The sequence below is a fragment of the Pungitius pungitius genome, chromosome 3 (assembly GCF_949316345.1).
Source record: "Pungitius pungitius chromosome 3, fPunPun2.1, whole genome shotgun sequence".
Taxonomy (NCBI): Eukaryota; Metazoa; Chordata; class Actinopteri; order Perciformes; family Gasterosteidae; genus Pungitius; species Pungitius pungitius.
In genome coordinates, this window is record NC_084902.1 from 22,590,121 (window position 1) to 22,713,601 (window position 123,481).

General features: G+C 41.4%; 1 protein-coding gene across 2 annotated transcripts; it reads right to left on the reverse strand.

The window, feature by feature from the left end:
* Window positions 1-16,256: 16,256 nt before the first annotated feature.
* Window positions 16,257-98,238, reverse strand: nlgn4xa (neuroligin 4 X-linked a). 2 transcript variants are annotated; one of them, XM_037459865.2, is made up of 7 exons: window positions 98,102-98,238; window positions 87,045-87,773; window positions 74,420-74,479; window positions 64,950-65,102; window positions 30,966-31,151; window positions 28,082-28,871; window positions 16,257-17,944 (listed from the first exon to the last, which is right to left on the reverse strand). In XM_037459865.2, exons 2-7 carry the CDS (start codon window positions 87,493-87,495, stop codon window positions 17,050-17,052), a joined length of 2,535 nt encoding a protein of 844 aa, XP_037315762.1. In that variant the 5' UTR covers window positions 87,496-87,773; window positions 98,102-98,238; the 3' UTR covers window positions 16,257-17,049. The 2 variants fall into 2 exon arrangements, with proteins under 2 accessions (XP_037315762.1, XP_037315772.1); XM_037459875.2 differs by lacking the exon at window positions 74,420-74,479.
* Window positions 98,239-123,481: the final 25,243 nt, after the last annotated feature.

A 123,481-nucleotide genomic window follows, 5' to 3' on the forward strand; every position in this document is an offset into this window, starting at 1 on the left:
TTCCTCAGGGAGTTTGGTCCATATTGACATGATGGCATCACACAGTTGCCGCAGATTTGTCGGCTGCACATCCATGATGCGAATCTCCCGTTCCACCACATCCCAAAGATGCTCTATTGGATTGAGATCTGGTGATTGTGGAGGCCATTTGAGTACAGCGAACTCATTGTCATGTTCAAGAAACCAGTCTGAGATGTCTACCTGACATCTCAGACGTTTGAACTGCAGGAGATTGTCTTGACAATGTCTACATGCCTAAATGCACTGAGTTGCCGCCATGTGATTGGCTGCTTAGAAATTAAGTGTTAAAGAGCAGTTGGACAGGTGTACCTAATAAAGTGGCCGGTGAGTGTATAGAAATAGGCCTGGATTTGTGTAATCACTTTACTGGTTGCCAGCTGGCAAGTGACAAACAGCAGCATGTAGCCAGTAAAGACGCACATCAACCTGAACAAGACAATAATAGTGACAACATTAGATTTTGTGGCTCCCAATCATAGCAAAGACAAGAGATTTATTCAGCTTTACCGCTATTTCCATTCTTATTATACTTGTCATGCATCTGTGGCTCGGTATTAAGGGTTTTCAATCTTGTAAACACAAAGTATTGTGTTAATGAAGTGCACTCAGTCAAGCAAGAGTTATATAGTTTATTATGAATTGCATACATTAAACACGGAAGGCAGCACCTTTTTTTGTCCTGCATGAGGATAAGAAAGATGTGGTTCTGTAGGTGAGATAAAAACTAAATTATAAATGGTAAAACCAGAATTTATATTCAGCAGCATTTCATTAAGAATGAATAGCTGATGAAAAGCGTACATCATTGTCATGCATCATTGCCTCTGGTTCGACTATTGTATTTAAACTAATATCTTTTTATTGAATTGTACAATATATGTCACAATTCAAAACTGCTTCCGCCTACTCCCTTTCAGTAACCACCAAAGGACTCAGCAGACTTGTTTGCTGCACAACTGACTCCCCGCACTCCTCCAGTACCGGCTCCATGACTCACGCTCCCGACACATTTTCTTGGGAAGAATAGGAGCTTGAATAGACTTCAGAGAGGTTTGTGTTGTCCAATCAGAAGACCATCCTGCACAAAATGAAATTCAGTAGGAAACACAGATGTCTTAGGAAAAAAACTTTTGATTTCTTTAGATTTATCTGCGACCTGGGTGGCTTAGTGGAACTGACTTCTCGAGTAGACCAACGCATCCGGGAAAGGTGACCGGAGCGACGCAACAGGTAGACAGCTTGCGGCAATTTTACACGGCTTTGCGGTTCTCCAGCAGCTACCAGCATCACCCCAGGGCCTTAACCAGGGGAAGTTGTACCCATGGAGGTAGGGCACAGCAGTCTGACGCCAGTGGAGCATGAGCCAGGGAAATCTTTTCATCTACTGTGGCCAGGCTGACCACTTCATATCCCGGTGCCCAGCAAAGGGCTCGCCAGTAGGAGGGGAGGTACCAGTGAGCTGGACCATAATTTATTTTTCCAAACAAAGACCCCTTTTCCACTGGCGCTGACAACAACTTCATTGACAAGTACCTAGCTAGTCGTTTTCCATGTCGTAAATTCATTTTTCGTCACTCATTGTAGTAAATTGGTTCTGAATTTTTGGCAAGCCAGATGGTCAGATGTTTTTTTTTCCTGATTTAACTTTTCTCTCTGTTACAGGCCAAGTAACTGGAACGTCAAGCCATTTTGTGGACAAGTGGGATTCCGCCCCCTGCAAGGATACTATCCTTTCTTTGTTTCCTCGATCACCTTGGAGGTGGAGGAGAGAGTCCAGGCCGCCCTGGAAGACCAGCCTGGTCCTAGCTCCTGTAATTCAGTGGGACCATAGCTCCAAGCTCACTTGACAACCCGGGAGCCAGCATCCGAGGTTCTGGTGGGCTATGCTGGAGAAAGACACCAGGAGTTTGTCCATGCCTGTTTGTCCATGCCTGTCCTGCCATGTGTTTTCCTGTTCCAGTGTGCCTACGGGTTCCAACCTTCACTGTTTCCAGCCCCTCGGTTCAAGCTTTCATCTGTCACTGCCGCAGTACCTGAGTTGTGCTCCTCCGCTCTGCAAGCCGATACTCCACGTTGGCCAACCGGCGCAGGTCCAAAGCCCCTAGTTACCAGGTGGGCTAAGAGGGTATGGCTATCAACCCGGGCTCCTCCCCTTGCAGGTAGAGGGCAAGAAGCTGGCACAGAGATTCATTGAACCATTCGAGATCCTGAAGGTTCAATCCTGCAGTGGTGAAGCTCAAGCTGCCCCGGAACTCGCGGTTCCACCTGTCATTCCACGTCTACAGGGTGAAACCGGTTCGGGAGTCTCCACTGGTTCTAGCTATGTAGCCTCCCTCCATTCTGTGGGTTGTTTGGACCAACATATCACCATGTGTTTTTGTGCATTCCAACGCATTCTCTGCACAAACATATCAAAAGGTAATGTGGTACGATATTGATCCCTCAAGATATCCTGACTTTAATACCTGGGATGGGTCAAGCTTCAAAATCACTGGATCCTGTCATTTTCCCAAATACAACCATAAGCATTAGTCTAGTATCCAAGGTTGAGATGATTTTGGCAAGATAACTGATGGCGGAGTCAGGGAAGATGCATGTTTTCTAAGAAAGTTTCTTTATTTTTTCTTCCCCATATATTTTTTTTCGTGCAAATATTTAAAGTGTCAGGATAGGTAAAATGCAAAACAAAAACTGTTCAAAAAGAAAATAAATAGGCATTAAGTTGTCAGGCTACGTCTCTCAAGACACTGCACACTTTACCCATCAGCACTACCATGTCACAGTTCTTTCTCTCTGCACCGCCCCCGTGCACTGAGGCCATGGGGCCTAATACAGCCTTAACCTAGCAACGCTCCACCTCAACAGGAGAACCAGGCCGTACTGGCATGGCTGCTAGAGAAAAGGAAGAACCTGCAAACCTGTTCCAGAGCCGGGGTGTTGACACGAACCATGTCAAAATTCAACAATTACTTTGAGTTTCCTCACATGTTTGAACTGAATCTGATCAACATTTCACTTTCTCCAAATCATATCAGCCACCGCCTATTAGCTGCATCTGCTTGATATACTCAAATAATTGTGTATACCCCATTAAGATCTTTAAATTATTGATGTGTTAGCAGTATCGGTGAGCCATTCATCACAATGTATTCTGACCATGCAACATTATTCAAGGGAGTAAGTCAGCGTAGTCAGCGTTACCGTCAGATAAATACATCATACATCAGTTTTTCAATGTTCTGTGTCAAAAATAGATCCTTTTGAGTAGCACAGGATCATTTTGCAGCATGCTTGTGGTGTATAGTATTATTCAGATGGAAAGGAGTAGTTACGCTTCTACCTTTGTTCATATATAAATATTCATATATTAGGAAATTTGAAGCCTCTGAAGGCTTTAATTTAATCTCACTTGGTTGACAAGCAGGGGAAGATGTTGCTTATATTAAGCTTGGCTCCAGGCCCAAACTATATTTTTGTATTCTGCTCCAGATGCAACTGCCAGCCTGAAAATATTGCATGATATTGTTTGTTGGAACAGCTTTTGATCGGTCCTGTTAATTTGAAGAATTCCACCTAAACATGTGAAGACTTTTGGCACTAGATTGGAAAAAACAAATTCATACAGACAACGATCTCGCCAATTGCTTTGGGCAGAACAACATTTTTAATAACAAATCCTTTTTAGCTTCAGTCTAGGAAGTTGGATGGGATCCACAGACCGACAGCTGAGTACGGTGGCCGAGAAGGTTCAGACAAATACAAAAGCAACAACACAACCGCAAACGCCACAACACAACACGAACGCCGCAACACGAAAATACAAAAGCCACATCACAACCGCAAATGCCACAACGCAACACGAACGCCGCAACGCAACGCGAAAGCGAAAACGGAAGTAGCTGCCCACGGGAGCGAGCGTATTTTGGAGGAACGCCCACGGGAGCGAGCGTATTTTGGAGGAACGGAGCTGGAGGATGCCAGATCGTTTAAGAAGTAAGTGAAACATGATTCCTTACTTTAACTGTAGCCGCAAGGAATCATGTTTCACTTACTTCTTAAACGATCTGGCATCCTCCAGCTCCGGTGTTACGTGCCGACTGGGTTTTTGAACCTACTGGTTTGGCTACGCGTGCGTGTTTGTTTTGCCCCGACAGCGGCAGATGTTGTCTGCCTCGGTCACCTGATCCGTCACACAGTCGCAAACATATTTCTGAAAATGTTCAAAATGTATCCCATATCCAATGCAGCGGTTATGATTGTATAAGTGAGCACTACATCACTGCTACGTATAAAGAAATAAATAAAAGAACATACGTTTATTAAAAGATCGCCACAACCTGGATTCGAACTCGCAGTCGAGCAAAATAGCAAAACTTTATAAGACGGCGGCGCTACGCCGTCGGCCAACCGAGCTGTCAAATGCCCCTACTGATTTCACTACTTATCATGAAATTGCAAATCGTCAGTGGCAAGAACATCTTTTGGTTCAGGGTGAGCCAAGACAACTGGTTTTTGGTGGCGTAGCGTGAAATACATAGTTCTGTCAGGTTTTCTAGCACATTGCCCAAGTAGGATTACTCTCTTAATAACATCTAAACGCGTAGCCAAACCAGTAGGTTCAAAAACCAGTAGGCACGTAACAACGGAGCTGGAAGATGCCAGATTGTTTAAGAAGTAAGTGAAACATGATTCCTTGCGGCTACAGTTAAAGTAAGGAATCATGTTTCACTTACTTCTTGAACGATCTGCCATCCTCCAGCTCCGTTCCTCCAAAATACGCTCGCTCCCGTGGGCGTTCCTCCAAAATACGCTCGCTCCCGTGGGCAGCTACTTCCGTTTTCGCTTTCGCGTTGCGTTGCGGCGTTCGTGTTGCGTTGTGGCATTTGCGGTTGTGATGTGGCTTTTGTATTTTCGTGTTGCGGCGTTCGTGTTGTGTTGTGGCATTTGCGGTTGTGATGTGGCTTTTGTATTTTGTGTTGCGTTGTGGCATTTGCGGTTGTGTTGTTGCTTTTGTATTTGTCTGAACCTTCTCGGCCACCGTAGCTGAGCACACAAGATGTTGGCACATCTGCTTAGCGGCAGCCCGAGACAAATCCAGGGCGTCACCAGCACGCCTTCTCATTCATACTGTTACGTCCCCTGTTCTGTGTATCGGTTGGTGGGTGTGTTCTGTTTTGTGTGTGTGTGCATACAGGTGGTACTGATCATCCATGATCTCCATTCTTCTTGACTCCACCCCCGCTCGTTACCCGGTTCAGCTGTTTTCACTCATCTCCAATCCCATCATGCCCTTCTGTCAGTATATGTACCCCTGTGTTTGTTTCACCTGGGTGGGTGGCACTCTGGTTGTGTATACGTGAGTGCTGGTGTATGGCAGAATATTTGTACTTTTGATGATTTGGTATACTGTGGATGCAACTAATAAGTGTGTTGTTTTTTTTGTTTTGTTTCTGTGTTATCTTTATTACAGGGGGGGGTGAGGAGTAGTTTAGCCCTGCTCCGGAGTTTACATACCTGCACGTAGTGTTACTCCCATGTCTAACAACACTAGCTACACCTGGCTGGGCCACCTAATGTAAGTTTTGTTAGGGCGCCTTGGTAGTGTGCCGGTTAGGTTGTGATTTTGTTGGGAGATAGGACAGGTAAGGGGGTGGGAAGCATTTTGTTCTTTTCGTTGCTTTGGTACCGCCAGCTCTCCTCATTTCCCCTGTTAACAGCGCTATAAATAAAAACAAGCCTGTTAACCTCAACTTCAAGCCCACCATCTAATTCTTGCACCTTCAACACCACACGCTGTTTATTGGTCACAGGACGCCGTCAGGCAGTGGCGTGGATCCCACTCCCCTCCTGGGGAGGCAGAACGTAACGATACTTTCTAACGCTACCCAGCGTAAACATTCTAACTCAATGGCACCAGTTTGTTGTGACCAGAAAATGATGAAGTGAAGATACACAGGGACACCTGTGAAGGTAAACTGCCACCCCAGCACTCCCCACTACCAGCTTACAACATTTTAATTATGAGACACTTAAATAGAAATGAACAATGATTCATTAAGAATGAATTGGAAAAATTGTGCAAGGTCACTAAAATGACCACCAACAGCAGCAGAGACGGTTTTTAAAGTTTGATGGCAACAATGCGATTTGCTTACGGTAACAGTGCCAACGTATGGGTAGTTCACTTAATGTGCACACCCCCAATCAGCTGTAACAACAGGAAGAGAGGCTTAACCTGAGAAACAGAATTTAACAGCTAGTCTTCCTGAAACACCCTTTGCTGAAACTTCATTTGTGAATGCAGACTTACTGTGCTTCAGATAGTCATTTTTGGTCACACACGTAGGAAACGTTTACGTTGAACTGGATCAAAGCGCAATTATGGTGCAGCAAATTACAAACTTAAAACCTGGTTTTAGTAATTATAGTTAGACACCATTCCAGAGTTGTCAGAACCCCCACACTGGAAAGTGTTTTCGGGCAAAAGAATTCATGAAAATTAAAAATGCCTTGGGGCAAACTGTGGATCAGGACAGGCAGACCTCGGGGTGGGAGGAAGAGGACCAGGGGGAGAATGTCGGGCAGCCGGGGAATCTCTAGTAGTCAACCGGAATGGTAGTCGGGCGGCCGGGGAATCTCCGGTGGCACCGGCGACAGGTCTCGGGGAGCCGGGCACGAGGCGGAAACAAAAACTTTAGGTATCAAAACTTTATCAAAAATCGAAATGCCTTAGGGCAAACCAGTGAGCAGGACAGGCGCAGACAAAACACATTCAACATAATGACACAAGAGACACACGCTTAAATACACAGGGAAGGGGCAGGTGATTGGACACAGGTGGAAACTCAGGGACACGGCAGACAATCACGGGGGGGTGACGCGACAGGGCAGGAAGTGAAGCTAAATCAGGGACACGAGAGGCAGGAAACTACAAAATAAAACAGGAAACAAACCTAAACTGTGACATTTGGACAGGCAGAGACCTCCTGAAAAGAACAGAAGAAACCCCGATGCTTACTCTTACCAGTCTCATCTTGTGTTGTATGGAAGTAAATCTGTGCCATCGGGGGTTGAAATAAAAAGTTGATTGAATTTCTAGCACTGAATATTTATGCATTGAAATTATGTACCTGAATGTTTTTCAACATTAAAACACCGCAAAAAAATTCAACCTAAAAAAAAAAAATGTTGAAATATTCGAAATGGAGGCTACAATATTCAACCCCAAAAAATTCAACCTTGGCACACCAACATCCGGGACACTAAGGAAGAGCAATCGATTCTAGATTCAAGATCAGGAGCGTGCGTCAAGCTAAAGGAGCGAGCACCCAAAACACCTTCGGCTTCGGATTGTATCCATGTCCAATAATAACGGGACTTTAACTCTTCTTCATGCCATCAGTGTGGCAACGTACGAAGAAATACATAAAAAAACATATAATGTTCACCCTAATCCAAAACGTTTGCTTGCCACTGACGATATACAACTGTTAAAATATACAAATCAACTAAAATCCCTTAAGCTCGGTTGGCCGAGTGTGTAGCACAGCCGCTCTGTGGCACAACATTGTTTTGCGCGACACGGTTCGAATCCCGGTTGTGGCGGACTTTTAATAAATGTTCTTTTATGTATTTCTTCATACGTGGCAGTGACGTAGTGCTCACTTATACAATCGTAATCGCTGCAATGGATATGGGATGCATTTTTGAACATTTTCAGAACAATATGTTTGCAAATGTGTGACGACTCAAGTGACGGAGGCAGACAACACCTGCCTGCCGGGGGAAAACAAACACGCACCCGTAGCCAAACCAGTAGTTCAAAAACCAGTAGGCACGTAACACCGTCACTGAAAAATGGGTTCTCGTTTCAGACTTTACGAGCAAATACAGGATCCCTTTGAGATAAATTCTAAAGCCTCGCATTAAGACGTACATCCCTTTATGTAAGACTCTGCGCTACTTGCAGGTCGCTGTGTTGTGCCAGATCCTCAATAAAGTTTACCCATGGTCATGAAGACTCATTTAACGTTACGTGGACTTTGAATGTCGCTTAATACCCAACTGAGATCGGCTTGTGCCGCTCAGAAAAAGGATCCTTCCACCGACGCTACTGCGGTTATTCCTGCATGTCCTGTCGGGTTTATGCGTCTGCACGCTCCGCTAAAGCCGCTGCCCCCCCCACTACGATACAGCGGCTCATGTGCCTCTTCAAGCGCGTTCCTGGATTCAAAACTCCGCCAATCACTCCTAACAGCTTGTCCAATGATCTCAGCATTATTAAATGAATTCAAAACTAGAAGAAGGCGTATTGTGAGCGGCTGTACGCTCCCGTTTAACTTCCGCTTAGTTCATGTCCAACACAGTCTGTTAATGTACAAATGTCAGCTGTCTATTACGGAATCTTACAGAAACAAACCACACTGATGACATGAAGAAGAGTTAAAGCCCCGTTATTATTGGACATGTTTACAATCCAAAGCCCAAGGTGTTTTGGGTGCTCGCTCCTTTAGCTTGACGCATGCTCCTGATCTTGAATCTAGAATCGATTGCTCTTCCTTAGTGTCCCGGATGTTGGTGTGCCAAGGTTGAATTTATTTGGGTTGAATATTGTAACCTCCGGATGTTGGTGTGCCAAGGTTGAATTTTTTTGCGGTGTTTTAATGTTGAAAAACATTCAGGTACATAATTTCAATGCATAAATATTCAGTGCTAGAAATTCAATCAACTTTTTATTTCAACCCCCGATTGTGACGTTGTAGTGAAGGGCGTGGACCCAAGCGCAGCACAGAGGAGTCACAGGGAGGTCTTCGGGAGCAAAAAATAGATTTATTCTATAGACAAAAACAAAGAGTGCAGAGAACAGCTCTAGTCAGGAGTGGGGTGTCCTCTGAATAAGGCCAGTCAGCAGGCGAGTCGGGGTCCCGGTACTCTAGGACAAAAGATCAGACAGGTAAGTAATAGCATCAAATTCTCATAAAGGACCAGATGGTCTGTACGTGTAGCTACCGCTCGAATGACGGAACGATCTGGCGGCGAATGGCAGGAGGACCCAGGCTTATGTAGGGCCATCCTAGATTGCAAATCCCCGTCAGCTGTTTCAGCCACACCCTCTGCAACAGAGCACGGGGGAGTGGCTCTCTCCCGTTGACTGGCCTGGAAAACAAGGTTAATAGGGACAAAAACACGAGGGGCTGCTGGGCTGACAGTTGACAGCACCCCCCTCTCAACGGAAGCCTCCAGGCGATTTCTTCGGCTTGTCCGGGTGGGCCTTGTGAAAGTCCCGGACAAGGTCAGCATCCAGAATGCGTGAACGAGGCTCCCAAGACCTCTCCTCTGGGCCGTAACCCTCCCAGTCCACGAGATATTGAAAACCCCGGCCTCGCCGTCGAACATCTAGTAGTCGTCTGACTGTATAAGCAGGATGGTCGTCAATGACCCGGGCGGGAGGAGGGGGAGTGGCCGGAGGGGACAGAGGACTGGTAACAACTGGTTTTAGCTGGGAGACATGAAAGGTAGGGTGAACTCTGAGGGACTTTGGGATGATGAGTCTGACTGTGGAGGGGTTAATGACCTTCTTAATTACGTATGGGCCGATGAAGCGTGGTGCTAATTTTCTAGAGTCGGTCTTCAAAGGAATGTCCTTAGCCGACAGCCACACCCTCTGGCCTGGTGTATAATTGGGTGCCTGGGTTCGGTGTCGATCAGCAATCCTTTTGTTCCTCTCAGCTGTCCTCAACAGCGCTGCCTGGGTGTCCCTCCAAATCTTGCGACAGCGTCGAAGATGATGTTGCACCGATGGAACAGCCAAGTCCTCCTCCTGGGCTGGGAATAGTGGGGGTTGATAACCCAATGATCCCTCAAATGGTGATGCTCCAGTGGCAGCAGAAGGTAGAGAGTTGTGTGCATACTCTATCCAACTCAGGTGAGTACTCCAGGAAGTTGGGTTTGAAGCGGCCACACAGCGTATGGCAGCCTCCAAGTCCTGATTAGCCCTCTCAGTCTGTCCGTTAGTCTGAGGGTGGAAACCAGATGACAGGCTGACCGTAGCTCCCAGGGCGTGGCAGAATGACTTCCAAACTCGCGAGATGAACTGAGGGCCACGGTCGGAGACAATGTCCAATGGGATACCATGAAGGCGGAAGACATGATTTGTTAATAGGGTAGCCGTCTCATGGGCTGACGGGAGCTTAGGGAGGCCAATGAAATGGGCTGCTTTGGAGAACCGGTCCACAATGGTCAGTATTGTTGTCATCCCATCCGAAAGAGGTAGACCAGTGACAAAGTCAACCCCTATGTGGGACCAAGGGCGACCAGGCGTGGGTAAGGGGCGGAGCAGCCCCATCGGTGGTCGGTGAGAAGCTTTGGCCCGGGCACAAACCGGGCAGGCGAGGACATATCCCCTAGTGTCCCCCTCCATGGCAGGCCACCAGAAGTGTCGTCTGAGGAGAGCCAACGTACGACTAATCCCTGGATGACACGCGAACCGAGAGGCATGTCCCCACTGCAGGACTTGAGAGCGGACTGACTCCGGAACAAACAGCCGATTTGCCGGTCCTGTGCCGGGGTCTGGGTTCACGTCCTGCGCCTCCCGAACTGCTGCCTCCACCTCCCAGGTCAGAGCTCCCACCACCAACGATGCGGGCAGGATAGTATCTGATCCCCTCAAGGACTCCTCTACCGCGAACTGGCGGGACAGGGCATCCGGCTTGATGTTCCTTGATCCTGGGCGGAACGTGATGGAGAAATTGAAACGTCCGAAAAATAATGCCCACCGGGCCTGGCGGGGGTTAAGACGTTTGGCTGACTGGATGTAGGCCAGATTCTTGTGGTCCGTCCACACAATGAAAGGGATCTCTGATCCCTCCAGCCAATGTCTCCACTCTTCCAGAGCCAACTTTACAGCTAGAAGTTCCCGGTTACCGACATCATAGTTGATCTCTGCAGGAGACAGGCGTCGAGAAAAAAATGCACATGGGTGCAACTTTTGTCCAGGTCCGGAGCGTTGGGAGAGGACCGCTCCCACCCCACTGTCAGACGCGTCAACCTCCACCACAAATTGTAGAGAAGGGTTTGGTTGTACCAGAATTGGCGCAGAGGTGAAGCGGTCCTTCAACAAGGCAAAAGCTCGATCTGCTTCAGAAGACCACTGGAAGGGAACCGCAGGAGATGTAAGTCTGGTCAAGGGAGCAGCAATTCTGCTGTAGTCCCGGATAAACCGGCGATAAAAGTTGGCGAAGCCAAGGAACCGCTGTAGCAACTTCCTGGAGGAGGGTTCCGGCCACTCTGCCACTGCTTTAATCTTCTCCGGGTCCGTCCTCACCTGTCCACTCTCAATGATGTAGCCGAGAAAGCCCACAGAGTTGACGTGAAACTCACATTTCTCGGCCTTTACGAACAGCTTGTTCTCCAGAAGCCTCTGGAGGACCTGGCGTATATGAAGTCGATGTTCTGAGAGGTCACGGGAAAAAATCAAAATATCATCAAGGTAAACAAAGACAAACCGGTTCAAAAAATCTCTCAAAACATCATTCACCAACGCTTGGAACACTGCAGGAGCGTTGGTCAGCCCAAAGGGCATTACCAGGTATTCAAAGTGGCCTAGGGGTGTATTGAACGCTGTCTTCCACTCGTCTCCTTCACGAATTCGTACCAGGTGGTATGCGTTCCTTAGGTCCAGCTTGCTGAAGATGGTGGCTCCCTGTAGGGGTTCGAAGGCAGAACTGATTAGCGGTAGGGGGTACTTATTCTTAACCGTGATGTTGTTCAAGCCCCGAAAGTCAATACAGGGGCGGAGAGTCTTATCCTTTTTACTCACAAAAAAAAAAACCTGCCCCAAGAGGCGAGGAAGATGCTCTGATAATGCCAGCGGCCAGATCGTTCTGTGACGTTGTAGTGAAGGGCGTGGACCCAAGCGCAGCACAGAGGAGTCACAGGGAGGTCTTCGGGAGCAAAAAATAGATTTATTCTATAGACAAAAACAAAGAGTGCAGAGAACAGCTCTAGTCAGGAGTGGGGTGTCCTCTGAATAAGGCCAGTCAGCAGGCGAGTCGGGGTCCCGGTACTCTAGGACAAAAGATCAGACAGGTAAGTAATAGCATCAAATTCTCATAAAGGACCAGATGGTCTGTACGTGTAGCTACCGCTCGAATGACGAAACGATCTGGCGGCGAATGGCAGGAGGACCCAGGCTTATGTAGGGCCATCCTAGATTGCAAATCCCCGTCAGCTGTTTCAGCCACACCCTCTGCAACAGAGCACGGGGGAGTGGCTCTCTCCCGTTGACTGGCCTGGAAAACAAGGTTAATAGGGACAAAAACACGAGGGGCTGCTGGGCTGACAGTTGACAGCATGACACCGATGGCACAGATTTACTTCCATAGTGTTGTTCCCTGATTCATCCCGCTGCTGAAAGCAAATAAAAAGATTACCAATCCACTCCCACCGCGGACGAGGATGTATGGTTCAGTTTTGCATCTTTGTGGCTTTGAGGAGGCCGTTGGACAGAAAACGAAGGGCTTTCCTTCTCTTCTCGACCCCTAATATTATTATTATCCTTCAAAACATGTAAAAAGTCTCCTGCTAAAAATGTATGTAACTAACTATAACTCAAAAACATATTTATATATAAACTGCGTTTATATATACTGTGTTTTTATGGTATCAATGCACAGTTAATCATTTACAGTGCTGTTTACCTCATTTTTGAAAAGGAATGAATAAGTATTCAGTTGGTTACAACATGCCCCCACACCGCCAGCCCAATCGGACTCTTGGACCACCTACCCTGTTGATCCAGGCCTGGATTAACGATAAGGTAAATCTAAATTTTGGATATAACTGACAACATGCTCAAATGAGTCTGTATAGAGGGAACAATTCTAATTTCTCTCTCCTAAAAATCCACACACACAGACACTTTACCAGGAAGCCATTTTTAGAAACTTTGTGTGGGTCCAGGATGTGGCAGGAAATTTCTAAATTAAGCTTGCACGAGCCCCATGATCCTTTAATGCCATCAGCTCTGAGTTGTTCATTTACATGGAGAACAAATGATGTGGATATCTCACCAGGTCTGGCCTCTCATGCTGCAACTGACAAGAAGACTATGCAAGAGGCTGTGAGATGAGGACAACAATTTCCAAAGTAAAAGATGGTTGAAGGGAGAGGCGGATTCTGGAGGTAATTACTAAATATATATACCCAGGTTGGTTGGCTGGCTATCAACAATGCTGGCTGCCGAGGTATTAGCCTGCATTCTAATTCAAGCTCGGCGAACACAGACGTGCACAAGAAGCCATCATCTCTTGCCCGCCACCTTGTCACCACGGTGATCGATACTCCTCCGCAGCGGCTGCCTGGAGAGCGGTGCACCTGGATCACATAGCTGTGATGAAGCATCGTTAGCTGGCTTAATTAACTTCCAGTCAAGTCTCCAGGATTCAGCCCCCAGCCCCACCTGCCGACATTTTTGCCTGCATCACTCCTTGCCTACACCCCCAACCCTTTAGCCTTGAGGCCAAACAACATGCCAATTAAAAGGGTGCATGCACATCCCTTTGCTGCTTTGTTTCCAAGCGGGTCTGAAAATAAGTATTCATCCAAGTATGTACACCACTCATTTGCTGCATTATATATTATGAATCAAACAAATCTTTGCTAATGAAATCAAATTTCCCCTGTCTCCTGAAAATAATTTTCTGCATCGGCCTTTACTTATGGGGGGATCTTTTGCAAACGTCACGGGAGATCCTATGGAGACAGCCACTGCGCCTTAGTAAGTGAAGATTACTATTAAAGATTTCAATTTTACTGCCTGTCTCTTTTGTTTTAAGTCAAAAGCTAATCTGCTTGCAAAAGGGATCGATAGATTGAATAGTGAGAGGGGAGCGGAGGGTGTGCTGGTGGAGAGTGTGATCTCTAGACACGTTGACTGAACATAGGATGCTTCAAGCTTAGATGGGAGTATCAGGGGAGGCTCGTAACCGCGTCAGCGGCACTATTTGCTATTCAGCTCACAAGTCTTTCCTCACAACAGCAATTGCAAAGCCCAAATAGTCCGGGAATTTAGCTTAGCTGGCAGGGCCCAAACTGTTTGCAGATGCAATTCCATGTTTCAAAAGTTTTGAGTGAATGATTGACTGTATTGATCAAGTCCTACTGAATAAGCGTTACTCACAACAAGAGTCAATCTAGCGACTGAAAAATAAGGCTATTATTGCATCATTGGACAACTGCATTAACAACGTTCTGAGCAGGGTTTTTCATATATATATATTTATTTACAGTATGTCTAATGTATATATGTGTGTGTGTTAAGTAATGCGGCAAAATGTTTTTACCCAGTTAACGCAACTTTGTTTATTTCCGGTGTGTCGAAGAAACATGATGAGTTGAAGTTGAAGTGTTTTGCATTGGAGGGAAAAACAGAACTGTGCAGAGGAATTCCTCCATGTCGCAATCAGACCACATTATGCACTGATAGATATATTTCTAGGCTAAGCTACTTCCATCGCTACATCTACCCTACGCTGCACACAGTCTGCAGAGGAACACCACTGTGTCCCTGAAATACAGTAGACAACATCCTGGCTAAATTTGGGGACATTGTTGGCACTTCAAACACAGCCGTCAAATGATGGAGAGTTGAGAGGACAGCAAACTGCATGAGGACAGCAGGAAGAGTCGCTAGTTCAACATGTTTCACCCGGTGGAATTCTGCCTCCAAGATGATGAAATGTGTGTAGATTTGTGTTTAAAATACAAGTGAACAACAGTGTATAAAATGCTTTCTAAATAGATTTAGACTTATTTAGACTTAATTGTATGATTTAGTCTGTGGAAGAAAAATACACTTTTTTCACTTCATAAGGGTTTTTCGTTATTACTGTGCTAGTTACTTACTAATGCATGTTTGGTCTTGCTCACTCATTCGTATTACTTTACAAACCAAAAATGTCTGTTCATCGCTTGTTAAAACCTGGACAAGTCGTGGCTGCTAGTTTTGGCTCATCTTGGGTTTATTATGAAGTTTGTGAATGTATAGTAAAGATTTCAGATTTTGATTCCATATAATTGTATCTTTGTTTCCCATTTTCTTGTTTTCAAAATAATTATTTCAAGATTGGAACTGCTTTATTTATTTTTGCTTGAGTTATTAAAGCTGTAGTCATTAAGAGTAAGGTCCTGCTAAATATATAACCCTTTTTCTTTGTGGATAACAACTTCTGGTTAACATGCAACATTTTCCATCCTTTTTGCTTACCCACCAGTTACGTTTTTATTTATTTATACATTTTTGTCCATGCCAATTAATATCTCACCTGGAAAGTCAGAGTTTGCCATGCAGACTGATGAAATAAGGTTTAAGGTGGAACCATGAACCACAAGTTTCATTGTAACTAAATTAACAGAGGGAACTGTATAAATTATTGAAAATAATTTGTAATGTGTAAAAGCAAAAAGAGAAAAATGTCTGCTGAGCAATTAGGGTGAAAATGTCTAATAAATGTATGCTCACATTCCATCACATTTGCACATCCACCCAATCAAATACAAAATATTGTTTTCCCCTTTTTTAGAAAATACTGTGATTTTTTATTAAAAATGTTGCAGAAAAAGTTTAGACAGGTTTCCAGCCAGAAATATCTCTATCATCAATTAAGGCAAAACCGCAAACAAAAAATGAGACAAACCAAGGATTTTAAAACTCTACATTAAAATCCTTGTCTTCTTGACTACATTAAGGACCAAATGGCAAGAATATATCTTTTATAGAATTTACAAATGTAGCTTAAAATCTTCTGAATGTTCTTCAATTTTTTGTAATGGGATGCAAAACGAAAAACTAGTTATTGATTAATTTTGTTGTAATTTTATAATAATATCAATAATATTTACACTCATTCACTTGCTTTTGTAACCCAAAATATCACAAGCCTCGCACAATACTTTACATATTGCTAGCATATGACAATTTTGAAAAATCGAACATATTTCTTTACAAACATATCCAACTAATATTGATACAAAACAATTCACTGCCTTCATTTCTAAATAATACATTGCTGGTCACATAGTAAGCTCAGGCAGTGCTGAAATTGTGTGACAGAAAAAAATAGAAAACTATGGGAAGCATAACAGGATGACAGCAGGTGATGGGATCAGGTCCGCCCCCATCCTCAGACAACAGACTTGTCTGAGGATGGGGGATGAACTCTTCCTGGACATGCAACGTCTAACGAGTGAAAAGGAAGCGGTGCGATGTGTGATGAACAGCAGACACACCTCCCGAGGATGGATTCTGTTCGCATTTTGGTTGTTCTGTGGAAAAACATATGGAAACTTGAAAGAAGTTTTGTCATCGGAAGAAAGAATGAATTTTTTTGACATATTTACAGGCACCAAAACAGAACGTACAAGCCTGGGGAACCTCAACAAAATCTCAGCCAAAAATAATAATAAAAACAAAACAATAATAGAAGGATCTATTTTAATACAGATTTTTCTCTTTTTTTGATTTAAAAATTTCCACACACAACTATATACCTCTTTTCTCTTCTTTTTTTCTTGTTTTTTTTTACAAAATTTTCATAAATACATTTCAGGCTGGGGTTTAGAATTCTGTGCCCAAGTCAGATGTCTAATGCATGAAGGAAAGGATGCCATTTCAGATGTTTAATTGTTGCTTTTTCAACAGTCTTCCAGTTGAGTTTTTATGGGACAAAACCTCTGCAAAAGCTCCTTTGTCACACTTAAACCGTCAATTTACATTGTAAGAAGAAAAATGGTCATCCCCTGGTTTCCTTTTGTTTTGGTCAAACTCCTTGAAAAACCATCCATGAAGCTTAGCTCTTGTCGTTATTACTGAAGTAACATTCGCTTTGAATATTTCCCGGATCAATTTAAACTGTATATGCTTTCCCAGAAGATATGATACCAAAATAACATCTTCTGAATCACACACTCAGCCACTGGTATTTGGCCTCTGGATGTTGGTGGCCAACCTGGACAGAGGTCCCGTTGAAGCTATACCCGCGTGGTGGAGTGGCCGTGGGGTAGGTTGGTACTGTTCTGGCTGCCACCGAAAGTATTGAAGTTGTGCAGAGGCTGCATGCCAGCCAGCGAGTTGGGGATCATGGTGATGGTGCTGGGCGTCATCAGGGGTATGTCGTCGGGCGAGCGGCGCAACGTCAGGGTGTAGTCGGGCGGGCAGGTGAGGCGCAGTGTGTCGTGGGTCTGCAGTGACTCGCACTCATGGTGGTGCTCCAGCTCCAGCTGCTGCTGCTTCATCTGCAGGGACATTAGCTCCTCACTCTGCATGTGGGCCACGTCGTTGGCGGCGGAGGGTGTGTTGGCAACCACAGAGTTGCGCTGCGGGGTGAGGACCCGTCGGTTGGACTCGTGCCGCCGCTTGTCCTTCTTGTAGTAGAGTGCGGCAAAGGCGAGGATGTTCAGAAAGAGCAGGGAGGCTCCAACCGCAATAGTGACGCTGAGCTCAGTGGAGTAGTCTCGCTTGGTCTCGATCACCACGGTGGACTCGTCGGTCAGGTCGCCGCTCTTGCGCTGGTCAGTGGTCTGCTTGGTGTTAGCGGGTGGGACCCCTGGGTGGCGGGTGGTGGACGGCCAGGTATTCTTGCCGGGGAACCGCTTGGTGTAAGGGTAAGGGGTGGTGTCCTGGGGAGGTATTTTGGTGGTGGTGGATACGTATTGAAAAAATTCATTGATATTGTGGAGATGCGGAACTAGTTCTAACCAGAAAGCCACCTTAGTGGCACGGTAGTGGTCCCGGACTCGAGGCTTGAGGCCGATATGAAGATAGAGCTGGTCTTTGGGGTTATACTTGGTCCAGGCTACCTCCTCAAAACGGTTGGGCTTTGTGTGGATAAACTTGGTATCCTGTGGAACCGGTTGGTTTGGATCCCTTAGAAAGAGGAAAAGGAAGAGATAAAAATCAAAGAGAGATTTAATCAAAAAAGCTAACTCTTGTCAATTAAGCCGTCAATATCGGTTTGAATTAGTAATACAGCCAAATCCATTAAAACAGACAACAGGAAAAATGTATTGTCTAACATTCACCTACAACACCATTCAAACTAAATTACTATATTTTGAACAGGTTAATGTGACTCTGTAAATGTGCTTGTCCTATAAATAATTTGAAAGCAGCATGATTTATTTGAATGGGTCCACTTAGCACTAATTTGTGACACTTCCACATGATTGACTAATCCTTCCATGTGTTCGGTGTCCTTTTATATACCAATGGCACATATACTGTAGAGGTCCATTGTCACATTTTATTAATATTCCATCTCACTTGGGATGTTGCTCCTCTGCAGGTTGGGAGACTGCTTCCTCCATGATAACTTTGTGGGAGCAGTTTCATTGACTTTGTACTTTGTAGAGACGGGGGGAGAAAGGCTAGGCAGCAACTTTGAAAGTGACATGTGGGAGTGTTTGTGTAGCTGTGTGTGTTGTTGGTTTGGTTGCTTTGTTTGGGGGGGGGTATCTAAATACTGAAGAGGAGGGTCTTCTCATGAATTGCATTTTAGGGGCCTCCATGCAGCACTGATGAAGTCCTGCCTATGTATGAGCAACAGTGAGGTTTTGTTTTACTGATTATGGCAGTGGTTCCCAAACTAGAGGTGTGGCAACGAAAGGGGAAGGGGGGGCTGTCGAAGCTCATCACCAGCCCCAACGATAAAAATAAAAAATGTAGCAAAAACTGAGAAGGATGAGGACTTGACATAAATTGTCTTCGAACCACACCCTCAGTAACGGCTAAGGTCACAAGTAGACGAGCGCAGCAAAGAGGCAGAGAGAGAGAGAGGGAGATAGCGAGACGTGCAGCATCAGGAATACAGAAAAAAGATGCAGAGCAACAGAAAAACTTCCTGTTAAATGTCAGATATTATAATGCAATCAATTCAAAACAATTGAATGTGAGTCTTAGAATGCCCCTATATCCCTGACCAAAAACATTTGGGATCCACTGGGTTTTGGATATATTGTTTGTGTGTGCGTGTCCATGTTTGTGCAAAGTGCTAATGTTGCTAATGCGTCGTAGAGCTGTATCCCTGAAAATTGCTGAAATAACTGAATAACTGAAATAACAAATATAGAAGTTATATTTGGGATCTGCACCTTTGTGTAGTTTAGTATATGGCGTATATGATTGGGATAGGTTGCTGCAGTAATTATGGTTGATACCGTTTGTTACACAGATATGCTGCAATTGTTGAACTTATGGTCAAAAATCCCAGAGAACATTAAGAACGTTTTTAAGGAGTACTATAGAGTAATCCAAAATGTTATCTGGCATCAGAAACTACTCTAATTTCTTACCGATTGAATAGTTTGCACCTCAGTTCTGGAAATTTCTCAGGGTACCCTTTATTGTCAATATACAAAGCTATACATGTTGGGAATTTGCTAGTACTGTAGTGTTTGGTTATTATGTGTCATAAAGCTGTGGTTATTTTAGAGGTTGCAAAAAGGTCATTTTAGATGGCAAAAATTGCCACTATTGATGTATAAATACAACCAACCTATTTAGATCACAAGAGTTGTACCCTGTTTAGTAATCCCAGTGTTAAGAAACACTCTACCTTGTAATCGTAGTTGAATGGTCACCAAGAATAAATTACATTGCCCAGCCTCCTTCTCTATTCCAGAAGATATTTCAGTGTGTTGTTGGCTACAATGAGCAGCATGTATCAAACCAGTCACAGGCCCACTGATACATAATGCTCCAGATTTCTTTGCAGGGAGGATTCATGCGCAGCCGCTCACATATTTCCCCTTTTTAAGCACTAAACACACAATCTAAATCCGACACTAAATGACCTCTCAAGGTTTCCGTGTGCTCTCCCAATATTTGTGGCATCACATACCAAATTAAGTTCTGAATTGCCTCGTGAAAATAACTGCTTCTTGAGTTCCTTAAAGAAGAAGAGTTCATGTAACAGATCAAAATCCTAGAATTATATGTTGTGAAGGAAGCATGTGAATTAAGGATTTTTCATCCTTTATGACAAGTGTTTCTAAATTTAGATAAGACTCAATTTCTTGGCCCTTTTTTCCGCTTTGTGACATTGCATTTTCAGCTGATCAAGGTTATTTTTTACATTGTTTTAAAGAAAATCCTCGGACCCCAGTTCATTGCAGCCTTTAAAAATTAACCTCTGGAAAAAAAGTAATTCCCTAGAGAAAAAGGCATGGAAAAAGAGAGAATGTAGAGAATTCTGCATTACATCCCCATGAGATGTGGTGCAAGGTAAAGTAACAAATACTGGAATAATAATGGTGAAGCACTTCAGTTAGAGTCCGGCGCTGTTGAAGGATACAGGTAGATGTAGTACTTATTGCCAAGGCAACTGATCGCTTGAAGGAAAACAAATAGAAAACGTAGACAGCCCCACCTATGCCTCCGCCTTATGTGGCTCTCATTAAAAAGATTGTAGCCAGCCACAATGCAAGGACTGAACTCCAACTGGTGGCTACATATGGACATATACATAAGGCACAGCTGGCATGTGGTCGTTCTGACATATGCTGTAACAGTATGCCACAATTGACTTAAGGAGAACAAAAGGACTAATGTTTGGGGCATTTGGTGCTCATTGAAGTGCAAAATACCTGTTTTGCTTGCATATGATTTCCATCGAGAATCCAATCTGTTGATAATAGCGAGGACTATTGCCATAGGTGGATGTACTAAATCTGTTCTCCCCTATCAGGTGCATGAGAGCAATACGTGTTGGCAGATTGGTAGAGCAGATGCTGATCTACTTGAACGAGCTGTGATGTATCCAGTGTTACAGCTTAATGTCACCACCATACCAGATTTAAATTAAATTATGAACATACATTGCATCTAAATAGGCCCTTTGAGTATTATATTTATTAAATTTCTAGCCTCATCAATTAATTTATTTTAATGGTAAATATATTAGTATATGATATATCTAAGAAATGACCCCCATCCCAAACAAGCTTTCAGAGCCTAAAGCACAGCCCTATATGGCAAATGTAGGCAAAAGAGGCAGGCACTCTTTCCATTTATGTCAGAAAAAATGTTTTAATTAGATTTAAACCCTTCAATTATTATGGAAGCTGTAAAGTGATGTGGAAGGTTTTCAAGGTCTTTTGTGCTTGTTACAGTTCAAGCTTAACCCCAAAGTCCCCTCTGGAGGGGGATGGAAGAAGACAGAAAAATAACTGCCTTAGTGAATTCACTAATCACAAAATTATATTTTAAATCACATATCAAATTAAACAGCAGGACCTGGGCTAACAGTTGATGTAAGCCATTTTTACATGCTCTAAACACAAATAAACCAAACAATTAAATGAACTAGAAAATGCATTTCCTGCTGAAAATGCGTTGGAATGCAGAAAGCTGAAAATAATTTCAAAAAGTTGCTTAAAGTACAGAAATGAAACAAGCAGAAAATATTCTAAACATTGCTGAAAGGATAGAAAAAGCTGAAATACATTTAAAAATGACTGAAAATACAGAAATGAGAAAAGCTGAAATGAACTTGAAAGAATTGCAAAAAACAGAAATGGGAGAAGCTTCTATGAATTTGAAAACACAGAAATAATAAAAGCTGAAATTAGAAATAAGAAATAATAAGAAATATAACAATAATAATAAGTTGAATAAAGATTCGAAGAACAATACTTGGTATGCATCAATGCATTCCAACAAATATTCTCCTTCCTGAGCTGTTTAATGTAGCACGGCTAAATGCTGTTCTTCAGCGGGGCTTCTGGTCAGTGGAAACCAGCCGTGGGCACCAACGGTCTGTGTCTCCCAGTGTGGCTGCTCTGTAACAGCCAATGGAAGCACATTCATGGCCCTTTGAGAGAGTCGCTGTATGGTTCTCTTCTCTTACTAACTAAATATTGGACCATTTATTATGAGTACTGCCATAGAGGAAGAATACGTGTCAAGTAGAATGTGTTGGGGTAATTAATCTAACAAATCCACATCTGTGTCTTTTTACATTTATTTTGCCATTTACATCGTGGGCCCCGAGCAACTTTCAAATCAAAGATACACTTTGTTTTGTTAGAAAAAAGTCCTGTATTCAAATGATAGTCATTTGTCAAAGCTTGTTGGCAACAACCCTTGGCTGTGGGAATATGTTGCTGATTGTTAAGGGTATAAAATGACTGGATTTCACCGGACTTTGTACAGGGGCTGCAGTGGTTTGAACTGCAGGACTGTTATTTTTTAAAGGGACAGTTGCCATTGTGTCAGTATTCCCTTTGAAATGATTACCTCTAACTGCCCTCCATAGTCAATTTGGGAAATAGTCACCAGATTAAAATACAGTGTATACAGAACATTGATACCAATTTAATTTTTGTTTCTCATGTAACTTGGCATGGAAAACAAAGGCCCTTGTTTCAAAGTGTTCCTAGTGGTTTTACTACTACTAGGATTTGTCCTTGAACACAGAGACAGAGATGCTCACGAGTCCCAAAGCTCGAGTCCGAGTCAAGTCTGAAGTCTTTCGAGGACGAGTCTGAAGTCATGTCTGAAGTCACCGTGTGTGCGACTCGAGTCCCACTCGAGTCCGAGTCTCAAACTCGAGTCCCCATCTCTTATCATCGTCCCATACCAACAACTTTTTACTTTTTCAACTTTTTAAAATACGAAGCGTAGCCGCTAAACCGGAAGTTCGTAGATTTTCACAGTAAGAATTGACGCAACCGTCTGTAATGACAGCGGTTACCAGGGTAACAAGAGGAGAAAAGTTCATTAACATATATATATATGTAATATAAATAAATAATCCTGGTCTGACGGGATGTGTTAGCAGCAGTAGTTGACTACACTTGCTGCTCTTGGCTCTGATATTTATTGTCCACGTATTGTTTTGCTTCAGTGAGCACATCAGAGACAGTTTAAGGAGATCGCAGAGTAAACGGTCCGCCACTGGAGTGCATACGTCCCGACGTCAGTGGCCCGTCGGTCGGACCGCCAGCGCTGTTGCCGTCTTGTTGAAAGGTTTTGTAACCAAAGCTCACCACGAATGGCACAGCAGCGGCCGGTGCATTCGACATATTTCCCTTGTGTGGCCGCGCGTGCGCAGCCAGCAATATGTGTCAATGTACGTGTTACGTAGGCAGGTAACGGAGGGAGCAGTATAGCGAGCTCCTCAGATGTTTCCTAAAATTAAACATTGTTCACGAGTCCCAAAGATTGAGTCGAGTCGAGTCTGAAGTCTTTCGAGGACGAGTCTCAAGTCGAGTCTGAAGTCACCGTGTGTGCGACTCGAGTCGCACTCGAGTCCGAGTCTCAAACTCGAGTCCCCATCTCTGCACAGAGACTGTGTTGCCCGCACAGGGCAAGTCCATGTCCAAATGCTCCTCCCTTGAGCAGCAGTACTTAATGCAGCAAACTGCTTTGACAAACTAATCAGAATGTGTGTCCACTGATCTTGAGGACAGAAGTCTGCAGTATTCTGTGAAGAAAGCACCCCTTGTAAAGCTGTTTGGAGCTTTACCTCCAGCTTATTAACAAAGGAGAAGCCAAACCGGCCCTTAAGAGATTCTCCTTATCCAGGTGCACGAAACTAGGAGAGCCCATCCATCGTGGTGGAGGAAAAAAAGTGAAAAGATGGAAAATGAATGTCAAATAACTTATAAACCATTTACAGGATTTTTACTAAACAATTTTACAGAGAAACACCTCTATTTCATAGATTTTTCCTGTCGTATTGCGATGAAACCCTTTTAATAAAGGGGTATCACCAAAGTGTAAAACACAACTAGAATCTTAAAATTAAGATTGGACGGGTCCTCGCTACTCCTTGCACGTTGGGGCATTGGCCAGATGGTTAGAAATGCGGTCGAGGACACCTGGCTTGGTTTATATTATGGATGTATAGAGGGTAAGAATGTCATGAGACTTGAGAAATATGGAGCAGTTTAGATGAAGTATTTCTCGAGTTAAAACCACTGTTCCATTTGTTCTCTTTTCTTCTTTGCCACGATTTAAGTTTTCATTTAGTCTATCATGAACATCGTCAAAGGTGACATTCTTTCTGAGTAGATTGTGATGTCTTTATTAAAGCAGCAATCAAGAGGCCAATGTAACTCTGGATGAGCTGCATAAGAAATACAGTTTGGAGTTTAACACCAGTCATGTGGGAGACACTGCAAACATGTGGAAGAAGGTGCTATGGTCAGATGTGACCAAAATGGACACTGAACCCAAAACTGCCCATCATCTTGAGAACCCCATTGAGCACATGATCCCAACATGGAATTATTGAGGTGCTGGCACCATTTCACTTTTTATATTGGACCTATTCAATGAAATATAACTAGAAAAAATTGGCTTCCTGTTACCAGTAGGTGGCTCCGCGGCCGTAAATAGTTACACAGTAATTCCATTTCAGGTAGAGAGTACACATCCCCAGGGTGTGACTTGGTGATAACCAAGACATTCTGATGTACCAGTCCAAAATTAAAGCCTTTCAAAATGAGAGACAATAGCCATTTTCCTTCAATATCTCAATCACCAGACTACATTTGGTCATTTTCAGATTAGATTTAAAAGGAAACAATCAATTCTTTCATGGCCATTCCACTTCAGGTTGATAGTACACATCCCCAAGGTGACACTTATACATAACCAGGACATTCTGATGTTCCCTCCCAAAATAAAAGCCTCTCAAAATACAAAACATGACCCAACTTTCTTGGAAATCTTTTAAAAGGTGTTTTTTCAAATCTGCGCCCTACGCACATAGTTAAATATTTCTTCCGGCAAAATGCAACTTTTAGAGTTCAAGGTCTGAAGAACACACTGCGTGGATTTGAAAAGAATCAGGTTTAATCCCTGGGAGGAGTTCGGTCTTTTACAACTGTAAGAAATTATGAAAATATGCCAAAAAGGCACATCTTTAGTGATTAAATGCAGCACCCCCTAATCTTTCTGAAAAAAATTGCGTGTGTTCAGGGGTTCAATGTTTACACATCCTGCAATTTTGGTTAGACACCATCGTGTTGGCAGGCCAAGCCATTTGGATGTTATAAATCTTCGGTCGGAAATGATCATATGGATGTTTAAAGGGTGAGAAGTTCATGCTATATGAGAAATATGGAGCAGATTAGATAAAGTATGGTCGAGTTATAACAACTTCAACGTTTGTGGGAAATGGTGGTTTTTTGAAAATGCTCCCTACACACATAGTTTGGAAATTCTTCCGGCAAAATGCAATTTTTAGAGGTCTCAGGATCACACTGCGCGATTTTGAAAATTTTCGGGTTTAATCCCTGGGAGGAGTTCGGTCTTTTACAACTGTAAGAAATCATGAAAAAAGGCCATAAAAAGGGCCAAAAAGGCAGATTTTCAACCATTAATTACAGCGCCCCCTATTCTTCAAAAATTATAAAATATTAGGGTGTGTTCAGGGCTTCATTGTTCACACATGCTATAATTTCAATCACAGGCAAACAGGATTGCCGGTAATAATGGTTAATTTGGGTTATACCTCGCGAGACAGACTTTTGCTCGAGCGAGATAGACTTTTGCTCGCGGATGTTTGATCTATGCGTGGGCATGAACCTGATTTGCGTTCTTGAATTTTGATATGCTGCCATACCAGTGCTAACCACCACACCACCATGCCACAGACATATTTGAACCTGGTGTTTCATCGTAACACTACAGGAAAGATCTATAAAATAAATGTGTCTGTAAAATTGTTATGGAAAATTCCTGTAAATTTATGGTTCTAGCACTTTTTCGAATAAAGTTACTTTACCTTAATTTTATATTTTTTGTTTGGCAGCCGCTGCTGCCATTCATTTGACCGTTATTTTACAAGATTTGAATGTAATTTTAGAAAAAGTAAAATACTTCTTAAAAAAATAATTTGTCATTATTAGCCTACTACTTAAATCTACAGTTGGACTGTTAATTTACAGATATTATCTTTATTTTTACAGAGTTTTGCAAATAATTTTGACAAACAGAAAAATTACTGTAAAAATGTGAAGTTTCCGTAAAAATAGGATATTTTTTACTGTGTAGAGAAGGTAATCGTATTATTATTTCATTTAATTTAGGAAGATATGCTTCATCTCGGGAGCCTGATATAGAGAGAAGAACATTTTACAGTTATTAAATTTAAAAAACAGTTAAGCCATGTACTTTTAGCTGGAAGTAATATTGCAATTTTAAGGCAGAGGAAATCCATTAATACTGTCAATAAAAACCACAGCAGCAAGCACATTTGTCAACTTGTATGCAAGAACTTAGGATATTACAGAATATGTCCAAGCTACAGCAGCTAAATGTCACCACAAATATTTTCTCCTTCAGCTTGATATTGCTTCCTGCTAGCTCCATAAAACACAACTAAATGTAAAGTAAAGTAACATCACGGTTTACATTACTTAAAAGTGATATTTCAGTTTCATAAGTTGTCTACTTGAACTTACTTTGATATTCATACATGAAGTATAAACAATCACACAGTCACAGCCTTAGTAAGATGTTAGCCAATCCTTGAAACTGAAAAAGTTAAGGCATTAAAGTGACTTTTAACAAATAACTACTGTCGGATGCGGGCAGACGAGATGCCGCTAACAGCACCGCGACTCCTGGTAATGTGAGCTGTACGTTATGTATTTGTCATAAATGTGTGTTGGTACACTGATGTTCAAAACGAAGCAGTACATGGACCCAGCGGGGGCTCAGGTGAAGGGGACAGTCTGGCTGAGGGGCTGTATGGGAGTGGCGGCGTAATGGAACATTATAACTAAGAGCAGTTTGTTTTCACGTCTTGTGTGTATTTAAAAAAACATCATCAATTCCCTACATTACGTAATTTAAGCGATGTTTTAATTTATTATAACATTTACATCCATAGATATTCAAGTGTTATTATGTTACAATTATGTTAATGTACATTTAAAAGGGAACTCCTTTACCGCTGTCGGCTCACCTGCCTTCAGCCTGAATGAATTAAATCCTCGTCTGCCCGCACTGTATGATGGGATAAGCTTGGTCGCAAAGGATAGATCAGATGTGTCCTCCAAATGGGCTCCTGGAGGGCTGCATCTCTCGACCGCGTTCGGAGGAGCCGACGGAATAGGACAGCGAGTTGCAGCCCAAGTTACGTATGCGGTCAAGATTGCAGCCCAGGGAATTTAGACATACCCTCTGTCCATGGGTGGGAGTGTGCTCAGCTCTGTGTGAGCGCATGTGTGTGTGCCCATTGGTGCGGAACTCCACTGTGCACAGAGAGCAGTGGAGAAGTATAAACGTGAAATAGAATAGTAGAAAACACAGCACCTATAACAAATAGCACAACTAGTGAACTGGGACTGTTTAATCTGCTTTCTGATTTTAAAAAAACATATTTCTGCTGGTATCTGATAAAAAAAAGAAAACACATTTGTAAATGTCAACTTGCTGTGGCTCAGAAAGTGTGTTATAAGTGTTATAGAGCCGCCTTGCCCTGCCTTGCCTAAAAGCACTTTATTTGCTTAAAGTCTTGGCATAAATTAAAGCGCAGAATACACTACTTTTGAATTAATTACTTTTTGAACTAAATCAATTTCTATTAATTGCGTTTTAACATTTTAACCGTTGCTTAGCACTATAAGCCAGATATCGCAAAGGTGTAAAATAATGTGAAGTGAACTGGTTTTTAACTCAAGTAACTAAGTAACTACACATATGAAAATAATAAGAAAATTAAGAATGGAGAAAAAAAGAGTTGACTATTTATGTTTTTTATTCACTGTTAGATGAGTACACTTTAATTTTCTGGTAGAATATATTGAAATGTCAATTACGGGATTACTTTTGATACCAAAGATATCATGATGAAGATAATTTCCAAGCAGATTATGGGTTTGCTTCCTGTGGAAATTGCTTAGAGTGAAATGTATTCCAGCAGTGCATGATGAGTCCAGGGAGAGGTTTTAGACAGAAAAGTGAATGGAATAGGTGATGTAACTGGTACTTTACAGGATGATAATCGCACATCAACAATATGGTGTCAAATCTAAAGAAAGCACTCACCCTGTTTTAGCAAAGTTGGTCCAGTAGGTCATGACGACAGCGCTTAGCATCACGTCGTTCTTAGAGAAGTTACAGTTGAAGAGATCCGTCGGGCCGATCATGGGGATACCGAACACGTATGGTACCTCGTCGCCGTGCGCCGAGTCGGCCCAGCTGGGCTTCATGTCGCTCTGACAGTGGTGGTAGAAGGCGTAGAAGTAGGTTGGCGAGCCATACTGAGCGTGAAGGTCCGCAGTGGCCACTGCCGGCGCCACCCACTGGTGGTCTGTGAACAGGGCCACCAGTGTCTTGCGTCGGGTCTCCGGGTTCTCCTTGTCCGCCCAGTCTGTGTACATGAACTTGATGGTCTCGCGCAGGGTGTCCTTGCCCTCTGGGTAGCCGTAGAGGTGGTCCACAAAGTCCGATACGGCAAAGTCGAAGTCGTTGGCGGACACCCCGTCCTCGCTGTCCACGATGCCATCCACAAATTTGAAGCCCTCACCCTGATTGACCCCGAGCATGATGTCGTAGTTGAGAAACTCGCCTTGCTCCATGAGGATCTGGGGGTCATCTGGGATGACGTCGCCGTCGATCACGGGCCCAAAGGCGATGTGGTATTTGGCGGGTGTGATGTACTGCTCAATCAACTCCTTGTAGTTCTTGTTCTGCAGGCACTCCACCAGGTCGATGGTGTCCAGCATGTTGCAGCCCACCTTCTCAGCCAGGGCCCGTGTGTACTTGGCAGGCTGGTAGTTGACTGCCCAGCTGGACAGTGCTGTGCCACTCTGGATGATGGCCTTCTGGAACAGATCTAAGATTGATTGGAGCCGGTATTAGTGAAACACACACAGGAACAAAAGCATGGACATGGGCATATGTGAATAAGTGTTTTTAAAACAACGTAAAGAAGGTTTTGAATATGAATGTTTATCTCATTTTCTCTCAGCTGCTGATGGGATTGGCCCATGTTGGATTGACAGTTAAACCGTGAACCAGAGATACAGAAACCAAGATTGCATCGATGCATCTAAAGTGACAAATCTGACATTTGCATCCATGTCTTTAAGCTATTCAATGTGCTAGGTGACTATCTAATTACGAGGAACATCTCAGCAACAGGTGTCAACAATAACCTTTTCCCAGGTGGACGTTACAGCTTCTTGTTTGTCTCAGCAGCTGCCAGTGGAAACATTACCGGTGTAAACCAACGAACACAGTTAACAAAATGGGAGAGGTATAATCATGGAATCGTCCCGTCAATCTTTAAATATCACGATTTAAGCCCGGTGGGACACAGAGTTCTTAGCTCCTCGCATACGAGCATAAAAAGCATTTCACAGTAAATAAAAGCATGATTTAGAATACTGACGTTGGATCTTTGTGCCCCTGTCGAACTACCGGGGGTGTAAAAGATATTTGCTTTGTATATAGAAGCAGGCAGATTTTACATCCTGGAATGTCAGTGGCAGAGCTTCACAATCAGCAAGTAGGCCACAGTGCAGTAGGAACGCAGGAGTTTTGTGGAGGGTTATTTATATTGTTTTGTTCCGCAGTGCTATGAAAACACACATGGATGGTGACTTAACCAGACCGACTTGAAAGGTATATTTTTGGGAGCACACATTTCCCACGAAGCCCGGTTAGGAGTGCACAAGCATCTACCACTGCCGCTGTTAGTCTAATGTGAACGATCATTTAAGCTTAGCGTCAGAAACGAACCGCGCGGCTATAGGTGAGTGTCATGCTTTTAGTATGTGGATGATGGTTTTCTCGTTATGCACGGCAGCCAAAACACAGCAGAGGTCCGTTTTATTGGGAGTAAACGCCAAAAAAGAAGCATCACCCAGAAGGCTTTGCAGGGCACGCCACGCTTGTCGACTCTCTCTCTCGTGATCGATGCCCTTCAGGAAACAAGGACTTTAATCTAAATGTAAAGTAAGACGTTCGCGTTCCCTCAAGTCCACTATAAAGTAAAATGAAACCTTACGCCTGCAACAAGCAGCAAGATAAAAAAGGTGCATTTTGTGGGAATGTGCATTTTTCATTTCATAAACCTTATATTACACCAAGAAGAAAAATGCTCTGAGAACTACAAAAGCACAGTGTGTGATGGAATCTACTAAATCCTCCCTTTTCTTCTTGACTCATTTTTCCAACTATTTCAACTTTAGCATGCAAGTTCCAACCAATCATTTGTGAAAGCCAGAAAGGGAATGAAAACTCATTAATAATGCATATGATAAAAATGCAAAAATATTATAATAATTCAGTCCATCATCTTTCATCAGCTTTCAGACTGATGTACACTACACACATGAATGAACACATACTTGGGTTGTATTCTCGTGTGTCAAATATGATTTGTGATCATTTGTAGTCTGATGAAAAAAGCCTGCAGCCTGCAACAATTGTCCAAATCACAGCAGTAATCAACTGTCAATATTCTGCTGCAGTTTTTTTTCTTTTGATAATGCAGAGTCAACCGTGAAAATATATATTACTCCGTCCAGTCCTTTGGATTCATAGAACATGGACATATGACAGTGACCACACAAAGGGAACCGTAATACTGGATTTATCTTTAATGCTTAACTGGGGTCTAAAAAAGGTTAAATCAGTGGTTCCCAAACCATTTCTGTTGAGCCCCCCTTTGATGATCTTGAAAGCACTCTACATGCTAGCAATATATAGATACAGTTTGAGCAAACATGACAAAAGTCATCTTAGTTTCAATGAGTTGTATTTTAAAGTTTACCCCCAAACCTTCAAATTTAAGATTCAAAAGAAAGCAATGCCCCAGAGGCCACTGTTGACATCCTTGAAGCCTTTGTAGCTGTACGTATAAAGCAACAGTGACAGCATCTCTTTGTGTGGTTACACATCCCTTTGAGCAAACCGGACGTACCTTCTGAGTAATGTGAGAGGGTGAGCAGGCTGACGCACGAAGCTCCAGCGCCAGAGCCAAAAATGGTTACCCTCTTCGGATCTCCTTTGAAGGCCTGAATGTTCTCTTTGATCCACCTGAGGGCCTGGATTTGATCCAGCAGGCCGTAGTTGCCCTTGGCTGCCTGGTCTCCTGTGCTTAGAAACCCTGGGTTGATGAAAACAAACAGAAAAAATAAAAATTTCAACTGTACTTTGAAAGCTTTTTCACATTCATTTAATCCGGATTAAGAGTCTTCATGTTTTAAATCTTATGTACCCTTCAATGATTAAGTGATCTGAATTGGTTAAATTAAAAAGGGAATTCAGCTCTCATGGAAACTTCTGAGTCTTACAGTTTTACTCTCACCCGTAGTATTTTAATAGCGTTGTACTGAACTCCTTTAAACAATTACTTTTCTCAAATCTGCGAGGTCTAACCACTAAGAAGGTTTCTATGTTGACCATTCTTTTAAAAAGGAAAATGGATAAAGCCTGCCCAAAATTCCAGATATCACATGCTTAATAACCATTTTGTCTTTTTTTTAAAGGCTGAAACATTTCATCCTTCATGCCATAAAGCGCCATTGTTATCCAAAAATTATGAATACATCAATAAGCTTCACTGTTGTTCCTTCATTACTATTATACTCTTGTACAAAATAAGACCTCTACTGCTGTAGAAAATAGTAACAAATGCACAATTACTACTTTTGTGTGATTTTTTTCAAACCGACGGGGGCTTTAATGAGCCTCTTTTTACAATGGAACTATTCTTTGTGAGCTCATATGTTTTCAACATAACCAATAGATTTGCGACGGAGAGCAACCGAGACGGAGCATCCCGTGTAGACACAAATGGAGCAGTTAATATCTGCTGCTTGTTGAAATAGCTCAGACACCATCCTCTTCGATGCAAAATGTGCAAAAAGTCTATTCTTTTTACCGGCTCCCATAGCTCTATTCTTTCTACATTCTACATTAAAACCCTAAGAAAAAAAACCCTGTTTGTAATTCATTCGATCTGCTGCCTCAAGTGCAAATATACAAATACTCAAGTATGCTCAGGCCTTTGAATGTGATTCCACCAAGGGCTCCAGAAATGGTTGGCCGATGGGGGATCCCTCCCAGTCAACTGCCAGAGCAACGAGGCTGGCAGCAGGTTCAACATCCGAAACTTGTTGACAAATTAGCAAACGCGCCTAAACCCATTAAGTGGCTTTCTACATGCTGCCACGGCAGGAACTGGTGTGCTCCTCTCCTGCCAGGCCTGTGAGCGAGGCGGCCAAGCCTGGCAGCGATGGCCTGTCTCTAGGAGCTGACCAAGACCAACGCAGTGTAAGTGACGAATGGGATGAGGACTGCTGGATAAGAAAAGGGGGGCGGGGAGGGAGGGGGACGAGAAGACGTAGCCTGCGGGTCTTTGATAGGGAACAGATCGGGTTTGTCATGGTGAGATGGAGGGGATGACAGGGTGGAAAAAGAGGTCAGCGGTGTGGGAGGATTACAGGGCCTCTGGCAGCCTCGGGACCACACGCCCTGCCGCTGCTTTACGCGGACCCCCCCCCTTCACCCTTCAGTCCTCTCATGTCTCTTCGTTTACCCCATTTATTTTCATAAATCACCTCTCACCTTAAAAATAGCCAAGGAAAGAAACATTGCTATCTCCCGGGGATGTGTGTGAAGATTAGCCAATGCTTCGTTTATTAGCACTGTCCCAAAAATAAACTGCATACAAGCCTAAGTGATATTTCATATACACCATCTAAAACACACAGATTTACAGGTTTATTCGATTAAAAATAACTTTACAGATTAAAAAAGACTACATTTGAAGCATTAGTTACTGTATCTTGATACAATGTAGTTTTAATCGACAAAAGTTGATTTTGTAAGATGTTATTTAAATGTTCATGCTTTTAGCTCATCATGTTGGATAACACTGCTTTTGCAACGCAGCAACTCATTGTTTTTAAAGGTTATTTTACAAATACCTTCCGTAATATCAGGTAACCTCAACAACTTAGTTGTTGTTGAGGTTGAATGACAGAGAGCAGGGGAACAATGTTGTCAGAATCCCCCCATTTAAATTCAAACTATAACTACACAATGGCATACATTCTCCCTATTTAAGTTTGGAAGTTAATCTTTGCGCATTAATCCCTGTTTGTATTAATTCTGCCTTGACAGAGGCTGGGAGCGAATGTAGGTCATGACAGAGTGCTAAGGGACAACACAAAAAGCTGAATAAGACCAGGGCACGCCTAACACATGTCTAACACCAACTGTATGGGTGCATTGTGGTAGTTTGTGGGTTGAACCCTTTGAAAGTGAAAAAAGGAAAAAACAACATTTCAAGTCATTGGTCCAAAAATGTGTACTGACCAGTAAAATTATTGCCTACATTGTGTAACCAGTTAGATAATTTGAAAAAAATCTCATATTTTAATTTATTTTTATCTTATTTTAGCGCCGGCTCTCCGTGTTCGCTCAGAACTGCAGGGTGTAGTTTTCCTCTTCCCCCTTTCTGTTACAAAGGGAAAGTCCCGCCCCTGGCATTTCCCCATTTGTCCATTAGCCACTGATTATTAACATGTCACTGGGGACGATTGTTAATTGATGAGGATACAACGCAAATCAAAACAACTGAAAACACACAAATCGTTAATCAATAAAAAATCATGCAATCAATCATATATCAATAAAACATGCAATCATAAATTAATAAATCAATAAAACTTGGAATTGTCCACCCCGTGACATTTACATGTTTATCTAGTGCAGGAAAGTTATTTCAATGTGAGAAAGTAGTAAGACTCAATGGGGCGACGGTCAGGCAATGCTGGGGCGATGATGAGCTTTTATTGCTCTATTTAGAGGTGTTGAAGCGGTATATTTTTTTGTGAAAGGTTAGGTTTGGGTTCCCGGATATGTTGACAGCATTTATGGTAATTTGTCAACCCTTTAACCATTTTTTATTGTCTGGGAAAAGCAATGCCTACAATGACGATGGATGTCTGTCCAGGTCAGGACATTACCATTCAACATCCTCTGGTTAAGAATAGTTAACTTTCATAATTAAAACTGATAAAGAAGCTGAGAGGATGACAAGTTCTTCATCATTTATCATCACCTGAGTACATCAGCGTGGTAGGACTAATAAAGCAACAGCGCTCACAACTGACTTATTCTTTTGATTTCATTTAACTAAATGCACTTACTATTTGAACGGTCTGTCAAAGAAAGACCGGAAGGAACTTGAATTTAAGTACCAAATTCTCTATTTTCATATAGTTCAATATACTGCTAAGCCAAAACCACGATGCTCAGGTCTTGTTTGGTAAAGTACACACACACATTTCCTACTTTTAATTATACAGAAAGTAACCAAAGATCCAAACCTCTTTTTAATGACCAACTGCTATATGAGATATCATTTTCAATGCTTGACACATACTTAGGAATAAAATGAATGGTATCTCTATCTCTTATGCTTAGGTTTTAACAATTTCATTGATCTTGTTGTGTTATTCCTCCCAATGTTTGTGTGGTATTGATGGACACATTTTATCTCTTAAAAACATGCACAGCATAAAAGTCGAGGAGCTGCTCTTGGTTGAAAATTGAGCAATAATCTCTCATTTGAATTGCAATGGATGTGTACAGCTGGGAGGCATGGATAAATACATGTGAATCTCTGTTTAGTTACAAAACCGTCAAGCTTCAATAAGGTTAGCACAAAAAGGTAATGCATCCAGTATGTTAGAGTGACAGTGTCAACATCAGTATTTGCAACCAGGTTCTTTTCATCCAAACCCGCTGACCGTGCTGTATAAGTTTAAAAACCTGTGTGATGACATTCTGGAATTTTGGATCAGAAGGGATCTCCACCTGACAACAGCTCCAGAGGAGCTCAGCCGCTCACTTCCTGCCAATCTGCACAAAACATCTCAGTTTGAATTTTAAGTGCTGAGAATCTTATCTGAATGCCACGGTGTGTTTTTGTATGCGGTTTAATGTTAAAAAGTGGCAGCATCAGATGACAGCGAAGCTGTGTGAGTGACATATGTGACACGGGAAATGGCATTGCTGCTCTGTGGACTGACAGCGAAGCGGCAGAATGCCAAGCGCCAGAACTCAGAGCACCGAATGTTCACAGGCCCGGAAGCCTGGTGACTGAATGCATTAATCTTAGCATCACTCACCGCTGGAGATGGTTAAATGTCTGATGTCCTCTTTTGAACATATAGGCTTTGTTGACCGACAAATTAAATAGAATGAAAGGCACAAATCCTACTAAGGCACGTAAGTAGCCTTAGTAGGATTGTTTGTAACGTCAGATCTAGTCTCTATAATACACTCACAGACGCACACACTCACAAACTCTCACACTCCGAAACACACTCCCATGTTCCCTTTAAGCTTATTCATTAAATGATCACCATCATTGTAGTGCAAGTTAATTAAGTGTATACACCACATCTAAGTACAGCTAAAAAATAACCAAGTGCTATGAGATGAATTTAAAATGGCATTTGTAAAAAAATGCATGAGAGCCTTCTTAGTTAGTCGCACTGGTTTAATGGATCATTAAACCATTGTCTCTCATTACAGGCAAAACATCAACAACTGTAACCCACAGTATATGCGCAAGCGCACTAGACTGACATATGTGACAGCATTAAAAAGTACAACACATACACAAATATATTTTTCAACAATAACCAAAATGGGACAAAGCAATATATAAGAAATATATACAAGACAACAGATTGAAAATGAATGGTGCAAATAAGCAAGTAAATTAAAATGTGCTAACTGGTTTAGTGCTGTTATTAGCGAGCTAACACTAGCTTGATCAGCTGCATGATGAGTAAACAGCAGCAGAAGCGCTGCTGGAGGCTCCATACGTTCCTCATGTCAAAACGGAACAACGCGGTGCTCTCGTGACTTTTTTTTGACTTTGCATATTTTGCCACACTTTTTTAGTTTATTCAATGTGAAATGCTCCACGTCTTTGCCTGTGTCATGTGACTCACAACAACTCCCGGCGCTGCTGGCTGCCGATTCCTCTACGTCGGCTCGGCTCTTTTTTTTTCTTTGTTTTGCTCCACACGCAGATCCGCAACTCATTGAGTGACGTAATAATCACGCGGCACAACGAATCGATAATGAAATTCATTGCCAACACTTTTAATAATCGATTTTTATCAATTTCATCGATTCGTTGTTGCAGCGCTAGTGTTTACATTTGTTTGCTTCGGAAAGTAATGGAATAAAGTGCAAAATAATATTTGTATTAGGTGGCACAACTTTGCTGTTGAATAACTGCTGTTCTTATGCTTTTACATTGGAGCAAAAAACATCCGTTTCCTGGGTGAAAGTCCTGCGTTTGTTCCACAAATACATCCTCCACTCCCATCTGGGAAGTTTATACTAGTTTAACTAAGTCAGTTGCTGTGAATGTTAAATAATGGTGTGTATAGGTTTACATCCTTCCGTTGAAAGCCTGGTGCGTCCTATAGAGATGCTAAAGGTTAGAGAATCAGTATTAGATGGCTCACACAACATGCAACAGTTAAACCTCTTCATCAACAAATATAAAAACAAAAAAATCAAGAAACAAATAGATTTCTTCCTAACTCACAATCCTAAATCCTCCACTTAAAGTGAATCGTAGTGTGGGATTGCAACACTATCATGGGTGATTTCATTGGGTTAAGGACTCCCTTTGTGCTTCGCAGCACTGAGCTCCGATGTGAGGCATCCATCTGGGCAAAGAAGCTCAAACAAACACCCGAGAGTCTACATTCAGTAGCAGATTAACTGCAAATGGAGAAGCCAAGAATCTTCCTTTTCTCCGTTCTTATTCAGGGAAAGAGGTGGTTGTCATAGAAATTGTACAATTACACCAGCAAATAATTTGCACACATTTACTACATCTATCACTACTCAGCAGGAGGCAGAAAAAGCAGCTGCCCTTTATCGCCCTGTCCTATAGAGAGAAGCAGAGCACACTGACAACATGACAGGAATAGCGCATGATTATGCTCCCTTTCCAGAAGATGATCTCTCTCGCAGCTCCCAGACTTTTACGAAGGAAAATTATGGAAAAGGAATGTTTTGGTATAAACTCAGCGAGGTCAGCGGAGCTCAGCCTTAGGCATGCTTCAAACTAGCGTTCGCCAGACGTGAGGTGACCAACCAGGCCGTGTCGGCTCGGCTTCAAGTTCCATACCCGGGAAGAGGGAAGATGAAGAGAAGACAATCATAGGGAGGCCATGTTTTTTTGCTCTCGGATGAGGTCTGTAATTAGGCTAAGGCATTAAAACCTAAATGGAGCCCCGCCTGGTGTTAAACCTCCCCAGACTGACAGAGCGTCAGTGAAACAAACACTCCACAGCTGTCAGAGGCGGCGGCCCACGCTGGTGCATTTCATGAGATATCTGGATGACAGCGGAGCGATGAGTCACACCGAGAGTGACATAATAATAATGACCGAATAAAGACAAATGTGGACATTCCTCGACAACTTCTCTTTTTTCGTACTTAAGCTGCAGATTAGCTGTGGTTGGCTAAGCAGTTTCCTGTCTCCACAGACCAGATTTGGGGTTTTTTTTCGAGGATGAAACCAGTGTCATTGTTTTTCCTATTATCATTAACACCTGAGAAACCCCCTCCAAAATGTATCTGCCGGTTTGACGCCAGCAGGTTCTGCTCAGCTCCCGAACCCCCCCCATTAAATGGTGCTGCCTTCACTAACGCCATTAATCATGTTCAACAACTCGCGCTTGGCGTCTTGCTGTGACTTAATTAAAAGCTAATTACCAGTTTAGTGGGACTATTTTAACACTTCTTTCCCCAATATCATGCACAGTAACCTCTAGTGGTAGTGAGGAGGTGAAACAAAGCTGAATGCTCAATGGGAGGTGAAAACACACAATGGTCTTCTCATGCTGTCTACTATCTAATCCCGGGGTGCCCAATAGGTTGATCGACCAGTCAATCTCGTAGGCAGTACTAGTCGATTCGGTGCCATCGATTAAAAAAATGACGTCACGCATGTGCGTTTTGACCAAAACGAATGCAAATTAGTGATCCTTGCTTACTAATGGGGCATTTCATTTCATTCCAAAGCAACCCAGGCTGACTCCAGTATGGTAATGACCAAGATGGGTGGGATGCCTGGGATGCCTGAGACGTTTCCTCAGGAGAGGCTCGTTGTTTTCGTATAAACTCGTTCTCGCCTTCAGACACGCTGTTGTAGGACGACGCTACTACTTAACAGCTACCCCCGTCAGCCGGCCAGTCCTCGGAGGGGAGGGTGTAGATCGCCATGAGAGAACCCAGAAGTATCAGTCAATTAAGCAATTGTTAGTGTGTTTTCCCTGTGTTGCCTGTGTGACTGACTGCGTGTGTACCTTAACCCTATTCAGTAAAGGATTAATGTTCACCCGACTACGTTTGCCTAAGTTTGCCGTTTCATCCTGACCCCCCCTGTGGCTATCACTACATAACTTAAAGGAGAGTGAAGTGGTGCCAAATTGGGTCGAGCAAATGGTTCATTAAGTGTAGGTTGTGCAATTTCCGATATTTTGCTTTTTGTCTGTTAACAACAGAGAACATTTTTTATAACAGGTTTAACAAAGAAGGACATTTTTCATTTTAAATTCAATCAACATGATCAATCATCATCTTGATGAATGTTATCTCCTCCCACAGGGCTTTAAAATCTGTTTTAAAACAGGATCAGTCTTTAGAGCCTGACATGGATAGTTGGAAATATTCTCTTAACTTAACAGGAAGAATACAAACTTGATCTCTTTGTCTCAAATAGTAGCTGCAGCACTGTTCTCTATATTTGTAAAAATATATATAAGGTACCTGTCTCAATGGAGGTTTGACAATGACAAAAAACGGTGCTTGTTATTGTCACATATTGATGGGTGAAGACTTTTCATAATGACTGACAAAAAGAAAGGGTTTAAGGTCACCGCGGACGGTGTCTCAAGAGATGTAAGTATGAAAGAAAAGACTGAGTGCCACAATACGGCATTGATGACAATCTGAATGAGGTCAATCAACATAGTTCTTCCGTGCTGTGAATTATTTCATTCAACGCCAGTCAAGCCAAGATGCTGCCCAGCTTAATCAGTATTGGGTGCATTGTTTGAAGTAATAATAATGAATCTGTTATCTGGGTCTTTCAGATTTTTTGTGAGAAACTCCTGGGATAAGATGTGAATCTTCTCCTTGTTATTTACTCTGATACTGAGATGTTTGTCTCACAGCATCAAAGGAAACACCCTGATCTAGGACGAGCCAGTTCGTCTCTATTTGTATTCTGATCAGGTACCAACTGCTCTCTTGAGGCCACATGTAGCCAGTTCACGACTCACATCAAGATTCATTCAGTTCCTAATCAAGCAAACCTTAAAAGTGGAAATTTTTTGAGGGTCCACGTAGAACTTAAAAACAATCTGGGCATCAGATATTGTTTGTAAAAGTGTTCTATTTACGCATTTGTGTCAGATATTTTGCATCGCAAAGTCTTGGTCCTGGTTCTGCGGGGCTTGCATTCCCTTCAGCTGGCTTCTACAGCTCTGCTCCCAGCCAGAGTACGGCAGGTGGAAAAAGGCAGCCAAGATGGATTTAAACCTCTCCCACTGACGGCACCAAGTCTGATCTGATGGAGTTTATGACGATTTTGCATGATTTTGTCAGATTGCATTGCATTGAGAATGATTCCCGAATAAGATCCTGGGTGATGGCACAGTTTTCTTGTGTAGGTTGTACACAGACGTCAGTGTTGAGTAGAGAGACCTTGTCTGAACTAGTTAAATACACCTTTCCGTAACTTTAATTTGTAGGAAACTTGAGTATCAAACTTGAAATTGTGAATAACACAGAATGTAATGTGTGTTTTTAGGAATACGAAACTGCTATGGCAGCAGCACTAGTTGTTAACACAAAGTGACAGCGCAGCAATAGTAAATAGCAAGTGACATCAAGACCGACGGCTTGACAGCAGTGCCGTGATCAACGGTTACATACGTGGAAGTGATAGGACTCCGCCATGCGTACCTAACGGCAGACTCGAGCTGACTGCCTGAACTGCTCGAGCTCATTCAGACATCAAAAAGGATGAACTTCAAATATAGCGATTCCTCCGGACAGTACGACAAAAGCGGACATCTGAGGGCCACAACCCACCAACCAGAACCGAAGGGGTTCCAGAAGCTCCTGGTTTCCCATGTGACTTTGCTCACATGGGTAATCCAAAAATGTTTTGGCAATATGAACCATTGAAGCACAATAAACTAAAACGGTTAAACCTTGAGGCATAATTTTCATTAAATGTGCTGAGGCCTTATCACACATAATGTCTGTGTGTGTGCCGAAACCTAGTTTTGAAACTAATCAACAAAAGCATATTACTCTTAAATGATGCGAAATCATTACCGGTTCAGTGATTGAGTGTTGTTCTTTCATAAGATGTTTTTAGAATAAACATATTTATGTTTATTTTAACATGGTGCATTACTCGCTGTGAAGTTGTTGGATAGACTATGTTATCGAAGATGCAAAATTGGTTTACCGGTGTCCAGTCTTTGTGCTTACCTATGCTAAGCTAACTGGACTTGGTGATGTGATTGATATTGATCCCTTTTGACTCTGGGTAAGACAGCAATCAGGCATTTTTCCAAAGCTGTGAGTGTTCCCTTGAAGGATAAGTTGGATTTTCTTTGGATGTACCAAATGTTCTTATTGTAGTTGTAAATACAATCTTGGTCCCTGCAGCATAAAAATAAGCCCTTTTTGTTTTTATGTGACCGAATTTCTGAAGAGATTTTGATGAGAGCGTCACAGACAAGGATTTGATTTACGGCCACATAAGGTCACTTAGCTGGTGTACCGTTTGTGAGGTTTGATTAAAAAACCAGTTTATCACAAAAGCAAAAAACATTTTTGTGACGTAAACACACTCTGTATGCAGTAAAATGTATAATCTCAAATCAATCTACAGAATAAAAGCCCTCAGATGATGTTCCGTTTCTATATTGGTATGTATTGCTACTTCCCCCTAAAGATACCTACCCCTTTGCTAGAGGTTGGAGTAGAGGAGGTCAAACATGCTGATTCGGCTTTCTCATTGCCTTAAGAGAAATACCGAAAAGGCTGATTGGTTACCCATTCTCTCAGCCTCGCGTTCAACCTGCAGATGTTCATTAGATTCTGCACAGCTAATGCTGAAGGCATTTCTAACGGGAGAGCATGCCAGGTATACGTAAATAAAGCATGGGAGCATTCCTGACTTGAAATGGCTCATTAGCCAGAGCTGTGCATGTGTGGAAAGCACTACAGTATTTCCCCTTAAAGCATATAGGCAGGCCCGACAGCCCGAAATGTACTGTTGATCGTTTGACTTCTCTGACTGCTGACTCAGCTCCTCACTGAAGCATCGCCTAATGCCTGACTTTTTCAATTCCTTTTCATTCCGATACTCCTCTGAGGATAAATTTGGAATAACACAAGTTGTATTGCAGGTCTCGCCTCGAGGCTTTTAACTTCTGTGGTGCATATCCCAAAATATGCGCTGTGTGTGCAATTAATAAAATTGCCGTAAAGCAGCTGACACACAGGGTAAGGGGAGATAATAATGACCACATCCAAAATCTTACCCCAACTAAATTAGACACGGTTAAGTATTGTTGGTAAGTGTGGCGTAGCAGCTAACATATTTGGAAGCTATATTTATTATGTTTTTGAGAAGAGAAAATTCTCATCCTTGCTAATATGGCTACTTCATGTCTAATTATAATAAAATGTCCACATTGAGCAGATATAAAACATCGAGTAAATTCGATGATATTCCATAATGGGATCCTTTCCCATTAAACCACAAGAGCAACCAAAATATACTATTATATAATATTCCATATGTGATGGAATATATAGGTATTACTTATTTTATAATTACAAGCAGCTTGTGGAACTTTTGCAGGACGTTGCTTGTAATTAGCATACATATAAGGTATTATCATCATAATTAGGAGAAGCAGATCTTGTTTCTTCTCATGAGAATATACAAATAACGCAGAACTTCTGTCTCTAATTACGAGCTAAAGATCTCATAACCCAAGTTTCCTTGTAATTACTTTCCGCGTATCTATCAGATACTAGTCTTCTAATTATAAAATGCCACATACATATTTCATAATTAAATTAAGTATTCCTTGCTAAAGAAAACCATCAAAATTTAAAGCATCCCGCAATACTCTACTGAGAAATCTATTCTCTTTACAGCAGTCGTGCCAGTTTTGACTGAATAAGCTCCAATATGCAGTGTGCTATTCTTCTCTTCCTCTTCACGTTGGGCTGAAGAACATTTTAGATTCTCACTCTCATTTTACTATCAAAACCCTTTAAATGCATTGGATGATGATGGTGATTATGAGGGAACATGGCAGCAGAACGCAGGAGGGTCACAGTTGGAATAATTGGTTAGTAACCGGCGCCGTTACAGCACCGCTCAGACACGGCGGGGACGCGCTATAAAATCCACAGTTGAGTATCACGCTAACAAGCTTAAATCCGGCCCGGATCGCCTCGGAAATACCAGCTGCGATCTCGTTTTGTCACATTCCGGTAGGGAGTGTGATGGTTGGCCCTGAGGCCCACGACTTTCCGAGTACTCACTTCGTAAATGTCAGCAGAGTCGTCAAACTCTGACTATGTGTCATTCTTGATTCTTAGGTACTTTCTTTTCCTCCATACTTTTCTCTACATCCGTCCATGGTGCCCGAGGAGTGGCTGCCGCATTCTCCATCACCCACATCGTGGGATGAAAATCCTCTAACTGTCTAAGTTCACCTTTGAAAATAATAAAGATTGTGAAAACCCACATGATTTTAACGAGTCTATTCGTACAATAAAAGGCACAAAAGGAAAGTCTGAAACCTTTCATCTTGTGGAAAAATCTGGGTAATCTTATAAAAGATCAACAGGCTGAGCAGATAATAAATTACCTAAAGTCCCATTTAAGGAGTCAATTCAGTATATTGAACGACAGCTCCATATACGGTATGGGCCCATCCTCTACATTCCAATGGCAGATTTCCGTCTCGTGTAAGAGACTCTCAGTCATTCTCCATCAAAATCGCTTCATTATGGTTGACCAATCCACTCAATGCACGCGCACACACATGTGGGGAGACTAACAGGCCCGATAACTGGTCTCTGACAGACAAATCAAGTGGGCACTCTGGTCTCTGGTGCCTGGTACAGGGGAACAAAAGGGCAACAGGATGTGTTCACCTCCAAAATATTCCACCACTTCTCCCCGGACACTCACCCATGCTCGCTCGGCTCCCGTCACTCGGGTGACTTGAGTGGGGATGTCAGCCTCCTCTTGGTTTTCCAAATTGCTCCCAAAACCCAGCCAGCCATGGCAGATGTGCATTCGGCAGAGGACGGACGGAATAAGGGCACACAGAGAGGAATAACTTTCCAAAATGAACCATGGAGATGTTTCTTTGCATGATGGCACCCCCGGGGAAAGCAGCTTTTTAAACGGGGTGAAGGAGTCACTTAGTCACACCGCGGATTCGAGCCGACCTTCAGGATACACACGCAAGGACGAGAAGTTGAAATGATTATAACTGTCCCAATGTATTTATGTTAACTTTTTTTTTTGTCCAAAGGAGCCTCTGTGATGAAAAGGCACATACATTCAGAGTATAAAATGAGGATTTAAATCAGTCTGAACTATTTGAATCAGAGGTGGAAAGTAACCAAGAGATGTGTATTACAGGAACGTTGAAATTGATTTTGCATACAGTATATTACATTTTACTGGAAAGCAGATGGTTTTTTCTGCATTTTAACTTATCTTCTACTTTTTATCCTTCCTCTCTACTTTCAGTATTCTTTTCTTATGTCCTTTGCTTTCCAGGATACATGGTAGAGAGGAGGTACATCATCGCTTTATCATAGTTTACTATTTTGGAATTGTTTTCCATTTTGTCCTTGTTAGAGTTATTCTTGGTTCAGTTGATTTTTCCTGCTGCGGCTGTGTGAGAATACAGGGTTTTATATGTACAGAATGCAAAGCACCCCAAACAAATGTTTGATCTGGGATATTGAGCTATGGAAACGAAATTGACTTGACCCATTTTGGCTCAACTGTTATGTTTCAATCTTCTCTCCAGAATCCATGCTTTTCCTTTTGTACTTGTAATGCTTCCATCTTTATCTGTTCCACTTGTTGTTATTGCTTCCTTTTTTCCTCATTTGCAGTTTTTGGTATTTTTTTCCCTCTTTTTCCCCCTCCTACAGGCACACAGGTAGGTACAAGTACAGATACAGTTACAGGTACATAGGTAAAGGTACAGGTGGTACATGTACTCGTGCATGTGGTACAGGGATAGGTATTAAAGGTATATACTGTCCTGAGACAGGTAGTTCAGGTACAGATGGTACAGGCACAGGTGTTACTGTTGCAGGGGTTACTGTACAGTTGGTTTAGGTACAGGTACATGTGCATCCACGGGTAATGTGACGATGTTATGCTGCAGGGGTGATAAAGGAAAGTGGAAACCAGCTAGGTGAGCGGGGGAGGGAGTTGGGTGACTGAGAGCATCCGGTGGACAGGTAGAAGTGTCAGTGAACAGATTTGGTGAAGACAGAATGTGGCAAAAGATCTTTATTCCTCTGATTTCCTTCCTTAGCTTGTCCTCTCTTCATTCGTTCCTTCTAAATACAAAAAGTTAAAAAAAGTATGAAAATGAGGATCCTAATCTCTTCTTCCTTCCTTCCTTCCTTCTACCGTCCTTCTCATTGCTCACTTTTTTAATCTCCCTTCTGCACACTTTCTCTCTTTTTTCATTTACATCCTTCATTTTCACATTATTTTCTACCATTTCTACCATTTCCTCTCATTCTTGCTTCAGCTTAAAGCATACCAAGCTAACTGAATACAATTTATTTATTTATTGCTCTTGGTGCACTTCCACCTCAACACTTTACACTCGAGGAAGTGACAGGCAACGAAAAAGGAAATCGGTGGAGATTTGAGGCCTGGCACCGACGGTGGATTTTGGCAGTGAGGCTTAACAAGCTTCCTGCTCCGACCTCGGCTGTGGGGCCCGGCCCCCTCCTCGGACTCCTGGGCACGGGTGTATGATGTGTGACAGAGCTGTCACAGGTAAATCCACTGACTGTGTCGAGGAGCAGGGAGGAGAGGCGGGACGGAGGGAAATAATGGCGGGCTGAAGGGAGGCCGTTGGAGTGACAGCTCGTCCAGTTAGGGGGCAGACAGTGATGGAGGGGGCGGAGCTCCAACACACCACAATCAGGGTCTCATAGTCACGGCTATTCTTGGCTGGCTTGCAGATATTAAGTGTACGTGTACATCCATACAGTACCACAGCTTGTGGCGCAAAGCACACATGCACATCCACAGTGGAACAGACCACACATCACTGCTCAGGCTGGATCTAGGTCAGGAGTCATTAAATCCACTTGTTCAGCAGTTGCCCCTACACACACACACACACACACATACGGCGCGCACATCCATGGCGAACCACTCCGGTCAACTCTCCACACACCATCTGTCCTCTTAAAGCCGGGCGATCGGACCCATCCGGGCCGAGCAGGTCAACATCCACAGAGCTGCCAGACGCACATGAAGCAGCCAGCTGAAGTCTCAGAGTACAACACACACCCGGGGCGAGTGCTCTGATGACATCACACGTTACAGCTGTGATTACTGGTATACATTTTCCTTTTTTATATTGTTGACAAATACTTATATTATAATAATATTTTATTTGATAATGATATTTCCTATATTTTAGTACTGCAATAATCTGTTATTCTTACTAACACAATGTTACAAATATATGTCCGTGATGTAAATGTAAATATGTATATGCATAATATATATATGAGAGAGAGAGAGAGGAGAGAGATGCACACAATTTGTTGTTTTACCATTATCTCGGTAAGATTACTGTATTGAAGTGACTATAAAAAAGAAGAACAAAATGGGTGGATAGGGAGAGACATAATAGGGGAGTTCTTTACAGTAAGACAATGAAGACTGTCTGCTGGACAAAGGAATAGAAGCAGAGGTTAGGAGCAAACTGGAAACAGACATTTTGGCTGAATGGTCTGATAAAGCACAGCTGGTGTTTTTTCCAGCCGGTATCTGCACTATAAAACTACACCACAAAATGCTCTAGTTCTTCTGATGATCACGCAGTTCAGAAAATCAATGGAGGGTGATGAGAAGAACTGACTTCCGCCGCAAAACAAGGCAGACGCTCTCTCCACCAAGCATGAGCCCACATTTATGGTTTATTTGAAGCCACGCAGCTGTTTAAAGCATTGTAGAGAACCCAAATCCAATTGCAGCCACAGCGTGTCAAGCTCTGAGCGGCTTATGTGGCGGGTGAGGGAAGAAAATATATATTATGAACAATCAATACCTGTGATTAAACATCCAACCTCCTCATGACAGCGCTGTTGTCTATTTCCTAACTTTCCTTCTTCTATCTTTTCTTGATTGTGTTCCATCACATCAAACATTGTGCTAAGTGGAAGAAAAAATAAGAAGCCGGTCAGAAAGCAGAACGAATTCATACAAGAAATCCATACGGACCAGAGGCCATGTCAAAGCAGGATGCTAATCCGCTTTGTTAAGAGCTCCAGCAGGGAAGCTGACAGGGATGCAGGCAGCCTGAAGCACCATCTTTCACAACCCGCTACCACGGAAACCAAAACTGCTCTATTATCGGAGTATGTAAAAACCTGGTCAAACAATTGCAATTAGTCTTTGCACCAAGAAACCTTTTCAGGCTAATTCAATACATTCTGAAATAATGGATCTTAATTATCAGAGTGGCGGGACCTGCTGCTTTTACAGTTTTTTTTCAATTGCTAACAAGCATTGTTTAATACTGAAACCACATTTTCAAAACTCTTCACACATTCTGCATTTCCTAGATTAATCTTGGCCAAACAGTTAATCAAACCTGCAAAACTCCCTCAGACCAACAAAACACTTTATACATGTCCCAAAATAAGGTCGTTCCACCGATCACTGGCATCAGATTCTGAGTCAGTAAACATTCATGTTCTCATAGCACATTGACCTAAAGAACACTAGCAACAGGGAGCATTACATCAATCATTTTATTGAAAGTTTGAATTAATTTTCACATGAACATAATTTCATTACAGGCTAACCGATTTTTTATCTATCGAATGTACTAAAGTATACTTATGTAATAAGAATGAATCCGAAATGATTCATTCTTATTACCTAAACTCCTTCCTCTCTAGGCAACCGTTGGGTCCTACAGTAAAAGACAACAATTACTGTATTGTAATAGGGTTTCAAAATGTAGACTATGTATTGTACTGTGACATGTATCATCTCACCTGTTGTTGGGCCCAATCAAATTTGTACTATTGGCGCAACTGTTGAGCGGTGCAGATTTGGCTGCAGCCTCAGACCGGCCTCTCAAAGTGAGACCATGTTCACAACATTTACTGTATTTCATCAGATAGTCTTCCTCTCCTTTGTCCTCCACACACTCTTCATCCCTCATATTACTATTCCTTCCCCACCGACCTGTCTTCTGTGATCCTTATTTCCAAACAAAATCAGTTCCAAGCTATCACCTTTTACTCAAACATGGTGATGAGACTTAATCAGAACACCTGGGTCGGCTTTGAGCTGAAATTGTAATTAGCTTGGATTGATAATTCTTTAATTTTCTGCTAAGATCTTCTCTATTTCACAATAATTACTGCAGAAATGTTTGAAATTTGTCATCATTCCGATTTGAATGTGGTTTTATCAGTTTTGAAAGCAGTGTGTTAGCATATGAAAAATATCCTGCAAATACACAGTGTTTGGCTGTTTGTGTATTATGAATGACAAAAGTGTTTGTAGATTCTGAAAAATGTGGTGATTGAATGCATTTTGTCTGAAAGCAATGAAATATTCTTCACAGTTACGTCTGTATACCCTTGTGTGTCGCTGAATGTGTGAAGAGTTTTGAAAATGTAGTTTGAGTCTTGAACAATGCTTCTTAGCAATTGAAAAAAACTGAAATACAATGACATCGTTATAGAGACTGCTGTGAAAGAATATGAAGCTTTTCTCTGATATTACATCTCGACTTGGAACACTTAAATGCAATTTTTTGCTCAAGTCAACTGGCCTCTTTTTGTAATTATCACACATGAATGCAGTGAAGTGCAGCGTAGGGACAGGTTAGAACAGGGCATAGCTCATCAGGCATTGTATGGGATAAATCCAGGTATTGTAGGACATCAGGTCACAGACTATTTCTTACAACAAAGAAAATGTTTGCATGACTTACTGTTAAGAGTCAATGACGCCAGGACTGGTGAAAATTTGTGTCGGTTGAGTTGAACCTGCTCTGCTTTCTCAGGCAGTGGTTGAATGGCAGAAAGCAGTGCCTTGTGTGCTCTGCGGTCCGCAAATATTATATTTTCAGTGGATGAATGCCTCCTTGTGATTGGAGGAGAGTATTACCTGTATAGTCTAGTAGTTTACCCCTTCTCCTAAGAAGTAGAGTTGACTATATATTTTGAGTTATATATTTTGTCTCATTGGCTAATGGTTGCTCATGGCCAGAAAAGGGAGGATAGAAAAATCCCCCCATAAAATTACCCTGTAAATGGATACAATAAATGTCCCTGACACAATTTCATATATAATAAAAAATGGTGACTATATCAGATTATAGAACACAGGTTTTATGAGTATAGGAGCTCATGTTAATGCACATTCACGAGGATTCATAGGTAGAGAAGCAGCAGCTGCCACCTCCAAACTCGGTCTTCAAAGCAGAATTGGCCCGCTCGCTGTTCGCTCCCATCTCGGTCTTCTCTTCCTCTGCCCTCCAGTTGTTGAGCGACATCACTCTTTAATCAGCTCTGAATCTGGGTAGCACTCTGCCCCAAAGATATCATGCAAATGAGCCCCCTGTTCTTTGTTGGAGCAGCGCCCGGTGGGAGGCCTTGATGCATACTGGTGGTCTGGTGGTTTGCTATTCTGCAGTGAATCTGAGAATGTTATGTAAGATTGTATTTGTACAGGCCTGAGCTTCTTTTCAAGCAATCTCACAGGAACAAAAACCCTTTACTGTCAATTCAGTTCTGACAAGTAAGCCAGTGGTTCGCCGAGGTCTTCCAGATGGATGGAGCTGGAGACTGATCTTTTCTGTTGCTGTGCACCTGGGTCACTGAAGAACAGAAGAAATCTCTCAAATCAGTAAAAATAATTATAATATTCTCATTTAAATAAAGGGATGTACGTCTTGATGCGAGGCTTTAGAATTTAACTCAAAGGGATCCTGTATTTGCTCATAAAGTCTGAAACGAGAACCCATTTTTCAGTGACGGTGTTACATGCCTACTGGTTTTTGAACCTACTGGTTTTTGAACTATTGGTTTGGCTACACGTGCGTGTTTGTTTTCCCCCGACAGGCACATGTTGTCTGCCTCCGTCACTTGAGTCGTCTCACATTTGCAAACATATTGTTGAAAATGTTCAAAAATGCATCCCATATCCATTGCAGCGATTACGATTGTATAAGTCAGCACTACGTCACTGCCACGTATGAAGTAATACATAAAAGAACATTTATTAAAAGTCCGCCACAACCTGGATTCGAACCGTGTCGCGCAAAATAACATTGTGTCACAAAGTGGCTGCATTACACACTCAGCCAACTGAGCTCATAGGATGTTCTGCTGATTTACAGTATATACTTGTAGTAGAGTTGTATATCGTCAGTGGCAAGCAAACGTTTTGGTTCAGGGTGAACATTATATTCATTTCATTTCTTCCACACTGATGGCATAAAGAAGAGTTAAAGCCCCGTTATCACTGGACATGGCTACAATCCGAAGCCGAAGGTGTATTGGGCGCTCGCTCCTTTTGCTTGACGCACGCTCCTGATCTTGAATCTAGAATCGTTTGCTTTTCCTTAGTGTCCCGGATGTTGGTGTCTCACGGCTGAATTGTTTGGGCTGAATATTGTAACCATTATTTTTTTGCGGCTGAATATTTTAACAGTGATTTTTTTAGGTTGTATTTTTTGCAGTATTTTAATGTTGAAAAACATTCAGATACATTATTTCAATGCATAAATATTCAGTGCTAGAAATTCAATCACCTTTTTATTTCAACTCCTGATGGCACAGATTTACTTCCAAATAAAAGTCTTCCACCCCCTGTCTGTGAATCATTTTATCCAGCATAAATACTGCAGTATTGATGTTATCAACACGTGTTGGCTCACTTTAATGACAAAATATCTCTACACATGATGTGTTCTCTTACTGTTTGTCAGTGGATTGATCCCTGTGTCATTCTATCTGGTGCCTCTGGAATCTGACCTGCTCCCCAATGTCCAGTCAATTGGATAGAGCTGACGGCGCTGAATGATCATTTAGAAAGCAGTGATAATTATTTTTGTTTCCTTCCTTAACCGTGCTAACTGCTGCAATCATATTGCTCATATTGGTCATTTGCAGCTGCAAGCATTGGTGCAAATAGACCTCATGTAACAGGTTCACATCTGCCATCAACAGCAGGAAGAACCTTTACAAGAAGCATTCCTGAGGTCCAAAAGTTTGGAAATTGTGTTTGATGAGGCCCATGGAAGAAAGAGAGACCGCTATCATGAGCTGATGTCTCAGGTATTTCTTTAGAATTTTCTTTTTTTTTATGAAGACATGAAGAAATATTACTCCACGGATTTTAGGACCCAGGTGTTGAATAGCAGCTTTAAAAAAGTCATGGCTCAAACATGGACCAAAACCTGGCATTTACTTTTTATATTTCAAAGCTGGACTAAATCCAACTTATTAACAGTGTTGAGCTGAGCTTACTCACTTTGACACCCCATCATGGGGACTGATCTCTAACCCAGGAGAACAGCCCCCATAAACCAGAGCATGGATGTCTCAACAACTGTTTTAGATTAGGTTACCTTGAGTCCACTGTTGTATGCCAAAACTTATGAAAAAGGTACTTCATTTTGTGAAAATTTTTCTATCAATATCCTTTCAAAATAGAATTACGTCTTCACAGGAAACAACTTTTAGTTAATTTCAGGAAAAATTGTGATTATTTTAAAACTTTTCGGCAAAAAAATGATTTGGTTAGGTTTAGGAAAAGTTAATCGGCTTATGAAGAAATTCCACTCTCTGGTTTCTTGTTCTTCTGGTTTTGTATCCTTGTGGTTGAAATGCACTTATTGAATGTTGCTTTCGATAAAAGTGTCAGCTAAATGACATTTAATGTAATATAAAAGAATAGTTGTTACTTAACTAGAACTAAACTAGACTTACGTGTTAATGAATATGAAAATTGCCCTCTCATTCCACATGGGGCATGGACATGGTCTACTCTAATTTCTGATTCATGATTATACAGCTTATATACAAACTGATTGAGTGGGACATCAATTCCAACACATTCATTGTTGTGGGTAGAGCATGCATCGGGCGCTGTATGAAGACAGCCTGCTTTTTCATTCCAATACCTCCTTCACTCCAATTCAAGGTATGCCAGTCTGCCGATGAGAGAATTCAGTAATGTCCTCTGACTGCAGCTTTTGCCCTACAATGAGTTGAAGAAATGTCGTTGATGCACTAACTACCGAAGGAGTTGAATGAAGGCAAACTAACCCTGCTCTTCAGCCCCACTTGTGGGACAGTGTTGATTTTAAACTTGCCAATGACGTGTGTGCACAGGCACGTTCTAGTCAGCTGACTAAAGCTTGTTAAGTGGTTAACATTATGGCTGTTACCTCAGATGTCTTTCTGATTCATGGCCCGGGCTCAGTGACTGCAAATGAATGTGTTTTGACAGTATGCTCATGTGACAGACCAGATGTCTGAATCGTAGCTAAATAAAAAAAATGAAAGCACAGCAAAGCAGCACATGGCTGTAATACAAGCAACTGATGGTTGTGAAATATGCTTTAAATATTATTTTGGCCTTGAACAGAATAATAACCAACAAAGATATTTGATTTTCCCTCCAGTAACACATACGAATGGATTAATAAACAGGCCTGGCAGTGGCCATGACTACCAAGAGACACTGAAGAGACGTTGGTACCAAAACAGTCACAAAAAGATGCAAAGCGGAGGAAAGTAAGCCACAACCATGAAACACAATTAAAAAAGGACACTGAGCAAACTAAAAAGAGAAGCAAAACAACCACAAAGAGACCCACCTCCTCCGAGAGATATATAACAACAAAGAGACACAAAACAACCACAAAAGAGGCCAGACAGTGTGTCCTGCTACTAAGGAGGCCCCTCGGGAAACATTGTGGTTATGGTTGAATAAATATGTGGTTACAACCACATGGTTGTAGGCCAACCACATTGTTAGCATTATGGAGGAACAGTGTAAGAGTTCCAAGAATCCAATGTATACACAATATGGGGAAAAGCTGTCATCCAGATTGAAATATGACCCCTTCTAAAAAAGGTAGCTACAATGTTTTTCGACCCTTTTTACTCATCGTCTCATTGACTAATGGGAACCATCATTTTTTTAAATGGGTGCAATATTGAGCTTCAGCAGTGCAGCCAGCATCCCTCATAAGTGCTGTAATGTAATGACAGCGGGCATTTCCTCAACGTCAATGTTTGTCCGCTAGGAGTGCTTTATTTCGCCAGTGACATGCTCAGATCGTGTGAATGTCTGACAACATTTTGGATGGCATGTGAAAGAGAAATAAAACCTTCTTCTTTAACCTAAAATTCATTTTTCCTGTCATCTTGTTCCAGTTTAAGACAAAATGGACTCTGGATTTTAATTCTAGATTTACGGAAATGAAAAAAATGCCTGTGTATGTATTTAGAATAATTTCATACAATTAATAAACTTACTTGTTTCTTATTTTAAAGAAATAATCTTTACTCCCCGCAGGAGAAGCCAAAACAGTGTCCAAAAGAGGACCCTTAGCACATTTCTTTATTGTATTTAAGGAATGTTACGAGGGCTTTGAGTGGATGTAAGACTGGAAAAGAAATTACCATTCTACCTTGATCTTTACAAGAATATGGTTTTAAATAAATAGCATTCAAAATCATTTCAATTCTTTTCATTTCTTTTATTAACCTGGGGTCTTGCAAAAATGTCCTTGATTATCTCAGATATAAATATGCACTGAGTGCATGTTGAGTTTATTCTTTGGATTTCTCAAATGTATTCAAATGGTTATTATATTTACTGTCAAACTGCTCTAAATCATCAGAGGTATTGCGCAGATGTGAATTTCAGTAGCAATGTCACACAGAGGTAGTTCATAAAGGAGCAAACAGGGCTACAAATTGATATACTTAAAGCAACGGCAGGCACTTAGTGCTTGTGTGCTGCAGCAGCATAAGTGGCCCATTACGTGAAAAACCACATTGCATACAATTTTGGGGAAATGTCATATAGGCATCTTTAAAAAATACGGTGTGTGATGGGGAGGGGGGTGGGACACAAGCACTCTCAGGAGGCAATGGGGGGAAAATGGACCGTGCCGGTGTTCAATGAGTGACTGTAACTGCTGAGCCTATAAAGACAACCGCTTTTTAAACTCCAGAATGACAAATCAACCGTTTAACACACACACACCTACACAAACTGCTGTCACGGATTAAAAGTTGGGACTGTCTAATGGATACGTTTTATGCGTTTTGTTTTGTCTTAGTAGACATTTGGACCCATTTCCTCTTCCCTATCATTAACCTTTTGATCTAATGCCAGGAACAATATGGCCACCTTCTCAGCAACTACAATATGCCCAAAATGTAATTGCACAATTATCTTGACTATCCTACGCTAATAACATCACCCAATCAAAAGAAAAGTGTGTCACACCGTAGTGGAGAACAAGGGTTGTTATTATTATTATCATTATCAGCTGTTGTTAGCGCAGCACAGCCGTGTCCATGTGGCGGGTTGAGGCTGACCGCGACATCCATGTCTCCTAGCGGGGAGAACCATCTGCCTCGTAAATCCCATCAGTGCATCTGTTGCATTCTGCGAATGAGCGTCTCTATAAAGAGCAGCTTCTAAAGCTTAAATTCCACAATTTGACACTAACAAACCAAAATTTTGTAGTTCTTTTTGCAGAGCCTGGCTCGCTGTTTGATCTTGCTTCTAATCTTTCAGTTAAGCTAAGCTAACCATATTGTGTATCCAGGAAGTGGACATAGGCTTGGTGAAGTAACCTTTTTTTCTGTTCGTTTTAGTTATGCATTTTGGCCATAGCCATCTTTTTTTGGGGGCAGTAACCGTTTCAATTTTTGCACAAAAAAAGGCGGCAAGGGAGTGTTGGTTTAAGCTTCAATCACACACACTGGACAACACCTTAGTGGCCACTTGTCAATCCAATGGTGACCAAACACTAAAGCATACCATGCTTTGATTTATAAAGTAAATGCTATTGAGACCATAAACGTTAACAGTGTTTAATGAAGTGATAAAAAAATCGGGTCATTTTCACATACTTTTCACATTCTATTTGTAACCAGAGGATTGGCCTCCTGCTGGAAATTAGAAACTATGCAGGTTGACTTAATTAGTTGGAATGCTTCAAGCATTCCAAGTATTGTTCTTCTTTTCTTTATTCCGCCATATTATTTTTATTATTCTATTTCTTCCGCCGCACCTTTCAACTCCTTCACACTTTCAGCTATTAAGACCATTTAAATATTAAAATGTTCAGCTCCTTCAGGAGAGGTGTGCTACGACTTTTCAGATTTTTAGCTCTTATAATTGAATTAATATAAATTAAAAACATCAAACTTTTTAACATGGTTTCCAATGGATTAAATTTTCAAATCCTCTCAAAACTTGTTCAACTTTCAACTTTTCAGCTTTTCCAATCTTTCAGCTAGAGACACCATTTAAATGTTGACACAAGTCTTAACAATTTCATTAAAAAAACAGCTTGTTGATATCTATTATAGTTTTTTAATAATCACTAATTATGTTTGACTAGTTTTGGGGTCCTTTTCGAATTTACAGTGTGCGCTAGAGTGCAGACAAAGTCGGAAGACAAGAGAGGGTCCATGTTTTGTAAACTGCTGGTAGAGCAGTTTTAAAACACATAGAGACATAAAAACTACACTCAAACGTTCGGTAGAGTCTTGTGTCTCTCAAAATGTCATTATTTTTTGGCTACTCCAGATAGTTTTGCTCCAGGAAGCATTTGTTTGAGGTGTGGGTTCTCAGTAACTGTCTGTGAGCTAAGCGCAGCTGCTCCGTTGCCGCGACAACGAGCTGGGGCTCTTTCTGTGACTCACAGCTGATCCTAATTAGCTGATTAGTGCAGCCTGACATGACCTCCTTCTCTCCACCTTCTCTCATCATTTCAAAGCAACCCCCATGGAGGGAGTTCTTACTGTAATGTTTGATGAGGCCTTCAAATATATTCTGTCTCTCAACCCCCCCCACCCACTCCCCCAATACCATCATTTCAAAATAAAAGCTGCAATGATTATCTGTAATTTAGCCATGAAGCTTAGGATAAAGCTGTTTTGTTGAATACGTATTGCTCTTTCAAATAGTACTACAACCACTACTAATATTTCTAGTACTTCTAGTATTTCAACTGGTATTATTACTAAAATGACTTTTACTACTACTTGTACTACTAGTATTTCAACCCCAATGGAGGGAATTCTTACTGTAATGTTTGATGAGGCCCATCAATTAATAACTTTAGTTTTATTAGCTTAGGGCAACTGTGGGTGAGTGGGGAGTGCGGGCGGGCGTCCTCCAATCAGAGGGTTGGCGGTCTGATCCCAGGCCCGGCTAACCTGCATGTCAATGTGTCCTTGGGCAAGACGCTTAATCCCAGCATTGTTCCTCTAGCTGTGACTACAGTGTGTGTGAGTGTTAGTTACTGGTTGGGCAGGCACCACTGTGTATGGTAGGTCCTGTCATTGGTGTGTGAATGGATGAATGATGTTATGTAGTGTTAAGGTGCTTTGAGTGGTCAGAAGACTAGAAGAGCGCTGTACAAATCTAGTTTACCAAGTCCATTTGCTTTGAATAACAAACATTCTGTCTCCCAAACCACCCAATTCCATTATTTAAAAAAAAAAGCCTCAATGATTATCTGTACCTCAACAATAGGTACACCACAATTGCTTTCAAATACTAGTGAAACGAGTACTTACTTCTTCTACTGCTGCTAGTACCACTAGTACAACTATAGTACTAAACCTTATATTACTAAAAAAAATGTATTTTTTAATTCTCAGCTTTTATTATTTCTGTGTTTTCAAATTCATAGAAGCTTCTCCCATTTCAGTTTTTTTGCAATTCTTTCAAGTTCATTTCAGCTTTTCTCATTTATGTATTTCAGCTTTTTCCATTCTTTCAGCAATGTCTTTAATAATTCCAGCTTGTTTCATTTCTGTACTTTAAGCAACTTTTTAAAATTAATTTCAGCTTTCTGCATTCCAACGCATTTTCAGCAGGAAATGCATTTTCTAGTTTCCATATTGACTTTATTTCTCAGAACCTTATGCATGGACCTGGTCCTGATTTCTGCAATGTTTTTAAGATGATATCAATCTTATTCAATCATAAACAATGCAAATAGGCGTAATAAACTATTTCGGTGAGGCAATTACCTGAATCAAGACGAGATCTGCCATGTTGTGTGGCAAGAAGTCGGAGAAGAGGAGCTGACATGCTGATTAGTGCGAACCAGTGGCCCACATTGGGAAAGCCACACAGAGCACCATTTGTCATGTCAGTTCGCCAGAACAACAGATCACTCTGCTCGCCCTTCTCCCCTCACGCTCATCATGTGCCAAAATGAAGAGCACGCTTTTTTTTCTTCTTTTTTCTTTTCTTTTGTGGCTTCCTTTCAGCAGGGTCTGAGCTGAAGCCTTTTGCCTTTCTTTGGCTTGTCAGAATGCATTACCTCTCTGTCTGACTGTGGATTTCCGCCGCTGACGATTCGCGTACTTCAACGCTACATCTCGCTCTTGCTCCTCACGTGCTGTTCACACTCCACCGCCAAGGGAAGGGGGGAGGGGGGTATTTTGTAGTGGTAATGACCTCCTCCAAGCTACAGCTGTCCTTGCAGAGATGGAGGAGCGATGAAGAAAGAGGGGGACTGTGTACCTGCCCTCCGGCAACTAAAGAGGCTGCTAACTAAGACTACAATAGAATGACTGTGGACAACATAAGGGGGAAAAGAATAACACGGAAAAAGGAGAACAGGTGAGGATGAACAAGTCTCTGATGAAATATTATATTAATTAAATATTATTATAACCAAGCTGAAACTCTCCTGAACTTGGAGCAAATGGAGATTTGGAGATATGACTATAAGTCTTTGTCTGGTTTGACCAGTACTAGTCTTCTTCACTTGAACTACAATTAAACTTTTACTGATGTCCCATCATTGACATCTTATAGCCTCTGGATTCAATTAATCATTCTTAACAGTTTTTTCCCCTGGCTGTGAAATGGTTCCATGTGAACGTAAGGTGTTGTTTCTCAATCCTCGGGGTTACAGGGAGTCCAGGTTGTTCCAGTTGATTGGTTAGCAACGGTTTGACAGCCTATCACAGCATCATTCCATCTGTCTTATTTGTGAGAGATTTCTGTCTCAGGGTCAATGACTCACACTGAGCAAACAGTGCGGCGCCGTGAAGTAACACCGTAGGAAAGTAACGTCTAATTCAACACATCGTTGTCACGACAGCATTTCATATCTATTTCATCACAGTCCGTTTTGCTGACCGCTCTTGGAAGGACAAGTAAGACATCAGAAACTCACAGTTTGCACTCGGATTTACTTTGTTCTTTTTACATATTGTCGTTTCCTTTTACATATCTTTTTTCAAATCGTGTTTTTTTGTGTTTTTTTGCCCTGGCACTTTTTGCCAAAGTGCCAGGGGGTGTGAACACTTTCTTCTGAGGCCTATATACTTTTACATAAATGCCCAGGAGGACTTAGAGAAAAATTGCATTTCTATAAAAGTAGCTGCCATTCCTTATCAATCCACTGGGGATCGAAGTATGTATGTGGTCCCTTAAAATGAGTTTGACACCACTGCTGTAGACCATGAAGACAAAAACATGGATGCTCTGAAGAATAACAGGAAGTACCTCATGCTAACCTCATTTTTTATTACCTTGCTAGCAGTATCTTTGGGGGGGGGGGGTGAAAAAACTCTATAAAATGTATTGACTTCACATTATATGGTATCTAAGCACCCTACTGATTCTCTCCTGTTACCATTGGTTAAACATGCCCTCCCATCCTGCAGACCGCTTTCATCTGCCTCGTTTCCAGCGGCAACATCCCGCCAGCTCGTCGCAATAAACACGCACCAATACACTGACTGCAATCTCAACTGGTCAAATACGACGGTTGGTCAGCGGCCCTCGGCATCAACGATGCATACTTTAGCAATTCTAGGTGTCAGTGCAACTGCCGTAGTCTAAAGAAAAGCCTCAGGGCGGGATTCTAATTCATAGCAGTCACGAGACAAGTCTATTTATCTAACCGAAAGCAATAAGAACTGTTTTTGCGTAGGATAAAGATTGAGTACACCTATTTTAAAAGTTCATTTTGAAAAGAAAAAGCGTGTTTGCGAAGGGTGTAAACTTACTCTTCGTCCCTGAGTGCATAACTGCCCACCTGAGAGGGCCCCTAGAGGGGCCGCAAGAGCATCCCTGATTAAAGTATAGGGCCTGCTACTGACCAAGTATTGGTATTAAGAGTCGGGTTGACTCTGCCCCAAAAAGCAGACAGTCATATACTAGCCGGTGGACACAGTGGAGGATTTAGCAACTAAACAGAAGGACAGCAACCACACATAATGAAGAGTGAATTTGGGGCTTACCTCTATGAGGTGGACAGGAAAACCATTCTACATGACATACGATGTTGTTATAATGTATGTCTGCTTGGATAGATTGGATATAAGCAGTTTTTTGTCAACTTTTTAGCTCTTGCAATTCAATAAGGGGATAACAGTTCATGTAAAACTAAAACTAAAAAACTAAAAAGGAGAAGGAATCAGTTTCAGTGGTTCATAGTGATTTAAAATGTAATTGTTTATTGTTATTATTTTAATTAAAACACCTATCAGCAGCTTGAAACGTAACATACCTATTTTTGTATTAGCACCAGTCGGCTGAAAAGGTTCATGACATTACCTTTCATTAAAAGTGATTTAATGAGATAAAACATATCTGGTCTAAAAGGCCTCTGGTGTACTTGTAGGGATTTAGATAAGTGAATAAGCTGAGCAAAGGTCATAGGATTTTTTTTTTCTCCCACTGGTTTGTAACAAACAGAAAATAAATCACATCTCTATCAGTCACATCACGAGTAACCTCAGGCCCGGTCCCAATGGGCAGTGGGGGGTCAGAGGCAGAGCAAATGAAGAGTGCCATGTGCCGCTGACAGATCACAGTGCAGCAGAATGGTGCTCACCGTCACTCTGGCTCCTATGACCGTCTCCTGAAGCCAGATGGCACTCCAAGAGGCCTTATCCTGGCACTTCCCACACCCCATTTTTTAAACCAAAATCTGTGTGTGCAGATGACCCGCTGTGGTTACGGTGTTGGCTCCAATCTGTGGACCATCCTGCTCAAAAGAAGGGAATCTAGACCTTGTGGATGCCACTGCTACCTTACTCTTCGTCCCTAATAGCATGCTACAGACTTGAAAGGCTATGCTAATGCTCACGGTCCAGGACTTTTCCATTGAAGTCCTGTCAAGGAGTCGTCTAAGGTGATGCCTTTGATGCATTTGTGGCTACTCTCTGTCAATGTACTTGTGTGAAGAGCATTTGAGGGCAGACTTGTAGGATACACTTTGGTGTCCCAGATTTAGGAGACACCTGTAGGGCTTGTGTAGGGGAAATCATGGACTGTCCTCTCACAGGAACCAGTCGATTAAGCCAATTGGTTTGAAAACGTGAAAATCAAAAATATTAGCCTGTTTTCAACATGTAAAAACTTTTGTCAGTTTTTTTTATTTATAGGTAAATATCCCCATGAGCAATGTTTGGAAATGTGAAATATTTGGGTTGACTTAATGGTCTCTGATTAGAGAGCTGAAACAGTAATTAATATGAATAAAAGTTAAATTGTACTAAGTCCATCGGTACACTTCCAGTATCATTTAACCCAATCCTTTTTAGAATAACCCAGAGCATAACAAGGCAGTTCCTAACGGACCCTCTGCACAATTTCACAATGATGGTCGATTGACATTCCACAAATAAATCAAGCCTTACTTTCACAGGTATTCTTTTTTCCTCGATTATGGACTTTATGCCTTGGTTAACGTGGGGTTAAAAAATACTCTTTAACAGTTGTTTGACATGTTGTAGCATTGATTTAAAATATAATTATAGTATATTGCTACATAATTATACCAGAGTTATGTGATGAAATCGCAGGTGGATTTATTATATCTGCTGTGTTATACGCAATGTGGGGAAACATTTAGCGCAGGGATGTCAAACTCATTTCAGTTTCGGGCCAGATAATGTCCGATTCGACCTAACGACGATTGGTACGGCTGACGGGTGACAAGGGGGGGGTTGCGGTGACGGTCCAACCGGTCCGGTCCGGTCGACATATGTGATGTAGGGGAAGCTGTTGTGAAGAGGGAGGGATCGGGGGGGGCAATTTGGCATTGCATCCATAAAATACTACGGAAGCATTAATAAACACGACCCTTAGTTGTGTTGAACACATAAATTCCAGATTTGGAAAAAAGCAGATACTTGATTAGTGATTGGATAAAACACGTGTCAATCAAAATTATTATGAGTAGATATTGTATTGCAACACTGGATATCCGGGAGGAACAGGATAGTCAGGATCAGCAGTTGTGACTTGCCAGATGCTGTGAAATTTACATTTGCAGGATGGCATTCTGTTTCCATGACAATTTTCTTCCTGTTTCACATTGTATACAAATGATGTAAAAGTCAATTAGCACATAACTTATTTGTCAAATAGAACCTTTTTTTATTTTATCAAGCATCCCACCCTGTACCCGATGTACCCGAATAAATAACACCTCTTTTCTGGTGCTAGACTGATTCTCGACAGCATGGGCTTGCTGAGTCATTCAGGAGTTTGAAGAGGAAAAGCCAATATTTAGTCTGTTTGTACATTTTCTTGACCTGAGTTTCTTTAGTCACAGTCACCGTGCTTTTGTGTTATATAACCCACAATGATATGTGGTGCGACGTATTCCTTTTTGCATTATGATTTTAGCCCCAAATAGATTTTCCACAACACCACTGTGATACGTTACTAAAGTTGGCTTCTACCCCTTGCATCCATCAACGACTGCAATGGCTATACATGTCCAGTTTTGGCGAGGGTAACAGCCTCAGCATTACAGCTGTCCGACAGGGTGTGTGAGGTCGAGGTAGTGACGGATGATGAGTGTCTGATGACTTCTCTCGCTCATCTCTCGCACTCCCCCTCCTAATGTATCCACCCGTTGGCAAAGCCACTGCTCTTTGTCTGTTCACACAATGCCATGGGCGTTGGCACCATCCCCACAGAGTGGCTGGAGGTATCCGTTAGAATCATTTGGAACACCAGAGACTGAGTGTGCGGAGAGGACTGCCCTGTGCTCCATTACAGTAATTAGAAGACCTTTACCCCCTCCGTCAAATGAATAAACGGGTCGCAATGGGCTTGGGTTTTCAAGTCCGGTGATTGCAACGGTGGGCCGTGTGCAAATCTAGATTCAGAACTGATGGCGAACCAGTTCCAAACTGAGTCTACCTGGGGCCCCGTTCCTGGTAGCTTATCAACTCTTGACATAAGACAATGGATGGATTGTGAGCTGCTTATCATTTTTGTTGCCATGCCATCATGGAAAAAACAGCAGAGTGAGATTAGTATAATATTTGAATGTTTATTGGAAATAATGGCAACATATAAATGGACAAACTTGGGGATAAAATGGAATTTTAACTAAGATTCAACAAGCTACTAGAAGGAACAAAGAGTTACTAACAATAAGTCCGGTTTTGTTTGGAAACACACTCTTAAATGCTGCTTTGTCGCCGTCTTGCACACAAATAGCTTCCTTCCAGCAACTGCATTGACTTATTTTATACGTGTGTGCAGAGTGAACCTGCTCTGTCAATTAGTGGAGATGGAACACTCTTTTCTGTCACAGCCACGATCAATTTGTGATTTGGGGACAAGTGTGTTCTTACATCAAAATCTGCAACCTATATCAACACTTCTACATTGTGACTGTTTTTTCTTATTTTCTGTTCCACTCAACCTTCCCATCTCTTTCTCTATCCTCATCTGCATTCTTTCTCTCTCATTATCTCTCTTCACCTCTTTTTTTTGCTCTCTGCATTGCACACTTTTCCAGAACACCTTTTCCCCCAGGCTCTCAGGCAACTAAATATAGTGACTGGTGCAGACAGCTCGGCCTCATAACAAATGAGAAGCAGAGCAGAGCAGCACCAACGGTAGCAGGAGCGTAAAGCCGCGCCGTGCTTCACTTCGAACCGCATGCACATGAGCCACATAACAGACGCATCACATTTAGAGATGCAAACAATGTAGGGGATCAGAAATTTACAGTTGATAACAGAAAGAGTGCTACACCCTAAAGTCAAAGTGCTTTAGATGGAGCAATAAACTAAATTATTTTTAGTTATAAATATATTTTTTTAAACGCGTCAATGCTTCTGTTGATCAATGCTGGTGCATTTAATGGATGAAATTAGCTAAATCAGCCCTGGTTCTAAAACACACTTGACCGTTTTGGGGTAATCTATGTTATGAAATATTAAAAGACTATTAATGTCCTCATTTCTTTTCTTTTCCGTGAAATGTTACCATGACTTCAGTCCATAATGTCAATGAACCACAACAAGGAGGTATGTGTTATAGCAAAAAAGCACAAAAACCAACATCTGCAAATTAGTAATCACAACCAAATTGTCCTTTTTATTGGAGAGTTAACTTGATTTGTAAGTAGGAGTACATCATAAAAGACCAACGCTTGGTCACTGCATTGCTATGTCTGTTTCCCTGTTAGCTTCATTACGAGACACAACTGCTTTTGAAAAAACTACAATGTGGACCCGTCGACATGATCGATAAAGCAGTCGGCAGTTCCTGTCTGCTATGCTCCTAACAAAGCAGGTTAAATTGTCCTGTAGGTTAATGATGATACAACATAGACACCGATTGGCATTGATCCTCTCATGTTAAATTTAAGGACAGACTGGAGGACACAGTGACTCACTATTGCCTCCGCAGGTTCAAGTGGCATTACAAGACAGGATGAGCCACGGCTACCTGGTTAGCATGCTCATGTCAGTTCCTTATTAGAATGTTTTAAACTGGAATGCTGACCAGATCTTACGCATTTTATCACAGAAATGTAACACAATTTAAAAATAAGAGTATGCTCCTAGAAGGCAGAGATAAATGATTTTATCCAATTAATAAGGCAGCAGATTATCAAATGATTGTTGTCATACTGGAGGCCATGAACAAATTACTTAGCATTTAATTTTCATGTTTGATTTCTTCACCTTTAGGATGTTCAATATGTAACGGACTGTGACGGAGAATAACGGTGTGCTGTAGAACGAGTGTCTGGTTTCATTCCTGTGAGGATATTAGAAAAAGGAGATGCGTGTTTCCAAATCCTATCACTAATGACTATTCATGTTAGGATGAGAAACCTTTCTAGTTCCCAGCTCATTCTAAACTTCAGAGATTGTAGACTTTAAAAGGAGTAAAAATAACTCTTTTTTTAAACTCCTATAAATATATATCCCATGTATTTCATCCCATATATTTCTGTCCATCTTGCAGAGCGTGACTGCAATTCTCTATACTATCTGTGTTAATACGCAGTTCATAAGTCTGACTCAGTAGAGAGTTAATGTGCCACTGACGGACAAACTCGGACTAAAGTCACCTGTCCACGTCATTTAGAGGCACTTGAATGGGCAAAATAAACTTTCTGAGAATCCATTTTGAATACTTTTTTGATCAGAGAACAGCCACAGCTATGTTCCCCAGCTGGAAGATTTAAATTATTTCCCTCCAAAAGTATGATGACATCCACCCCCTTTCATGTCACAACATTTCTTCTCGGGCAGCAAACTTTCAAAATCCAAACCTTTACATCCAAGGCTAGATCAAGTCTCCCTGTGTGATCCAAAAACCACTTTCATCCGACACAGGGAAAGAAAATAAGATGCACAGCACTCCGGTGTAGATACCAGCTCGGATCACGACGGATCAATTTTCTAGCCATGAAAATGTTGAGGCTGCTGGATCCTTGATGCTACACAGTGATTAAAGTAATTGAAAACACATACGAATGTGAGACTCTTCACTTCATTTGTATTGGAATATTTTTGCTTTGAGGGTCAATGGAGGCTTCCTTTGAATACCATTATTTGAAAAGCAAACTATCTCTTACACTGCCATTAGTAGCTGATTAACACGGGGGGGGGGCATGATAAAATTAGAGAATCCCACAAACCATGCATGCAATCAAGAGTATATCAAAGATCTCTGCCTAAATTTGAGTGAAATCAGCTGCTTGATATTCTAAAGCGTATCCAGTATTTGCACTGTGAGCATAAAATGATAAATGCATTGTGACAAACCAGTTTCCAGTTTAACCCTTAATGTCTTTCCAGATTAATTAAAGTGCTCAAAGATTCAAGGTTTTTCACTTGTAAACCCAAACATCTGTACACCCAAACCAACATCTACATCATACACTACTCAAAGACCATCCAGTTGGTGAAATAGTGACTCGTAAAAACAATAATTCACGTTCTGTCTCAATCCGCCTACTCCAAACTAATGACAACCTCAGATTGGTGGACTCACCCAGAACACCAAGCCGGTAGTTGATTGTGATGACGATGACGTTCCCGTAGCTGGCAAGTATGCTGCCATCGATCATGTTTCCGGTTCCCTCCATGTAGGAGCCTCCGTGGATGTAAACCATTACTGGCTTTAACCCATTCTCATCGTGGATGTCTGCAAAAAGTAAGCAAGTGATATGGAATGTTAATCTATATCCAGCAAGCATTTAATATAAAATCACATGCAAGATGTGGTTAAAATCCACATTGTAAAAGAATATCCCAAGAAAATGTACCTCACAAATTTTGGTGCTTTAATTCTACGACAGCTTGTCAGCGGTTGAAGCATACTTATTAAGTCCCCTTTCTCAAGTCTACTCTAAAGCTGCCGTTTTTCTGGGATTTTAATTGAGCTTTACATTTGAAAGTAAGGTAAGGAAATTTCAGAAGAACGGCATGAACTCCATGCAACTAAAGCTGCTGGAAGGCTAGAAGAAACGAGTACATGCATTGATTGGCACAACTAGCACAGGGCCCCAAAACATGGTGTTGGTAGAAGACAGGAAGATGCTTAAATGTATACATAATGCTTTCCTAACTCCGTGCTCGGAAATGTGAAAATATTATAATATATTTGATATGTTTTTCTTATGTTTATGTTTTATGTCGATATTGTAATGTATTTGTAACGCTATGAATGTCATATTAGTTTTCACTGTGTAAAACCATTAAGCAATTTTCAATTTAAAAGGCTACATTTTGAAGTATGAATAATGCAAAAAATTGAAAACAAAATATTTTTAGTAAGAAATAATTTATGTGATTAACTACGATTAATCGCATTGTGCGCAAAATTTAATAATACATTGAAAAATTTGTGTGGTGCATTGAATGCTGTTATTTTAAAGTAACATAACATAACATAAGAGGCAAATCTGTTTCTTTTTTTCTTCAGGTACCAGAAGAAAAACTTAATTTTTATTATGGAACATCATAATGCATAATGCACCGTGTTCAGTAGTAAGGGTCCCTGTAAGAGTCACGTCAAGTGGTTAAACACAAAAAAAACTTTTTAGACTGTAAAGACTGTGGATTTCCTTTGAATCTCAGTCAAAGTAAAAAAAATAAATCAGTGATGCAGGTTCAGAAGTAATGCAATGACAAAATTAACTTTTAACATCTGCTTTTTTATTATCCATTCCACCCTTATACCTTTACATTGTCTTACTCCTTAGCACCAAGACAGTTGCTGCTAAACATGGGGTTTGTGGATAATGAATAACAATATGACCAGCAAAAGAAAACCACCTTTCACACGGTGCTGAACTGAAGTTTCACTGGTCGTTTGGGTAGCAAGTGGGCTGCAACAATGCCGGGCATCCATTAAGTGGTACTTCAGGCTTGTTGTACTTCAGAATCTTAGTACTCCGGGGATAAAACACTTCCGGTTTGCAGTGGTTAAAAATAGCTTTGCTTTTATCAAATACTCCATCTGGTAGAGATTTAAAATAAAATTGTCCATTTTCTCGGTTAATGCTTGCAGCAGTGTTAAGCCCCTCCCAATGCTAAAAAAAAAACAGAAATCCGGTTAAAGCATGATGAAATCATTGTCAGTGTTAATGGTTTGCTACGTTTATCGCATTTATAACAAGTCAACATGCCCAGCCCAAATTTTTAAACTGTGGAGTAGTGAGCAGTAGTAACATTTTCAGCATGGTGTTCTCTGTTGAACAGACCTTGCAGTGAACTACCTTGAATATATATCTGACATCACCCTACGGAAATGTATTGTTACTCTAATGTTTGTAAGCCTACCTACGTATGCATCAATATCAATATAGTAACAATAGGCTTTTCTTTCTTTATTGGTATGGCAGATGTATCGACTGATTTCTCATTGAGAAAAGCCAATAAACAGACCCAACAATGGAACTCGAGGCTCAAAGCATCACATACTGCAGGGGAAAGTTCAATCAACATGGTCTCATTCAACAGAGACGAAGAAATCCATTTCAAATTAAATAAAATGTACCAGAATTACATGGAAAGTCTGCATCTTTTCATTTTAACTTCCGCAACGCTCCCACAATCTCCAAAGCTTTAGTCAAACACAGAGCCTAGTGGCTAAACATGACCTTAACAATGATCATCTTTAGAGGGGTATATGATGTCAGACATATGAATCTCCAGCAGACTAATAATAATTTCCTTGGCTTTGACCCTGCCATCTCTACATCTCCCCTCATGTCTGCTCTGTTTGTTCTTTGTATAAATTGCAGGGAATCCTGCAGTTAGGCCAGATGAATACCTTGTTTATGAGTCTCTCTCGATTAAGCCGGTGATTAGAACATGTGTAGGTGGTGATTATAGATTAGGAGTAGGCCCCTTTGCAAAAGAAGAAGATAATTCCTCCCGATAAGCCCGACTCACAATAAATCAGCCAGCAGCATCTTCGTCATAAAGTCCTCTGAACACACTCGCCCGAGAAGTAAAAACAGGCAGCGTCTGTGGAAACGTTTCTCCTCAAAAAAACATTTTTAACCTAGGAAAAGTACGATTCCTTGTTGTCCTCGGTTGGTCGGGCCTTTTTCAGCCCTTTCTGCACCAGGGTGAGCTTTCGTTTCCTGGAACCAACAGCTGAACGAACCCATTATCCCCTGCCCTGCCAACCAGGCTGCTTGGAAATCTCTCAAATGTCATTCGGGATGAGAACATCTGCTGAGGAAAATGTCAAATTAAGAGGGGAGCTGGCCAGCCTGTGTGCTGAGAGATTGAAAGCCAAGATTTGGTGTTCAATTCTCAAAAAGTGGCCTTGATTTACCTCAACTGCAGGCCTTTACTTATAGTAGAGAATGCGAATTACATACTACCTAGTTCTGTGATCAGCTTGGCTCTTAACATAAACTAAACCCTATTTAAGTAATGTCATATAATACGTATAACTCTGCTGCTGTATTTCTAGCATTAGTATTGTTTTAATTTACCAATAGCTTCCATTTAGCCTTCTTCCCCTACTCTATAAGGTAGAACTGGGGGTTTGGACAGTAGAGGATAATGTATAAAATGTACCTCCAACCAAAGGGCTTGGTGGGGGGGATTGTTGCCTCTCTGACCCTAATCCTGTTGGCAAATTAATGGATTATGACCTTTGTGTTTTCATCTTAAACGTTGACCTCCATAGTAAATTTAAAGCTTCAACGCGTTCGACAAACAAATCTGCACTGCTGTGAGAATGTACATTATGCTGAGTTTACTAGTGAGCTGGCTTAGTACGGGTCATTCCTGTCATCGTTAATGTTCTCTCCACAGCATTCATCCGTGACTGGCTTTATTAGATCAAGTTACCTTGAGGCCTAGCCACTATTTGAACAGCCTATTTTTATTAGCAAATGAAGTGTAATTAATCCAATATTATTAGAGGTCCCCCGCTGTAATTTACAACAGAGCATGGCACTAGTTCCGAGCTTCAGTCCGCACTCGGAAATTAGTTTAGTAAGAGGACGCCCGCCTCTTCAAACCGTTTATTGCTTCCTCCATCAGGAGTGACAAAAATGGACAACCATGTGCAACAAGGAAACCGGGCTTTACTGTATATGATACACCTTCGTTGCAAAACGCCTCCATGGAGACAAGGAGGCGAGGAAACGCGAAGGAGCAAGGGTCGGTGTCCCTGGTCAATCCCAGACTGTCACGGTTTGGGTCCTCTTCCTGTCTTATTTTGTAGTTTTCTTGTGTCTCGTGTCTCTGGGTGAGCTTCACTTCCTGCCTTGTCCTGTGATTGCCTGATTGTTTCCACCTGTGTCCAATCACCTGCACCTCCCTTGTGTATTTAAGCCCCGTGTGCCGTTGTCCTTTGTCGCGTCATTGTCTTTTGTCACTCGCCGTTGGTGCACGTTTTTCGGTCTTCGTTTGGAATAAAGAGCACCTGTTCTAGAAACTCTGCGTTTGAGTCCTCCCTGCCTCGACCCGCACCAGCCGCCCTGACACAGACTTAGGTTAAATATAAGGCCCCTCATTACAGAGGCAGGACAACAGGCTCAATAAGTTCCTGTTATCTGGTTCCACATCAAAAAGAAGCCTGATGGAACAGTATGGAATGGGGGGAGGGTGGGGTTGCCGAGGCAGATGCACATAAAACAAGAGTGCTGCCATTAAGTTGTCATATTCTCTAACTGATTTGTATCTAATGGCCGCCATGGGCTCAGACAAAAACTATTCGGGCGGCTCTCCATCAAACAAAGGAACTCTTCGACTGGTACTGCCTGTCGCTTTCTGTGTATTGCAGCAATGGAGTCCTCTCAGGGCACTTTAATCAAACTTTGAGATTCCCCTGGAGATTGAGAGCCGTGGTTTTACAGTTGTGGAGGGTGGTCTCTGGGTGCCGTGTCCCCTGTTCTGTCAGCGTGGAGAGGACTTGAAAACCAAAGCGATTCTCTTGTTCTCTCATGTCTCTCTCTCTCTCTCTCTCTCTCTCTCTCCCTCTCTCTCTTTGGGCCTGTGGTGCTGCCCGGGTGACTGTGCAGCGAGTTCGTCCCGAACATTCATCACTGCCACCCGGGCTGGAGGGATAATGTATTCCTCTGGTGACTGCGCGGCACTGCACACATTACTCATCTTTATATGGGTGGGGGAGTAGGGAGGAAGGGCACGGTATTGAGCTTGTTCCAGGGTGTTCAGTCTGAATGTTGTTCCTTTGCTTTCAGCGTATTCTACTGTTAGCAAAATGAATACAAACGACAGCTAAAAGGGAGGCAATGTAAAATGTTAGTCCCCCTGTCGCTGCATCGCCCCCTCTAGCCATCACCTCCATCTGTCCCAGAATGCTTAACGCAGCACAGACGGCAACTTCCCACTTCCTGTTCAATACAGTTCCACTGACATGCCAAAATCAACGGCTCTGTCACAGGAAGGCTTTATTTGGCCCGAAACCAGAAACAAGGAAGGAGAAATTATGAACATATTAAGATAATAAGCAATAGATTATGTATTTTACCTATGACCTATTTGATCCAGTGTAATATTTTCACAAACGTGCTGTTATGTTTATATGGTATACCTGTAGTGTATATTACAAAATTATATTAGTGTATATATAGATTATATCACATCATTATTAATAAAATTCTAGGGCATTACACACGCACACACACACACACACACACACACACACACACACACACACACACACACACACACACATATACATATACAGTATATATATATATATATATATATATATAGAAACCGTCAGGATTTCCATACTATCTCAAATATACAGTCACTGGTAGATAAACTCAGTAGTATAGTCATCACTCGGTGACCCCACCTGCAGTGATGCAGAGGAGAGAGAGACAGGTGCTAAATCAGAGGGTTTATTATCCAAACATACCTTACATTTTCTATATTGCTTATCCTTACTGTGTCATGGGGGGGCTGGAGTCAATCCCAGCTGACATTGGTTTCACCGTGGACTGGTCGCCAGTCAATCACAGAAGTGACATGGAGAGAGAAAGCCATTGATTCTCACATTCACACATTTCACACACGGGCAATTTAGTGTCACCTCTTTAGAGCGTGGGAGGAAGCCAGAGTACCTGGAGGAAACCCACGCAGGCCGGGGAAGAACATGCAAACTTCACACAGAAAGGCCGCAGCCACCGGCTGGGTTTGACCTCAGAACCTCCTTGCTATGAGACAACAGTGTCAACCACCACACCATTGCAACCCCCAAACAAACTACATGAAAAACAACAAATACATACAAGTTAAAAACACAACTATGATCCTGAAATGAGCATGATGTGTGCCCCAGTGCGATAAGCCCCTCTGACAAGAGCTCATCTAACAATAAGGAGCAAAGTCCCAGAAACAGTGATGTGGAAGAGCTCAGCCCCACAAAGGCCTGAGCGAGTCTGTCTGCAGTGCAGCAGCTGCTGAGGTATATATCTGGAACCACAGGGGATCCACGGGAGTAATTCATTGCCACTGCAGATGTTCAAACAGCCAGAGTGCATTGATTTTGCTTCCTCTCCCGAAAACAGAGTTAAGCCAAGTAGTTCCTGAAGACGCTGTTTATCCAGCCCTCTCACCATAAAAAAAAAAAACATTTTTTCCAGGTGTTTGTGTCTTTCCTCCTTTAGTTTCCTTTGGTTGTATCTTCACTCTTTACCACTAAACCTGAGTTAGTCATTTTGTCTAATGCACTGATGTGTTGGGTTTCCTCCTGCAATCGCACAGACGATGTTGTCTTTCATTCACAGCAGCTGTGGGCAGATGGTGTGTTTTTAATCTATTCCAGCAACAAATTGCAATCTCACAAGGATTGGACCCTTCTGATTTGAGGAACACTATGCTACATATGCTCGCGCAAACCCAATACATAATGGTGTTTCCTCAGCGGCTGGATTGAACCCCGGAGGAAATTCAAGCTTTTTAGAAGATGCTAAGGAGCAAAAACTAAATAACATGAGCTAACTCAGCTTCAAATCAAGCACAGAGGTTTTTATGGATAAACAGTTGTGTTAAGTGCGTATTACGTGTGGCTCGGGTGTACAGCGTTTGTCCTACTAATGGGACATCCCAAATTTCAAAAGATAATTTTGGTAAAATTTCACTCTTCAAACAGCCCGGTTGTGGATTGACCGTCTCCGTAGCTGTTTTCTTGGCAATAAATGAGTTCCCCTGTGACTTCCTGGTTCTATTGCATTTGGGTCTGTCACCACATCGTAACAGTCGTTAGAAAAAGTAAATGGAAGAAGTGCAAGGAGCTCAGAGAGTCTCTTTATGAGATTGGACTAACACCACTGAGATCCTTTTTCGCACCAACCTTTGCCATGGAGCTGGCAAAGGAACCTCCCAAGGGCCATATTTACATATGTAATAGCACATGGGAAAATTTGCATTGCGTTTTTCATTCAATTTCACCTCAGTTTTCATGTAATTAGCACCTGAGCTGCCACAGCAGGTGATGCAGCGGAGACAGCTCAGAGTAGAATTAATCTGAAATGTAATTCTGCATGATGATACAAACAAAAAGCTTTACTTTTAATTCTCAGAGAGTAAAAATATCAATAAATAGCAACATAACCAAATGTTTATCCATTTCTATAATACTGAAAACTATTAATACAGCTTAGTAAAATTCTGAGTAAATTATTATTAATAATGAATGTCAACAAAACAACACAGCATCTTGTATCTATATTCAGCTTATACTGTAAATATATTACATTAGAGTCATTAAATGAAAGCTATTCGTTTATTAATGTAACTTTCCCCATTATAGCTTACAATTGTTCAAAAAACAAAGCTGCTTTTACTTTCCATGAGAAACTTTCTCAAGTTGCATGAACCCTAAATAAGAATGCAAAAAGATCAAGCATATGTGAGAGGTTCAAGCTTGGAAATGTCTTGTACCCAATAAAGGAAAAAATGTCCATGGGGGATAAAGAATTTGTGTTTTAAAACACTTTATGTTTATTATACATGCAGTAACCAAACCAACATGAATTAACATTGTTTTTCAAATGAAATCTCTATCCCTTTTTCATAATATTTCTATTTCATGGGTCAAAGTAGTTTCTCACTGACTTTGTCCCTGTCAGTTATGTATTCTGATGGAAATACTAAAAATAGACTTTATTTCAAATATGCATAATTCATATAGATGGGTGGACAGCATGAGTCTGACTCTGCATGAATTTTATAGTGTTATTTATTTGAGGCTATTTAGAAAGAAAAGAATAAGTTCGGGTTCATGGAGAGTCAAAGTAATCAATTGTAACATGTTTATATATATGTGTGTATGTATATTCTATAACTAGACCAATCTAAGAATTGCTGAAATTACTTACTAAGTAATTGCTGGAATTACTTGAAAATGACCAGCAATAAAGTTCTGTTGTAAAACAGGGTTCATTATAATTTGCTATAATGAGCTGGAATATACTTAAATTATCTCCAAAATAATTATCTTTGAGGATAATGTTATATTAGTATGGAAACATTAACATCTGCAGAAGTTATACCGTGAATATCTTCGTCCATGTGCTAAAGCCTTTTGTGTGCTGAGACGTTTTTGGTCTTTGCCCCAAAAATGGCATGCCCATGACAAAAAGTGTAGTTTCTCTGGAACTAATTTGTCTATCTGGGGAAAACCTGTCAGTGGTCTGAGGGGAAATATCAGTGTATATGTTACTATATTAAGAAATAAATGAAGATGGCACACAGAAAAACATTTGTATTGCCTGAAAAAAAAAACACTTACAGGGTATCCATCCCTACAAAACATGGAGATAGCAGACAAAACACACATCTCAGTCACATCCCATTGTGTGGACAGTATTTGTGGAACGTTTCACTTTGAGAGAGTGCAGTGGAACAACTCTAGAGAGGTTTTTAGTACAGCATTTGTGCGAAAGCCTTAGCGTGACACTGAGATCTCCGGCTGTGATAGGACGATTTGCATGTTCAACCCCTCGTTTGAATCGTCAGAGCCTATTGGATCCGACTAGCCTCATGTGGAGAAGAGTGCTGGATGCCAGCTACTCCACAGTGACGTTTGGCTTTGATAATTATGAGGCCAAATCAATGTCAAAATCCGAGATCACAAATGACGTCCCACAAATGACGTCCCACAACTGTAGCGAGCAAAATTCCTTCTCGGACTCGGCCTCAGGATTTTTTTATTTTTATATCTGTTATCTAGTATAGAATATTTTTAGCTATCTCTTTTCTTGCTAGCTTTTAGCTCCTGCGACATCCTTCCATTCGACTGTGTACAAATGTATTGCCGAGTGCACCCCTGATGAGGAATGGAACCGCTCCCCCCCAATACAAATTATGCCCTTTAACTGAAATGTCTCCACTTCACCTGCAGTCATCTGCCGGTCCCCGCAGGTTACCCAACAGTGCCGAGTGATAAACCACGCGCTAACTGGCTATTAATAGAGCTGTTAATAGAAGACAGGACAAACAAGTGCAGCAGAGATTTGTTGTTTTCTTTCCGAGCCACCGTAGGAAAGATTTCCACCGTCAGAACAACATGGGTTAGGGATCATGCTTCACCAAGCATTTGAAGAAGAAAATAAATATAGGCAAGGGAAGCGAAGGGACACAATCATACAAGACATTTTATATTCATCAGAAGATGGCGAAAGTGACATGCACAGTTGAATTCGGATCATATTTGTACTGGAGCCGATGAGTTGCTGAGACCTCCTTCCTGTTTAGAGGTGCCCTCCCTCCTCAGACGAGACCTCCGGTTTGCATGGCTCCAAAGAGGAAAGAGGTTGATTCAAAAAGAAAAAAAAAAGAAACAGCAGAGTGCACTCAGGGCCGCTTCCATGGGTGTAAAAAGGGCAGAGTTAAAAGAAAAGGGTTGGGATCAAAAGAAAATGGGCAAAAAAAGAGGTCTGCAGGTTTGCTGTCATGCACTACTATCAGGCTTTTATTTTGTCGCTCAAAAAAAGGAGGAAAAGATAGAAAAAATACCTTTATCAGCGCCACGATCATTATTGTTGAAATCTGCCCCTTGCGTGTTTGAGTTGGCCCCTGGTGTTGAGGAGAAAAGTAGAACAAGGGGAAACATTTAAAAGAAAAAAGAAGAATTCCAGCCAAAAAAATCAAAAAATCACCTAAAAAGTTTATGAAAAAGGTCCTGGTTGCCGTGTAGTGGGAAAACCAAGTGGGAACCAATTCACAGTGAGTGGAGCGGGCTTCGACTTCGGTGTGCTCAAGTGTCTCCTACTATCGAGCAGCACCGGAGCACCAGGCAGGGGGCCGAGGTCAGCTCGGGTCCACCCGGGGCAGATTGGGTTATGTCATTGTCAGTCACATCCAATCAGACGGCGAGCCGGTCAGACTTTTGGATGACTACAACACGTCTTTCCAAGTTTATATAAAACATATATGTAAAATAAAAAAAGCTGTCTTTGTTGATTTCTCCACCTGACGCCTAATGACGTTCTAGCATATGTTCGGACGGGAAGACCATACTCGTAGCTTATTTTTCATTCTACTCCTGTTCACTCCTCACACATGCTGTTGTCTATTACTCTCTAGGTTTAACTTTGAGTCCTGAGGAGATCGCAGGAAGAAAGATTCTGCGGGTCTGAGAAGCAATTAGCCAATCCATCATGAAGTTAATGATCAATATTATCATCTTAGCGTCCTAAAATACATTGAGTTTTTGGGTAAAAATACGCTGCTCTCTCGTCAGTGCGAGTCTCCCAAGGCTCTGTTTAACAACATAATAAGAGCGAGTCTCCTTCCAAGAAGACCCGACCCAAACTCAGTACGAGGAGAGAGCTTTGCCGGAGAAAGAAGAGGTAAGAGGGGGCGGCGCGGACGTTACGGGACGGCTGGGGCGTCTCGTGTTGATTCAAGATGGGATGCGCTATTTCATTCTCAAATACGGGACGATTCCGTATTTTAAGGGAACCCTACCTGGGATGTTTGGGAGCTAGCTAGTTAGCTACATGCTAACGCTGTATATTTGCGCACAACGCGCATGACGTCGCTGTGATAAAGTTAACATCGCTATCCAGCTAGGACGACCAGCACTGTGGTAAGGACACACAACCAGGACGTAAATGAAAACATTTTATCCAAAACAATTCATTGTTTGAAGGGGTTCTGTGGGGCTTTTGCGTTGGTCTTTCCTCAACACAATGATTGGGTGTTTCCACAACAAACTAGGTTCTAGATTTTATATAAATATATTTATGTTGTAATATAATATATTTCTTATATGAAATTTATATTGGATATTTATAATAGTTATGATATGGTAGTTGTTTATAATATTCATTGAAATACTGAATGGTTTGAATAAGATGTGATAATCAAAAGTTCTTTCATAGTGCTCATTTAGGGAGTCACTGTCTTGAGAAGTGCAAGGTCAGAGGGAAAAGCAGAAAGTACCAACCAGGCAGATACAGGTCTGATAAGGATGAGAGTTAGAGACACACCAAGCACCATACAACACTCACGCTTTGTTATGTTCACATTAATGTTAGGAGACCACACATGGCGACAGGAGGACCTGCTCCTCCTCGACACCAGTTTAGGGCCAACAGAAATCTTTTTTTCTATATCCAACAACAAGTACAAAACGTTATGTTCTTCCTGATGTTAGTCTTCCGGCCTGCGGGCCGACAGAACTGCTCCTGCCTTTGCCAACGCAGCGCTGCTACTTGACCTGTGATCTGACAAATAAATCTACCAGAACGAGAGAAGTTGTTTGGCTGAATCCTTCCAGATACCCCCAACGTAACGCAAAGTAATAATGCGTGTTTGATTCCCTTTTTTGCATTGAATAATACTGGGATGTTTGCTGAAACTGATTGGCCGGTCCTACCATACAAAAAAAATAGCCAACACCACCACCAGTGTCTGTACTTCATGGGTGGTGGTTATCTTGCTGCTGATCTTTGCAGACATCCCTCCACAACAAATCTCCTTGGAGGGTCAGAGCGTCAACGATTTTATAATCATACACACTCTCTTAATAATTAACAATAAATCAATTTTCATCTGACTTGTCTCTCTTGATGAACAACTATAAGTACTATATTAGGTGTTTTCATTTTCTGGCACATGGTTTTTAACTTTATTTCCAAGAGTAACATGAGAATATTAATTGTGTCAAAATGCTCAGTCTGCGCTGATTTAAGGAGAAAAGATAATGAGTTTTCCTAGCTTTGCCTGCCGCTGTCTAAAGATATCCGCAAACAACATTAAAAAAGGGAAAAGTGGCAGAAATAATAAAATCACTGTGTCAAAACGTGTTACGACTCACTGTACACCCACAAGAGCAACATCAAACTCAGCCGGACAGGTTTTGTTTTGTGATGAACGGATTTTCCTCCTTCGTGGTATTGCGTGTTCCCAACATTGTATCACATTCATATCTATGTGAGATGTGTCTCTCTCATCCGAGGTAAACATAAAAAAAGCAGTTGACTAAGGAACAGAAATACATTTTTTAAAGATAATTTTGGAAATGAGAGCACTGATTTTTAGATCAAGAATGGCCCTTTTTTACTTCAATATATTGAAGATAATTAATATGCTATACCCATCCATTATGTACATCCATAATGTGGTGGCTATTGGTACACAAATACAAAAACAGCTTTGAGGAGGTGCCATGATCAAGAAGGTTTTTCGTACCACTGCTGTCGGCCATATACACATGGTGTGCAAATAGATGTGCAGAATTAATGAGTCACTGAAACTATTTTTAACCTATGAATATCGAAGATTTATTTTGTGAATCAAACATCTCAAAAACTGGGAAAATAAAAATCCATGCTATTTAAATAGGGATAGAGGGATAACAGCAAAGGTATATTTGTTTCTATTAAAGCAAATTCATCCTGTAACTTTCTCTGTAATCACAGCTTGTTGCAACATATCCAAGATGGAACTGAGCGTCTGAATATTTACATCTATGGATTAGTGGGTTGGTCTTTTATGTCTGATCTTTGGTGGGGAAGGACGGAACGTGACAAATTTGATGAACCGATTCTTGATAATAATCCACAATCCATCACGTTATGTTAGAACTTTTTCTCAAATAAAAAAACAGACCGTGGACACTCACTGATTCTGATCAAATCATACAGTTCTTTAGGCGTTTCCGTTTAACCTGCGCTGGTTCAAAATATCAGTGATTGCATAAAACAATTCTAAAATCAATCAAAATAAAAACTTCTAAGCTTAAGAGACATTTTGGGGGTGTGAGTTACAGCATTGATGGACGAGCAGACGGGTCTCTGGCCAAATGCAGAAGAACAGCAACAAACAAGCTGAGCACCACATCCGACACTCAACACAGTCCAAAATATCCATTGGGCTGTTGCTCTTTTTGACTCGCTCCAATCACTAATTCTAATGCTAAGCTAGGCTAACTCTGACCTCACTTTCGGTTGGTATTTAAATGAAAGATGCACCTAATTGAATCTTGCATATAAAAAGACAACAATGCACAAAAAAGTAAATTTGTTTTATAAAAGATCAAAGTTGACCTAATCAGCTGAAACCTATTCAGGCTTTTGCCTGCTTTTACTTTTTATTGAAAGTAAAGAGCACAAATTTTGAAACAGAAGATTTTATCCCCATATATCCATTGTATTTACAATAATATGAAACTGTAGCAGTAATCCGAGCCAGCCAGCGACATAGGCCAAGGAGACGAGCTGAACAGATTTTTTGCCACAAGTGTCACACTTGAGTGAACACAAAATTATTACGTGTTACAGATTAAGCAGCCATACAATATTACAGTTATTGGAAGAAATCAAAGATGACATCGCCTCTTTTAACTCAGCGTTCACATTCCATTCCAGCAGTTGTTAAACTCCTCGCTACATTACAATTATTGGCAGGAACATTTCAAACAGTCATAGCATCAGCCCTGGGAATATCACAGTCTGCACTCACCCGTATCACAGCATGTGTACTTCATGCTTTGCTACAGCACACTAATCAATACGTACATTTCCCCACCACTGACGCTCAAATAACACACAACTTTGTGTCAATGAATTTTGTCGTAGAGAGAAATAGATAGATACAAGTCCACCGACTTGCAAGTTTCAATGCTTACAATGTGCGATATTGTGGACGCACAAAGGTGCTGATTACCTGATGAGGTGCAGGTTTTGTAAATTCAACATAAACTGTATCACAGCGAGCGCTCTCTGCTCGTTTTCCTAGGCGCTGATAACACTACGTTTGCAAATGTATTGTACATTAGGCCTTGAGTAGCCACCATTTTCAATTGTTGTTAAATTCCACTTCTGTCCATCCTGGAAGATGAAGGAAATGTTTATGTTACCATCGGCTAAATTAAAGGGAACAGGGTTGACTATTTATGGGCATCTATTGGCATAAATGAAATATGATAAAAGAACGTTGTATTGAGCGTATAATCGCCTGAAAGCAGAATAGCTGTTGTTAGTTAGCTGAGATAAGCTGTTCATATCTACAAATGGAGAGGGTCCTCTTCTACAGTAGCCCAGAACGGACAAACTTAAAAGTGGCTCCGGAGAGGAGAATGGTTATGTAATAATGTGTCATTTCACATTATTACACATAACTTTATTTCTGAACTTCTTGGTTTTGGTTTCTTTGTATGTATGTATCTATGTATTACTTGGGTTGTTACCAACATCAGGTGAAAATGTCATGTCAATAGCTCCTTTGGAAATATTTTTACTGAGAAAAATGGTGACGTTTTCAATACTTACGCTGAATACATCATATAACCAGTCTTAACCACCACCATCTTTGGCATCTCACCAAAGACAGATTAAACAAACCTTTTGACTTTGAAATAAGGGAACAGGAAGTGTTAAAAAGCTGTGTCATTTACGGGTTTTAGGACACATTCCTGCAGGTCTCTGTCACAGCAACTGCTGATTCCCTTAAAATGAAGTGATATTTTTTTATGAAGAAGAGCTTTAATTTAAACAAATTAAGGTGATCATTATCCATGTTGGCCAATAGTCCCTGCGCTCTTGCGCTTTTCAGAGTGTATCGTCTGCCCGTGTCACTGTACTCCATCTCCACGGTGGTCTGTAATATTCCCTGACCAACAAATTGTGGAGAATGGGTCTCAACAGGCCCATTACGTGGCAGCATTGCCGGGATGGTGGAGTTCTTGCTCAATGCTGCGAGGGCAAGCTGTGCAAACGGGGGCTAGTGCCATGTCTGTGTAAGTAGGCCGAGCGTGAACGTTTACATCTGCTCAGGCTGTTCACGCACACACACACACACACACACACACACACAGATCTATGCAATACATTATACTAGAATTAGTCAGATTATATAAGCTACATTTAGACATATTTGAAACAAATTAAATCAATGTTTAAGCATGGTTTTAGTATATAAACCATGGCACTTTGTACATCCAGGTAATTGGAATGCATGTTGTTGTAGTAAATAGGTATTGGCATCACTAATGGAGTACATGTTATTGGATTTGCACCAAATATACACAAACAATAGAAATACTAGCATTTTTTCTTTAATGCCATGATAGCCGTCATCTCATCATTGTGCATCACAGCCAAGTCACATGGGGTCAGATTGTCTTTTACAGTCATTTACTTACTAGTATGTGAAATTCTGAACAATAACCAAATGATATCCCTATTAAATATCAATTGACCATAACCATTTCATGTCACTTTTGATGAGATGTTTTACGTTTTTGATTTCAGATATACTCCATTCACACTGAATTGTACTGGGTCTGTTCACGGATATCATTTTGGACAACATGTTTGATTGTTAAAATCCATCCATTACTGGCCACAAGGGGTTAGGATTTATTTGCATCAGACCAAATAATCCAGCAATGGTAAAGGTTGCAGACTAAACATTGTTATACCACTGAAGCTGACTAGCATGATGTTTTGATGACTTTTCAAACAGAGAAAATAGGAATAATACGAAGAAAGGTGCAACAAACTAACCATGTGACGTAAATTTTCTTAATTAAAGATGTTGGGTTGAGAGCCAATATTTTCTTTTTTGAAATAGGATATTAATAATACAGATTAATGTGCATTTTTTCAAATAAATATAGGACATTTTAGGAAAGAGTTAACTCCATATGTGCATGGTTTATGTAGTATAAACAGTTCAAGTATAGGGTAAACTTATTAAACGGCCAAGAAGTAAAACAATAATTTGAAGAAAGATGGATGAGTCCAGAATAAAGTTTTTAATAGAAATTATGAATGAATTATCATGTCATGATATTTTGTCAACGCCTGCATTGTTTGAACAATAAGTTGTATGTATGACATGTCAGCTGAGTTAAGATGGCCGCTTAGGTTATGAAATCCGTGCGACGTGTATGTCCGGTGTCCAAAAGGCCACTGGCTGTCTCATGATGATCCGATGAATGTCTCAGTATAAAGAACATGACGATCCTAGTGCATAAGCAAAGCCTCCCCGTATATATCCAAATAAACCTTTGACTTGTATGTGTGTAAACTCTGTCTCCTGTTTGAAAACATTAAATATCCTGTTTTTATGATTTTACACAGGTGTACAGGGAGAATTCTTCCCACATAAAACAATGGAAGCTTTTATTGCCGTAAAATAAACATTTTAACATTTTGTTACAGTTGCTACTAATCCATGTAGGTATCTAACTGTGTAAAGCATACAGAGAGGAAGTAAAACAGTTATTAGAAGGACTGTGGGCAATTCCAGCCCAGATGTGGGCTATGGGTTACACCCAATGGTGCTGACTTTACACCCTACTAAATTACATAATCACAAGAGGCAAGTAAATAAGAGTGAGCCGATGTGATTCACAAAATGCAGTCTTGGAGCCATTTCTTCTCTTGGCTTACTTCATCTTATCTACGAAGTGCAAAGTGCTGCAAAGAGAATTTTAATCTAAGGAATAGCTCACTCCAATGCTGCACAAAAAGCTGAAAAATGTCTTTAAGTTGGGAGCTTGGAATAAATTATGGCTGCCGGGGAAACGTTAAGCTGTTGGTATTGCCTGTGGTAGCCATATGCAGGGAACAGGAATATAACTTTGCAGGGGCTCTCACATCTGAGCTGAGTGTGGAGCAGTGAAACAGAACTAATGTGGGAGATGTCATCGTTTAAAAAAATAGAGGCGAGGCAGCAGACTTGGTGCATCCCACCAATAATGGACTGCCGAGGAAACGTCTGTGACTACATTTTGCAGCAACGGCAAAGGCTGATGAAGCCACCCCGACTGACTCAAATGCACTGACACATGCACTCTACAAACTAGCTTCTTGCCCTCTCCTTCCACACTTCATCTGTATCCTAACAGCCTCTTTCTCTTTCTATGCACACAAATGAAAAAAAAGAGCTCCTGGGCATTACAGCCGCAGACAGCCGGCACCTCGTCTGCTCGGCCAATGGATTCGGCTGGATATCTAAAAGGCTCTATCATTCGAGCGTGCTCAGTGGATTTCCTCTCTCAACTTCAGATCAGATGACAAAGAATAGTCATCACTAAATCTGTCAACTCACTTGAGGTGCGGTAAAACTATGAATCCGTCCCTGATCCTCGGCTTGTAGGATATTTCGACAGAACAGAACTGAATTTTTGAAAAGGCCAACTCGGAGGATTTAAAGAACATGGGCAGCGTGGGGAGCTGTAACTTGGATAGACATGTCACTCAAGTCTAAGATACATTGGTATAATTTTTCACTGTTTCCCCTAACACGGCTGGAAAATATATAATACAGTACATTATCTGCGTTTACACCTGCATCTGCTAAATATTGTTTTTATGTACCAAGCAGTGCGGCAAGCATCCCATTTATGTTGTGTTTAGTTGAAGACCTTTCACACAACTTTGGGTGATGTTCAGGTACAGTCTGAAGTTACTGTGGTTCATTTTCCCAATAGGTTAATCACACCCTGTAACAAACACTGACTCCCACTGCTTCCAAGAATCCATTAAAAATAGCTTATAGATAAAGTGCTGCCTGGACTAATTACATGCGTCACATCTCCCAATGCTGCGTCTGGTAAAACCCTTTTAGACTCGTTTTGGGGAAAACGAATAATGTCATAGTACTGATGTGCTGAACAGCAGTATTTTGGACATTTAAAACATTGGAAGATGATTCCATGCAGCAGCAAAAAAACAGCAATTACATTTCAGTGCAGGGAATGTTGTGAATACAGCTGGTAGCACAACTTTGTGGTGATGTATAAAAACAAATGTCCAATACAAAACCGATTGGTCGATTGGATTTGCACAACAACCTCCACCCCTCCTTCTGTCGGCCGTCATATCGTCCGCGCCACCCTCCAGGGGCGTAGCAAGCTTTTCAAAAGTGTGGGGGATGGAGGTGGTTTGTTTATTAACAATAAAACGATGAATACAATGACAGAAGCATACAAAAAGTATAACATACAACAATCCCATCATTTACATTCTGCCTCTTTCTTTTCTGCATCTTAATAATACTGCATGACGAAAAGACAGTGGTAAGCTTGATAGTAACATGGGTCAAACACGACTGCTACATTTTGCTTACTTGCGCCCTGAAAGGGGAGATATTCTAAAAAAAACGCCCACAGAAAGCTTTTTTCCTGGTGTTATAAATGATGTAACACTTTTCTTTCATAGATCTTCAACAGGTATGCAAACAACGTCTTCATTTCTCTATTTTTTCTCAGACACGTATTTAGCTAGCTGCTGAACAATATCCCAATTAACAATTAGCATTAGTCTAAAAAACGGAATATAAAATCTAAAACACTAGAGATGTCAACAAAACATAAGCAAAACATCATCCAAACACATAAACACTCGTTCAAAGTACCTGTAAAATAGCCATAACCACGTTCCTGCCTGCGTCCTCAGCACGAGCAGACAGATAAATCTAAACAAAGAAAGGCGGAACTTAAGGCAAAAGAGCCAATCATCATCAGCCGGTCACACTGACAGCCGGTGTCATGTTTGAGAGGGAGGGGGGGGGGGAGAGGAGGCAGCCGCAGCGACACAGAGCGAACAGAGCGGAGGAGCGACTGTAGTAAGGCGTTTGTGCAAAAAGTGCGGAAAAAAGTGCGGGTGTTGAACCCTCTCACCGGGAAAAGTGTGGGTGTTGAACCCTCTCACCGGGAAAAGTGTGGGTGTTGAAACACCCACATCCCCCACGGGTGAGACGCCCCTGCCACCTCCCCCCCCCCCCATTGGTCACACCTCCACCCCCCCTGTCCTGTCGAATCTTCAACGCCACCACCAGCCCATGATTTTAATGATCTGCCCCGCTTTCTATCAAAGTGGGCAGTATCTGTGAGTTTGACACCACTGGGTTAGATGAATAGTAAACTTTTTTTTTGAGTTTTGGGAACCTTCCTAGTGGACAGTTCTTTAACAGAAGTGCCCATCTAATCTTCTAAGTGAATTGCAGTGGGGCAAGTATTGCCACCAATACCATGCACATTTTTGAAAGTTCACCTATTCTTCCTGGTGAGTAAGACACTACATCAGTGCCAGACAGGGAAAACTTGCTGCTTTGTTAACCCCTGGGAACAACTCACCTTGGCCAATCGCAACTCACGATTGGCAAAGGTAGCTGGGGAGAAACTGTAGATCCCAGTTCAAGGCAAGAAGAAGCACATAGGGGAGTTCAAACAATGGGCAAAGAACTGGAGACACAAGGCCCATCTCTTTTCACAGGGAATTTGAGATCTCTTGCTAATGACCTAGATAAGCTAGCGGCCCTGCTAAGAAGTCAGAGAGACTATTGCGAGTGCATTGGAAAGTCTTTCACTGAGACACGCCTGCACAAGGATATTCTGGACGCCACCAACACCGGGTAAGAGGAGAGCTATGAAACCCAAATGAGGGCCATGCAAGACATATCAGAGTCATGGAAGACGTTGGTGGGAGATGGGTCCCTGGTTGACCGTGAGACATTCAGATGTAGTGATCTGGGGGCTCTGAGTATACACTTCATTTTTTTTTGGAAAATGTTGATGCAGCTAGGACTCTTATCATGTTTCCCAAACAATGGCCCATTAAGGCCCCACTGAATGATCCAGGAGAGCCGATGGGACATAGGATAGGGAGAGGCGTCAAAAGATTCCAAGAAAGTTTCAGTCATATCAAGAGTACGTCACGCAGGGTAAGAACATGTAAAAGAACAATACAGAGGCCAAACAGCAACAAGACAAAACCAGGAAAAGTGTGGAAAGGCATGAGGACCATCACCCACTACAATCAACCCAGCAGGTAAAAGCAGTAACAAAGCCCTGATATGTCTTAAAAAGCCTCAGTAAATGAGCTAGCAGGTGAGAGTATGGCTACGGTGCTCTGATCCTGAAGAAACCTTGTTTTTCGCTACCACTATATTGAAGATACTCTATGAGTTAATGTATATGAAACACAAATGCATCTAGCACTGGTGCCCACCTATTTATTGTGCCCCACTCAAGTACAATAACTTTTTTTTGGTTAGACACAGGATCGTAAGATTATCCCTGTTCTGCGCGTTTTAATCTACATTGTACCCAAATGCTCAGCCCAAATTTAGCTCGGAGCTGTCAAAGACCTCAGGCCGACACATGCGCTGAAGTGCTTCACTGTCCTTCCAGAGGGCGTCCCCTCGGCCCCGCACCCCCTGACCTCCAACCACTCCAGGTTACGTGCTAACACACTTGGCTTGTTACACAACACACATTGAGTCTTGCAGATGGGAGACAGGAGCCCCCGGTGGGTTAAGTGCTCCCCACAGTCGCTCCGAGTGCTCATTCAAACAGAAGAGTGCAAGAAACTATTGTGGAGAAGCCTTTGGCCCGATAGCCATACAGAAACCTTCTGTTTTTTTCTTTATGTGATTCTTACATCCCTCTTGTTTAAAAGGCGCTCTTATCGGTCTTGGTCCACAGCAGCGTAAACTGAAAGAGCTTGCAGTACTTCAGCTGGGCTCTGCATTTCCTCTCTCAGACAAAACACTGAGTAGATTGCAGGCAAAATCAAGGGTTGTTTGGAGGAGAAGAAGGTAATTAGTAATTAATTTTTTATTTGATAAAGTTCATCCAGCATAGAAAATCAAAATGAAAAAAAAGATTTGTGTTTTATGATATATGTTTTTCTTGTCATTACTTTTTTGGGGGAAGTCAAATATATTTTATATTTTCTCACTTACTGTATTGTGTTAGTGCACCTACGTGATTAAGGGGTAGAGCTGGCTAATTATTAAGTTAACATACAGAACCATTATCCCAAAAAATAAGCGTCATAGCTTCTGATTTAGCTTTGCTTTTTTCTGAGGATGTATGCTTATGTTATTTAAAGAGAAACTGAGAAATCCCAATTATTTTACCTTGACTCCATCAACAGTTGCCAATAAAAAATATATATATTTTAATCAAATTGTTCATATACATCACCATCAATTCTATAATTAAGAATTTGGAATTTGGAATAACTTCTTATAACCAGCTAATCAAAGCATAATAATGCAATCAGACTTGTGTTACCTGGAAGTGCCCATCTGCTACACAGCACAAAGCAGACTTCATTACATTTTGATCAGAGCCGGGAACCCACCACTGCTCCTATCCCGGAATACTACAGTTTGTTTACTCCGGAGTGCTGTGAATTATCAGATTGTTAACAGCTTCTTTGCTGACCTCAGCTGCACAGAGTACCTTTACGGCCTCGCCGGCCTATACTAAAGACTGGCCTTTATTTCAGCGTTGATGGTTTTGTGTATATTATTTTTATTTTAGCAATAACTTCATGCTACCTCAACACCTCCATGTTTACCCTTTGATCCTTATACATGCAAAATGTCCTTTAGGGTTCCTGTAGGCTTTATTAAGCTATATTAAAGTGTCCTTTTTTCAATCCACACATCAACAAAATGCATTACCTGTTCCTATCCAAAGTATGCAATGATGAAATCCTGCATGACTTACAGTTATTTATTGTATCACCTTTTTTCAGTTCTTCCCAGCAGTATCAAACAACAAGTGCTGATATTATAATTCATTTAAGTAATGCTAACTGAGCCTGTATATGAACGTGGTTGTATGGCTTTACCAATTCTGAATGATTAATTCAATAGAGTTCGTATACTGTAGTTTGTGCACGTGCTGAGCTAAAACAGCCCCTAGCTGCTGCAGCTGGCAGTATTGGAGGTGTTCCCTGCAGGCTCACGGAATCTTGACTAAAAGGAATGCTGAGCATGCTGCATCAACAATCATCACGCGTTAAACGTGTTTAATGCCACGTCCATCTGTCGAGTAAAAAAGAAAGAGGCCAAAATAAATGCCTTAGGGATGGAGTTAAACAATATCTGTTAAGAGCTGATATGACAAGCTGTGTTAGAATGACTTCCACAAATGATGCATTAATGTGCGTGCCATAAATTAAGAATCGGTGAACAATGACATTCTTTTTAACATGAACCCCAAAAAGACTGCAATACAATTTGATGTGAGTGAGACCTTTGGTGAAATGCAGCCATAAAGTTCAGGGTAGGCTGGCTCAGGCAAGTGAGCAATACAATAAGGAACAGCACAAAGACATATAGGACGAGGTAAAAGACAGAAAGAAGACCCGTTGGGTTGACCTACCGTCCTCTGTGGGGACGTAGATGTTTAGGTAAAGGCAGTCCTCGCTCTGTTCCTGCACATAGTTCACCACTGTATCCAAGTTTGCGGTGAACCACACAGGGAGCATGTCATTGAGCAAAAAGCGGTCCTCTAAGAACTGAGGACACACGGGAGCAAACTGAGTAGCATTCCTAATGCCCGGCCAAGACATGGGGGGCTCCGGCGGCTGAAACCTCCGCTCCGCCGTAGGGGCCAGTGCATATGGGATCCCCAAATACTGTTCCACTGGTCCCAAGATCTCATTTGGCAATGTAACCTTGACTCCCCGCAATTTCCCATAGTTAGTGGTGACCACTGGGTGCAGCTGGGACTGAACGGAGGCCAAGCAGATGGACGCCAGCCCCACCCACAGCAGAAGGTTGGCCTTTGTCGTGGAGCGACACATGCATGAAGGGCTTCTAGGCGCCGACATAGCTACTGGTGGGACGAGCCTGATCCTGGCAGGGCGCAGTTATAGTCCACCCTTGGGTCCTCGGTGCCCTCCCCCCCCCACACCTCCTGCCACTCCTGCTCCTCCTCAGGCCGCAAGCTGAATGGCCGAGGCCCAGTCGAACAGAGCAGCTTCCTCAGAACTCCCCATCCTGAGAGCCTGTACGGAAATCAGCAGCTGCTGTTAAACTCCCTGGTCCAAAACAGGAGAGATCCTGGCACGCCGTTTGGACACCTGGGCTTCAGCTTGAGGAGGGTATCCTGAAAGAGACAAAAAGAAAGCCAAGAGTTCAGTCCAATCACAATCCTAGATGGTTTTTAAGTAAATACGGGCTTTGGGGATGGTAATGATGGTCATTCGGTTAGTCCACACCCTTTGATTACAACTAAAATAAATATTTTTGCAAATACCGGACCGTTTGGGAATGCTCCCCCGATTTTTCTTTTTCATCTACTGCTACCACACTACCACTTTTCAATTTTTTTGAATGTCTCAAACATTTTTGGATGAATTGCAATGAAACCTTGTCATTCAAAGGGTTCCAGAGGATGTACAAAACGTGGGCAAATAACTATTTCTGGTTGAGATATAAATGAATAGCAGATATTCAAGAGCAATCATTTTTGGATTAATTATTTAATTAAATAGCGTGAAAAACCAATGTCAACTCAGGAGTGCAGGCTTTTTTTCTTTTCTTTTTTAAACTTTAACCATATAACATCATCTCCTCTCAAAAAGACCACGTTTAATACAGATCTTGACATCCCATTCATGAGTGAGCAGGTAGCCTAATTCCACACGGTCTTGTGCTTGAACTTTTTATATTCACCATCTACATACCGACTTGAGACAATATTATTATAAATAAATTAATAAACTTTCATTGTTATTGAGTTTACACCCAATTATATTAATCAATCATGCCGGTCAAAACTAACCACAAAAGCCCGGGTGACCACATGTCCAAGTTGCTGTACTGGAATTGCTATGGCCTTAAGTACCAACATAAAACTTATGTTTATTGTATATATGTCTTTTTAAATTTCACATGGAACCACCTACAATGATCTTTTTTCATGTGACATAACAAAAAACAAACACATTCTGTATCAAAATAATAATTAAAATAAATAATCAATTTAGAACAGTGGTTCTCAACTGGTCTGGCTCCGGGACCCACCTTCACCCCTTAATGACAAGCCGCGACCCAAATCGTGGAACATTCTCAACATCTCAAATTTATTCCAAATCAAGTTCATAAGCTGAATTTTATATTTTATATTCAGGATGTTTAATTATCCTAAATTACCCAATGTCTCCCCCATATCCGAATGGTTTGACCCAACCTTGCACACGCTGCTGAAAACATGGACGGCCGAGCTGGCCAAAAAACGACACTCCGCTGCATTAAAAAAGTCTCTTCAAAATTAAATCACAGAATTAATTTTTGGGTGATTTTTATTCTAATTTTTATTTTCCCATGCAAAGGCCCGAGACCCATTAAAAAACGGGACCCACCAGTTGAGATCCACTGATTTGGACTACATAAATGCAATTTCAGGCTTCGACGATAAGAATTAAAGGCATCTTTATTTCTCTATTTCTATATGTATGTATAGACATATCAATATATATATAAATTAGGGCTGTCAAATGATTAAAAATTTTAATCAAATTAATCAGAATTTTCAGTGGATTAATCATGATTAATCACACCTGAATCCTAACCATTTTTTCTTTCTGAAATGCATCCTAAAGATAAATAACAGGACACAGATATATTATTATTATCATCATTATTATTTTTTACATAAATACATGTTATTGATATTTGATTTTTTTTTAAATAATCAAAAAAATAATGCACAGATTATTATCAAATAATCAAAGCAATGTTATTTGATAAGTTACAGACTGATTTCCCTGCATGGCTCAAGAAGGGTCTCGAGCCTCTGCAGTTTATCCCACTCTGCTGTGAGTTTGTGCTCCTGATGGTCCAGGGCTGCGATGACCAGACATGACCAGACATGTCAACCCTCCCGATGTTTCAAAGCCCCTCCCGAAAATCTCCCGGACCGACCTTTCTCCCGATTTCCACCCGAACAACAATATTGATGCACCACCCGTCACTGGGCGCGCTGTTTCAGACCGAACAATAATAAAGGTTACACCTTGAAGTCGAGCGCGGCGATTAGAACGACTGGCGCTGCAAAGAAATCCGCCAGCACCCCCCATTTCAGTGTGAAATATTCCCATACCTGGGAGGATTTAGATTGCATTGGCTTCTCTTCCTCCGCATGTTTCAGAACAGTATTACGGGGCTCTCCGATGGTCTCTACCTCAGCGCTGCAAAGCTCTGCTGGGCGGAGCTTTTTTTCTTCTCTGTTCTGCTGCGCGAGAACCGGGGGCGGGGGGGGGGGGGGTCTCTGACTTGCTGAACCTGACGGCCTGACATATGCCTGCAGGTGGCAGTAATGTGTTGTAAAGGATGAATGCATTCCCTAGAAGAAGAGTCACTTTCCTGACCTGAATCATTTGTCACACTACGCATGCGTGAAATGCGTCAAAAAAATTGACGTAATTAACAACAAACGTCGTTAACGCGCTATTTTTGACAGCCCTAATATAAATATATATATAATTCTATATGTAATCTCCCACATGACGGTAAGACGATTGACGAGTTACCTTCTCACACCACAACAAGCTCAAACAAGATTACAATTAATTCTAAAAAAAATAAAAACAGCGGCATGTAATACAGTAGAAACACAAGCTGAAGCCGGCTGAGTTTTTTATTATGTGTCAGGGTGCCGTGGCAACCGAGGATTACACTTCTGCATCGCCTTGACCGTCTTATGCAGGTGCATGAACACACATTTATTTATATACAGTTATTTATAGTTGCTACATGGTAATGACGTATTAAATCAGTGTTGTTTTAAACCAGAGGTCACTTACTGGCAGACCGCGGTCGGGATCCGGACCCAGAATCCGTCCCATACGACCCCGACCAAAACCTAAAAATGTAAACGTGACAGCGCACTTTTCGACTGTGCAGCTTTACTCATCTATACGGTAATGGCTTAAAGCACTGACCAATTGCATTTGAGTTAAACCATCCCACTCGACCAATCAAGTCTCTGCATTCCAGGCAGGACGATGATGTTGTCTCAATACTGCGGACGGACAAGATTACAAATTAAAAAAAAGAACGGTCTGATGCATTCAGGGCCAGGTTTAAAATCCTGACAGGAAAAACTAGATCTAAATTCTCCCACTTACCAAAAAACTGGGAGAATGGATATGTATATATATTCTACTTTCAATTGTTAAAATGTGTTGATTTATTATTTCTAATTTGCTGAGACTGACAAGTCCGATTGTGAAGCCAAAAAAAGGTTTTTATTTATTTTTTTTATTATGAATTGAAGCACTTTATTTAATCTTCACTGTTTTTTTTTAAATGCAGCCCTACTTTTATTTAGTCAAATGAGAGAACATTATTTATATTTGCGAATTCAAGTTTTTGAATTGTACCGAATTCATTTGATTTTTTAGTTGTGTATTGATTACATGCAAAGGTTCATACAACTCTATTTAATCACACTAAGTAGTCACATTATTATCTTCCGGACATTTGCTTTCAGAATTGTTTTCTAACTGGACCTCTTTACATTTTAGTTGAATACCCCTGATGATAGTGGATCTTTTTCCTCAACGCTCTTCTTAAATGGAACCACAGACACAGTAAGATTTATAAAAGTGACTTTATTGTCACACTATCGTTACACTTCAAATGAGACACATCCTCCACACTCCTACCTCACTTAGTGCTCCTAATAACACTGACAAAATGCTCAAGGAAATTGAACAAAGGGACTCTCAAAAGTAGCCGTGAATGAGTCCCTCAGCAATAACTCCTAGGTAGACAAAGTTTCATTTATTAAGGCCCAAATGGGAAACCAAAAGTCCTGTCTGGGTTCCTAAAAACACCCACAGGCGATATCCACTGTTTCTAGTCAGCCGGGTGACTAGAAGCTGTATTTAACCCTAATAAAAATGTTATTGCAAAATAATGCCAAAATAACAACATAATAATAATATATGTACATACAAAGTCTGGTTAGGGCCGTACACCAGGATACAAGCAAACAACTTTCAAAATGCTTTCTGAAAAGAATTTGGATCAATAGTGCTAAGCTACGCTAATATTGCACCTACTTTATCAACAATTCATTCATTATTCATGTCATTATATATATATATATATATAATAACTATGAATCAACATTTGTGCAAGATGTTCATGTTGCAAGATGAATTGTGACTGTATGCCACTTGATCATGCAACAAACTGGCAAAACCTTGTTTTGATATGAATGAAAAATGATGGAAAACTGCAAATGTAGCTGATGTTAATCAAAAGCCCCTTAAACCACATAATACTTTGCCGTTCTACCACGTCTCAGAGCTAGCAGCTGTGTTTCCATGACAATAGTTCAATAACCCCTAAAAGTGGCAAAAAATGGGATAAGAAATGTCTCTAAACTGGACTAAATCAACCCTTAAAAGTAGTGTTTGAGGGGAAAATTGCTTCTCCGATGTCTGCTATGGTGAAAGCATCTGATCTCTGCTAGAATGGGTCCATATAACACAAACAGACACTTTCACTTAATGCAAAAAGTATTTAAGTAGTTATTAAGAGATGTTTTAGTAAACATTATTACACAATCCCAGGAAGATTACTTTGTTGCTACCTGTACATTTAACGATCACATATGAAGGTTGATCTATTCTATGCGTTTTAAAGGTTCTAACAATCTAACGAATTGGATTTGATATGTGTTAATGAGGAACCATTTCTAATGAGCCTGTGTACAAGAGGCAGTCAGTGAGAGACTCTGTGTACTATGTGTCACAGCCCAGAGGACCTTTTTCAGATTTAACAATGCATGTCTTTTCACAAGTTGTATTTTTAATAAATGCTTGGGGCTGTTTACAAACAAGCAAATAATGGTTTGAGTACCACATAACAGACTAATATCTATTAAAAACATCCTCATGGATTGATTAAACTGAAACTGTGAAGTCATATAACAATATAGACAAATATTTTGTTTGGCCTGGTCATTAGGTCACATAACACTGCTGACTTTATCAGAAGCGTTCCATTGATTTTAGAGGTACTGCCTACAGTATTTCTAAAATCAATGCTGTTTTGAAGGCAACCCCTCCACATATGTATTGAGGGAGTCTTTGAGTGGAATCACTGTTGTTGCATGTCAGTGCTGTCTGTTTTTCCCCTCCTCCCTTATTTTTCCCTTCAGGTGCCAATCTGGCTGCACCTGGGTTCCTGAAGCGAGGAGGCCGTTCCCCTGAGTGGGCCGTGGTTTTAAAAGGAGGAAGATTGAAGAGTTTTGGGGGGGGGTGCTGCGTTTGTGGTAATGCATGCAGTGACACGGCTAGAGGTCCAGGTTTGTGGTGAGAGGTTGAGGACAGTAGGTGAGTTTGGGGTACGCTGTACATTTGTGCATCACGTAGGTACCGTGTGTCTAGAACCATTAGGTTATTGGTTGGTGCTCACTCTGAATTCCCTCTGTCATCATTTGAGAATTTAGTAAGCCATTATGTTTGTTTCATTCCCAGAGGTAGTTAGCCAGGCCAACTGTTTGTTATCTTCATTTTGTTTGGCACAACCACAACTGTCCCAATCTCTCCCACTAAATATAACCTTTCTAGTTATTTTTGTTAAACATGTATAAATAAATCTAATTCAAACCGTTACTCCTACTTTTGTCTTTTCACATATTCTTTGACAGTCCTGTGTTTTCTCAATGAACCCCTCAATATATGTTTGTATGTATCCCTTCTGTTTACAATTCAAGAACAAGATTCAATACAAGAACATAAACTGCACAAACAACAGTCTTAAATACTGACAATCAAAATGCAAGGAAAGTATGGATCACTATTACTAACCTAGTGCTTTGCCGATAATAAATAACAATTTGGAAATGCTTCATCGGTTTTGGAAGCAAAACTGAGCAAAAATCACGATTCCAAAAATAGAAGAGAAGAGACTTCATGTTTAAGGATAAGAAAGAAAAAGTTGAGGGGCTGATGATAATAATGTTGGATTTATTTGAGGCTCTGCGATTAGATAGGATAACTTATGTAAAGCATGCATGCAGTTTGCTTATTATTAAAACTGAAGATTTTGGGAACTATCCGCGTTAGATTGTAAATTGATATGATGCTGATATCAGACAAAGATTTGTAAAGGACCATAGACTGACTCCTGAGGTATTGTATGGGACTCGGAGGATTTGACATCCCCTGTAGCCAGAAAACATGTTATTTCCTACTTCTTAGTTTGCGGTAGCGTTATTCAGCTTGTTTTCCCTAACAATAGTGTACATGTTACGGTTAAAAAAAGAAACCCATATCATTTCCGTCAACAATGAACTTTAGCGGCGCACTCCGTATAAAAAACTTAATTAGGATAAATTCACTTAATTACCGCAGACTAATTGCGTGGTGGATCTGGAGACTTTAAATCCCCTGAGGGTCTGAGGACGTTGCCCATTTTGACCAGGTGGTAATCCAGCTATCCCTGACAGAAAAAATAATGTAAATCCTTAATTTATTCATGTTGTTGTTTCATTTTCGATTCTACAAAAACTGGAATCAGTCTACTTACTAATAAATACGAGCTTGGAGCTGAGAGACACTGAAGGAGAAAAACTACTTTTGGGGTATTCTGGACAGAAAGATATAGAATCATACCATAATCATACTTTTTTTAACATTATGAAACTACAGGGAAAGCATTCGCAGCTCTTCCGTTCCATTCCATAAGAACTTAAAGAACCCAAGAGTAGAAATGAAACATTTTCATCATCACAGGCTGTTGTCACTGGCTTTTTGCCTTTTCGAGTGCTTATATAACAATGAAATGAACCACTATATTAAGGATATCAGACGGCAGCACGGGAACACTAGAAAGGGGTCTGCTCTGGTCCATTCATTGTTCAGGTTGTATGCTGAAAATGTGTCTGTGTGTGTGTGTGTGTGTGTGTGTGTTCGACAAACTGCCCTGGTGGTTGCGATAATGTGCCATTCATTGGTAACCTCTTCTTCAGGCTGAATGGAGAGCGTGCTCTGGGGTTCTCCTTGGCAGATCGCTAACGTTGTTCTCACTTCTCACTCCTAATGATTACAGAGGATAAGTCACATGAATAGCAATGAGGACGCTCGCTGTCATTTGCATTTCAATCATTATAAAAAGATCCTGTCAGGCACCCTTTCCTCAAAATGTCAGCGAAACAGGACTCCTGCACAACTGATAATTACCACATGTAAATATAGATATATAATCCATATATCCTGTTTTTTAGCCTTTGAAGTAGTTTTTGGACTGTGCTTGGGGGCAAGATTTACAAAACCTACTGCAAATTACTGGCAAGGAAACGTTTTTAAAATGGCATCTTTGAAGTGTTTAAAAGTGGGAAAGCCCAATATTCCAAAGGACACAATTTCAGAGACTGTAATGATCTGAGGAATGTCTCATTGAACCGAAAAAATACCAAAGGTACACAGCCTCCATGCAGAAGGTGAAATCGGGGCTTTACATATTAGGGTAAATCCTGCTGCTGTTTAAGATGCATGTTATTCATGTCGGAATTTCTGGCTCAGTGATTAATACAAAAATATTCTAATAAGATTGAAGCAGTGTTTCGTCTACCATTATATTAGGCCCACGCAGCAGAATTTTCCCTCAATGTGCGCACGTGCACGTGAAAGCTGTAAACCTACGAAAAAACACTGACCTGAAAGTTATTATTCAATAATCCAAGAACGTAATGCAGTCAATACCCCGGTTTGTCTGGCTGTGCAAATTGGTGGGATGTGAAACTCTTTTTTTTATGTCAACAACTGCATACATCGTCATGAATGTCCTTGGGGTCTGATCGCCAAAAAGTGTGCTTTTCCAGTTGTTGTACCATTATTTAACCGTACACTGTCTTCTCAAGATTCTCTGATTAGCGGTTGCTAAAATCACTTAATTAAGATGTTTGTTGAGTGGACAAAATGAATTGGTTGTGTTATAACCTAATGGGTGCATTATTAAAGCCTAAACATTGGAACTTCCTGAAGGAAAATAAGTTGCATGCAAATGCATCACTCTACAAATCAACGTGTCAACCGGCTGTGTAGTGGCACCTTAAATAAATAGAATTGTGTAAACGTGCGTGTTCACACAGTGAAAACCTTGGAAATCCCTGCTCCAGGTTTGTCTCCCCAGAAGTGCACTCAAGAGGCCTGTTGACCACGGGTCAAGAAGAAGGGGCCACTGACAGGGACCATACACTTGTATGAAGTGTAAGCAACAGGTCTGGGGTAAAAGTTCATGCTTCCTATGTCTTTCACATGAAACCCATTTTAGTAAAGAAATGATAGTGGATCTTTTTCCTTAAGAACAAATGTCTTCAATCTTCCAAATAGGGTTCCAGATGAAACCCATGAAGGGATCTGTTGGATTCAGTGCAGCGCACTTTACACAACACAGAGGACCGCTGGATAAGAAACAAATGTGTGTGGGATGCAGGACGTCTCACTGTGCAGTAATCTGAGGACCTCGTCTGCTTACATAAAATAATACATATCTATAGATCGTCCAGCATGCACGCACACACCATGTTGCTGTTTCTACCTGTTAGTCATACATTTGTGTGCAAATGCTTTGGACAGATCGGCAAACAACTGCCTGCTCAGCATCTGCATGCCATCACTGTCAGATGAATATGTTGATGCACCAAGATGGAAGGGCTAGAGGGGGGGATGACAAGATTATGGAAGCAGATGCAAAGCACAGAAAGCAAAATGACAAATTGCGTCTTTTTGATATCCATTCAAACTGAAGCCATGTGGGCAGATTTGGCTTTACTTGGGCATTTTGACTGTAAATAACTTCCCCTTGCACATAGGAGTCAGCAAAGTAAAAAAAGGCCTTACATGGAAATTTTCAAAGCACCGGCTCTCATTAAAGATTATTCTCCAACAAAACAAAAAAACAATATCCTATATTTGTACTATGACATGTTCCTGGAATCCTCTGCATTATTAAGAATTTATACAAAGAGTGGATTACGGAGAGATGTTGAACTCAACATCTATGAGTTTTCATTTGAAATTACATTTCATCCTCTGTGCACTTTGTTGAAAACAAAAGCCAAAAAACCAGATGATTGAACAAGGTGCTTGCGTGCACGACCGAATGTTTGTCATTTTCGCAGTAACTTGCAGATTCCTGGAGCTTGGACATGTCCAGCTCTCCCACTCCATGTCGAACAACTAATCGTGACAATTCTAATTGTCTGCAAATGTGTCATCCAGTCTCTCTTGGGTCTACCTCACAACTGCCCCGACCCTTTTTCCACCCTGCCTTAAGGACCTTTTCGTTACACCGGAACGAATCAGCGGTAATATGACGCTCTTTGGAAATACATCCAATTAGGAGGCATAATATGGCACACTTTTCCCTAACACACACACACACACACACACACACACACACACACACACACACACACACACACACACACACACACACACACACACACACACACACACACACACACACACACAACAAACACACACGCGCACACACGGCAGCGATCAGGAGTCTGCGTGAGGCCCCCGTTCACTCAGTGTGAGTACATGCAGAAACAAATCACAGATTGAGTCTGTAAAGAATAAAACACATGATGCAAGGCACAAACCTTACTCAACTACACCCCCCCATCAGAATCCACATATCTCCACCACCATCTTGTGGCTGCTCGGAGAGCGATGCGCGCACAGAGCTGCTGGCAGGTGCCCATCTCCTGCTGCAGCTCGTGCACGCACACAAACGCCTCGTGGCAGAAAGAGATTACACGCCAGTGTGAGATGGGTGGAAATGCTTCGCCGGGTTGAGGGCAAAATCACTTTGTGCCGTCCCGTTACCAAAGCCTCGGTCTGCGTTAAAGTTAACCGAGCTGTTGCTTTGGCACCGAGTTTGGTCAAAGCGTATGCGCGTGTGCATCCATGTATGCGCACGGGGACAATGCTCGAACTCGGATTTGAATAATTAATAAAAAACGCCCGGCGTGAGACTGGTAATCCGGGTCGTCCTATTCCTTCATCCACATTTAAAAAACATGAACAAATCGCCGAGTGGAGTCGGATGAAAGTGCGCAAGAATGAGCGTGTGCCGCTGCTGCTGCGATGCTGACATCCAACAGCCACATCGTCCCCGCTTCTCTAACGTGTATTTTACAAGTTGTGACTGTCAAATTAGGACAACGACTCGCGCTGATGTTGACGTATGTGTCTTGATGATAACGCATGTGGATTATGAGCTGCGTGAGACAGAAGCGCATCCGGACCGAGCCGTGAGAGGTGGATGAGGAGGTGGGGGTGGTGGGGTGGGGGGTCAGCGCCTTAAACATCGCACATATATTCAGCCCCTATTCACGTTTGTTGTGCCCCGGAGTGGACGCGCAGGGCATCGGCGGCGAATCCAAGCCGGCGGCGCACTCACCTCAAGCAGTTTCACTCTTTCCGTGCAAGTCCCGACTTCAGGCGAAGCACACACAAGAAGAAGAAAAACAGAATTAAGTCCACCTCCAGCTCCTCCAAAATCCAAAGTGAGAAGCGGAGTCCCGATGTGCTGAAGGCAGCCCCGGCTGTACGTCCTAGGAGAGAGGGAGATGCGCCTCTATCAGCGCGGAGGACTTCCAATGAGTCACTGCAGAGCCTCTGCGAAACAGCGCTGGATCTAATTGCGTTCACGGAGCGAGTGTATTGCTAGGACAAGATTAGTGTTAGAGAAACCAGGTCTCTCTCTCTCTCTCTCTCTCTCTCCCTCTCGTCATTGGACTACAGCGCCTGAAATTTACTAAGCCTGCAGCCAATAGATTGCCGCATTCTCTCAATCACCCTTAACCAGCCGCTGTGTTGTGGCAGCTAGCATTGGCGCATAGGACACAGAAAGTACTGCTACTGTGGCTCCCAGGGGCCCCCGAGAGCAAGACCACGCAAGCCTGAGGGATTCATAATGTACTATGCCTATCCTTCTTTATATAAGACAATGATGATGTGCCATGTAAACAATGTGGGCTCACCCCCTTTTACTTCTGAAACAAGCAGACCAACTATAATGTGTTTTCCTAAATGTTTTAAATAGAACTTTTCATCCAACCTCATTAAAAGTAGTTGCTTGTCATTAATCCATAACTTTGTCTTTTGTATTTTGCATAGCAAAATATACAAATAATACATTCTGAAAAACGATATGCTCCGGTGACTATTGAAGCTTCTCTTTGTTGCACCTGCTGCAATCAAGTCAAATTGAGAGAAAAAAAGAGCGTCAATCATTCACCCGCAGTATGATATTTCTTGTGCAGGCTTTGGGCTTTGTTTGGGAAGGATACCGGTTCAAACGGTATACTGCTATTAGATTTCCGTAAGGTATGGATTTCTCACCATTCATACCGGTGTTAGGCCACAAAAACTGACGTTGCTCTTTGGCAGGTGGCAGGATTTGTTTTTACTCCTCATCTAAAAATTAACGGTCCAAGCTACTTGTTTTACGTGTGTTTAGATTGAGTCAGTTATAACTCTATAACAACAATGAATAACACAACAAACACTCTTTAACCGGGTAAAACACTTTTAAGGATTACCTTTGATATCAAGGTCAAAAATTCAAATCAATATGAAGAAAATCATCAATGTTCTTCGTCATGATGTAAGTAAATAGATGAGTTTGAAGCTAACCTCCCTTTGAAATGGTCAGTGCTCATACCCCGCTCCGCACATTATAAAGCTCATTCTCCTTGCCTCTGAAGTGTGTACTGGCTTCAGTTGGCATGCACGGCCCGGATCCACTGGCTGACTTTAATGAAGCCGATGAGGCGCCGAAAGCAAGATGCAATGTTCAGTAGAACTCCACTGGCAACCTGTTGCACTGGACCTCTGAGTGTGACATGCATGACCTTTCTCCTGTGCTAACATGTATGCTGCACTACAGACCTGTCGGCGAGGGTTTTATTATTGAAGTGGAGGTTTTGGTGGAGGAAATGCAAATATTCTTCAATTGCCTTCCAGGTTGTTATTGAAAGAGGCCACGTTAATTATTAAATTATGTTAATACCCATTTCCACAAGAAAACCAATGTATTTTTAATTTTTCTTCATATTTTATAGGTTGCAATTCTTATTCAGTAGACATCTAATTCATTGATCTTGTATTTTGAAAGTGAAAAGCTTAGGGAAAAGCTTGCTGACTGTAAGTCTATGAATCTATGGAACATTATAAGAATCAACGGCGTCAGGCGGCGATGCGTCGTGCATTTTCTCATGGAAGCTGCTGGAGCCGTCAACAATTATGTAACCTAGCAGAACTTGGGAGTGGCCTGCTGATGCATCGATCAGTTACTTTTGTCTGAGTTATTGTGGGATTTGGGGATTAGAACTAACAGTGTGCCCTCGGCAGTGCAGTCCTTAGCTACTCCTCTCTGCTTCTCCAGACCGGTATTTCACCAATATAAGTTTTGAATCTGAAAATATACGTTTTGAATCTGAAAGAGGAATAGAATCTGCAACCAAAAAATATAATACAGTGAATATCCAAAAATAAATACTAGTGAAGAATGAAAAAAAGTATTTTATTCAAAAACAATATAGAATTGAGTCAAAACTATATTCAACCTGAAAATATTTTTCCTCTACTTATTTCTATTTTGAATACAGTGTTGTATTTTTCATGTTCAACAACAAAACCTAAACTTTCAGGTTCACATTTTTCTTCAAATGATGAAAACTTTTGACCTGGATTTGGCTACATAAGAGCCATGATAACATTAGCCAGCTAGCAAGCCTTCATAGCTAGTTAAATAGCTAATCAGAGCTAGCCAACATTAGCTGACTAAATCATTTCAAATAATGAATACTTAACTAGTTATCACTCACCGTAGGCGATGCTGTGTTGCTCGGTGGTCTGGTGGCTTAAGGACACATATTTTATGATGTTTTCGCTCCCCTTGCCAAAGGCAGCAGAATAATGTGCTGGTGCTGGTTGACAACAACGTTGGCAGCTTGTGTTTGGCATGTTTTGAGAGTTTTGCAAAAACTGCGGGTGGTTCTCTTGTCGTCTTCCTCCACCACGAGCAAATATATCTTCATTTTTCAATGCTCGATGGGTGGGTGGGTGGATTTCTCTCTCACACACAAAGTTCTGAACAACAAGTGCTACATTTTTTCTTTTAAGAACCTTTGATTCCTCCCGCACACGCAACATCAGTCAAACATTCTATTGCAAATGGACCAGGTTATTACAGCTACGACGTTTTTGTTAACGAAATTGTATAAATATATATATTTATTTGTTAACGAAATTGTATAAACATATATATATATATATATATAAAAGTATGATTTCGGGGGGCAATGTGGCCGCAGTGCAGTGTGGCCATAAAATGCAGACAAACCCATATGTCAATTGAAGATCATTGTGAGTACTCAAAATGTGAATATTCATACTTTCAATACATGAGGAACTCCTCTGGGAAACATTTTACATTGCAAAATGAATTAATTTAGTGCAAGTTCAGTAAATCAACAGTTTGAGCCTTTCTCTTGGCCTTAAAACATTTAACCACGCTGATATGCTGAGCAACGATTCAATTTTTAATTGCGATTAAACTTCATTTATAGCTCGGTTAATTGTGATTAATTGCATCGTAATAAGAACAATTTAATGGTGAACTCAAAAGTAGTATGTTGCACACTTTTATTTGTTAAAACACTTTAAACAAATAACAGCAGTTTTTACTTTAGTAGCAGTTTAAGAGTTTGCTACCCTAATAATAGACGGTGCCAAGGCAGCTGTGTATCGGGCGTGTGTGGACGGATGGAGAGAGAGAGCTCTCTGCAAGATAAAGAATCTGTCAGACCTGTAGCCTTGTAGCAGCACCACAAGTTGAGGGCGAAAAGCGTTTAATACTTCAGAGAGGACAAGATTGGCTCTGATGATTTAAAAAAACAGTGGCAGTAAGCGCATGCAGGGAGACAGAGACAGAGAGGATCTGAGACGGCAAGGACTCCTTTCTTCCTCTGTGTTTAAGCACAGACAATTCCTGTCGCCTCGGGGTAACAACCAGATTCATAAAGCCAGTAAAGAGGCAGCTGAGGCATGATGATGGGAGCAGCTCCCTCTCTGGTATTGATACGTTGAAGCGAGAACAAGGCCTCTTCTGTCGATACTGAGCATGCTCACTGAGTCTAGGCAATACAAGTTGTGCTGATGGCTCCTTTTTTGCCTCCTTCTTTTAACCATGGTATTCAAATAAGTAACATTTTACAAATATTTTGCCATAAACTCTGCAAGGGGTCTATTTGTAGTTCAATGTTGGCCACTCCTCTGAAAAAGAATTCCAAATTCTTTGAGAAAAAATGAACATACTCCTCTAAATACCAACATCATAAACATTGCAAACAACCCTATGGTAAACGTATTGCATGCTTCAGGGCGGGGCTACCTCGGGCATTGCCAGGTGGGTTGGCTTTATGATAACATTTCTTAATTGGCAGCTTCAATAGCACAGGCACAACATGGCAATGTGGCACAATGGATATTTTTTCATTCATCTAATTAGATAACTGTTTATACCAGGGTCTATAATAGATCAACTCCGCAATAGAAATAACATAAAATCCTCTCCTGCATAGAGTACGCACTGAAGAGCTCATCAAAATAGAGTATCAACAGTGCAACTTCCATTTTTTTGTGTCCATATAGTTTACACTATTTGTTGAAACAGTGTCCAAATAAGATTTTTTTTTTTTAACCCTGAACAAGTGCGAATGAATGAAGAACACCCCGACTGTCCACATTTCAAAAGTAATGTCTTTCCTGGATATAAGCAGCTTCCCGCACATTCTTGGTCATTACCTTACTGGAGTCAGCCCATGTTACTTTAGAATTAAATGCATTCGTCAAAGATCGCTAATTAGCATTAGCATTAGTTTTGGTCAATACTAAAATCTCTGGGACAGAATTGCAGTGATGATGCCAAACTCACCAAATCCACTTTCAGCATCATCAGAAGCCCTCCTGTAAAATTTGAGAAAAATTTAAATTAAAATGTAACGGATGCGTCTCCCATTCACCTAAAAAAGCCTGAGTGGCACAGTCGAGAATCAGAGTAGGAAATTCACATATTATTTAGGGGGCAATATTGCCCCCTAAATAATATAGCTTGACCATTCTTCAGAACGATGTCTTTGTATCTGATTCAAAGCTTCTCTGTTTTAGAGAGCCAACTGCTGATTAATCCATGGTTTGATAAAAACAAAGAACAAATCATAACTAGACAAACAGGACTATGTTGGTGAAAGGTGAAACAAATGGAAGAATAGGACAGCTGGAACACTTGAAGTGTAAAAGTGACATTTAGTGACAGTGATTGACAGAACATAAACCTAATTAAATAGAAGCTTGATGGGCTACCAACAACTTGCCCACCAACTAGCCACCCATGACCAAAGGTCGTCCTCTTAACCGGAAATCAAAGGGAAGCAGCAGCCACAACTTCCCACTACGGGCGAACATGGAGAAGTTGAAACACAGCTCAACTGATGGAACTAAGGAGGGTGATGGAGGACCTGAATACACAGTGCAACCTCATTAATAAAAAAACACATTACAAAAGTTACAAAAGTGTCATAATTAAGTTAACCCTGAATATAATTCCTCTGGCATTGTCCCATAAGAGCCAAAATAATTAGTAAAAGTAGAAGTAGATGAATATGCTCCCTGTGCATTTGTAAGGCATGATGTTAAACATCTGTGCTAAGGTATGGAGTTAATGACAGTATATCTTAACATCAAGCAGCCAAGCAGTGGCATAGTAGACAAGCAAGACATAACACTGTCGTACTGATTGGATATCAAATTCAAGTTCTGAAGTTCAAATTAGGGCCATTTCTACGATTGAGCAATTGCTTCCACTCTACTCTCAGCATGGAATTGGCTGAGCTGACTGCACACAGAAGCAATCCCAACTCATTAGGTACTAACGGCTGGTCAGTGCCCCTTGGGAAAGAAACTCAACGCAAAGAAGACCCCTTAAATGACACAAGGCTTTCAACTAACCCCGATTTCATTTTTCCAAGACTGCTTAGGGTCAGCAGCAGCAGTGATGGCTGGGTGAATCAAACAAAGCACTTTCACCCTGGAGACCATAGTTACAGCAGAAACGGTTGTGGCTGGGTCAGACAAACACAGGACTTTCACCCTGGCGACCGGCATAAGGTACACAGAAGCAGTGGTGGCTGGATCAAACAAATACAGAACGTTCACACTGGAGACAACCATGCCCAGGTAGGAAGACATAAGGGCAGGATAAAAGCTGATTGGTGGAAGGGAATGATGAGAATTAAACGACACAGGAGAGAAGAGTAAAGGAGGGGACACTATAAAAACACAAGCCAAACAAACACATTACAAATGTTAATAAATGCTCTGATTTTTCGCCTTAGCTGGTATTCTTCATTGTCCTTTGTCCTTCGGGTTCTGTTATTTGGATTTGCCAGAGGTATTTCATCTGTCTGTGTTTCGAATTGAGATCACCCTTCCCTCTCCTTGACCTGTGAGTGATCTCTACTTCTTAAACAGAAAAATGCGCCTGGCAGACGTCCCGTGTCACCTCGAGTCTCATAAATTTCGGATGGATGTTGCCCAGTTTCTCGCTGACCTTAGACCGCAAGACTTCCTCAGGCGATCTGTTGTCCGATACTGCTTTTGATCTATATCATAAATGACAGCTGTCAAGGTGGACTGGGATACGGACAGATGGGTCGTCACAGATCACGATATGTTCTGAATATTATGTAGTCTATGGTGAAGTTCTTTTTTCAGCAGTGCAGCTGGTGTCCTTTTTTAAAAAGCATGTTGGGATTTAGTTTTGTCACAAAAGTGTTGTGTAGTAGTCCTTTTTATCTTGACACAAATATTGCTGTAATGCTTTTCCTTATTTCTTATTTTGTCCCATTGCATTGGATTCTCCTCACTTTCCTTCAGCATGTCCAGACGTTTTGCCTTTGATTTGTACCGTCAATGGACGGATGAACGAGTGACTATTGTTGTTCTTAATGATGCTAAAGCAGCATTTTTTACCTTTTTCATACAGTCCCACCATTGTTGCTGCTTACACATCTGAAAAGAAGCTAAAGCTGGCCGTCCCAGCGCCGTACAAGTCCATTCACCATAATATAGCCAATTCGCCTCAGTGCATACGTTCAACCTTTTATTGTGCAGAAACATTTCTCAGACCTGAGATAAGTTATTCTGAGCTTTACTTTTTTTCAAATATCTGGCGTGAATGGAATTTGACCTCTAAGTCATATCTGCGGGCATTGGGACCAGTAGGCTTCTGTCAAACGCTTGTTGTATAAAGGTTTTCGCTGCGCGTGGCAGTTCCGCCCCGATGGACACAGGCAGACACTATGGAATGCAGTTTCATTCAAAATTAAATAAATTAATAAACACATAAATAAATGAAATATGCATTTGAAATATATCGTGAAATAAATAAATGAGGCAATAAATACATAAATAATAAATACATTTAATCATTTTAATGGTACTTTTATTTCATAATGGCACTTTATTTCATAATGCCACATTATTTGATAATGCCACTGTATTTCATTTCACGTTCTTGTATGCAAATCAGGGGGCGTGGCTATCTTTCACATTCAGAACAGACAACAGAGCCGTGTGCAAAAAAAGGTGAGCATAGAGGAAACTAGATTGACACAGCAGAACAAAAACACAGACAGGGCAAAAAACAACAGATATGCAGATCGGGTCCCTAACAACGCCAAGCCCTGATGTTACCAGTTGGGCGTGTCCGAGCAACCTCCAGTCTACATTTAGCCTATTTAAATGTCGGAACCAACTCAGACGACTTCTTTTGAATATGACTGCTGGTCTCCTGTTCCATCTTACCCCTCTTTGGGAACAAGACACTGAGAAATTGAAACTCCTTCATTCCCAGTAGGTACCCTCAGATTTAGAGGTGCTGGTTCTTCTTCTCACCGCTTTAAACTGCCTAACTGCCCACCATTTCTGTTAAATGAAATTCATGGTAGATTAAAAATGTCGTATTCTCTTAACTGGGGAGCGCCTTTCGATAACTCCCCAAATGCTTCCGACATACTGGTGAAAAAAAGAAACTCCAGAATGCAAAGCAGGGCTGTCACAAAAGGATATCCAGTGCATGACCTTGACCTGTAAAAAGCGAGCCTGCCTCGTGGCTCTCTGTTCAATGGCTGCGATCGCTGAAAGCCCATTAGTCTCTGGCTGGCACCGAGGATGCTACAGCTCTCACTGGTTTGAGGAATTTTGTTTAATAACATAAAATCTTGAGCAGATGCATTAGTTTATGTAATCACACACGTGTGAGTCAGCAGAGCAAGGAAACAAACTACGTAAAATGTTCATTATAGCTGCATTAGAGCACTATCTGTTGGACAGGAAGTGCCAGGGTGGAAGGCCACATTCACACAGCTGCCATGTTGGATTAAGATGGATTATTTGTTTGGCAGATAAAGTAATCCTGGTGATTGCTCACTAGCTGAAACCTTTACTATGTTGTAATTGGTGGTTGTAGAAAGAAAGCTGTCATTCCTTCAACAACCATTTGATAACAACATTCCTTTGTTCATATTTATTTAGGCCAGTGACGTGCGGTGAGGTTCGTGCCTGGGGAGACTTAAAGTTAGATTCACAAATATATGAATTCAACAAAGTAGCATAAATTTACCATTCAACTGGCTGCTTGCACATTGACTACTGGTTATGTTTCATATCATATTGGTGTGTTAGGAAACGCAGGCAGTGAACCTCCATTACATCAAAGCACTTGTTACACTTGTTTTAGAGCCTTGTCTTACCTCAAAAACCTTTTGTATTCAAACAAATCTTGAGGAGTTATGCATGTGTGTGTGTCTACTATACAACACTTATTTAATTACAAATGTCACAGATGTGTGATTAATTGAAAAGGTTCCTGTGAAACCTAAGCTGAATATTGAAACCAGCAAGGTAGTGCACTGATTTCCTTTGATGGCCACTAGACTGTGCGTCTAAAAAAAATCACTAATAAAAATGAATAAAATAACGACAACATATTTTTCCAGAAATGTTCATTGACTTGGAAAGCAAAAATCAAGGAGATGCTTCGGTAGTGCATGGAGAGGCTGGGCTGGGAAGCACAGGATTGGCAGTCCTGAAACCCATGCCCCAAGCGGCATGTCGAAGAGTCCCTGAGCAAAACACCCAACCCCTAATTGTTCCCAGGGCAAAAATGTAAAAACCATGGGTTAAGAATGCTATGTAAGTTGCTTTACATTAAAAAGCGTCAGCTAAATGACATGACATGTAATGGCAAACATGGTAAACCTAAACCAGACATTTCCTGACCAACCACCCTTGGCACTCTCTATAAAGCATTGAAAAAGAGAGATGAAGCAAGATCCTGACAAACATTCATTAACTCTCCGTCACCCTTCTATTAAACAACTTCCTCACTACATTCTTCAACCGCAGGACATAGTCTTCACAGTCCTTCCTTAACCTTAATAAAATAAAATCCCTGTTATTCCTTGACATCATACACACAATCCATTGGATCCAATTACTCATCTCAAATTGATTACTGGCCCTACATTACACCAAACACCATCAACTTATCATGCTCGGCCACCTCAGCTAGGCTACTCCTTCTCATCACATTGCCTTTCCGTTGCTCTTTCTGTACCAAATATGAACAACCATGTAATACTCAATCACCCTAAAACTGTGGCAGTTCCTGTCCTCTGAGGCATCTCCTTCTTTTATGCCCACAATATTACCAAGACCAAAAGACCGCCAGCTATTCACAAACGCAGCCGCCCTCTAAGTGGTCAGCAGAAAGCGCATCCGAAATTTTCCTCTCCAACACCTTCTTCCACTATCTCCTGAAAGTTACCTTGTAGTCATAGCAACCATCTCTGTGAAACAATCTAGAGCTTCCAAAGAAACCGTCCGCCAACCACCAGAAGTAGGATTTTCAAAATACCAATAGCAGCAACACAAAGGAAATAATAATTGGCCTCCCCTCACCTCAGCAACATATCCTCATCAAAAACCGGTTAAAACAGTTGAAATGGTTGGCAGTTTGAAATACCTTGGAGTGACACTGGACAATAGACCGCCATGACAAGCACAGTAATAACATCAACAATCTCCTTCTGTTGTAGAGTATCAGAGCATTATTCAGCACTTTCTACTAAACAGTACTACTTCCAACATAATTGTTCTCACTTATTAAGACCGAAGACTTTTCTGTTTGCTTTTGTAACACCGGTGTGTTGGTCTTGTCATTTCCTGTCTTATGTTGAAAGTCTGTTCCCTCCTCTCGTTTCAGGTCGCTTGCCCTTCCTCTCGTATCACCTGTCCAATTACCCGGATCCCTGATTGTGTCCACCTGTTTCTCATTATCCTCATGTGTTTATTAGTCAGCGTCTTCCCTCGTCTTGTGCCGAAGCGTTATCGTTCCCATCGACTTCGCCAAAGCCATTCTCGCCACGATCACGCCAAGATTAAGTCAAGATTATTGTTGCCTGTTGTTTGATCTTAGTTTTTGTAGACCGAGTTATTTCCTCCGGACGGAGTGATTTTGAGTTTGTTATATTTCCCCTCCCCTTCTTGAGGGGCCGTTTGCCCAAGAAGTACTTTCGTTAATTATTAAATAAACCCCTTTTTTTGAATCCTCTGCATTTGAGTCCTGCCTTCCATCAGCCGGCCTGACAGCTTTTGCCTTTATTGTTTTTTTCAATTGCTTCAATTGCAATACTCAAACGACATTTTCAAAATTCTTCACACATCATCGACACACACGTGCATACGGACAAAACTGTGAATCATCTTGGTAATGCCGACTGTGTGAAGTAGGGCTGTCAACGAATGTTCTACATTCACATATATATTCCAATAATTGTTAAAAACACATATTCAAATGTGAAAAATAATATTCAAATATAAAAAAACAACACAACAGCGGCAACAGCGGCAACAGCGGCAACAGCGGCGCGAGTGTCTGCTTTGCGGATGGTGCCCTACTGTACAGACTTTATATTGCATGAATAAAATCGACCAGATCAGCTACAACAGCTTTATGCACTGGTTTGATTATTTGCCGAGGAAAAGTTCCATGTTTACCACAGCACAGCTCATCGGAGCGTTCAATGTCGGTTCTATACTCGGACAAGAATCGCATCCTTAAATTGCTTGCACAAAACTCAGCATTGGTTTATTGCTGTCGTTCAATTAAACCGCTATGCGCAGAGAGCGCGATGGTGTAGGAGAGAAAGAGTGTGTGCGAGCGATTTTGGCAATTAGTTCATTTACTTATTTTTGTGAAGGTAAAATGTTGTTGAATAGGATTAAATTTAAAAGAAATTACCTGTACAAGTAGTTATGTCTTGTTGTATTAATTTGTCCTGTTATTGACGTGCCTAATGCCCAACCGGATATTCAAATATGTTTGAATATGTGTTTTTTTTAAGTGAATATTCAAACTTCATTTTTGAGCAATTTTTAGAGCCCTTTTTTGAAGAGTTTTGAAACTTGAGTTGTGTTTTCACTATTGAACAATGCTTTTAAATTGCGTTGTTGTTGAAATGTGCAATACAAATACATTTGCCTTGTCTTGCCTCTTCCCCAATCTGGCAGAGCTAACCACTTAGGCCAGCAAGCCCCACTGAATAGACTTGACTGTGTGTAATTGCGGCTTTTTATTTTGCTGACATGTACACGGCTCTGGAGATAAATGTTCCCTTGGGGACAGTAAAGTTTCAAGTCAATAGCGGCACCTCTAATAGGTCCGAACAACAAATTATTTCTCAACATTAACCACGTCCACAAAAGTCTATTTCTGCAGCTGACTTAAAACCATTTTTAATTTGTAAAGATGGACATTCAAAATATCTGATCTACAGAAACAAACATAGCCAAACCTTTTTTCTGTTGAATGGGTTGTACTTCCCATGTGGTCTGGACCAAAGTAGAAAATGTAACAATGTTGTCTTGTCTTATTTCTGTTGCACTCTGCGTGCCACATTACAGTTACAAACAAACACAGAGATGTGAACGTGAACTAATATAGACAGGTAACTCGTTAATTGGAAATCCATGTAGTAACTAGCTGATACAAAGACATGTCCCTTCCTTTTTACACTGGAACAAGCATGCCAAGGAAACGTAAATACAGAGATCATTACAAAAAACAATGCTGAAACACCATTGTGAACGGAAGTTGTTTCAGCACAGTGTTTCTGCACAGTGAGTCAATGGATTTATTGATGCTCTCTGCCAAGCAGTTGTCGTTTACATGACCAGCACATCTCCGTTTAACACTCGTTTCCCAGAGTCATGTAGTGCAGTATGTGAGAGCTTATTAAGGATGAGAGTGTGCATGGAGCAGGAGGAGGTCTTGGTAGCTTAATCAGCGACGTTCAGGGGACTCAGGGCAGACCACCAGTGGCATTCAGCTGCCTAGCATCCCATTTGAATGGCATGCAGCGGCCCTGTCCCACTTTTCCCAGGAAGAGACCATTTATGGGTCTCACCACAGGAAGAGGACATGCATAAAAGAAGGCTCCGCTCATGGGGTTAGTGTGTGGATGGGGGGGGGGGGGGGGGAGAACGTGTGCAGAAAAATTCACTCACACAGAAAGGCTGTTATGAAACCAGCCAGGGCCGGCATAAAGGAGAAACCGAGCGAGACAGCTGGACAGGATGATGGATAGACCAGGGGTCCTTCATAGTTGAGTCCAGGGAAATGTGGTGGTCAATGGGAAGGTTCCAGGGGATCTTCAGCAAAATAGAAAATGTATTTCTTTCCTGTAATTCAGTTTTAGAGAAAATCCTTTTAAAAAAAATCCATAAAAATGACTAACCAAGTTACTCATCACTGTGAACCTCTGCGTCACCATGGATTCACTCGACACTTCTGCAATTAACTGACAAAGCAAGAGAAATCGAGATCTTTCAAACTTTGATTAGAGTTCACAGGGTTCCATGGAATATCTATTTTCAATACAAAAAATAAAGGTAAGTGCGTGCTTACGTAAAGTATGATTTATTTTTACATAAAATGTTTTTCCATGTTATATTTCGGCATATGAGAATTAATCTCTGAGTTTTCAGAGCTTACTTTCTTTATTGTGATAGGAAAAAAATACATCTAGATGCAGATTCCCTGAGTAGAGTGTGAATTTTGTTGGAGTGGGAGCGGAGAGCAAAGTCGTCCTACAATAAAAATTTGGGGAGTTCAATCCCTGACCCGGCTAACCTGGGTGTCAATGTGTCCTTGGACAAGAAACTCCAACATTGCTCCTGTAGCTGTGACTACTGTGTGTAAATGTTGATTGCTGCTAGGCAATGACACTGTGTACAGCAGCTGCTGTAATCATTGTGTGACTGGTTGTCAATGGGTGAATGATGACATGATAAAGCGCTTTCAGTGTTCAGAAACCTAGTAAAGAGCTATAGATGTGCAAACCATTTACAATTCTTCATCAAATACCATCAGTGAATAAACTTAAGGGGCACTCCTGAATGGCTGTCATTGTTCAAACGCAGTTTAGGAGTTGGAAACCGTTGATTTGAAAGTATTTTTGTTTTGGGAAATATGGTTCTGCGCATAGTGCCTACAAACCTTGTTGTTCTTGAAGTTCTGTGACAAATAAACTTTCATCTTTCCTGAGCACTTTTGTAGCATCACTTCCCTGCTGGACTTTTCTCTTTTCACTGTGCTCGTACCATTTTATCTTCTCTGCTTTTTAACCCCCCCCGGGGAACTTTTTTTCCACACATATTGAAATTGTTTTGGTGTTCTGTCAAAACCTCATTTCAAGCATCCAAAGCCAAAATAATCATCTAGCTCAAATTAAAATAGAAAGATAAAAAGAAGGATTCAATAACCAACAAAAGCAGATAAAATTACAAAATTATTTTTTGGATAATGGTATGTTCCGTGACGGAGCCCCCACTCTCCTAACCAACTATTTTACTTTAGTTTTTTGCAAGGATTTGCCTCGATTTGACTTTTGTGACTGACTGTCTCTAGCTGTGTCTCAAAGTCTCTAGGCTTCCGCTGCAACTCGGCTGCGACTTGCCTGTCCCATTCCGTCAGCTCCTCTGAAAGTGGTCCAGAACCCGATCTGGAGGACACATCGGATCTATCCTTTGCGGCCCAGCATATCCCATCACGCAGTGTGGGCCCGAAGAGGATTTAGTTTATTCAGGACGGAGGCGGGTAAACGGAAGAGTTCATGTGGGATTCCATTGCCATTGGGGCAGCTTGTAATAGGAGAAGGTGACCAATGACATAACCTGCCTTATGGTCATACAACATTAAATTATAGAATCGTAACTAGACACCCAGGGAATCATGAGATTCCGTAAAGGCTCTCAGATCCCCTGGACATTTTCTTGGATTAGCTTTGAGTCATTTCTGCAATTGATTCGCCCACTGCCATCCATCCATCCATCTGTAATGCCTCGCTCTCTTTTTCTGCCACATCTAAAGATCTGCATGTTTCTCACTAAACATGCTGCATTTTTGGGCGAGAGCCTCTTTTAATAGTCCCACTTTTTGCCCAATTTGGGTTGTGGAGGAGGCGGGGGGTGGTACATAGAGAAAGCTTTCTTCATTAGCGGGCCCGGGAGTCGTGATCAAAAAGCTATTTGTCCCCAGGGATTGATTTGCGGCATAGATATTAGTGTGAAAACGCTGTCTGAACTGGGTATCCTACTTTGCATATGGGATGAGAGAAAGATGCAGCGTCTGAATTGGTAAATAGAGAAGTTCCATCTGACAGTTTTTATTACAAATAAATTACTCTAAAGCGGATAGAAATTATGGAACAAACCGCTATATTGATTCCTTTTATATCATTCAATAATATTAATGTTACATATGTGGTCCGATTGAATTCCTTGATTGATTGTTTTTTTCACAATGATTAAAACTAGCAATGGTGTCAGCAATAGTAATGTGACTGTTGCTAATGATTGTACCAGTAAATGTCTACAGCAGGACTACAGCAGGAACCACCACTGTCCAGATGTATCCATCATCAGACAGAACCACCGTCGACAGAAATCTTTGAGGAGGGAAAGAAGATGGCAGATGATGGCAGTTATAGTAATGCAAATGGTGGATCGGGCTCTCTGATGGCATCAGGACCCGCCGCAAACTAAAGACACACCTTTTCAGACTTTACCTTGACTAAAAACATTAACAAATTCTAGCACTTAAATTGTACTTATAATGGCTCTTATAACAAGTAAATTGGCTTATTTGATGAACTTGAACTTTCTTGTTTCTTGGTTTGCTGGTTGAAATACATACATACGTATGGTACTTATGTATACTTCTGATGTACTGTTAGGAGTTCCTCCACTGCGTGCTGCTTTATACCTTTTCTAGAGCATTATACTTTCTATTGGACTACATTTGTTTGACAGCCAAAGTAGTTTGTAATATTTTGTTACAGTGGATCCTGATATTCTTAGCCTGTTTTAAGAGTTTGATGCTTAATGGAACATTTATTCCTGGGCTCCTCTCGTCATTAGCCCTCATACTATCTGGTGAACCTTTGCGGTCAAACTTAGAATGGAAGCATTCTGTTCTGAACCCAATTATATTTCAAACAGAAAAGTATTGCATTGCTAAATTTACTCATTTGGCAATGAAAATTTTATACTTCCTTCTGCTCCTTCCATTTGAATGAATTTTAAAAAATGAAAAAATGAGTCCTTTTTTGGTAAAATTTTAACACAATGAATAATTATCAATGAATACAGTGATATATCCACACTGGTCTGAACTAAACTGTGTTATGAAAGCCTCAACTAGATATTCTGTAAAAACGATAAAGATGGATAAAAAGCTGATACATATGAAAATCACTATGAGAATAAAACAGTCTGCCTGCCTTGCAGCTGGTCTCTGAGAAAGACAATGTGGCTCAAGGGCAGTCTATTTCAGATAATGCAAAAGTCTAAGAGAAAGTCAATCGAATGGTCGTTTGGGCAAAGAATGGTGTGAAAAGGGAAAAAAATCCAGTATCCAGTTTGAATTGTAAATCAAGTCAATGAGCATGTTTGATTGATCCATCATTCTAGACAGTTGAAAGTGAGCTGTTTCACACGGAAATTAGCTTCATTTAGTCAATAATCTTTGTGCTCATGTTGCAAGATGCATTTAATGTGAAACAGATGCAAGGCAGAATGAATGGAGCTTGGCACACTTTCTGAAGTTATGGGAGTGAAGGCTTCATGCTTTGTTGGGCATTGTTAAAGAGGAAATTATCATTGTCAAATCACCAAATTCAAGTTTATTTGTATAGCACATTTATATACAACAAAAGTTGCCTAAAGTGCTGTACATGCAATAGATACATAGTTGTACAAACAAAGAGTGGATTAAACACAATGTCATAAAAGACGAGACTGACACAAATCACGCAAAAGGGGATCATTGGGGATGGTGAGGCCAGGGGAAATGTTTTTGAACATTGGTAAAGTAGTTGACAGTAGAGGTTTAGGGGCAGCAACAGAGAAGGACCAGTCAGCACTGGGTGTCTTTTTTGTTTTGGAACAAGTAAAAGCTATGAGATGACTCAGATGGCAGTAGCAAGTCAGACGGATAGCTTAAAAAACGTTTAAAAAAAAATATTTTCAAAAGAATTCTATGTTCTCCAGGTAGCCAATGAAGGGATTATAAAACGTGAAATACGTTCATGCCTGCGTCTACCAGTTTAAAGGGGAATTTCCGTTCAAAATAATTGTTTGTAATTAGGCTGTTGACCCATTTATCACATTTATACCTGATTATCCTATACCTCATTACTTTAAATATGATTCATATTACTGTCATCATAAACCAACATCTTTCTGCTCTGGTGGTTCTATCTGATGGTGGGTGTCCCTGCAGTGGTCCTGCCGTACACTTGTTCTGCTACTTGCAATTACTTGTATCATTTCAGTTAGAGAAATTGAGTGTATTGTACATCTTTTACATTGTTGATTCTGTACACATGACATCCATTGCAGTCTGTCCATCCCGGGAGAGGGATCCCTCCTCTGACGTTCTCCCTAAGGTTTCTTCCCTTTTTTCCCCATTGAAGGGTTTTTTCATATTTTGGGGAGTTTTTTCTGTGCCAATGTGAGGGTTTCGGGACAGAGGATGTTGCATGTGTACAGACTGTAAAGCCCTCTGAGGCAAATTTGTAATTTGCAATTTTGGGCTATACAAAATAAAATGAATTGAATTGAATACCTATTCATGTTAGCTCAACTCTGACAAATGCTATGAAGCAGAAGCAGCAAAACTGAACGCTGCTTCTCCATATTTAGTTAGTAGACCAGTCCCAGACGACCTAATGGTTTGTGGCGGTTCAAAGGTATCAGAAAGTCAGAAATGTACTTTGAACCTGAACCATGCAGTGTTTTATAAACCAACAGCAGGATTTTCAAGTCATACGATGTTGCCTGCATCTCACATGAGCAGTAATCAATTCGGAGATAAGTGGAGCCTCCAATGTGGGAAAGCACTTTTGTTCACAGCAGCTAAATACAAAATCAATACACAACTCAATTGAAAATACATGGTCATGCCGCATCCACATCAAGTGAAAAATGGTATTAATTATACACCAATGTTATTCAAAATGAGTCTTGTCCAATCCAGTGATCTGTCATAAAGTATGTGTCGTTATCCATCCAAGTAGTCCCATATTGGAAAATACACTCCAATGCTTTGATTACAAGGTTAAACAAGGTTACGGTTAATACCCATAAATGTTTACTTCAATGTACACAGTATATTCAACACCAATGCATGAAATAATACAACTTGGCTAATAAAGATTATCTTAAATCTAATTTTGCAATGAATTTTCAACATGGCCAGACAGGATAGAATGACTTTTATCCTTATGGCGGTCAGAGCAGAGAGCAGACAACCTCTCACCGCACTCGACTGCAACTGGACTGCATATGCGCATGGCCATCGTCTATCCAATGTCTTTCAGGCCGGGGTTACTGTCTTTTAAACCAAGGGGTGGGACTTTGAGAGAGTAGATTACGGTGTAACACCCTTTTTCTACATTCTCACCTTTTTCATTGCCTAGGCTTCTTGGTTTCCTGCTTCTTTTTTATCTCAGTAGGATGGTGGTTGCTGCTGTGAAGAACAATAGTCTGCCTCTTTTTCTCAGATTTTGTCCAACCCAATTTTTTACTTTTTTAGTTTACAATGCCTTCTATAGGCAACCACTTGAGAGACAAAGCAGGAAGTGAAACGGCACAGTGCCATATCTCGTTGAATTAATCCATAATTTCCATGAAAAACCGACAAAGGCAAGACGGGTTTATGATTGTTTTACTTTGATTGCTTGGTGGGTTTTTCCTTGGAAGTTCGGCTTGGTGTGTCTGAGAGAAATGATACATACATCCCCAGATCCAGCAAAATCTGCTTGTGATATTAGCACTGAAAAAACGTTTGTCCACCCCAGTGCAAAAGTTCTGGAGAAATTTTCATGGAATATGTTTGCCACTGGCTAAGTTGTGTTTGGACTCTTATGTGGATTTCAGGTTATTGTAGCCAGGACTCCAATTATTCTCAGAGAACACATCCACACCTGTGCTCCCATGTTACAAATGATGATTTCCCTCCTTTGGACAGCCTGAAGATAATGCCGATATCTTGCTCTATTTGAAAGAATGCCACAATTTTCTTGCTCTTAATCCACTATCAGATGTTGTTTTCAAGAACATTTTCCATTGGACAGCCGAGACTGGAGGGATGTTGTACGATGGGAGACAGAAAATTAGGCAGGTTTTGAGAAGAAAAAATTGTTGCATTTCTCACTGATAGTTTTGAGGCTGAGTTAGCTGACAGAGTCAGGACTCGAGTGCAAGGGAAAGAGAGCTTTAGAGACCTTCCATACATATACAGATCTCTGTGTATGCGTTGGAAGCCTGATATCAGAGAGGGGGAAGAACAGCAATCCCAAATTTACAAGCCACTTACAACTCTGTCGACATCTAGAAAGCGACCAACAGAATGAACATGTCTACAAGGAAAGAATACGAATTGTGTATAAACCACAAATACGGCTGGAGTTTTTCCAAACCTCCTTGCTCGTTTTCCTGGCTCGGCAAAGGGACACATGCCCATGCTACAGCCATTCGTTGAAAATAAAGGGAAGTCAACACCCTGACACACGCTAGGATATATCCTGGCTAAAAATTCAGCTGCACTCTGTCTCACACCCACGCCTGCATCCAGCACCGCTACAGTTGATGGTGCCTTTGAGATTAGGTCCGTGGAAGGGTAAAGTTATTGTGAATGTCAGCCCCCATTCCCGAGGGGATATAAAATCCAATATAACATTACTCAAATAGAAAATATAAGTTCCCACCTAGCTTGGAGGGCTGTGGGAACTTATGTGTCCATAAAAACAGGTTCTTTGTCGCAACGAAAGTCCAAGTCGGGGACAAGAGGACTCAAATGCAGATTCCAAGAACATAAGTATTATATTAATACAAAAACGCAGACCAAGAACAAGAGCAAACAAAACTTACCAACGTAGACAAGACACTCAACAGCGACGTAAGCTGACAAGAGACAAGGGACACACATGGCTTAAATACACTGGGAAGGTAAAGAGAAGAACTTGTTTTGGTTAAATTCAAATTAAATCAGTTAGGCCATGTACTTTCAGCTGAAAGTAATAATGCAATCTTATGGCAGAATAGATTCCATCAATACTGTCAATAAAACCCACAACAGCAAACACATTTATTAACTTGTATGCAAGGATTTCTGTGACATGACTGACTTAAAAAGTGATATTTCAGGTTCATAACTTGTCTACTTGAGCGCACTTTGATCCATTTCTGTTCATAATATGAAATATAAATCATATATAAAACCGTCTCAGCCTCAGTAAGATATTAGCCTCTAAAGTGTGAGAGTTAATTCATTAAAGTGACTTTTCACTAATAACTACGGGCGGATATGGGCAAACGAGGTGCCAGTAACAGCTGCTCGTTGTGTATTTGTAATACATGTGTGTTGGTACATTGATGTTCATAAGAACAGAACATGGACCCAAGAAGGGCTTTGGTTGAGAGTCTGGGTCAGGGGCTTTATGAGGGGAGGGACAGCAGGACAGAATTAACGTTATCACTAAGATTCTTATGTGTATTTTAAAACACGTCACGTAATTTAAGCGATTTAAATTCGATCGATTCGATTTAAAAGCGATCGGTCAACGGGGGGGGGTGCTTTCGCGTTCCGCGCTGACTGAAAACATGGACGGACGAGCCGGAAATAAAACCGACACTCCGCTGTCCCTTCAAAATAAAAGCACAGGATATTTTTTTTTTTTTCCATGCAAAGGCCGGTGACCCACTACAAAACGGGTCCCACCAGTTGAGAAACACTGGTCTAGATTCAGCTGGTTCCCCTTAGCCACACGTCACTCTTGGGCCCTGTTCCCTGTATGCGGCTAACTGAGTTAGCCAGATAATTTTCAGGATAAGATGAAGTTTCCCCGAAGCAGGTTTGGCTAAATCATCATAGCAACACATCCCAAAACTTGAATCTTCTCCGGCGCAGGCTCATTTGAGCCAGCTGGATTAGTTTTCCACTCCCCCGGAAAAAAAGGGCAGCTCTCTTCTTCATTAACGAAGGACTGACACCTACTTTTTCCACGTAGGACTTTACAATCTGTACACATGCGACATCCTCTATCACAAATTTCTCTCATCGGCACAGGAATGATATGAAAAGGCATTCGATAAGGTGAATGAAGTGAAGAAACATTTTAGAGAGATGATGATCCCTCCCCCGCGATGGACAGACTGCGATGGATGTACAGAATGAACAACGTAAAATATGTTCAATGCGTTCAATTCATACGACAGAAATGATTAAAATACACATATCTCCTCATATGTGTTCATGATCATCTCTTGCTCGTCACCGGAGAAAAAAGGCGCTCTTCCTTTGAGTTTATTTGTTCTTGTACTGTTAAAAAATCCTTGTTTCTGTGATCGACTCTTCTGCCTTCTAACGTAGGGCACACGTTTATCCTGACCTCCTAACATCTGGTTCAAACAAGACAGTTTAAACCCGGATCAGCCTTTGACCAACCAAGATAGCCTGACATCAATTGTCTCGTTAATTTGAGCTGGATAATGGGACATTTGATTGACTTAGTTGAACCACGTACGAGGAATAGGGCCCTGGGCTCTTAAAACTTCACCTGTTGACCAAGGTCCTCCTCTCAACTGTGGTCACTTCTCCTGGTGCTCTTTCTGCCCTGCTTCCTTTCCTTGCATTCCCTCGGGTCCTGGCATTCTCCCTCCTCTCATCGCGCCTGGCCCTCGCTCTGCCCTCCTTGGATGTACTTGCAGTCTTATATAGCGGCCGCGCCAGTTCCTTACTGCAAGCACTTCCGATTGGTAGGCTAAATGAGCTTCTCTATATACCTTTATACCTGGTTGTCAGGATCCGGGTCTCTCCCTCTCTCTTCCCCTCTGCCATATACATTCACTGACACACTCATTTGCCCATTAGTCTCACCTTAGCGCACACACCCACTTCTCACATAGTCTTCCCATCCACCTGCCGCTCATTTCAATCAGTGCCCGCCCCGTTTGCTGTTACACCTGTTTCTCGTCATGTCTAATCACCCTGTCTATATCTTGCATGTGTTCCCTTTGTGTCTTGTCGGATTGTTATTGTGAGTCGAGTTCTTGCCCTGTCCAGCAGCCTCAAGACCCCTCTGTCTTTTACGCACAGCCTAGTCCTGCCCGCCCGGTCTCCAGCGTCGCGCCGCGGAGGCTGCATCCCGTGGGCTCCTGTCGAGCTTCCCTCTTCAAGCAGGAGACTTCCCCGTCCGTAAGATTAGTTTGTGTTTTGCCTTTTGCTTAGCTGGTCCCTTAGAGGATACATTTTCGTTCTATGTTTTGCCATCGAGCTCGGCTCGTTGTTTCAGTTGAATATTAAAACCCTCATTTCTGTGACTTCCCTCTGCGTGTGGATCCTTTCCGCCCGATACGTACCACCGCGTGACACTGGTAACATTGCAGGTTATGTTAACATGCAAATAAAACAAACCATGATAAAAAACAACAATGATTCACAGAGAACAAACCAATCTACACAGCAACATGGCTATTTCTACTCCTCCAGTGGGTCCTCCTTCACTCCACTGAATCCTCTCTGGAAAATCACTAGGACACATGGAAACACCACTTGATCCCTTGAATAAGCATTCCATAAGCTTAATATGGTCAAAGTGAAGTAGAGTACACTCTACAGGTGCACATAGATATAGTTGAGTCATTTCTTGTGAGGGTGAAAGTGAGCCATTTACAACAATGGTATTCTCAACTGAGATTCTAGACTGTAATTTAATTGAATGCTTTTAAAGTGGTCGCTAGACTAGCTCGAAAAATACATTGACGCTGAGCCTTTGGATACACTTTTATTATATATTTGATCTCAACCAATTTCAAACCTTTTTCCCCTTTTGAGGGGAAAAAAGATGATTGCGGAATCCATTGTAGAGAGATTGTAAATGGACTGCCATTGTATCTCTATTATCGTCTTACGAGACTTCAAAGTACTTTAACCCTATATGTCATCATTCACCCATTCATACAGTGACGGCAGCAAACCTACCCTTAAGGACTACAACATCCATACAAACCCACACACGTGGTGTGTGTATATGTATGTGTGTGTCTATATGTGTGTGTGTGTGTGTATGTATATATATATATATATACACACATACGTACATACATAAAGTAAGAGGATGTTTTATATAGTATGTAGAGTATAGTATATATATATAAGCGTATATATAGTAGGATATATTACTCGTTAGTAACACACACACACACACACACACACACATTAACCGTTTGTCTTCTAGTTACTCAAACATAAAGAGCTAATAATCAGTGTGGTAGTCCTCGTCCAGTTTAAATGCACAAACATCACTATGAATTAATCCTTTTTTTGTCTCTACATTAATAGCAATTAACCTCATAGTATTTAATTTATATAATATAGTAATCATTGAGGCTACATACCGTAAGATAGATGACATCATTAGTGCTTGACATAGTATTTAATATCTATGAGACAGTGATCAATGAGGCTGCATTCTATAAGATAGGTGACATCATTAATGATTAACATAGTATTTAATATCTATGATTTAGGGATCAATGATGCTAAAGTTAGATAGGTGAACTAAGAAACACAATGAAATAAATTAAAACACTTTCAAGCATAAACAAGCATATGCAATCAGCTCACATTAAATATCAGAGAAATATACAATAATTCTTGTGGAAAATATTTATTTATTTTTGTTACAATTCAGAGCTTCAGAGATTCTTTGAAGCTGACGTGCTGCCGGTTTAGAGTCTCGATGACGGTCTCCTCTTGTCCATTAATTAAAACATTGTTAGTTTTAATGCACAATGATAGACAACAACAAGCAGCACACTGTGGATACAGACGTTAAAGTGACATTTAAATTTAAACATAAGGTCATGAATATTTACCAGTAATAGTATATACTGGTAAAGAGTTATATCTCATGTACAACCGCTACGGAGCCGTGAATACCAGTGGAGGATATCACAGAAATCTTGCAGAGAAAAAGCTGCTCTCTGTGGGCTGAAATGAGGTGACCGCCCGGTGCTGGAGGAGTCCGACATCCTCGGAGAATTGTTATGAAGGTTGAAATGTTATCCTGGAGTTTAATGTTAGGAAAGCTCAATGTTGACAAACAACTCACAGAAATGTTGACTAAACTTAAAAATTCCTAAATTTACATTCTGTCACAATTTTTAAACTACATCTACAGTTTTGTGGTGTGGCGGTTAGCACTGTCGCCTCACAGCAAGAAGGTCCTGGGTTCGACTCCACCCAGTGGCTTTTAAGTGTGGAGTCTGCATGGTCTTCACGGGTTCTCTCCGGTTACTCCGGCTTTCTCCCACAGTCCAAAGACATGCGCTGCGGTTTAAGTTGATTGGGAACTCTAAATTTCCCATAGGTGAGTGGATGTAAGTGTGAATGGTTGTTTGTCTCTGTGTAGCCCTTTGATTGGCTGGCGGCCGATTTGGGGAAGGGTAAGACTCTTGCTCGGATTAGAAGACACTTTCACTGGCCTGGCCTGAAAACAGAAGTAACCCGATATTGCAGAAGTTGCCTCGAATGTCAAAAGGTCTCAGCACGTGGCCCATGTCGGGGACCTCTTCAAACGCTGCCCATCATTGGCACTCCATTTGAAAGACTGGGAATGAACGTGGTCGGACCTGAAAAGAAGTTGCTCAGGTAACCGGTTTATGCTCGTTGTAACTGACTACGCTACCCGATATCCAGAGGTATTCCCATTGAGATCCATCAAAGCAAAGTATGTGGCGACCTGTCTTGTGCAATTGTTCTCAAGAGTTGGATTGCCTTGTGAGATTTTGACTGATCAAGGAACTAATTTAATATCCACCCTCCCAACAGGTATACAAATTACCAGAGGTGGGAACAAGTCACTGTTATGCAAGTCACAAGCAAGTCTCAAGTCATTGCCCTCGAGTCCCGAGTCAAGTCGATTCCAAGACGAAGCAAGTCCCAACTCGAGTCACAAGTCAAAGCCAACAAGTCTCAAGTCGAGTCACAAGTCGTACCATTTTATATACGAGTCAATTCAAGTCCTCTTATTATAGTGGGGACGGGGAACCCTGGGTGATGGTGCGCTGCCTCACAGACCTAGACTACGAAGGGAAGGGTAATGGTGGATCGACTGTGACTGTGTTATAGTACTGTAACGCTCACCCCAATGCTGCAGCGTAAATAAGGAGGCGATGACTGGCTTTGCAACTCCGCTGCATTTATTTATATAAAACAACTCAACTTCGGTCACTGTTGGCCGTCACCACGCCGAACGAACACTTCCGCATACACGGCCCCCCAAAACTCGGGTTGTCTCGCGTAACTACAGCCGGTAACATAGCATAACGTGAACACATGCAACATCTGCATAACTGATTAACTAATAACTTTAACTCAGCTCATTACAGTACTTTAAAACGGACGTTGACATAATGTTGGCGAGGATTTCCATCGGAGTCTGAATCCGGGTTCGAAAATCCCGATTTTTGTAACCATGAACGAGCTGTCTCGTTGATACGGTCAAATGGACTGCAGTGATTGGATGTCGTGCAGGCAGCGCGCGCTCTCTGCATACAGGTGGCGCACATTATTTTGACAGATGCAGATAAACAGAGCGGCGCGGTGGTGTGAATATGTTTTCCCCCAGTTTTCATGGGAAATAGCAAGTCTTCTCGAGTCAAAAGGCTCGAGTCCAAGTCAAGTCACGAGTCATCAGTGTTCAAGTCCAAGTCGAGTTGCAAGTCTTTGTACGTTTTGTCGAGTCGAGTCTCAAGTCATCAAATTCATGACTCGAGTCTGACTCGAGTCCAAGTCACATGACTCGAGTCCACACCTCTGCAAATTACTGGGCATCAAGAGTCTAAGAACAACCCCGTACCATCCGCAGACAGGTGGGCTAACAGAAAGATTTAACAAGACCCTTACAAAGATGCTTCGGAAGTTTGTCTTGGACTCAGGGAAAGATTGGGACCAATGGCCCCCCTACCTTCTGTTTGCTTATCGAGAGGTACCACAATCGTCTACTGGCTTTGCCCCATTTGAACTCCTATATGGACATGAGGTGAGAGGTCCGCTTGCTCTACTTCGAGAGATATGGGAGGG

Coding starts and splice junctions, on each gene's coding strand:
- nlgn4xa (XM_037459865.2), bottom strand. CDS start 87,495: ATGTCGGCGCCTAGAAGCCCTTCATGCATGTGTCGCTCCACGACAAAG. Junction 74,480..87,044: donor CTACGTCCCCACAGAGGACG/GTAGGTCAACCC, acceptor CCTCAACACCAG/GGGCCAACTCAAACACGCAA. Junction 17,945..28,081: donor ACCAACTTTGCTAAAACAGG/GTGAGTGCTTTC, acceptor CCTCTTTCTAAG/GGATCCAAACCAACCGGTTC.